Consider the following 127,908-nt stretch of genomic DNA (forward strand, 5'->3'; position numbering starts at 1 on the left):
GTGCACGTTTCTTGTGATTCACATCATTAAAGAGTTCATTATTAAAAAACAAGCTGGTTGCTATTAAACCTACTATTTTCTACCATCTGAATACAGCTGTTCAATGCAATTCTTTTGATAAGCTGCAAAACCTAAGAACCTTTCTACCTTTGATGCTTCCCATACCTACTAAGTAACAACACTGGCACTTTCAGATTACATTTAAATATTTCCCTCATATTTATTCTGCTGCTGCCTTACTACAAATTTATTATTTTAGTTTTATAGAATTTTCCCCCACATCATAAAACATGCAAATTAAAGGTTACTTTAAAATCTTTGCAATTCAAATCAACCAGCTAAGTGTTCTCCAAATCAGAGTATGAAGTTTATTACAAAATAGTTTACCTTGTTAAAGTGCAATTTTTATGTGATCTTACATGCTTTAAGTTGGGGTGATCATTAATCTCACATTCATACCCTGAAGTAAACATTTCTAAGTGAGAGTAAATCTCTGTTCCTTAGAAGGACATTTTTGTACAGAGTTACTTTCACTAAAGAAGGCCTGAAATACTCACAGTCAGAAAATGGGCATGATTGGCAACTGCAATGAAGGCTAACAGAGTAGTGCTTAGCAAGTGTGCATCCAGTAAAAGAACCAAAGAAATAAATATTATTAAAATAATCAGAGGAAGCCTATTTCGGAAGTCATAGCTCTACATTATCTACTTAAGTACATTTTTGGATCCTTAAAGAATACACTATTTCATTAAAATTGCTAGCAAAGCAGTTTGGAAAGTCAACTTCTCACTGTTAAAACTGAAGTCAGTACTTCAAAAAAAGAGGAAGCATCAAAAAATAAATTTTAAAAAAATATCCATATTTAGGTGTTTGCACAGTAAATTATGTACAAATAATATTAGAAACATATTAGGTAAACACTGCATAAATCACTAAAAGCTGAAAAGAAAACATGTTAGTAATTTAAAAGCAGTAACAAAAAGCTGAAAATGTCAACAGTGTAACTGCCATGAATTTTAAACTTCATGACATCATTAAAAAAAGTACAATTTTGGCTAAACAAAAGGAGATTAATATCAGAGTAGGCAGGTTTTCCATTTAAATAATTCCATATAAATAACATATTTCAGTGAGAATTATTTTTTCTTCTACAACAAAAGGGTTGCTTTGCTAGAGGCACAACAGCACAGTATGGTAGCCTCTTTGGTTCTTTTTCAAATGAGGGAGTTTAAAAAAAAAGTAGTGAGCAAAGTTTCACTTAGTGAAATAAACAACTTTTTAAAAAATTACATAAAGTCAACCAATTGAGCAAGAACACACACACACACACACAGCCTTTTGGCTTTCAGATGGCATACGATACTTCCTTGTAACTCTACAAAGTAAACCAGTTGTCTTCAGAAATACTTACAATATGCGGTAAAGCAATATACACATGGTCCCCAAGGTGAAAAGGGACTACAGGATCTATGAATCAATGGTTAACACACAGTCTTATCATGCAAATATTGTAAACATTATCTTTAATTGGGACCTCAAACATTCTTTGGTGTAACAGACTCCTAGGGAATCTCTGACTACACATTTTATATCCAATTCACACAGTAAAGAAAAGGAAGAAAAATTTTGCATTTGAAGTATACATTCCTTTAAAACACAGTATACATATATGGTCTCTGTTTAGAAATGGAACTGCTCTTTTAATAAAATGCTCCTGTCTATAGATAGCAAATCTTAATTGTTGTGGCCAAAGATCCACTTCTGGAAGGGGTCTGATGGGTTGCAGGAAACCAAACTGGGATGCTCTCCATTTCCTGTAAGGCACATATGTAGTGCTGCACTGTACAGAGTTTGATCCTAAAGTGGGTAAGAAAGAAGAGGGGAAAAAAAAAAAAAAGGTAAACACTGAAAATGCTGTTTTCCTCCATACATCATTTTCTGCAAGTTCATTGTTGTAAAAAAAAAAAAAAAAAAAAAAAAGAGTAGGTGCATGCTGTGCAGAAGGGGGCCAGGAAAAGAGTAGTATGCAAGTGCTAACTTGTTTTGCTAGTAAAAAGAATTATTTTAAAAGATCTAAGCATTTGAATTGACTTCCAATGCATGTCCAGACATACACAATAAAACACATCAACTGTTTTTGTAAGTGACTCTTCCAGTGAAATCATCAAGTTTTGAGCAGGTAACCAAAAAGCTATAATTATCTAAATTTTCTTCCCAAAAAGGAACTTACTCCTTTTTTGGCTTCAAGTTCTGTTTTCTTGGGTTTTCTCTTTTATTAAAAACCATAAATTAACTCATCACTGATAAAACGCCCATCTTAGACTGCATGTCTAAATACCTTTTGATGCTGCCATTGCTCTTCTCCAAAGGCAAAGATTTTCTGGCCTTTGTAGCTACATTCACGAAGCTGCACAGGTCCTTTAGAAGCATGCAGACAAAGCTCCTTCTGAATGTTATGACGAATTTCATGGTGTGCAGAATACTCAAAGTACTATTCAAATAATTTTTTAGAAGTTTAGTAAGTAAATATCAACGAGAGTATTAAATTAACTCTGACATTCCAATACACGAAACAATAGATTTCTTTTGTTATTCAACAGTTTGAAACTACAGAATCATTTCTTTGACTTTTAGCATACACGTCTTAGAAGTGTTTCTTAAAAAATGCCTTTTTTAATTCTGATGCAATGGAATACAGTGAATAGTACTTAAATGTAGAATTAGTTAAATATATATATATACACATATACATATATATATTTAGTGCATGTACACAATCATGCAAGATTTCATTGCATGCACTCCCAGAAATCTTAACTAATACATGATACAAAGGGAAGAGTAGAAATAGTTGTATGGATAAGTTTAATTTTGTCATTTAGTAACTAAAACAAGAAGTTTTATTCAATTTTCATTGTTACATTTTTATATATTCTCAGAGCAACCAAAACCCAATTTTGTCACATGGACAGTACTGATTGCCATTAGTTAACTTTTGCTGCTCGAAGTAAACAATAAATGCTAACAAAAGGATTCTCTGTGAAGTTGTCATTACAAAGAAAAGCGTAATGTAAGGACATAATTTGTGGGTATTTTACTGTTATTTCCTGACAGAAGATTACTTTCAAGTCTCAGGTATCCTTGGCTATAGTTCAGGTCTAAACAGGCATTTAATTCTAACAGTTACAGACACAGCAGTCCTTTTATACCTCATATCCTGAACATCCTGGTCTCTTTCTTTAACCAGCAGGCTTTCTATCACTGTGTCTCACGACAACTGTTTCTTGGCTCCCTGTGTCAGCCTTTGCCATATCTGTCCTTTGACAGCCCACACTCAGTTAGCACCCTGTTGCTTTCAACTGTCTGTCCAATTAGCCAGTTTCCATCCTCCCTCCTTGCCTTGGGAATCGATGCGAGCAACACTGAGGAACAGACACCTCACTCCTAAGTTCCTACGCCCAGCGTCACTACCTGAAACAGGTACTGTTAGGTACCTGCTTAGCCATTTAGCTCCCAAACATAACAGTTTAATCTGTTCATCTAAGTAAAGCTTTTTTAATTTATCTTTGAATCTTAGGGACTCTCTTTGAGCCCTGAAAATAGGACTTGGAAAATTGCTTTAGGAATTAATTTATCTTAGACATTGAAATGGACATATTATCACCTCTAGAATATGTTACAAATGAAAAAAAGTTACACAACTTTTATACAACTCTGAAAACTAGGTTCTCTGTTCCACTCCCCTCTCCTACCTCAAACATAGGTGGAAAGGAGAGGTAACATGAAAAACTGCAGCCTGCACTGCTAAAGTCTGGTAAAGAGCATAAAGCAACGGAATGTGAAGGATTAAGTAAGCAAATACCTACATCTCTTGTGTATTACTAGCACAACCTATATTAAAAGAATAAAAGCTGTTACGGCATGGCAAAAGGAAAAACAAAGAACACACTTAAAAAGACAGTTTTAGTATAATCCAAGGTAAGTTAGAGAGAGGTGACAACAGAAGCATATAGCAGGTCTTTTAATATAACATCTTGATACAGTATTAATACAGTATTAATGACTGTGACCATTTGAAAAGGATAATATAACACCAGAACAAAATAAAAAAAAATTCAGTACTGCAAGGAGCTAACATAACAGGGTAGCGATTAAACTAGACAGTATTCCTTCTCCCACTAATATTGATTAGGAAAGCATCAGCTGAGTAGGGTCAAGTGTCTGAGTTTCCACAGTGCCATAAATGGTTGGCTTTTACAAGTCAAGTTCATTCCCCAAATAACTATAAAACAGCACTGTACATTTCTGGGGGAGGGAGATGCTAATTTTTAAATATTATAGTGCCTGAAGAATTCAGTACTGGACATCAATAAACGTCTGCAAGTCATACTGCAGGAGAAACAGGAGATCATTGCTCCCCCAAGAGCTAAGCAACAAAGAAAGCTCCTCTTGGACAAGTTCAGTCATGTAGTTTACTTGCATGAGCCAGTATAGAGTAGATCACTTTGACCTCACACTACGAGGCTGTAAGCATGACAGGAAAGATGGCTCAGGCCGACCACTTGGTCTCCCACCACTGGCCAGATTCCCATCTTCCTTGACAGTGTGAGTCCTGCTGATAGAGACAGAAGCAATAGGAGGAAGCATAAGGAAAAGAAGAGTTAAGAAGAAAACACAAGAAAGTAGTAAAAGTAGGCTGAGAAGATTCTGCACAGGAACAAGAGACCATGTGAAGTAGTGCTATTACGTAAAAAATCTGAATCTGTATGTTGAACATAGGATGTTAGATGTGGGACACAACAAGAAGAGCGGTGAAAAAAACCTGCCTTGAACAAATATATATACACACACACACATATATACATTTGAATTCTTAAAAAACTATATAAAAAAAAAATGTAAATCTTGCATGCTAAATATGAGTCCATTTCACTACATCAAGTTAAAAGCTTTACTATGGTAAACGGTTGATCATAAAACCCAGATATTTTACCTGATTTCCTCCAAGTCCATGACAAGAATACATAATCAATGGTTTGCCACCATGGTTGTTTTCACCAACATCCAGACACATGTGGTTACCTACATTTTTTAGCTAAAAAAAATTTGTTAACAGCAAAAAAGAAATACAAAAGCTCAGTGAGGATGAGAAAAAAATAAACTGCCTCACTTGTGTAGAAGCCTAATCTTTATCTTATTAATTAAAACTGTTAATTTATTTTTGCTTTCTACTTTGTTCAAATTTTAAAATCTTGTTCCCACAGAAGTATTTTTTTCTTCCTAAAAGTCTATTAACTTCATACAGTTGTCTACAGCCATGCACTGTGAATTACTCAACTACCATTCTCCATGGTGAATCTGATGATTCAGATTACAATTTGAAAACACACACAAAATATTCAAAACTAGAGAAAGGGGAAGTTTTATTTGTAAATACATGCTAAATATTCAGAATTGTTTAATACTTTGTTGGCTTTAGCATTATAGAATCATAGAATCACCAAGGTTGGAAAAGACCTAAAAGATCATCCAGTCCAACCGTTCACCTATTCCCAATAGCTCCCACTAAACCATGTCCCTCAACACAACATCCAGTTATGCAGTCTAAGAGGTTAATTGACAGAGAATATGGAGTGATCTTTAAAATAAATAATGTTCATCATAAACCTAATTCAGAGTAGTATACAATTGCCAGAGTACAGCCTTCCTTCCTAATGTGAATTAAAAATTCTCTCTGACTTTTCACTATATAAAGCTAAATTTATTTTGACAATTCAGGAAAACTCACCACCTGTTTAGAACTTGTGTAGTACTTCTGTGGCAGTCACTATTAAGTCATGGGCAGAACGCTGACTATATTATCAGGCTCCAAGACCCCTTTAAGCAAAGCTACTGTTGCTTAAGAAGAGTATTTGCTTAAGTTTCATATAATAACATCAGTAGAGCCATAAAATACTCAAATAGCAAGATATGCAGGTGAGACTCATCAATCATCAACAGTACTGATAGAAAACTCCACAGCAATTAACAATAGCTAAAATGTAAACACTATGGCTAAAGTAGCACAAAGGATTAGCTAATTTCTTGAATTCTAGAATACCAGAGAAAAGAATTAAAATTAAACTCACATATCCAGAAAACAAAGGATTTAGGTCTGGAACATATACTTCTGGATAAACATTATTCAGATACCAGGTAAAATTTTTACACTGCAAACGTTGCCTTAAGTCGAGTCGTTTTGAGATGTCTCCAAATGTTTTCTGTTGCAGGAAGAGAAATGTATTGATATTATTAATATTTTTGTACATATAAATCTATAATATCCTGTTCTGTAGCATCAAAAAAGTAGATCTTTTTTAAAAAGTAACTGTGCTAGTACACAACTTGTTTTTCATAACACCACTGACATCCTGCCTGTAGCATCTCAGAGCACAAGAAAGAAAAAACCATTGTGACATGAAAAAAAAAAAAAAAAAAAAAAAAAGAAGTACCCGTAGTTCATAGAGTGCTTTAACAGTGCTATAAAGTGGCAATGTAAAAACAACTAAAGACCATACTGACCACAGCCATAAAGCTAACCGCTGAGTATATCTCACTAAAGAGAATGCTTAAGTGGATTAGTTCAATAACTAGCGTAATACTTGCTATCTCCCACACAAATACAGTATCTCCCACACAAAATCCAGTTGTGTTTTTCTGCTAAGCTTGCTTGGGAAATCTACTGCTATCACTGCTACAATGTCCATATAAAGGGTTAAAAAACATCTTCTAAGAGAAAAGTATAAAGTTCCAGCTGGTAAATTACTAAAGTTCCAGATCAGTTATAAAAACAACCTTCCCCAGCAAAGCCTAAATTTAACTTAAGTTTCTAAATTGACAGATATAGGATTGATTTTTTTTTTTTTTTTTTTCCCCGAAAGGGAAGGTTGTAAGATTAATTAAACTGAACTATGTCTGTATTTTCACTAAAATGTCTACACTTCAAACATACTTTGTCAATAAATAACTTTTTGCTCACCAAAATTTTCAATGCAGCAAGTGTGATTTCTAAAACCACCACCATCACCACCTACTTGTTTCACAATTTTTGCTGCCTCTGTGTTTCTTCGGTAAAAAATTTCTTTATATTCATCCATCCAGACTTCTGCGAGGCGGACTTGATTACGTGTGATTACTTGAGTACCTTTTGGGAAAGTATGGGGACTCTTGCTGCGAAAGACATGGCCAACAACAGAGCAAGGCATGATCTCCAACTGTCCACCACATTGCCATACCTAACAATAACATTTTTTGTATAAGTGCAATGAAGTTATGATTAAGGAAATGGAAGAAAAAAAAAAAAAAATTCAGCAACGCTACTGTTCTCTTAAATAGAACAAAACAACACTACCAGCAAGAGAGTATATATCAGGAGCACTGTAGGTGAAATTCCTTATCAGGTAAACCCTGTAAAATGTACATTTCAGCTATCAACATTAATGACATTTAAATAAAAATAAATCACTTTAGTGAGCAAGTTTGTAGCTTATTTCATAGGTTATTAGTAATCAATTTGCCATGTCCTAGATGGCTGATTAAGCAGAGTAGTCAAGATACAATACTAATTTGTTCTCAAAAATCATGTAGACTGTTAGTGTAGAAACCAGTATTAAGTAAGTAGCTAAACTTACTCTGAAAGACATTTCTATATTTTCACCTCCCCATATTTCCATTTCATCATCATAACTTCCAATGTGTTCAAAATACTTCTTTGATATTGAAAAGAGACCTCCAGCAAAAGTAGGTGTTCTGCAAAAAGAGAAGATTACTGTGGAAAAGAAGATTCAAACTACGTTTAACGTAGGTTTTCCAAATATAGATATGAAAACTCAGTACTACTGTTCTGGAATGTTTCTTAGCATTTGTCAGTGCTTCACTCCATTAAAATATTTTCCTGGCACAGGTTATTAAATCTGCCCCCATTGAGTCTCATTCCACAGTTTTATTGTCACTCATTAACAAACAGATTATCAGACAGTATCAGTAAAAATAACATATTTTCCCTGTATGGAGGGAAAGTTACTACTCCTTTAAACCAGTAACATGTCTGAGGGCAAAGAATGCACTGTATTGCATGTTTTAAAATGCATAACCAGGCTCCTACAGAAAACATTACATAAAACATCTAAGATGCTAAGACTTGTGACTATACTCAATATGAGTAACTAATTCATTTACAAACAGCTTTTTATTAAGAAAAAAAAAATCAAAACCAAACAAACAAACAAAAAAAAAAACCACAAGAAAATTGAAGGATATTATTCAAGTTACATTTACCTGATTGGATAGGTTTCATCTTTTCTTCTTTTATTTTCATATTTAGGAAGAGACTCCCATCCAAATGACAAACTCCAGTCAAAATTTCCTCTATTGTGGTTATGCCCATAAGGAGATGGTTTACTAAATTCAAAAGTATTGAGATCTATAGATGCAATATCAGGGCTTACAACAGCAACAGAGTTCTCAGCTATTCTTGCCAATAATGGTTCTAACCAGCCATAGAAGCATTCACCTATAGAAAAAATGGGAACAAGTACTGAATTTTCAATTTGACTATATGGTAGTATAATGGGAATAATTTAACATGACCATAGCAAGCCAGTACAGTTTGTAAACAGCACTTAACTATGACATAAAATAGCAGTAGAAGAGCTAATACTTCATGTTCATAACTCGTAAAAAATCTGTAGCATTAAATCAAAGACAATCACTTACAGTGAGCATCCAGAAAGGTGAGGGTCTCTCCTGTTGCTACTGAAGCTCCCAACAACCGTGCACTGATTAGACCTTTCCTTTCCTTTTGACGGACTACTTTAACAATCTGAAATTGCTTCACGTACTCATCAAGTTTATCATGCAAGTATTCTAGAAAGAGAAATTGTGTTCAGGATATTGAGTACATATGGCATGGCCTAAAATTTCACTTTACTAAACTAAGAGGACGAACAATTCATTCTAATTCCAGCAGTGACCTCAACATTAAAGCAGTGAACAAGTCCTGACTGTTGAATGTAATTTTTAGGGGCTGAGTTCTGTTGAGACTGAGGATGAAGGAAGAAGCAATTGGCAGACAACAGGGCTTGGAGAACTGAAAATTTAATTTTAAAAGACAAAAGACACTTGCTGGAACAACTGTTCAGCTGAATTGACAGCTTGACTATCAACTCAAAATCCATTCTCACAAATACATCAAGCAAATGCATCATGTACCTACTCAACAGTGTATTTTACTCCAGGTTTTCAGAGGCTACTGTATTTACTCTTGACAGAAGCTATATTTAAAAAAAAAACAAACAAAAAAAAAAAACCAAAAAACCACCACCATAAAAAAACCCTCAACTTAAACATGAAAAATTTGGGAAAGAATCTCACATTCTTCATAAAACATCATGCTCTGCCACCCTCTGCCTATCATCATGTCCAACCCCTGGTTCCACAAAGGAGTACCCAAACCCTACACCTGAGAGCTGTGTCCAAATGCTCCCTGAGTACCAGCAGCTCAGGCTGTGTCCACCACCCTCTGGTGTAGAACCTTTCCATCATATCCAGCATGACCCTCCCTATTCAGCTCTGTGCCAGGCCCTCAGGCCCTGTCACTGCCAACACTGATCACAGTTCAGCACTGCTCCTTCACTCCCCTGTGAGAAGCTGCAGGCCACCATGAGGTCTCCCCTCTGCTCTGGGCTGAACAAACCCAGGAATCTCAGTCACCAGTGTAGCCCTCCTTTGCCTGCTAATACTTTTATGTCCTTCTTATGTTGAGGCACCCCAAACTGCATTCATTGCTCCAGGTGAGGCTGCACCAGACAGAGGAGAACAGGACAACCCTTCCCTCGCCCAGTGCTGGCCCTGACGCAGCCCCAGGTGTGGTTGGCCCCTCTGGCTGCCAGGGCACACTGCTGACTCAGATCCAACTGGCTGTTAACCAGATTACCCAGATCCATTCCCAAAGGCCTGCTGTCCAGCCCCTCGTCTCCCAGTCTGTACATAGAGCCAAGGCTTTCCCCACTGGGGAGCAGCATCCAGCACTTCCTTCTTCCTCATAAAAATGATGAGCACTGTGAAATCTGTGAAAGCAGTGTTCAAGAAGCATCTGGATGATGTGCTGCATGATATGGTTTAGTGCTAGTGGTGGCAATGGTGATGAGGAGATGGTTGGACTAGATGATCGTGTAGGTCATTTCCAACCTTGTGATTCTATGATTCTATGATCTGTCAAGACCTTGGTGCGAGGCCTCTCTACTCCTAGAGTGTCAACACTCCTCCCAATTTAACATCATCCACAGATTTACTTCAGATCTTTACTGGAATAATTGATGAAAACATTAAAGAGTACTGATTCAAAAATGTACTCCTGCAGAATCCCACTAGTGACAACTAGGGCAATTCTCAGACCATAGTCTCCCCTTTCCCAATACAGCCATGTTTTGATTGTCATGAGAGATTCTCAGGGTCACACCACCATGGCTTTCTGATGTCACAAGCCTCCTCCCTGCCAACTACTATAAATATGGGGACTCTGCCAACAGAAAACCAGCTACCAACAGCCTTGGGTCTTGGTGAGCTTATTCTGGCACAATGGACAATTTAGATAGAATCCTCCTTCCCACCTCTGCATAGGAGGATAGAGCCTCCTCCACCAAAGAAGCTTAGGCTTCAAGGGAGCAGCAATGAACCTGAGCCAATGAATGTGGATCCACCCAAAGGCCATGTCAAGCCCATGGAGGTAGATCTACCTTCAGAAGTGAAGAACCAATGGAAGTGGATCCACCTCCATCAGGGCAGGACAAGTGCTATAACATCATGCTTGCTTGGAGACATTACCTCATCCACTGCCAGCACACCAGCCCTCAATTTCCATCTTGGTGCTGAAATATCACCATCCACTAGAGAGCCCCAGCATCAGATGCTGCTCCCTATCACCCTTCCTATCCTGCCTCCCATTCTCATCCTTGCCAAGGCCTCTCACTTCTTCTTTCCCAAGCTCTGAGGAAAAGGGAAAGACCAGGACTGGAATCCACTGAGCAGCTGCACTGAGACAACAGGAATCCAGTAGATGGCCCTGAGCTCCCTGCAGCATCCAGGTGAGCCCTGAGGAAGAGGGCAGGACTGGGACTGATATCCAGGCAAGCCCTAAGGATGAGGGTAGGACTGGGACTGATGCCCTCTGAGCTGTTCTGAGACAACAGGGAGAGTCCAGCTGATGGCCTCAAGCTCCTTGCTGCCATCTAGGTGGCATTAGGGGAGCTCCACAGGCAGCTGTTCCTTTGAAAAAGCAGAGAACTTTGGTTTGGGTGGAAAAAAGGGCTGATGGACATCATGAAACCTCATTCCAATTCCTTCATTAGGACCTTTATTCAAGATTGGACAGTAAGCAATCTAAAAGGATGATACAAAAAAAATAATAAATTATTAAAAAAAAGCAAAACCAGTAAGTGCCTCCATTTTTGGTACTTTCGAGGCTGCACTGGGACTCCTGCAACCCCTCCTGCTCTCCCCAGTGCCAAACAAATTTGCCCTATGGGGTGAGAGCCCAGCTTAGGCCTCAGGCACACCCAGCAGCCCAGGACAGGCTGAGGGTTCAGCCTTTGCCCAGTGTTGGGCACAGAAGGCTGTGGTGGCTATAGAGCAGTAGAAGTGCCTCCTTCTCACTGCAGGGCAGCACTGAAGGATGGGAGAAGCCTCAGCAGCCCCCAGCACCTGGTGGTTGGGGCAGGCATGGTGGATGGCACAGGAGGGTGCTGTCTGCTGTACCGAAAGACAGCTTCAGTCACTCACGAGGAACTCTGTCATGGCCTCAGCCCAGCTCAGAGCTGTGGCCTCCACATCCCCAGTGGCCTCTGCAGCCACAGGAACCAACATGGCCACCCAGATGAAGCTCCTAGCCTACGTATGGCTGCAGTTACTGCATCCACCGCTGTCTCCTGCATCTGCCTATCCAGACCTCTGAGCTCTCCCAGGACGGGCCTCGCCGAAGCAGATGTTTACTCAACATTTCCTACACTGCCCCCCCCCAATTTGTTTGCAAAACAGCAGTGTGGGGGAGTACCAAAGAGAGTCATTTTCACACATACTTCGTAAAGGCTTTCTTTTTGATCTCTCCCAATTTTTCCACCTCTCACAGTAAATTGAAAGAAAGCAATCCCAGATTTCCAATCCAGAAAAACTTCACCACAGCTAGGAACAGCTGCTGGATGCCAAATTACGATGAGTTTCATCGCATTAAATCTTCATAAAAACTAAGAGCTATGACCCAAACAAGAGCATCTTCAGACAGAAAAACAGCAGAGGTTCAAACCTCCCAAGCCTGATGCCACATTTACCACTGATACCACAGTTATCACTGAGCTCTTCAAAGGTTTTAAATTCCTTGACGTAATCAGAATAGGTTTTAAAAGCCTCTCAGAAGAAAATTTCATACTTGACAATTCTCGCAAAGAAAAAGCGAGGGAGAAATATTTTGTATTTTAAAGGAGAACAAAAGGAACAAAAGTACTTGGAACATCATAAGGTGTTTAGTATGGCTGTAAGGAGATGATAGCCTCTTTTATCTCATTCTATATATAATCCTAACACACTTTCTATAAAATAAATAATACGTTCAATGAAAAATGGAAAGACTTCTTACCATCAACACTGGCATCATCCACCAAAATAATTTCCTTTAGCAGTATGGCAGGAGAAGTGTACATCACGCTGTGAACAGTTCTGAGCAGAGTGGACCATGCTTCATTATGAAAAACTATTATAACACTTGTGGTTGGCAATGGTGGGCAACGCTTGAACTTTTGTTCAATGCATCTGCAGATTAGAAAGCATCAGATGTCAGAAAATGGACAAAAAGTTTTGATTCAACCTCTTAAGAGAAACCCTACTCTTCCCAGTATGAAGGTGTATAAATATGGACATTAAATCTTTCAGCTTCTCCAATTTCTGTCCAAGTTTTGGAGCACAAACATAGCACAAAAACAACTGGAAAAGCTGTAAGAAGTATTCTGTAAACATCTGGCAAATAAGAACTCCACCTGAACAACTGGCTCAACTCTAGTTCTCTCACACAACATTTGAGTGTATTTCATGGAGCACCCAGGCCTTATTCAGACAAAAACACATTTTTCTATTAAGACCAGCAGATACTGAGCTGAAAAGTCAGACCATTACTATTGAAATACAAAAATATGAGAAAAAGTATTTACTTGAAATTGAAGAAATGCAGTTTGAAATAGAAAAATAGAACAAATCAAATTCAGGACTTGACTTTTTCTTAGAAACACCACATAATGCTTAGAGCAATACAAAACATTCAAGTGAAACAACTTTAAACATACAGGTTTTCAAGACTGGTGTATTCTGGACAGAACTTTAAACCCAACTGTGAGTCAAGCTAATGAGACAATGTTTCTGTATTCATAAATTGCACACTTACTGTTTATTGCCTGCCAACTCTAGAGGCTGGCATACTTCCCAAGGCAATTATCACATCTATTGCCAAAGCCCTCACAAAACATACAGGCCAAGTCTCACCAGACAGTTACACTCCCATAAAGATTATTGTGATCTGCACCACACATAAAGTGCTGGCCACCCTACCAGCACCAGCTCAGTAAGGACTGTCACTTCTGACATCGACAGATAAAGAATACCGAAGGAGATTTCTCAGAACCAAAATCCACTCTAACCATGAAGTGCTACTGTTTTGTTATCAAAATCATAATATGCCAGTGGCTTTATTAACACTTAATATTTTGTTTTAAAAAGAGTAGGGAATGGATTTTAAAACAGAAGGAAGTTTAAACCATATTTTCAGTTTTCTCCTAAGTAAAACATAGCAGCTTCCAGAAAGTCACTGAGAAAACGTAGCAGAAAACCTTATTTAAATATGTTTAACATGAAATGTGAACCTTTCTAAATATTCTTGGCTTCTGCACTCTGGAACATTATGTACTGTAAATGACCATGTATAACCCAGACATTTCCCTTTCTAAGCGATAATCTAACGCTAAACTCAAATCATAGCCTTCACACTTCTGTCAAGGTATTCAGCTAGCAGGACATACACATTTCCACATACTCAGGAGGTCGAGTGTCCGGTCCAAGATCCCGGTGTAACGAAATCCTATCACTTGCAAATACATTGAAACAGTGTTTTTCTTCTCCACGCTCTTTTTCTTTCTGCTCTTCTGGATTTAGGTTGATGGTTTTAAATGCTTTACCAGAAGCTCCAGGAGCGTTAGGATCTTGAAGGGGTCGATCTAGAAAGGGTTTCAGTTCCATCGTAGTGTAGTGTCCTGGCAAACAGTGTCTGTCTCCAGGAACCTTAGTTTGCCTTACAGGTGCTTTTATCTGCATTTTTGGCTTTGCACCATTGACATTGTTCATAGCATTTAGCACAAGACCTAATACATGACTCTTCTTTCTGACAACTGGCTCAATCCCTCCTTCATCTCTAAAATCTTGGACACCAACTTCTCGTTGCAGTAAAAATAAAAATACTATAAAGACAAACACAATAATGCTAAATTTCCAAAGTTTCCAGTGAAAAAATAATTTCTTGAATATTTTAGGCATTATTTTCAAAGCCATTCTAGTTCTAAAAGTTTATCACAAAACAAAAGCTTCTCTGAATGATGTTCTTTAATACTATTTTACAGCATATCTTGAAAAGAAAATACCTGTAAATCAAAACAAAAAGTAATACGTTAGACAAACAGTACTTACAACAATGTAGAGCTACAAGAAATTACTTGGCAGGAATTAATTCAAACTCCCCAGCATCAAATATCACGTGTCCATGAATTAAATATAGGATTCACCTATCTGTAAAATACCCGAATGCACTTCCCCTTTTTTTTTTTTTTTTTTGTCAACACACTTCAAACTGAAGAATCAGAAAGCAGGCTTTCTGTACTTAATACTTAAAGTATAAATAAAAAAGTATAAATAATACTTAATTTCTGTATAAAGGCAGTACTTCCCATTAATTTTCCTCCAAATCTTAAAAATTAAGGAATTCTGAGGGAATTTTAGTTCAGTGGTGGGATAGAAGGAAAATTGATGCAATCAACATGGAAGTTCTAGGTAGAAAAACCAGCACTAAAAGTGAACTATAAAGATGTAAAGGGCTCCTCATAGAGATTTAAAATTCCCAATATTTTAAAACCAATTTCCATTTCCAGGTCAGACTCAAGTGACCAGATTGCCAAGGGAGAAATTGTTAAGATTAATTTAGTTACGTATTGTACACGTTAAATGCAGACTTAATACCAGTAATGGGACATGGGGTAATTTAGGCTATGTATCAAGCAGTAAATCTATATATCTTTTGTACAGTATTCTCTGGCATGTTCTGCTGCAACTCATCAAAAGAATATGTTAAAGAGTTCCCCTCTTTCACCTACTAATTTTTATTTATTTATTTATGTATTTTTACAGACGAGCGATTACTCAGTAGCTTTCAAAGACAAGGGAACTATGAAAAATAGTTAAGGACCAGCATTCGAGTGATCAGAATTAAATTCTCTCTGTAAAAATGGCTGTTTACAAGAAGGGGAGAAATAGCAATATCCTGAATTCAAAGCAAGGCTTCATTTTTGTACATGTTGCATCTAAGTGAACTGAGAAAAGAACTAAGCTGCAGCCAGCTAAAAGCCACACTTAATTTCTGCTTGCTAACTACTGACCAAAGAATTGCAAATATATATATATATATAAATAAATAAAATAAAATAAAATTGGAAAAACAACAACAAAAGGTGCAATAATATATACACACAAAGTTATAGAACTTCTAGAAAATTTTAAAAGTCACTTGATTTCCCTCAAGAGTTTGTGAATATGGTCAGGTATCCAGTTGTTTTATATTATAGTTTATTTCAAAGCTAAAGTAATTTATTTTTAAGAAACTCATACATTGTATTTAACTGCTACTAATCTTGTTGTAGCATCACTACGTAGATAATACAATATATAAAAAATACCCTTCACAATGCTCATAAATTTTCCAAGAAAACTCATTTAAAAAATCCAATCCACTTCATCTTATATTATTTTCCCAATTTTATTTAGACCTGAAGATTTTGCACTGCAGCAGATGCCCATATAAAGCAAAACAAACAAAATAAAATCATTCATTCTTTCCTGGGGAAAAGGAAAGAATCTTCACCTCTTTGTAGCCCTCCTCTGGGCACTCCAGTAGCCTTATGTCCCTATATTGTGGCACCCCATGATGCCAGTGCTCTAGGTGAGTCTGCACCAGGCAGAACAGGGCAGGACAATCCCTTCTCTTGACCAGTCAGCAGTGCTGAGCTGTGGCACACTAACTCAGATCCAACTCGCTGTCAACCAGAACCCCCAGATCCCTCCCCCCACAGGGCTGCTTTCCAGCCCCTCATTCCCCTGTCTGTACATAAATCGAGGATCGCCTCATCCCAGGTGCAGAATCCAGCACTTACTCTTGTTAAGCAACATGCAGTTGGCGACTGCCAGCCCTATAACCTGCCAAGATCTTTCTGTACCAAAGCCTCTGCACCTATGAGTGAGTCAACAGCTCCTCCTAATTTAGTACCATCTGCAAGCTTACTTAGTGTGCACTTGAGTTCTGCATCCAGATCACTTATAAAAACAAAACCAGCCCTAAAATGGTGCTTTACAGAACCCCGCTAGTGAATGGCCACCAACCTGATGTAATCCCATTTAATTCAGCCATTTGAGCCCGACCCAATTGTTCACTCATTGCATTACGTTACCTACTGTTCCTGTCTAGCCATATGCAATTTGTCCAGTAAAATACTGTGAGAAACAGCATCAAAATCTTTGATGAAATCCAAAAAGATGACATCAACTGGCTTCTCTTGGTCAGCTAGGTTACTGGCTATGATCAATAACTGTTGTCTTTTAAGTGTTTTCTCCTAAGGTGGCAGGAGAGTCTCTGCTCTGGTGCCTGAAGCACCTCCTCATTGACCTTGGTGCTTGCAGGACTGTTTTTCCCACATGTTTCTTACTCCTCTCACAGCCGCTGCAGAGCATTTTCTAGCCTTTCTTAAAAAATGAGTGTACCACCTGCTGCACCAATGGGTTCAGCTGTGACAGCATTCAATAGTGAGACTGTGCTGGCGCTGGCTGAGACTGGCACAGGGCAGCTCTGTTCACAGAAAGCACCCATCAGTCCCTCTGCTACCAAAACCTTGCTACACAAACCCAATACAGAAAGTAAAACCCTAAGCATCATCAAAGAGACTGCAACCTGTAAAACCACTTCTGCTAAATCTGCCTGGGGTCAGCTTGAGCCTATAGCCTCTGCACCCTCTTAACCACAATTGCTTTCATAACCCTACACAGAAGTACATTTAATTACACTATTGTTTCTCAATGCACAATGCACAAGCATGGCCAATATGAGTATATCTTAAAGCTTAGAATCAATAAGCAACGTAAATATACTGTCTTCAAACAGGAAAATATAAACATCTTTTTTTACAGTTGAGGTACTTGATATCATAAGAGAAGTTTGGCAGTTTCCTTATTTCACAAGAAGCCATTTGGGCACAGTCAGTCAGGAAACTCTGGGGGAGAGGGCAGTAGGTTGGTTTGCTTTCAAACACCATAGCCCTCAAATACTCTTTGTATAACTAACAAAAACCAACATTCTCCAATCACCTCTCTGGGACTCTTCATGGCGGTAAAGATTAAACTCAGATGAGCATCCTGTTATGAGATACAACATGAAAAGGCAGGCAGAAGGTAATTCTACATAACGACATTGAATTTCACCAAAGTTTAACACTGAAGTAACGCTTCAATTTGAGACCTGAATTTTTATTCAAGTCAAAACACTTAAGATTCTCTTTTGATTTGATGATCTGGCCTAAGACTACTCAGAAAAGGTAGAAAAACAACAAACTATGGTTACACATCCGTTATTTGACTTAATAACACTTAGTTTCCACTAACTTAATAATTATGTTAGAGTTAAAAATGCATTTATCGGATTTCTGTTCTCTGCTTTCAGCATTTAAATCAGTGCAACAACTATTATTTACACTAAGCTTGCTTCATCATTTTTTTGCCAGCTTTACGTATGCTATATGAAATTAGGCTTAGTTTCCCACAAAAAAAAAAAAAAAAAAGTCTAGACAGTACCAGAGACATTTTACGTACATTGTTGCATATAATTCTGGGGAATTAAATCTTTGCTGCTGCCAGCTCTGCTATCAGCACAGTAACATGTTCTTCAAGAAAGATTTGATGTGCATAGATATGCTTTACCGAAAAACTTAGTCTAAATTACTGTTAATTTTCTTTGGGATTATTTCCTGCAGAAACTGAGCATATGCAAATCCTTAGAAAAGTCATGATCCACACAGCAAATCAGTCAAAATATCTGTGAAGAAAATAAACACAATCTAAAATTCATCAAGACTATTTCTTACGTCACCCATGTTTTGCACACATCTGCCTTTAAACAAGTCGTATAAGACTTAAGCAGACTAACGAGCAAACACAAATGGGCTTAGCAATTTATTCTGCCTTTGGTTTTCTTCATAACTATTATTTCTTTTTATCTGCATGCACCATGATTTCTCTTTGATGGCACATTTCTCTGTAGTGGAGCTGTGTGCCCTGCCTGTTCATGCATAACCAGTGCCATAATGCACAGGTAAAACACGTCTGCCCCCAGGAATGAGAAGGCAACTCCTGTAAAGGGGTTGTGCAAGGAGAGCAACACAACCTATCCTTTCAACAGGCACTCATACATTCCAGCAGCATGCACAGCAGCATGCTGTGCAGAGAAACAGTGCATGTGGTGTTTCAGAGGTGCTTTTCAGAAGAAAGAGTCAACTGATAACCTTGGGATAGTATGTGCAGCTGGAGTGAATTGCACCAACACTTCTCCTTTGCCACAAATGCACGAACTCTGATACAGATAAATCCCGAGTGCAGTGTTACTGACGAAATACCTTGAAGGGACAGTGCTTAACAATAAGAAAAGGGCTCTCTGCCACACAGAACAGTATCAGTTCCCGGAACACAAACAACTGTCACCAAAGCTGTATGTTTCCTAAGGTTTTTACCCAGAGTAATTTTGTAGTCAGCAATGCAATCTTCACTTGCCACAAGCATTTCATACATTTTTATGGCACAGCAGCATCTGTAAACACAGACCAGGCCACGGTTCTGTCCTTCAGGACATGCTGAAGAAATACGTGGCACAGTTCAATTCCTTGATGTAACTGGTAAGCAAAGTATAAGTTGCTTTTGTTTTGTTTTTAAAAGAAAAGCAGCAGAAAACTTATAAGCACTACAAGCGCCTTCTAAAAAGTGCCAAAAGGCAGCAGCTGCCCTGCTCCACAGCACAGCACAGCAGGCAAGCCGAATGCACAGCAGCCTCTGTTACGTTCTGCCACCCACCAGCTCCGGTGTCACACTGCCTGCCAGCAGCCGGCCTCACAGAACAGCCTCTCTCCAGTACCCATGTGCACACAGCTCCGACTCTGGCAGCTCGCTCTGAACAACACTATTGGCAATCATTAAAAAAAAACCAACTATATGTCACGGTAACCTAAATCATCAGAAGTTCTTGAGGAACAATCCAGTAAGAAGGCATTTCCTGGGGTTGGTGTTCACAACATACCTTTGCTTTTTAATAAAGTTGTTTAAAATCTACCTTTTTTTTATCTGGATGTTAAACAGTGTTCTGATGATTTCTGAGAATGTTTCTTACAGAACTCGAAAAATGCTTTTAAAAGAATAGTAGCAACATTAAGCCTTAAGAATGATTCCAGCCACATCATTTTTTCTCACTATTTAGCTTTACTCTTTATTTAACTCCCATCACTCCAAAATCACAGTCTGGTTAAAACCTTGTCTATTTTGTCCTTCCCCAACACCTTAATGCTCCCCTAAGGAGGAAGCAGGCCTGCAAGGAGCAAACATTGATTAAATTCTGGAGGAAAACCCAGCTGACACTAACGACCAGCTACTCCCCCAGACCAGCATAAATCTGACAAGGGCACACAGTTACACCTGTTGGGTGTTGCTCTGCTAAGGAACTTTCCAGCGCTTTTTGGTTTCTTCACATGAATCCCACAGCAGATTGCACTAAAACATTAGCTATTGAAATAAGCACTTCCACTACCCTGGAAATCAAAAATTTCCTACCAACTAAAAAAAAAATTCAAAAATAAAAATCACTCAATAAAGTCGTACCTGCTTCCCAGAAGAACATGCACACACACATGATGAAGTCATGGCTAAAAAATGCCACATTTGAAGTGAAACATGCAAGTCTAGCTGAATTTGGGCTCTCCATAAAAATCAAGAGCAAAAGCACTTCAGAACATGGGGAAAAGCAAAAGAGCTGCTGAAGTACTGTACCCTGTACTACTGCTTATGATTTATTAGTATTTGACTTAAATAAAGGAACGATTCACAAAACAAAACACGTATAAGTTAAGGATCAATGCTTCATCTGAAAAGGAGAAGCAGAATCTGGTCAGCACCTGCCTGTGCACTCACAGCATCAAGTACTTGCTCCCTGGCTCCACCAAGAATTTCCACTGGGTGTCCCCTAGACAGGGCTGTACCCAACAAGCTGGTGACCAACAAACCCCTGATGTTGCTCCTCTGGATGCATTCTTTGAGGCTCAGCCAGGGGAAATCTTGTTCTGCTCCTGAGTATGTTGTAAGAATACTGAGTGTCTTCATTTCCCAAGTGTCAGTTTTAGAAAGTCTAAGGACATAGATTATTCTAGCACTGACTGAAGTAATTCACCCCAGTGATTACTGCAGAAAAATCAGAAGCAGTAACCTGATGATAACACAATGGATGAAAGAAATTCAAGCAGCAGCAGCAGTCCAGAACACCCAACTGTATTCCAACCTTGTAAGCAGTCTTTGGGAATTTCTTTAAGATTAAAAAAATAACACTACAACTCCTTCCTTCTGTGTATTCTTCTAAGAACTCTTTCAGTATCAGCACTACCACTGCTTTTCTACAGCTGAGCACTGTATGGGATGGGCAGAGATAGAGGCGAATTCTGATAGTTCTCCATGACAATAAATGATGAATTAAAAGTACACGGTGACTATATATTAAAACAATATTTATAGCTTGTTTTTACAGTTTTAGAACTACAACAATGCTCTGAATTTGAGTTAAATTTAAATTTTAGTCAACGTTGTAGCTTCCCTTTTCTTCTTGCCAGTTTGGTTTGGGCTGTTGTTAAAAGCATTCTAAACTGCTCCTAAAAATGCCACGATGACAACTGAGCACCACAGCAGCTGTAAAGTGCTGTTATAACTTCATAGTATTGGTGTCTGATTTTTATTTAAGCACCAGAAAACAATCTCTGGATCATATCCAAGGGATTTTTTCCCCCCCAATTGCAGTAATGTTTCTAAGATAAGAACAGCATCTAAGTATTAAGTGCAGGCCCTGAAGTCACAGTTTTACACTCTAATTTGCCTTAAAATTTGTTTAAACCAGAAGAATGAGGGGAAAAAAGAAAAAAAAAAAAAAAAAAGAAAAAAAGAAGAAGAAGAAAAAAAGCTTCCTCATGTTTTTGCTTTGTTTATTCTGAAATGCACTGAGCTTTATTGGGTCAGTCACTTCCAAACTGCAGGAAACTCTGAGGTGCCATCTCTTTGCTCTTGCCCTCACCTGACCAGTTCTGCATGTCACTGCTGAACAAACTTCCCTAACAAACAGAAGTAGTGGTTTGACTACAGGATGTTATTCCTAAGTAGCTGTAAGTAGTACTGTGACACTGTTTCGCTGTTTATAAGCAGAACTATAACCTACAGCACAAAGTAGTAGCAAAGCTAAGGAAATGCAGACAACTCTGGGGCAAGACTACACTTCACAAAATGTAACACTTCGCAGCCCAGAAACTTGAAGCACTTTCCAATCTTACAGAAGATAAACACAGAAAAACTTAAGTGCTGGCAAGCAACTGAGCATCAGTTCATGCTACGACCGTGACTCCCTGCACTGCCAGAAATGGGGAGCCCTGCACATCGTATAGCTCATTGAGCAGACAAGCAGCACACGTTTGTCCAAAGCACAGAGGAATTTCCTGGAGCAATGCAGTCGGTAACCAAGGGCCGCACCACAAAGGACGCTGCTATTTTGACAGCAGTCACAGTATCCAGCTGCCCCACCTAAAAACAGGGCAAGGTTAAACGGCCACACAGCCACAGGGCAGGGAGGGCTGCTCTGCCGCTCCCCACGGCATGACAGAAATAGTAGCAACCAACCTACCCTCCGCAACTAACTTAATTTCTACTTTACTGTTATAGATGCCTCAGGAAGGCGGCAGCAGATGACAAAGCGACCGGGCCTGCGGACAAACCCTGCTAGAAGCAGCGCAGTAAGCCACAGAGCGGCCAGGCTCAGCCCAGCAGCACAGCGCTGCCCGTAGGCGAGATCCAACGGGCAGAACTAGGGCACAAGATGTAACGATTTTTGAAACAGAAGGCTAACGCGTGAAACGCTCTGAGGTGAACGTGTAACACTCAAATTGCCAGTAAGGTACTTCTTGTTTGATCAGCAAAAACGTTTAATAAAGACTTCTCAGCATAAACATGCTCACACAAAGATAGCCTCAGCTTCGCTCGTTTCTATCTGTCTCACAAGTTTTATTGCCAGCTCTCGGATACTGAGAAAACGAGCGAAAGCCACGCGTAACACGGAGCGCTGGGAAGCCCGGCCAGCACGCGCCCTCGCTCGGGGCAGGACGGAACGCAGCACGCGGAGCTGCACGACGCCCCGCCGGGACATCTCGCGGTCACCGCACCGCTGTGGGGCCCGGGCCGTGGCCGCCACCGCCGCCTCCAGCGGTCACCGCCCGGCCCCGGCCCGCGCAGCCCCGAACGCCGGCAGCCCACCCGGCCCCGTCCCTCACGCCCGGCCCGCTCAGGGCCCCTCCCCGCCCGACCCCCGGCGACACGAGGGGACCACGTACGCTTCAGGGGGCTCTCGGGGAAGGGATCTCCCGCCGGGCCCCGGCCGCGCGCCCGCCCCCAAACCGCCCACCCGAGGACAGCGGAGCCGCGCGAGCCCCCGTCACTCACCCGGTTCGGAGGGAGAAGGGCCGTCCAGGCGAGCGGCTACCGGCGGAGGGAAGCGCGGTGTCCGTCCCGGCCGGAGGCCGCCCACGGCGCACGGAGGCTGCGGCGGCGCCTTCCGCTCGGCGGCAGCCAGGTGCGCGCCGCCCCGCGCCTGCGCGCCGCCCCGCCCTCAGCCTCACCTGGCGGCCAGGTGCGCGAGGCGGCGGCGGGAAGCGCACGGATCTTCTCTTCAGCAGCTTCCGCGCGCCGCGCCCGGAGGAGCGTTACGTCCGCGCATAGCGGGGCAGCCGCTGCGCGCGGTAACGGGCAGATCGCGGTGGAAGCGCGGCAGAGCGGCGCTGCGAGCTTTCGCCAATCCCGGCCGTGCTGCACCGCGCGCGGCCGAGTGCTGCCCGCGCACGTTGCTGGGAGACGGCACAAAACGCTGGAGCTGAGATCAGAACTCGAGAGAAGGGACGGCCCGCTGCGCGCACGGACGGACGGAGCGGCGCTTCTCGCTGAAAGCACGCGGGTTGTGAGGAAAAGGAAGGGCTGTACAAGTTAAAGTCTGTTTCCAAGTTGCCCAGGTGCAGCAACTTGGGCCCGCAGCGTTTCGGCTCAGCTCGCGGCGGGCACAGCTGTGGCACCGGCTCCAGCGACCACCCGCCGAGAGCAGCTGGGCACGAGGGAACGGTTCTGGCCGGGAACGCCTTCTCCCTCCTCCCATTTTGGCCCGAGCTCCCCCCAGGTTACGTGTTAGAAATGGTGGAGCACGTTAAGTCCTTCCTTCTACCTCTGAAAACTGAGGCTGCAGCTGCAGCAGGTACCCCATCTCTGGCACACAGCAGCCACCCCCGCTTGGTGCAGCCGCAAGGCTCAGCCATTCCAAAGTTCGAGTGATAGTAAAGGTTTTTAAATCTGTTACTTTCCCAAGTAAAGGCTGCAAGAAGAGGCATGCTTACTATTTTCAAGAACAGTACTTCAAATCCACATCCAGATCAGTCACTCTGCTCCTCTTCTGGCAGGAGTTTTAGCAGAGGAAGGAAAAAAAAAAAAAAAAAAAAAAAAAAAAAAAAAAAACCACTTATTGAAATAACAGTCCAAAAAAGTCAATTTCTTTGCAAATTAATGAAGAGGTAAAACCACAGCAAAATCAGCCACAGCTGTAAAGAGCCACAGCTGACACAGCGGTGATCTGACTGTAAGAAGTGGCACAGCCAGAAGCAGACAAGTACTTCTTGATGGATTTTATTTTCCAATTTTTCCTGCTTATTGCATAGGGAACACACCAACTGGTGAGTTGTTCATCACACACTTGCTAAGAACCAGCAGCCTACCCAAAGTGTTCCAAGACAATGCTTACAGAACAATTTCAACTTTCAACAAGTTCTTTGATAAATACAAGCGCTGTTTAAACTGCAATGTTTGCAAAGCTGCTCACTCCTCCTCTAATGACTATTAAGATAAAGGCTGAGGTTGTTAAACTGGAGTTTCCTGATTTATGAGCCTTTCTAAAAATTGCTGCAGATGCATTTAAGAATTGATGCAAGATAGTCAAACCTAGCTCAGAAAGGGAACTGTAAATTATTTCTATTTTTCTGATAAGAATCTAATTTGTTTCATCTATTATTTTACTCAATTATATTTACTAGACCATCTTTCTAATATTGGTAAACATCTGGAAAAAAAAAAAAAAAGTAGGAAAGAGTATCATCCCACTCCCAAAGAAGTTTACCTATCCCTCTAGAAGATACTCCACGCATTCTGTACCTGCGGGGTCAGGACAGTAGAGGAAGCGACACCTATGGCTCACGTTGCTATAGCTACAGGATGCCCAGATTCCCAGCTTCAGTGAATGAATCAATAGAAACCACAGCTTTGCTCTCCTCTTTTATTCAACAAAGGCAAACTGGAAGATGGGTTGCCAAGCAACATCATGCTAAAGACTGCAGCTCTTTGAAACGAGCATTACTGATTGCCTTCCATCCTCCCTCTCATCCTCCAGGAGTCTCTTCCATTCAAAGCCATTTATTAAGGGACTGAGAAAAAACTACCAGGACATGAATTTTAAAATAACTGTAGAAGCAGAAGGAAAGCTGGAATTAATGCTTAAAGTAAAAGAGAAATGAAACAATATAATTCCTTCTGCACTGAAAAAAGAAAAAATAGTAAGGACAGAAAAACTTACCAAAAGGGTTTGTAAGACCATTTCCTTCTAAGAATATTTTATTAAAGCAAAAATTTCCTCTGAAGAATTGCTTATAGCCACTGTTTCTTTAATTCAAATCTAATGATGTTCTTCAACTGCACACTTATTTTAAAGACTTAACTCATAAAAAAAGCACATTAGTGGCTAGATGTCTTCAGGAAGCCTCAGGATTCCAGAAATCTTTTCTTTCATGCTAAAATCAACAAAAATCTCCACTATAAATTAGCAAGGAAAAGCTTCAAGTCTAAGACCAATTTCTATCAACTAATTTCTGTACCATATCATCTTATGAACCATCTTATGAGATGGTGATATGCATCTTATGCTCATAATAAAATAAAAGAAAGTAGGTGTAGATATGGATTAGTTTTACCTATTTTGAAAATGACTTGCATGTACCAGCATAAAAGCATTTATTCTTATTCTAAACTTGAGCTAAGGTATTCCAGTGCTAGGGAGCAAGCAGAAAGACATCAATCTCATACAGAAAAGGCTGTGGATAAAGAAATGCTCTCTTATTAGAAACTGCCATGAAAAGCCATATGTACTTGATCTTTACCAGTGGGGAAAAAAAAAAAAAATCCAGCAGCTTAAGGATTCATAATCTGATCCTCAAAGACCAGCTTCCTTGTAACTCCTCCCTGCCTCTGCATTCTTCAAATCCTTCCAAGTCCCTCATCCTACTCCCATACTATCAGTTTCCCCCAGCCACTTAAGTCTTTTTATTCCTCTATTTTGCTTAACACAAAAAGGATAAGTCTACACTGTAAGTTTCAAGGTTATGTGTGGAAGAAGCAGCCACTTTCTCCAGTCTTTTGTCAACTCTCTTTCATACCAAAATTGTAGAAGTATTATACACCTGTTACCTGTTAGTTTCCATTAATTTTATTTTGGCTGACCAAAAGCTCAGAACTTCCTTGAATGCAGGATCTAGAAACCCCCAGTAGGTAGCATCGCTGCATTCAGGATACATATCGATCTGTTTAGGAAACAAGGCTGTAAGTTACCCAAGACATTGCACCCAGTTACAGAAAGGAAGATTACACACAATTTCAAACAGCATTTCATGTACCTTTAATGCTAAATTGTCAATGTTAAGTTGTTCTTTCATTCACAGCATGCTACCAATCCCTTACAGATCCACAACCATGATACATGCAAGATGCAAGACTAAACACTCCAAATTAAACATGACAAATATTCATCTCCACGAAAGCCTGTAATACACCATGAGTAGAAAAAATATCATGTAAAAATCTGTACAACTGTTAAATATTTAACGGATATTTATATAAGAATCTTAACTTTACACATTAGTGTTTCATTAAAAATGAAAGTTTCATCAAGAATAATGCATATGACTTCTTTAATCTTTGAAAAATAGTGTATTTGCAGCATATGTAAAAATAAAAACAAATGAAATCATGAATAGGCAGATTTCTTAAATCAAGATCTAGCATCTTAACAATAAACAAAGACAATGTCTGTGCTCGTTTGGACAGGGTGTTGAGCACTATTTCAAATGAACAAAAAAAAATACTGCATTATATTCCCTAAAACATACTGACAGTGCTGGGACACAGAATAGAAGAGTGCACTACCTCCTACATAGCATTTATCTGGAAAGAGACTGCTGTATGCATTTGTTATTTAGAATTATTTTATTACTTTTCTTAAAAATACACAGTTGTACAGAATACTTGCTATGTACATTGTGAACTACACGTGTAACTTTGAAAAATAGATTGAAAATGTACCTCCAGTAAGTCAGTCACTAGAATCCAAGTTGTGTGTTTATCTGAAATGCACTTGGGCAGTATTCCATAGAGATGCTCGTGGTCTCTATCTTTGTTATTTTTTTATTTCTGGATATTTTTTGTACCATACATGCAAGCAGTATTTTCTGCAGAATAGCTACAATTCCTTCCAGGGCTGCAGACTTTTCCTGAAAATAATCCAGACCTCTAATTCAATGCAAATCAATCATATTCACCATACATTCGTGCTGACATTGTCACTGCAATAGTTTCTGAAGGCACCTTATACTAATAAGTCAGTCAGTTTAAAAAAAAAAAAAAGTTATGTTCTTAATGATGCACGGGCCTTGTCAAGTATTTCCTTCCTGATCTTTGGATAGTTTGGATGTGCTTCAAGGACCTGTCAAAAGACAAAAAAAACAACCCTCCACTGTAGAAAGTTCTGCATCTAAAAGGAAAGAATACTTGGGTGGTTATTGCCTCATTGATGAGCTTACACATTCTAGAATTTTGAATACTGTGATAAGTTCCTTGTAAGAATGCAGAAATATCTGTAATGAAAGACTACAGAGTCGGTCAAGATCAATTTTAGATGTTGCTTTCCCTTCCCACCACCTCGTAACTGGCAAAAGTGCAAGGGTCAAAGGGCATGCAATTCCCTCCTCTTCCATTCAAGTTAACCTTTCCAGTACTCTTAAATTTCCCCCCAAAATCAGCAAATTTAATTATTTATTATATCATTATGTCCACTCTGGCTCTAGAATTGTAGCTCTATAATTCGACATCTAGATATATTTGCACCACACAGGCAGAAGTATTTTCTAACAGTTCTTCCAATACAAGCATTTTAGTATTGTCTTCACCTACAGCTCTATATGGATTTACCAAGCAGCAACCACAGAAAGAGAAGGCACTGCCACTTGAACATGCTTTCACATATGCCAGCCAGCTACTTCATCTCTTATTTACCAGATGGACAGAAAGCTCAGGATAAAGCAAATTAAGTATCCTGTACACAGTCAAACTTATTAATATCAGAAAAATAACTGATATAACAAAAGAAGGATCATTACGTAAAACAAAAGTTATTACAGCAGAGAGAGCATTAAGTACAAATTGTACCTTATGACAAATAGTAATTGCATCAACATATCTCTTTCCTTTCAGGTAATTGAAAGCCAACTTGTACCCTGTAAGTAAAAAGAGGGGGAAAAAGAATGTGATAGCTTCAATATCTGTATTAAATAAGTAAAATATCACATTTAAGTTCAATTTGGTCACCATGTGTTTCTATGGCTAATATATTTGTTTTCTGGTTCTCCCTTATCTAAGCCTGTAAAAATTACTATTTAAGTAATTACACTTTAAGTAGTATGTGAATGTCTTTACACACTGATAGACAGCTGCATTGGAATCAAAAGGAGACATTCTAGAGAGCAAGTTTTCCTCCAGGGAACACAAAATGGCTGTCCTCTTTCAATGAATGTAGCACCCTACAGAGCTTCCCATCATCGGAGTTTCTGATCTACAATACATCTTTCTTTTACAAAGAAAATAAATGATTACATTATTAAAGGACAAAAAAAAAAGTCACAGATGTAGAAACGAACCCAGGAATTAAAATGCTTTTCTGTCTCACAGTGACCAGACCACTAATAACAATCTGTCATGAGGAATAGTTAGGCCCTGCAGAACACATCAAGACTGAGGTTTTGAAAGGTAAGAAGTATAGCTCAAATATATCAGCCTGGACAGAGAAGTCCCAGTCCAGGGTATACTGAGGTGTCCTTGCCCATGGCAGGGGGACTGAAACTGGGAAGGACCTTAAAGACCATCCAACCCAAACCACTCTGTGATTCTATAATCAATAAAACACTGATCCACAGGTCACATGGAATAAAATCACGAACCAAATCACTGCAGCCTTTAGTGTTACAGTTAGAGAAACAAAACATGGGAGTTCATAACCGTAACAGCTACAGAATTGTCTAATAAATAAATAAATAAATAAAACAACCACCAAACCCACACAAAACAACATTGGTTTTCCAGATGACACCACAGGCCTTCTCTCCCTAAAGCCAGGGAAAAAAGAGACTACAGATTACAAGCAGCATGCATTTCTGAGGGGCCACTAGATAGTCCAAAACTGGGAATAGAATTTATGTAAATCACCAGCCTCAGGACCTAGAGACAAGACTAAGTGTTGAGTAAGAAAGGACATTTTAACCTAAATTTTATAAAGGGTTTCCTACTTTAAATAGTCCACAAATGTAACAGCCCACCTTGGGCTTCAATTAACCATCCGAACTGCAAATTGAATACTATCAAGTTTTCAGTTAGCCATTAATTTTAAAGCAAATATTTACAGCCCTTTAAACAATTAAAAAGAAAATCTTCAAATTTGTCTGATTATCAAAACAGAGTAATGAAATGTTAAGTGAACTGCCAACACTAGATACAGAAGAGGTATAAACAATTCTCTACTACAGCCAGTAGAAGCTGTATTACTATAGAAATATTATTGAACACCATATTTCAAGACAGCATATTAGAGCAAACCAAAAGAGCTGTAGATCTAACCTTGCACTAAAAAGAGTAAGCCGAAATTTCTTAGTTAACACAGAACAGCTATGTTCTGTCATGGGAGCTTTCCAAATGACTTAAGTAGATCCTTAGACAGCTGTCGCTCTAACATAAAGAAAAACCAGCAATATTCTCACTATGGAAAGAGAAATATAGTCTTTCCAGTAAAGGGTAGAGTTATTCATTCCTACTGTAGTGCATCGTATATATATACATTATACAAACATGCCTATGGTTGGATTTGATTGGTTTCCATATCTCCACGCCATCTCATAATTTATTGCTGCATCCTTGTATGCTTGTTCCTTTTCCATTATGTATCCCATGTACTCATAAGCCTTGCAACAGGACTGCAAAATATAATTCATACAAGACTTTATTTAGGTATCAACATTTAATTGCTTAAATACTTCAAATCTCTACAACTAGAAAGCTTAAGTGATACTTGTACTAGTTTTGATGACAAGACAGTCTTAATTTAAAATCACTTACAAAGAGTCTTGCAATGACTTCATAAGTCATCCCGAGTCAAATACAGAGTTCATCACAGAGGACACTACAATTACTCCAAAAATGTTCGGTGCCTCCAGAAGCCCTGCAGATACTTCTGAAATAATAATCCTATGGAAAGCATTTCAAGTCCAGCCAGGAACTGCTGTATCTTCCACAGATAGTCTCACTTTTTCTTCACTAAATATTTCCATAGCCTTAATTTTGAAAACTTTTATACATTACAGCTTTCCATTTAAAACAAAAGGCATTCAAAAATATCCTGAAGAGAACACCAAGCATTAAATATTTCATTTTCTGTAATTTCAAGTGGGAACTTAAAAGGAACCAAGAAACAAGTCCCAGAAGTACTAGATGAAAATAACAGTTGTAATTATTATCACACAAACATACGCATCAATCTAACTGCAGTAAAAATTAGTAGAAAAGATTTAATAATTTATACAAGAATTTAGTAAATGAAGCAGAAAAAATTGTGAAAATAAACACAAGTCCAAACTACCACATGGCTTTACTGCAAACAGCTCATTTTATCATGTTGACAACAGTTAAAATACTTCAGTAGAAAAATTTTAACTTTTATGAATATATGCACCCTGTTTACAAAGGCAGAGCAAGAATTAAGAGGTTTTAAATCACAGCACATGGGACAAACAGCAGAGGAATGCTCCTGGGACCAGAATAAAAATATATTTTTCTCTCATTTGTGATAAAAAAAAAAAAAAAAAAAAAAACCAAGAGAAGAAATTGGTAAGAAACTCCGATTTAACAAAAAGTGCTGAGAATCTCATTATTACTAGATTATTAACCAAACCTAACACTTTCAGATTGAAAGAAAACCTTATTACAAGATACTAGACTTCTGAAGTGTTCACTCAATGTGTTTACTTACATTGTACATACACATCCACAACAGTAAGTACTGATTGCTAAAAACAACCTTAAGAATAATAAATCAATAAGTAAGTAATAAATAATAAATCTCAATAATGAGTTTTCTCAATCTAATGAAATATAACAACTTGCAAGATACATGGAAAAAATGTAAAACAGCACCTATTTGTATGGTACATCCCCTGCTTGCCTTCTTCACATACAGATTAGAGAAAAGTCAGATTTACTCTGCTGTTTTGGTAAGGAGCTTCAGATTTCTAAATTGCTAACTTTTCTCCAAAAGGCATTTCAAGCCTTTTAAAAGAAAAGAAGCAATTTGGCAGGCTAGCATAGTCTAAGTTCGTTGAGCTGCTGGGGAATTTCTACAACAATGTGTAACTTGTGGCACAGCCATGCTCAGACCACCTATTTAAAGGTGTGTCATATTTAGAGAAATGAGTCATATTTACTCTGACATGGTATGAATTATGCCACTTCCACTGGCTGTCCAGACAAGTGAGTAAATGTCCTTCATGGTAGAATTTTTTCTTAACTAAATTATAGCTCATTTTCTACAGAAATAAAATAGGATGTATTCAGTTTCAAGAGCCGTATCTGCAGATGTACACGATACAAGTACACTAAGACCTGCTGTAGCTACCTATTCCTTAATTTCAAACAAAGAAATAAGAAGAGTATAAGTTTGAAAAAGGGAAGCTCTCAGGCAGGTTTCAGAAATGAGACTGAATTATATACCGTACCTCCTTGTATTCATGAATCAAGGAAAAGAAACACAATCAAGCCTCTTCCTAAACCAAATCTGCAGAGTATAAGCAGTATCCTAATCTTGTATAACATACGCTGTATTACAAGATGTGTTCCAGATGAAAGAGAGTGAAATGTAGAGACAGAACAATTTCATTAGCAAAAAAGGGCAGAACAAGAAAAAAAAAAAACAACCATCAGAGCTAAGATCTGTGCCCGTGCCACGCCTGTTCCATGCTTCAGATGAGAAATAAACACTTACATGAATTAAAATAAAAAGGTTATTTATAATATGCAATCACTTACCTTGTTATGCCGAAGGCATCGTTTTAATAATTCACCTGCTGTATCATACTTTGAAGACTGAATATATATGTCTGCAAGCAGAAGCCAACTCTTTTCAAACTCCTCTGCATCAATGGGATTCCAGTTCATTTTTGAAATCCGTTTTAAATGATTTCTAGCTCGTGGAGTCTGTTTCAAGATCATGTAGGCTGTAGCCATTCCCAGAAGTGCTGGTATGTGATCTTTCTGCAGAAAAAAGCATAGTAACTACTTGGTGATTTTCAATTTTTCACTTTAAAGAAACAATTTTTATTTTTTTTTTAAGTAATAAGATAAGGCATCAGGAAGTTCAATTAAAAGCTAAATTGCAGGAACTAAAGACACAACGTACAATCTTATAAATGTGCTTTTCATCTAGTACAACAATTATTCTTACAATAGCAACCATAAGGTTAAATATTTAAGAGACTGAATACAGGTCTGAGCTCAAGACAACTGCACCCATGCTCAGGAAGTATCCACAGATATTTCTGCTCTACCTAGTGAACTAACTTTATCTGTGAGTTCCTGCACTTTTATCACACTGAATCTCTCCCTCAACCTGCCACAGTGGGTCAGTAAGTGGCTGTGTGGTGCTTAGCTGCCTCCCAGGGTTAAAAAACAACTGAAACTTAAACAAACCCAAGAACTCAAACCAAAAGCCAATACACACTTCAATAGCAGACAACATGAGCATACAGTTGAGGTCTAAGTTTTCAATTCAATGCAAGATTTCTTAAATATGTTATTTCAGTGCAAGCTTCTTTGCACATTTCACATAAAATACTCTAATTAGTTTACATAATACCTAATATGACCTACGAGACTAATTACATAGTCCTAGTAAATGTAAGGGAGAAGACTGTGGAAATGAGACAAGTTACTAACCTCAGCCACTACTATTTCAGTGAAAGTGTTCAGTGCTCGTTCGACATTTGATTTTTGTTTGGTTGCCATGAGACAATAATTTTCCATGATTCGCAGCTGAATGTGACCCTGAATGGTCTGAGGCTTGAGTTCCTTCAGAAGATTTTCTGCTGTTCTTACAGCCAACTGCACAGACTCCTGCTTCTCTGTCGAATTACTGTTACCATAAGCCATTTGTAAAAAAAAAAAAAAAGTTTGAACATTTGCCTTTATATACAAAACTACATTTTTATACATCAAATAAATTACAAGTGTGTACAGGGTCCATAATAATGTGATAAAGGCAGGCATTCTACATTCTCTCCTGTAACAATGGCAGATCTAATCTGTCTATAACCTATCTTTTAACCAAAACTTCAAGTGCTAGGATTCCAGATAAAATCCCCTACACTTTCTGCTTAACAATGATTTATTTTTCGATTCAGAATTGTTTCTCATCTTGTAGGCAGAATACTCAAAGCATTAGGTGAGCCCAAAATTCTAGCAATTTACATGATCAAAAAACATCATTAAGGGGTAAAGGAGTGTGATAATAGAATAACCCAAGCAATATTTACTTCATTTGCTTACCCTATGTCAGCATCCAGATTTTCAAAGACTTCACCACCTATGGTTTCATTATCTGGGTTCAAACAAATCTCAATCATGTTGTAGACTGCATTCTGTCCCCAGTCATTGTCCTTTCGAGCTTTATTAAAATGGCGGAGTGCGTCATTTGGTTCACCTGTATACCTACACAGATAATTACACTAGTCAGATTTGGGCAAGTATAATTGGCTGCCCCAAGTTGCACCTAAAACCCAAGCATTTAAAAAACAGCTCACATATTTACACACACCAATAACACAAGATTTGAGAAGCAAATGTGCTACTGCAAGGAACGGGCTTTTGCAGATTAAAAAAAAAAAAAAATCTGGGAAATTCTAAAATTTCAAAGCTTTACATCATTGAACCAGAAAGAATATCCTTCGTTACTAAACAAAATATGAAAGCCGCATGTGAGATAAAACAGCTTTGCTCTGAAGAGTTCATTGCAAAGTATTACAGAAGAGACAAAGAAACCCTTCCTTAAATCCCATTAACTAAATAAAGCGAAGTACTGCTAGAATACTTAACACACCATAAGTAGCACCTACAAATGATAACAGGTAAGAAAATTAATTTAACCGTGCACTGCATCATATAAACTTTATTTTAACTGCAAGTACCAGAGATACAGTCCCTTGCAGTAGTGAAAGCCCGGTTCAAGCTTTGCTCTGGAAGAATGTTTTTCAGCCATTAAAAGAAAACTTGGGACTTCTTCTAGTTTCCCAGCTCTTCTTAACAGATCAATTAATCGCGAGAGAGTGGCATAGTTATCTGAATAAATAAATAAACAGGACATCATCATTTTAGTCACTTGCACTGTGAACAGATTTAGAGATGAAGACCCTGCATTGTTTTTCACACACAAAAATGATACAGTGTAATATGAGTCATGTTATAAAACAATGTCAGATAAAAGACAAAGTGATACCTCTGCAATACTCCTAAACAGACTGTACAAAGGTAAGTACAATTGTGCCTCACTTTTAAGAGCTCTCAAAAACATTTGTTGTACTCTCACAGCTCATTTCACACAAAGACTCATAGAAAGCTTGAATTCATTAAAGTATTATTTAAATACATTTCTGTCTGGTCATAGCCTTTAATCATCTATAATTTTATTTGCCCAGAAATAAATTTCCAGGCTTGTGTTTGTGCATTTATATAAATACAAGAAAAAGTGCTTTACGCTTACAAATAAATAACACTGTATTTGGCTGAAGTTAAACAATGCACATTGCATTGCAGCAGTGTAAATTATTACATCTGAGAGAAGTTATTTGCACATCTTTCCTAACAATAGCTTTATGTTTTTATAGATAGTGGTGGTCTTTGTTTTATTCGCATTATAACTAGCACATAACAAAGCATTTTTTAGCTATTTGTACCTCTCTCTCATTAGACATCAGTACCAAAGAGTTAAAAATACCACTACTGAACATTCACCTGGCTTGCGTTCGAGGAGCTGCTGGAAATGAAAGACTGCTTGTTCATAGTCTTGCTTCCTGAACATAAGGTCAGCCATCATCTACAGCATTGACCAATTCAGAGAAAACAAAACAAAACCTTAAAAACTGTGTTTTAAAATTAACTCAAGTTCTTTAAAATTAAGGGCAGAAAACATAGGTTTAAAGTGCTGCATGAATTTGTGACAAAAAGTAAACAGAGTTTTTTCCCCACTAATCTCTGGAGAATAAACACCTTATACAGACACACAGAATAACAACAAGCAGATTCACTTCTCAGTTTTTCACTTAAGATAGACAGCAAGAGAGAATAAAACATTACAACGTACCAATCAAAGATGTTTTGTTTTCACTTGAATACTTCTATTTCCCAGAAATGCATATTAAGCACATAGAAAAGCAAACTACCTCAAAGTTAAGGAAAAAGAAACACATAGCCCACATCAGCAGAGAAAGTAAATCCAGCTCTTATTTCAGTTTCTTTCCCCCAAGAGGCATTACTAAAGAGTAGATTTAACAAAATGTAATTGGAATGTTATTACCCCTGGTCTTGCACTATACTAGGATAAATTCCAGATGTTACCTGATGTAACTTATTCCAATCTTAAAATCATCTTGCTCCTTAAGTGTTAAAACAAAAATTGCTCAGTCTTTTGAGCTGTCTCGTAAGCCAATAGGCATACAAGCCACACAGAGAGAATCTGTTGCACTGACTTAAAAAGGTTAAGAAGGAATACAGTTAACAGTGATTCTATAAGGACGTAAAAACACCTTAAGTACCCAGTTCTTTCCTTCTGGAAGGTGGTTTTGTTTGGTTGGTTTGTTTTGGGGGAGGAGGGCTTTTTTTTTCCCCTGCTTTCTACAATGCTTGCTGAAGTATTAACGTGATGGAAAAATAAATTAACTTCTTTTCTGCTCATCTGATAACTGTTAATAGAACGTGCAATTAAGTCACATCAGCCAATCGTACAACTACCACTTTTTCTCCACATGTGGTATATTAAGCACACATTTTGTATTGAGATAAAATGAAGGTAAGGTTGCCAGAAATTTAACACTGAATCAGCATCCACCACAGACAGAAACAATATTTTGATTGCAATAGATTTGCTCACATTCCTGAAACGGTTCTAAGTGTCGTATTTTATGAATTCATCACATTGCAGACACACAAACTTCAAAAAACTTCTAATACAGAATTAGTATACCAGTACATTACCATCGTTGCTGCTTCGTTATCTTGCTCATTCCTCAGTAACAAGGAACACTGATGCTGACAGGCGTCACTATCGTCTTGTGCAAGATACAAACGTGCCAGTTCCAACATTGCCTGTGTAGTAAAATATTTAATCTTTGAATTGCATATGGTTAAGGAAGGATAGTTCAGCTCTGTATGTATTTACCTGAAATTCCATCTTCTGCTGTACAATTCTACTCTACAGACAGACCTTGCTATTGTTTTCTTTAGACTCTCAATCAAATAATTTAATTGATTTCAATTCCCCCAGCTACAAAAAAGGTAAAACTTTTCTTCTTTAATGGGTTATTGCAGAATTGAAGACAGATGCTCAGACACTATTGCTCCAAAGAATAAATAATTTTGGCAAGAATAATTCTCTTGAAAAAAAAAAAAGTACATGCAAATAGTTACAAAGTCCCAACAAGCAAATATCTCATTAACATTCACTGATTAGCTACACAGTATAAACAAATTCTAACAGAAACTTGTCTTCTTGCATTTCCCTGCCTAACACATTAAGACTGTATGAATTCATTTACGAGAAACAACCACAGAACAAATATTAACAAACCAACATTTACATAAGCATGCATCCTTGGGGCTCAATCACTCTAACACTGAAACAGAAAGGCAACTGAGCAAGCAATGGAACAGATACAGAGTTAGCACATATGTGAGAATTTTAATTATGAGAACTGTGATTTGAAGAAAGTTTTTGTATGTACAACAGTGGAAGACTGTGAAGCAGTATGCTAGTTAGGAAACTGCCTGCTTGTGGCATGTCAGAGAAGAACATCAATGAAACCGGACATCTACCGCAGTACTGTAAGCAGGAAACAAGTTTTTAAAAGCCAGAAATTTGGTCTTAGATTGGCTAAGACATCAACGTATTCCATGTAGCAAGGAACGAACATTAACGCAAAAATCCGAAAGAGGCAGCGAAGGGAAAAAAGAAGCAGTACAATAATCACTGCTCAGCAATAGCAACATTTTTTTTGAATAAAACCAGAATCTTACCAAGCAGGGACAGAACTATAAGAGCACAGACAGCAGAGACAGAAATTGTCTGAACTGACTGAAGTTGCTGGGATTTCTTTCCAGATGACGGGCAACAAGAAAAGCTGGAGCAGCCTCCATTATTACTGTACCATTAAAGAATGTAAATGTAAGAATGTAACAGTTGAGGTACACATCCTCAACTGTTGCATGATGACAGTCCTACTTTATCTTATTCACAAAAAAATTATGATTAGAAACCAGGATAAAAGCGATCCTATCATATAGGCAACTAACAGACTACTCAGTGAACACAGATCCCCACTCAAATGAGGCTTTTACGTAAACAGACTGAAATTGGGAGGACATATACAGCTGTTTTTATTTTGAGTGACAAAAAGGAGAAAGTTCAAGGCAGAAAAAAACAAATATGTACACAGAGCCTTTGTGGTTTTCATCATTGAAAACAGAAAAACAGAAAAAATTTCAAATACAGTTCTACGCTGTGGATAACTGGAAAAACGCATTGCTAAGTATCAAAAGGGAAGAGGAAAACAAATGCAAAGTTGTCAGAGGGAGAACCGACCTTTTTATCAGTTTCACAGTGAACAAGTGCTTCTTTGTAAAATTTAATTGCTTTTTCATAGTTTCGCTGAACTGTACAATGCTTTGCAATCTCAGCACAAATTTCAGCTGCTAACTGTTTCTGTGCAGGAACTGCATCTGGCTGTTCTGTCTGAGCCCGTTTAAGTACTCTGGATTGTAATTCTCGAGCCTAGCATGGAGAAAAGGATAAGAAAGGATCAGTCAACTTTTTTTTCTAAGGAATCAATATTATACAGTTCATTTTACAACAACATGGCTACAATTTTTACAAGTTTGTACGTGGACAGTAAAATCTTCAACTAATAAAAAGAAGAGTGTAGAAAAGCCAGACAAAACCATTAACATCTTTCCGAGTTCCTGAGTTACCTTCCGCGTTCAAAACTCATATTAAAAACACGCTGGAAAGCAGCCTAGCATTTAACACTTCAAGAAGATGGGATCCCAACGTGCTTCTCTACTGTATGTCAATCTAATACTGTAAGGTCTATACTTCGTAGACTTTACATAGGCTAAAATTAAGCATACAAACAAAACTTCAAAAGCTAGAAGTCAAAGCCTAAGTACTTAACTTTTTTATTAAGTATAGAAAACTCAGCCAAAATGCAAACAACTACCAGATTTTACTTTAAGCTTCTTCATTTAGAGAGTGATAAAGAGAAGATAGAACCATGGAGCCAGAGACCTCTGTTGAAGGCAGATGCCCCAAAAGATCAAAAGGACAGCCAAAGAAGTAGCTGTGCCCAATTCTTATTACACTTGATCAATTCTCTTTGATTTAAACTTGAATTTTATTTAATCCCTATATAAAGGACTCCCTCCCTTCTGTTCAAGCTGAAATTGAGTCTTAAAAGATCTGCTTCACTCATTTGGAAAGGAGTAAGTTGAAGAGCTGTGCTGAATTGTCAACTGAAGTTGGCAAGTTGTAGCTGTACTGAAACACTTCGTCCTACCATTTTGCCCAGCAGGGAAGGAGAACTAACAAACAGTAAAACCCCCAGGGAGTTCCTAACGTCACTCTGAAAAAGCAAGGGAAGAAAACTTTCTGTCAAAAGGTAATACCATGAGCAAGCAGCTAGTCCTACTGAGACTGGAGCTGTAATGGAAGGGAAGGATCCAACCTCTTACTCAAGATCTGCGATGAGAAAGCATCTTCTAAATGGATTATGTTGTCTGTATCTTCCAAATTTGCTCTTTCAAGACTCAGTGAATGGTAACATTAAACCCCAGAATTAACAGTTTACTGTTGCTATTTAAAAATAACATGGTCAAGGTTACAAAAAAATGACATGTAGTCATTGAAAGCTATCCTTCTTTGTTCTACAAATAGCGCTCAGTGCTAAGCAAGGATACGTAATAGACACTGTTTTCAACTACTCTACTAAAACTATGCGCCACACACCAATGAACACATAGTATGAGAGCAGCCTTACAGTGGTACCCAGAATCCTGATTTAGAATTCAGATGACAGCGCTCAAAAAAGCTTAGACTTACCTTAACATTTCACACCAGTCAGTGGTGGTTTATCACTACCCTATATGTTTTTTTCTTATTCACAAAAATATTATGATTAGAAACCAGGATAAAAGCAAAACGAGGAATAAAAACAAAAATGTTGCAAGCTTTCACAGGGTTTCTTTTAGTCTTCCCTTTACCTGCAGTAATGAAGTGATAGCTTCGTCAATCTTCTCCATTTTGCTGTAAATTTTTGCTAACAGAACCTGGTAACGTGCATCTTCCATCAGAGAAGACAGTTCATTAACTATAAGAAATACATAAACAAACATGATTATTTTAAGAATCGATCCTGGGAAGTCAGAATTTTCTACGTATTCCAGGCAACAGCTTAGGTGAGAAGTTCACAGCTTGATTCTATTTATTTGGGAATGAAATTTGACTCTGTGTGCAGTTAGCAGGCAATGGAAGGAGTAATCATCATAATATACAGAGTGAGATTGAAGGCAAAGATGTGAAAAGAATACAAACTACCTGCCTGTTCATTTGCATTTTCAGAAATATGAGTAACTTAAGTAAGACACCTAAAACAGTCATTCTTTGTATTTGTTACAGAAATCCTTGAAGGCAATGAAAAATACCCAAATTGATTCAGTGTCAGCATACCAAAAAAAGCACAGGATTACTTTGTGAAATTTCCACTCAGACCTCAAAGTAGCTTTCTTTTGCTAGACTGAGTAAGACAGACATGAATACAAGTTGTTATTTTAACTAAATGCTTTAGTATCTGCTGGAAAAGCAGCAAGCTAATTCTGAGTAATGGTTAAAAATACTTATGCATAAGACAGTATTTACATATTACAAGCTCTCCTGTTTGTATTAATTTTAATCTCTTGTGAAAGTGGTGTCTTGGGCACAGTTACATACCATAAAACTTTTTTTTTTTTTAATATAAATGTATTGAACTATATAAGTAAATTGTCTTCAAAGTGCTGTCATTGTGATAGACTAGATAAGTCAGTTCGATAGACTGATAAGTCAGTTTGCAACTTGTTCTAGTCCTCACATAAGATTGTTCCCTCCATAACACTCCCTACATTTCATTTCTCTTTGACATCTTCAGATTTTTTATTTTAGCATTTCTAAACATAGATACTGAACTATTCAATATTTTGCCCAATGGAAAAATAATTAATTAGCTGATTAAATACTTTTTTTTTTTCTTGTGGAGCATTTATATCAAAGGTATTAAAAAAACCTACAGTTGTTGGTTCACTGTAAGATCGAAGAAAAGATTTTAACATGTATGGAGCAAACTCTATTTAATGCTAATTTAATCTTTCTACACTAAAAGATTAAGCTCTCTTGAGCAAGATTATCAAGTTAGCTGGATCTTTAAATGTCAAGAACAAAATGAGAAACCAATGTTTGTTTGTTTTTTTAATTATTATTAATAAGAGAATAAAGTTAAATAGAAGATCAGCATTTCTCTGCACATACTGAAAAAAAAAAGTTAACTTTTTATGTGAGTACACATTCCTAACGCATAGCAGGAAATCTGCAACTCAACTTTCGTTTCTTTGCAATGAAGGATACCTGGCAGCATCTTGCACTTAAAGAACTATTCGCTTAAGAGCAGCAATGACTCATCTATATGTGATCAATTCAGATCAGAACTTCTGCTAGCAAAGAAGAGCAAAAAAACTTGCCTATATAGAGACCTGAACTTGCATTTACATGATGTGATGTTTAAAAGTCCTGGCAAGCATTTTAGTAAAAATGAAGTTTATTTTTGAGTATTTTTCATCTATCGCTTTGTAGTTCCCTGTGTCATATAGTTAAAAAAAATAAATGCTGATCTGGACTTTGATTATTGTCTACAGCCACACACAAGTAATAGTAGTAATTACATATTATGCTGTAAATTAATGACAGTCATACCATACTCGTGATCTAAAGCTTGCTGAAGTACTACTTCTGCCTTTGCGTACTGCTTTAGTTTCATTAAAAGTTCAGCCAAGTCATAGCAAAGAAAATTCTGCTGACCACTTTTCAGGGCAGCCTCATAGTAACTGATTGCCTAAAAGAAACACAAAAATCTGGTTATTAAAGAAAACTCAGAAGACAATTTTACTACTTCTATTTTTAATGGCATCCTGCTTAGAGCTTTCTCTCCTTCCTTATGTAACCAAGTAATTTTCTAGTAATCACTGTATTAATAGGATGTCATTTAATTGCAGTTTTGGACTTCCCAAGATTTAGAACCAAATTAAAGAAACAGAATAATTAGTGCCACATTTTGGTGATTATGCATATTAACACCTATTATCTACAGCTGATTCACTGTCAATTAAACCGCATTTTCATTAACTGCTAAAGCTGTGTAATTCAGCTTTAAAATCAGTTTTAAATCTTTAAAAAACAGTTGGATCAGAATTATAAATTTCTGTATTACTATACAAAAGGAGAAACAATTTCCCTAAAGTCTATCTGAAAAACACGGTAAGACATCCTGAGAAGTTTAAAAATATGTAAGACTTCACAAGTTTTCCCCAAATATTTTCTTATTTTTCTCCGATATTAAGAAGCTAAAGCCTTCACTAGCATTGTCCTATACAGTGCTAAGGATATGAGAGGTATCACAACTATGTTAATGGATAAGTACTTAACTATTTTTTTCAGTATAGGTCCAAATACATACCAATTCTAAGTCACCAGAACTACAATTCATCAGGTTTATATCCACCAATATGCAGCTATCACTTTGGCCAGTTGCATATTACATAGTAAATTTACTTTCAGGTCTTTTTACTGCTATAAAATTAAACACTTCTTACTCAACGTACAAAACCAAACAAGAACTTATGGAATACCTTTGAATAGTTATGTGTTTTGATTAAGGCTTTTCCAATTTTACTTGCTAAAGCTGGATCTTTTGGATTTTTCTTCAAAGCCTGCTCGTAGACTTCTATGGCTTCATCAGGCTTCAACAGTGAAGATAAAAACACAGAAGTCAAGGACTAAGACAACAAACGTGTGTGAAAACTAAAAATCTGGTAGTACTTTGAAGAGCAAGTGCCAGTACTACTGGTTCACAAAATACGGGACTTCTGAGAGAAAAAATGACCGTTCTGAAAGTGTGCAGCCCATTTAAATACATATTTTCATGTTAAAACAAAATACAGAAAGAACTTGGCGAACAAAGGAGTTTGATTTCTCTTCAGATTACTTTCCCTCTGAAATTTCTCTACCACTGCACATTTCACTAGTTAATATAAACTACATGTGAAATCAGTGTCATGGAAAATAATCAGTTTCTTTCCTCCAGTTCTGTAAGAGCAGACAAGGAAATTTTATTTTGCTTTGTACTTCTTCATTAAGGAGAAGACAACTGTTTATCACCTACAGTTCCCCAAAATATTTATCTGATTAGTTGCATACTCTAATCCAATCAACTCTCCCAAAAATACGAATTTAAGTGTGTATATTTCAAATTTCTACATTCACCCAATACAGTGCATCTTCTACAAACACTGGGCAAGATTTCCAGCCCATCAAGTAACAAAAACTTTCTGGAGTATACATTGAAATCCAATAGTTTCTGATTTTTAAACAAAACTTTCAGTAGAGGAACACAATTGTAATTATTCTAAGTTTAAAAACGACTCCAAAACATCTCTAACTTCTTTCGTTTCAAGTTTTTTGTCTTAATGTCCTTCAAGAAAAAATGCTCTCCTTCAATTTCTCTCCCAGAATTATGAGCAGGCACTTTCAAATAGCTTTTAATCTGAATTTAGAACAGCTACATTCATAGTTGGTTATTTCATTTTTAACAGCCATAAGAGCTTATTTCCAAACTACCTATTATTAAGAGTCATCATGCTACCTTCTCTCAACTTGCCAAAGCAAAGGATGACTTAGTCACTTACTCATTTCTAGCGAGCACTTACCTCTTGAATATTCATATATGCATCACCAAGAAGAAGAAACGTATGAGCACTTGGCAGTTTTTCTACTAGGTCTCTGGAAGCAGAGGACAGAACTGCGTTCAGTATTTAACATGTCAATATTGGTATCTAAACAAGTAGGGTGTGATAACATTATCCTCTAGCGATGTTCATTATTATTTCTTAAAATAAAAAATCTGAAATCTTTCCAAAATAAGAATTCCTGGTACAGTTTTAAATGTTAGAATGCTTGAGTTCGTTACATCACTAAATTTTCTGATTTGTTTTAGCAAAAAGAAAAATGAAGCTCAAGATGCTACCATTTAACATCTTGGGAAATAGTACACATACACATCACAAATTTATACCTGTAGCAGGCAGCATACAACTTCTTATCTCTCCTGCACTGAAGATAGATGTCTGCCATCTTCAGCTTAGCTTGTACAAAGTAAGGCTGTTCAGGTGTAATATTTCGGAGCACAGTCAAGGCTTGTTCAACATCTCCTTGAGCAATTGCTAGATCTGCATTTGCAATCATGACCCTTAATTCCTCAGGAGTTCCAGAAAATTCATCAATGGCATCTTGCAGTACTACAGCAGCCTCATGCTGCAGATAAAACCAACAGAATTAACAGATTTGCTGTTGAGCAGACAAAAATGAAGTCATCATAAGCAAATCTGAGACCATTATACAAAAATAAAGTAAAACAAAAAAAAGCAGCAAAACCAAACCACAGTATTTCTTTTGCTGAAGCATTTAAAATGTTATTTTCCTCTTCACTTACATTGCACGTATACAAGAAATTGATCAAAAATCAACTGCACAACACCATGCTCTAACTAGTTCTATTTAGAAAAGGATGACCTCTGACCATCCAACTACTGTGTTGTGTGTACATTATATCCTTGGACGCTGCATATGCCTTAAGACACATTAAGATTCAGTTGAAAGTAAGCATACTAACACACAAAAGTATGGACACAATCCAAAAATATTTTTAGTAGCATTCTTACAACAAAATATTAATTTATATGCCTGAGACAGTATGTGCTCCACAAAAATTGAAGTTTTGCATGAAAATTCTGAGTCAGTTGAGCACATGCAAATACATATCTTTTCTTGTAAAGATTCACATATCAGATGTCAAGTCAGACATCACATCTTCAAAACATCACATATCTTGTTGGCAGAAAAACTGATGGCTTTATATTCTAAGCTAATGAGGATTAGACAATTCTGTTAACAGATAGAAGAAATTGTTTCGGGGTATGTTTGTGATCTTACCGGTTCTCCATTCAAACAATGAGCCTCTACAAGTTCTAGAAAGACAGCCACACGGTCACTCGTATCAACTTCAATTCTTTTTCCTTTCGTCTTTGAGGAAGCTGCATGTTTTCTCATTCCAGGCAAATTCCTCGCCATCTGTAAGGTCTTGATAGCTTCTGATAATTCACCCATCTTCTTCTGGGTTTGAGCCTTAATTAAGTGATAAACTGGATGCTCTCTCACCTAAAGGAAAAAAAAATATTTATATACGTATATACATACATATACATGTAAAATATATTACATGTATGTACAAAGAAAGTAGAAATTTCCAGATTGCATAGTATTCCATCTCCCTGAAAGATTTTTTTTTCCCCAGCACTGAGCTCAGTTCCTGTTTACCTCTAAATACGGTTGATTCAAGTTGCAATAATGTAAATATTAGTTTTCAGGGAGTCTGCAAAATAGCAATTAGCTTTTGTTTTATAATCAGTAACTTATTTTATTATACCAAACTTTGAGACAGATTTTGAACTAGACTGAATTTTAATGGATTTTTTGCATCTTTCAATTTAAGTAGATTTGTTTCATTAGGCTACCAATTAAAAATGGTACTGAATTATTTTGTAGCTTAAGTCCTGTCTGCCATTTCCTCAAACATCTCAGAACAGACCTAACGGGAAAAGATCTAAATAAGGGAAACACGGTTATGCATAAAGTTGCAAGCACCTTGGTATCTCCTGAATAGTTTGTTAACCTTATGCTTTTTTGCATCATTTGGAATAAGGAACTAAAATGAGAGAACACTTGCAAGGAAGTTAAATTGTCCCACTATTCAGCCATGCACTGCCAAGAGACTTAGCCCAACTCAGACCTAAGGAATGCTGTACCATGCACCCTCACCAGTATTAATCAGAAAATTCCTCTGCTGTAAACAAATAAATCAAGTCAGCATAGCATATCCTCAAACTCATAACATTTATGATGCTAAAACATGAATTTCCTTTTCTGAACTCCTCATTCATCTTTGTTACCTTCATTAGTAATTTTGTGCATCTGTGTAAGAAGTACAAAGACGCTGGATCCTTTTCAAGTTCTTCTATATTGGCCTTTAAAGTCAACTGCAAACTTTGTCTGCAACCAGCAACTCCATTCATACAACTTTGTTTTAGTTGGTTTTAGTAGTGACGTAAGAACTGGAGGAAAAGCCATCCCTTCTCTTGTATTTTAACACAATTTCAGTATTTGCAATAATGGATTAGTTCTGTCCCTTGAACCTTACTAGTTAAAAGAAACTAGTTATTTATTTGATAAATATTCAGATACCACATTCACATTAGTATTTAGATATAGAGCTTGTAATGAAAGAGTCAAAAATCTCATTTTAAAGACCACTATATTAAAAAACATACAAGAAACCTTGGATGATTAACTGAATAAAGTAATTTGCTTCTTTTGTCCAACTCACCTCAAAATTGTAGCTCAGGCAGAGTTCCAGGGATTGAGAACAGAGTTTAGTGTTGTTCTGAGCCAAATAGACCTGGGCCATCAGTAAGTGTGCATCTGCATAAGAAGGATCCCTTTCCAGACAGTAACGAAGATTAGTCTGGGCTGCCTCAATATCCCCTAGGAAGTCAAAAAAGAGGAAGTGAAAAAGTAGCTGATAAGAAACACAGGTTAAACAGAACATTAATTCATTATTTACTAATTTGATTATTTTATTTAGTTTTTAATAACTATTAGCATTACACGAACAAAGTCATGCATGAAGGACTACTATTTTTTCATTTATTTATTGCAGCTCTGAACAAAAAAATCAAAACTAGGTTAAAGTTAAGATTTTTTCCCATTGTCCCATCTTCAAATCATTTAATAACTGGCCTCTTTCGGAAAGCAATAGATGAAATATCACATTAATGTGGTCATAGAACTAAAATATGTTCACGCAAGTCACAGAAGTAGCGCAGGTATTCTTCACTTAGCTATGAAGTGGAGTAACACAGTGGACAAGAAATACTTCACAGCTGAAGAGCAAAATCAGAGAAACTAGAGAGGTAGATAGCTAACCATTCATACAAGTATTACCTGATAAATATTTCACCTTTGCAATTAAAAAAACAGCTTGTTGAAGACCTGGCACAGTTTTTACCACAGTTTCAAGAACAGAAGCACAGTGCTTGAGAAGCGGTGAAGGAGACTGCCCAGGACTTGCAGGCTAGGAATAAACCAAAACAAAATTAACAAATCCAAAAAACAACAGAACTAAACCTAACAAAACAAACAAACAAAACCCAGAAGTAACATGTCTGTTAGTAGGCTTTGGGCTTGAATCCCATTTCAAGTCTGAGTTTCACTTTAAACTCTAATGACAATAGTAAAGCTGAAGAGACAAAAGTTGTTGCAGGAAAGAAATATAAGAGTACATTTTACATTTCAAGTACTACTTGTTGATATCAGCAAGAACACAAAACTGCATCATGAATTCCAGGAAAAACAGACCCAGACCTGACGTAACTAAAGAGTTGTCCATAAACATTTGGCAGCAAGTTCAGAATTACCGTGCCAACTGATCAAACAAAATGGTAATATGAACCGAATTTCAGGAGCGTCAAAGCTGGAACGATCCATCAGAGAGATGGGAAGAAAAGTTCCTTGTCCTGTCTCCCCTATGCTCTTTCCATGCTACAGAGCTTACCCTCTCCTATTACCAAATTGAAAGCAGCAGCCTGAAAATAACCACTTCCATTTAATCTTTCACATCAACTGCTATTCTGCATCATGTTAGTTGTTCTTTGTTATAAACAGTTTGTAGCCAATGAAACAGTTACATTGTATAACGAGCAAAAGACAACATAAAGATGCCTCTGCTCATCCTAACACCTTAACATCCCCTCAGGACACGTGCCCTTGAAGCTACAATCTCTTCTTTGTAATAAAGGTATAACGAAACTTCAGGAAAGGTGCCATTTTTCCCATTCTTCTACAGACAGTTGTTAAGACAACAGTTCAGTTTCCATTCCAAATTACAGAACCATCATTGTCATTAAGTATCCAAAGGAAACCTTCAGACACTATTTCATAGAATGACACTTTTTATCTCCATCTGTGCACAAAGTCACATGCAGTAGTTATATTTTTCCAGACTATCAAGCCATATCATCTCAAAGACAGTGGGATAAATTATAACAATGGAACACTCACTGTTTTTGCTGGTTGGATTTTATAGCTTTACATGAATATTTATGGAAAGGTTCTACAATTTGACTAGGAATCTGCTAGAAACAAAGATCACTCCTCGCTATTTCAGAGGGATAATCTCTTTAAAAAAAGACACTCTTTAGAGGTACTTTAAAAGTGTTTCTTCAACTCTAGAGATGTCAGGTCCCCACTGAACGTATTAAGTCCTACATGTCTTTGCTCCAAAACCAGAACAAGTTCAGTCACAACAAGTTAGCCATCTAAAATTAAAAATTAGTAATATATCAATCAAGTAGTAGTCCACTGATTTTTACCAACACAAGCTTAAAAGGAAAAGATATCCTGAAGTGACAAAAATATTTCAGCACCAGAATAATTACAGTGTGAATAACTTTGTCATTAAGACCGTATTCTTAGTTACTTGATCACAAGAAATTCTAAAAAAAAAAAAAAATAAATTCTGTACAAATACAGATGCAAGCCATGAAACTAATATCATAAGTAATATCTGTAATATCAGATATTACAGTACCTGCTGACTTCGCAAAAAAAGTATTTACACAGTTATTTTGATTATAATATAATATCTTAAAAAGCAATTTAACCTCATAGAAATTTACATTTCAAGGGGAAAAGTTTTCTAAGCTTTGCTTCATGATAGCCCAATCTCAAGAAAAAATTCCACAATGTTTTGTTTTCAAAGAGGTGCAATATACAGCTGCTCACCTGTGCCGGGCAAAAATTAAGATATTCCCTAATAATTTCTAGCAAGAAATCAGGATTTAGTTTTTCAAAATACTCCACACCAAGAGGAAAACCATGCAAAGATGAGAAGTGGGTATCTAGAACATCATTCAGCAAGGCAATCACTTCTTCTTGTCTCTTCTGCTTTTTCATAGCAAGGACCGCATGCAAGAAAGATAATTCCTACAGGAAAGAAAAACAGAACATTCTAAATATTCCAGATACATCCACCTATTATTTATACAAAATTACATAATCACTAGTGTTAGCCATTTCTTTTTTTGTGTAGAGATACTGTAACACCTTAAGTATGTTACTGCAAGTGACACCAGTGATCATCCCATTCCTTCATTAGTGCATTCACTTAATTTGTACAAGCAGCTCTAAGTTTTTCTGACCAAAAAATCCTGCAAAAATTAATACCCTTCCATTTCTAACATTTCAAACTTATTTTCAGAGACAGTGCTTAGTAACCACACAGTACTGTGTTGTTAAGTTATTAACTTACATCAATAGGGAATGAAAACTGAAATTTAGAATGTTCCACTTGAGTGACTGAAATGTGGAAGCAGCTAGCAGACCACTACTTAGATAGCAACCAAAGTATTTCAGCATACAAAGATGCCTCCTACCCCAGATTTTCCAATGGACTGTTGGATTTCATTAAGAAACTCCAATTGCTGTTCTGCATCTTCTAGCTGCCCTTGTATTAGCTGACAACGAATAATTCCTGTAACAAAAGATTTTATTTCAGATTTGTCTTCTTAGTCAAACATATGCATTGTTTCCTAGAATTCTTCTCTTCAGCATCTTCATAAAATGGAGATACGAGAAGAAGAATACACCAAGATCTACAGTAATGCTGATCTCACATACTTAGAAATACCTGAAGACACATAACTAATATAAGCCATGTCAAAAAGTCACTTTGTGAAAATATTCAAATCCTAATACTACAAGCTGAGCACAGTACATCTTCAGCTGGTTCTAGACTAACACCAATCAAGCACCATAAATCTTCACTTCCAAATCCAACAATCAAGGTAACAAAAGAACACCCCAGACCACACCCAAACCAGATTTTTTTTATACTGTTTGAATTTTCAGAGTAGAAAGCAGTGCTACAGATGAAAATGCAAAGACTGAAGTACACACGCCATATTTATTCTTCATTTCCTTGAGATCTTCACTTTACCAAAAATAGGTATTTCTTTTCCTCCCAAAGATCTTCCAATCCTTAAGCTGCAGTAATTATCAGAAGCCTTGCCTGATTATGTTTCATACATGTCTAAATTAGGCTGAAAAGCATGCACTTCAGTCTTCACTGTGGACAGCTTGTTCTACCGCCTATCCTTTATTATTTCCGCAGTGCATAAGAGCTTTCCAGCTTTGGCAAACGTTTGTTAACTTTTCGAATTTATTGAAATGATAATGTCTGCTCCCAAGGGCATAAAATAAAAAAAACAGACATTCAGATGACAGAAAAGTGCAATTAAAATATAACTTCAGTGGTGATGCATGTTAAAAAAAAAAAAAAAGTGTGTTTTGGATGCAGCCCCGGCACGGAGAGGTCTGAGGAAACCTAATGCTTCATCTGCATACATGAGTCACAGAAAGAACGGCAGGGTAGTCCGTGGTAGACAAAAAATGTCTTTCTTTACCTCATAATCTCCTCCAGATAACTTTGCTTCAGCCAGGTCTGTGCACACCCAGAAGAATGCATCAAACTAAAAAAATCAGGCTCTAGTTTAAACAAAGGCACTGATGTGTGACGGTAAATCTGAGTTACCACAGACAAGTACAGTAATTGATGGTTTTCAAGGATAAGAAAGTAACTGTGTGAGTATTTACAGCAGCTGAAACTCAGACCAACACATCTGATAAAGCAACAGCCTTTTTCCATGGTCAAATAAACAGTAATCAATGATTTGCTCCCTCCCTTCATTTGTGCTTGTTTCACTAACAGACACGCACAGCCACACAGAACCATTCCAACAAGAGGCTAGCAGTGGACAGCTAATGCTTTGGTGGGCTTTTTTCCTCCTGAATCAGGAGTACGTGGGGAAAAGAAGGGAAACAAATATTTTCATTCTTCTCCTGTATGAAGAACTACTGCCCAGTGTTGCTAATCCCTGTCTTATGGTAAGATCTAATACTCTTTAAGGAGCGACAACACTGCAGCACCACGTATTTTGCAGTTATGTGCTTCTGTAAATCTGCTGTACAGATCTGCATCGTGATTAAAATAAAAGGAATGAGTACACCATATGCATTACACTAGTCAAAGTAACAAGAAAAAATAAGTTACCTCATGTCTGCATTTTAAATGGACTATCCTGCTGAAAGCCAAGAACATAATACTGCACAAAATAGTAATGTCACAAAACAACAGAGCCAAAAATTGGAAGGAAAGGAAAAACAGCCCTAGTAAAGTTAGTCTTCAGTGACACTAATGAAATTTTAAAAGCTTCTTCCCCTCTCTCAAGTAACTCCAGATAGAGAAACCTAAGGCAATGCCTCATGTACTAAAAAAAAAAAAAAAAAAAGTGTTAAATGAAGATATCATATAATTTTAGGCATGCACTGGAGAAGAAAACAAATCGAAACCATCAGAATACGTGAAGATATAACTTCCTAAGAATAAACACTGTACAAATGCTGCAGATCTAACAAATACCTAGCAAAATAATTTCACAAAACAAGAACAATATGCTATTCAGTGATAGTTCCTGTTATTCATATTAGCAGAAGTAGGAAAATTTCATAAACAAAGCATCACCCATCTGAAGTGCCATAAAATAAAATAAAAAACAAGTTTAAGACCTTACCAGTTAGGGCAGAAACACTTGTTTCATCAAGTGTCATAGCAGTCTTATACCATTTTAAAGCTTCTTTCACTTTTCCTTGTAAAATCATTTGGTAGCCAAGCTCCGTAGCAAATTCTGCATTGTCAGAATCCAAATTAAATGCTCTTTCTACTAATGTTTGTGTATGCTGAAGGATGAGCTGGTTCCGGCCACACTAAAAGGTAAGAACAATCTTAAAGTTTGAATTCTTTTTTTTTTTTCCCCTCCAAATTCAGTTAGGAAAAGATAAAGGTATTTCAGATTTTAGAGTTTGCACATTTAATATTACTGCAACAGTGGAAAAAAACCCATAACCTCACGTAAGATGCAGTAGTTCTGTAAGAATTCAAACAGTAAAGTGTGCTAGGGCTCAAACAAATACAGAATACCATATAAAAGAAAATTCCACACAGTTGATAGTTGCTTTGAATGCCTTCTTAAAAGGGTCCTGATAAGGATTAAAGAAGCTTTCCACTTCAAAGCTGTATGATGAAGCTTACCAGATCTTTGTCCTACTAAACATTCTATGAGATATTTGAGTATATTTTCATTGAAAACCTGTTTCTCATTTAAAAAGTAAGTAACAAAAACATTTCAGGAATGATACTGCTCAAGTATTTGAAATCACAATGTAAATGAATGCAAAACTTGAACAAATTGAGTTACCAAAGGCCATACAAGTTAACTTATTTAAATCTTTTGGAAAGCACTTATTAGAACACATTCTCTGGTACAACTGTTAAGTAAAACAAACGATGTGTGGTTATTTGTCTGTTGCTTAAGAAAAAGAAAGTATACTCACTGTTCTACTGAAAGCTAACGCCATTTTGTAGCGGAGCTGTGAGTTACTCGGCTCCAACCTGTCCAACGCTTTAAGGAGGTCGCTCAGTCTTGCCGAAGCCTTAGAGAAAAATCAATGACATCACTGAAAGAATTAACAGATTAGGACCACTAAATTTTCACCAAAAACATTTTACTGCATAGCAGTATTTTGAAATTTATATTCAGAGGTGTTCAGAGATAGAAATCAGATAGATTTTTTTCTAAAAAACGGCAATTTCTAGAAAAATACATTGATTAGCAAAGGGAGAATATAATAGGTCATTGTATATCCCCTAAACATTCTACAAAAAGTGAATAACTTGAGCTGAATCTGAGCTGGTGGGAGTGTCCCATGAAGCAAGATCCGTACATCTTGCTAGGGCTTCAACACAATACAGACACAGTATATGAGGGGGAAGATAGAAAGCTTATTGTGAATGTGGGATCTAACCCCTAACAAAGGTTGCGTTGTGCTCAGCTGTCTGCAACCAGCAAGACTCACCTCACGTACATTTCCTTCCCTGCACAGAAAATGCAAGGCCTCCATTCTTGTGGCCTCTAAATTGAGAGCATCTTTCTGCAATAGCCTAAAACCAAACAAAACATACATTTAAAGAAGCCTAACCAGATTTTTTGATTCACAACCATTTTCAGTGAAAATAATTAATATTCTCTTCATTTTCAAAGCTTTGGTAAATCTATCACAGTGGTAAATACAAAATATTTTTAATATATTGGTTATTGTTACCCTGTTTTATTCAGTTCATATGATAGAACTTGAATATGGCTTTAAGGCTCCTCCTCAATTGATTGAATCTCCCCAGTATTCAATAAAGTAATTAAACCTTCAGGTTCCTAAATTGAGCTTATGTAAGGTAATGTTACCATACGTGAAGCTACAAGAAAGCTTCAAATGCAAATGTTTTCAAATAACTTCTCCCACTTCAGTAACATCACCTTCGAATTTTTCTTTCCAGCTAAAATACCTTTAACAGTAATACCAAAAAGAATTAAAAAAAAAAAAAATCAAGGTGCAAGGGGGACAACCTTACAGAGTGTTGACATGAACAACTGTCGTAACTTGTATCACACCATCACTTTAAATCACACTTCTCATATGAAATCACAGCTTCTGTCACTTCAGGTCTGCCTCAACAGAGACCCTCCCTCTTTCCTGCAGAATGGGTTCCAGGTGATTGTGTGATGTCACTTGATTTAATATTTTTGAGAGCCATGGTGCAAACATATTGATGTAATTGCGTACAATTCCAAGGCTAGGCTCTTACTGAAGTTCATTTTGTTTAATGAACTTAAAACTGCTCTAACTTCTTCCAAAGTATTCTTACAGTCTAAACATATAAAAAGCACCATCAGCAATGTGTTAGTTCATACTCAACCTATGTGCTGTTTCAACTGCCTGTTCCCAGTCCTGCAAGGCTAGCTGTAGCTTCATTTTCTTTATGAAAGCAGGAAGGAAGTTTGGAAAGTTTGCAATTATCTGGTTCACCGTTTCCAGAGCTCCTGAATAATTCTGTCGGATCTCAAAATATTGTGCCTAAAGGAAGGAAGACAAATTGCATCAAATCCTGTGCAGAAGTGGAAAGATACAGAATTTCCTTCCATACAGAAACCATTTTTCAATATGCATTTTACTTCAGCATCAACTAGAATTATCATACAAAAGAAATACGAAAATACTGTGTGGGGTAAGCACCTCTATTTCAAGTTTAACACAGCATCAACAAGAAAAAGCCCAGGAGATGTAACTGAAGAGTGACATTGTTTTAGTAGCTGTTGACAACTTTTGTTGAAGCAGTTTAGACATTTCAGGATATTGAACATAACCAACAGATCGCAGAACTTATTCAAAACTTGAGTCCCCATAGGTCACTGTTGTTGCCACACTTAACAATATTCAAGTACTTTGTACAGCACTCCAAGTACAAGACTACATCAGAAGTAGTATCACAGTTTGACATGAGTGCCACTGAGTAGAAATCAATTTAGGGCTCATGTCCTCAACTTTACTTCAAAGCTTAAAATTCACTTACTGTATTCCAGGTGATTGTGTGCATGTCACTTGATTTAAATTTTTTGAGAGCCATGGTGCAAACATAAAAGTTACCACAGTTTCTTAAATAACAGCAAGACAATTATCTGCCTAAAATGTAATTGCAATAACACTTTTAAATGTACTGGTAATTGAATACATACAGTCATGCACACATGTGCACCCAAATACTTTGTGCATTGCTCTGAGCTACAGTCTTCTATATCACACATTCAAAACAAGCACTTGCAATTGAATAATGACAACTTAGAATAAGACAAAAACATTCACAGACAACCCCACTGCAGCCTTTTAACTACTATATATATTTTTTGTTTTACTATGGCACATAGTAATTCTGTAATGTGGACAAGCATCCTCTGTGAAACTTCCTCTGACTTGGACATTTTCAGATGGTGCCAAACTTCATTTCTTGCATATGAATAGATGAACTCAAAGTTTTTTTTTTTTTCTTATGCACATACTAAAAATCATACCTTTAGTTTACATTCAGACTGACTGCATTTCATTTGTAGCCATTGTTTTTTTACACTGGTGCCTATTGGGCCTTAAGGTGTCATTTGGAAGTTAATTATACTTTAAAAAAAAAAAAAACAACTCATCACTTGAACAGTTATTGCTTATTTACCACTATGCTGCCTGTCCTTTTGTCTTCATCAGGACAGAAAGTAAGAAATATTACGAACCCTGGCTACTCAGTACAATTAGCTACTATTTAAAGCAGGCTGTTTACCACAAGAAATGCAAATGTCAGCTATTTTTACAGTTCTAGAACTCAAATTGTTTGGTAACTTTTATATTCCTCAAACAATTGTGTAAGTGACCCACACTTAATTTCTGCTAAAATCTACTAAAGGCTTTTAAAAAAAATAATCTAGTCAACTGAACAAAAAGAATACGAGTGAGCTGTATCTCTACTTGCACATGCTCTAATCATTAGCAAGCTCTAATTATTAACAAAAAGCTGCAGTAATACATTTAGAAAGCGTTAAAATCAAAGTAAACGTACTTTACCAAGGAGAGCAAAAACATCATTCCCTTCCTGCAGCGCTTCATCAAAGTACTTCACTGCTTTTTTAATATGAGTTTCTTTCCCACAAGTGAGATCAAGCCATGCTTTCAGAATCAGTCCCTGCAGAAAAACTTGCAATCATTGGTGTTCTTATTAGCCTTTATTACAAAGGCTATATGCTTTATTACAAAGAAGTATGTTATGCAGAACAATAAATGGAAAGAACCATACTATAAAATAAGACTGAAAGAGAATTAAAAGCTTCTGACTTTGATTTATCTAAAATATATGACTGAAATTATAAGCAGTACACAACTCTAAATATTAGTAATTCATTCATAAATTAATTCAAACTCAAATCAAATAATTAAAGGATTAAATAACTTAAAGGATTAAAAGCAACAATGGAGCTAACCTCAACTAACAAACTAAGCAGGATTAAAGATTCTTAAAACAGTAACTGTCAGTGTCTCCATAAATGCAGAAGATGTTGCTACATACAACAGTTACACAGGTTTTACATTACATTCAGGTAAAGGAAAAACCTGCCCTTAACAACTGCTGAAACTGTTCCAACCCTTTGGGTTTTTTAATCTCTAAATTCAGAGGAGATGACGCTTCCTCTACTGACATCATCAATTTTTTGTTGTTGCTTTGATACTGATCATGATAACAATCCTAGCAAGAGCAAAACTGACATAACTATATTACCTCCATTGGACAGTGCAGAACTTTGATTTACTGACTAACAATATGTTCAAAGAAAGTCACTAGGAATTTTATTCATCCCTGTCAAATGCAATTACGATGTTGAAGTATTAAAACACAAAGTTCATCAAAGGAACATCAAAATACCATCGGTGTAGTAAACCTAGCTTCATAGTATATGCACAGTCCTCTTACTACTTTACGTAGAAAGAAAAAGGCTACCTCTTTATCACCACTAGAAACTTTGATCACCCGATCAACGTATTCCCGGGCTTTGTCTTCACGACCAAGATGCCACAAAAATAAGCCAGCGAAGTAGAGAGCTTGCTGTCCTGCTGTTTTTCGTTGCTCCTTCAGTTTTGTATCCAACTCTAGAATAGCATCCCGATCTGAAAATACAAACGTCAAATATATTCTTTCGCTCACATTAATTTCTGGTCCTTTATGTAGAACTGTTAAAATCAAATGTCTGACTCTCATCGCTAAGACTTTTTCAGAAAGTACTGAATATATGATAAGTTCAGTATCTTAAAGCTTTAATCCATGGAGACAGAAATAAATGCAGAGTCATTAATCAGAGCTATTTCACTCATTCATTCAACATTTACCAGGGTAACTTGAAGTATACTAATGGCCTGGCTTTCATGACTTATTAATAAACTTGCAGTTTTACTCAGAAGGACTGATATCAGTCAGACAAAAGGAAATAAGAATTGAAAGCAACCTGATTTTAAATTTCTTTCTCCATAAAATATTTTTCACCTTGGCAGGTAAATTAGTTTTTCAGTGTTTAAAGATTTAGATTTAACTCTTCACAGCTATATATTTTGGTATTTTTATTTACAGCCTTGATAAATTTCTAAGTACTAGAAATTATGTCAAAAGCAAAGTTGGGGTAAATCCTTTAAAGTTACGCAGAATTCATCTACAACTCCCAAGTCTTCACATATGGCTGTTAAAAACATAAACCATTATTGTTTTAATGAGTATACCTGGATTAGGGCTCTTCTTGTGGGCATAGATCAGTGCCATCATTGCACAAAGTGACACTTCCTGTTTGTTCTTAATGGATTCCAGTAGCCGAATACCTTCTTGGACATCACCTAGTGATAACAAGAGTGAAATAAGCTGCAAAGTCTTTGAGAGGACAGAGAAGATCAGTGTAAAAAACTCCTGACTCCATTTTTATTTCTGCGCTTTTCCCAACTCTTTTTACATATTTTTCCTTATCAATGATGTCAATTTTCAGCTGTTTGTGCAAACTCTCCAAACAAACACAAGGAACAAAAAAGAACATTTCAGTACAGAGAACTTGAAAGAAGTTATGTGTTAGGCCAGCCTGAAATATGGCTTCTGCTAACCAACCTTGTAAAAGCACCCAACTGGTACCAGCCCACAGCTCCCCAGGTGCAGATGGGTACAATGTTAGGCACAGATGCACTGAAACCAACCAGTTCTTGTGACACAAAGCACCGGCCACACCGTTAGATTCCAGATTCCCTCCAAAGAAGCTATTTGCCTGACTGATACCCACAAAGTTACTGAGAAACACGGAACCACATCACTCCTCTCTCCCGCACCGCGTGCCTCATAGCTGCCTCACCGGAACATGCGGGTGGGAGGACTCATTAAGTACCGCACGTACGCGGCTCACTGAGCGCGAGCGGTCTCACAAACACCGCGGAGCACCCAAGGCCCAAGCGTCGCCACAGCCTCCAGCGGCACTCCTCGTTACCTGTGCGCAGCGCACCGTACGCCCGGTAGAAGTGGAACACCGGGTCGCTGCCCAGCCGGCCCAGCGCCTCCTCCGCCGCGGCCCGGACATGGTGAAAGTAGCACTCCTGGCAGTAGTAGTTGAGCAGGGCCTGCGAGAGAAGCGAACCCGATTCGCTCCCGCAAACGCACCCGCGACCGCCCCGTTTGGCGCTACCCGACGCGCGTCCCCACTGCCCTCAGCGCCTTCCCCCCCCCAGCACCGTGGCACGCACCTGCTGCACCGCCGCGTCCATCGCCTCCGCCGTTGCTAGCCAACGCCACCAGGGAGAGGCCGCCGGAAGGGGCGGGGAAGAGCCCAGCGGCACGCTGCCATTGGCTGTCTGGCAAGAGCGCGCCCTACCATTGACTCCAAGAGAAAGGAGGCGGGAGAGACACAGGAAGGAAAACTGCAAGCGCCGGAACGAGTCGGACGCTCAGGGGAGGGGGGCGGGAACAACTTCACGGGAGACCGGGTTTGAACAAGCCCTCGTGGGGGGTCTGTAACGGCCGCGCCGCGCCCGGCTCTTGCTGAAGCGCGTCAGGGTCCGCGGGGTGTTGGTGCACGTAGTGCCGTCCTGGCGGCTGCATCAGCCGCTCGGCCGTGCCCTGCGGGCGCAGCCTCCTCCAGCCTGCCTCCCGGAGGCTCCCGTGCCGGTGAACTCGGAATTCTGAATGGCTGGCTGTGACATTTGTTCCGACGTAAGACTGCCTCATGCTCCCGTTACGTTGTTATATACCACAATATTGAGCACTTTAGGCTCTGTAAAGCTCTCCAGCAATGAAATAGCAATGTAATAAAATCAAAGACAGAAAGTTCTCTCTCTTTTTTTCCCCATTTCTTCCGTTCAAGTGAATTAGAGTTAGAAGAGTTTAGTAAAAATCAGGTTTTCCATTTGGACTGAAGGCGCTGTCCTTTGTGTCCAGGCATCAGAAACAATTCTTGCTGAATGGCTTTGCTTTAGGAGGGACGTGCTGTCTCTCCAACACGTAAGCAAAGCATTCTCTAGAAGATTCAACAGTAAAGACATTTAATAAAAGGAGCAAACCAGTCGTAGAATCAGAGAATGCAATCAAAGAATCACTAAGGTTGGAAAAGACCACTAAGTTCATTTTGTCCATCGCCAACCCATCTCACCGTGCCCACTAACCACGTCCCTCAGTGCCACATCCCTGTGGTTCTTTAACACCTCCAGGGACAGTGAGCCCTCTACTTCTCTGGGCAACCCATTTCAACACCTCATCACTCTTTTTGAGAAGAAATTTTTCCTAATATCCAACCTGAGCCTCCTCCTGGTGCAAATTAAGGATTTTATTACCTCTTATCCAGTCACTGTTACTTGGGAGGAGAGGCTGACCCCCACCTTGCTACAACCTCCTTTGAGGCAGTTCAGAGAGAGATAAGGTGAGTCTCCTCCTCCCCTAACTGAACAATTTTGACCAATATCATCAGATTCTTTTCCTCCGCACAGCTCTCCAGCCACTTTGCCCCAAGCCTGTAGCAACGCATGAAGTAGGTATGACTAATTCAGTGTTGGACTGAATTAGTAGGTGAAGCTAATTTTCTGAGCTGAGACTGCTTTGCATAAGCTTTTCTAATGAATCCAGCACATATGGCTCTACCCCATCACTCACTCCTTATAAAGTCCTAAGTTGCTAAGGAGGTATTATGTAAGAATAATTTTTTTCCTCGTCCAGGATGATCCTTCAAAAAAATCTAAAAAATTTCAAGGTACTCTACCTGTACTGAAGCAACATTTCAGCTTCTTTGACATTGAAAACCTGAAATAGGTAGGAGAAACAATTATTTTTGTTTTCCTATTACCTGTAAACTGAAATGATAGTGACATAATTCTCATCTGTCTCTTTGAGAAAAGCAAAGTTTTAAAACCTGTAGGTAGAATATTAAATAATATTCAGTTTACTACCTGTGAGCCTCCTATAGGACACATTCAGGACAGCTGTAATACTTGTCTGTTGAGGACTCCCATGCAGGAAGTGGCTCATGGAGTTACTCTGTGCAGTACTGTAGAAACACAGAATCATCATGCTCAGTATTTAACATGCATTAATTATAAATGTTAAAAAGCATACTGTTTTTAAACTAATGTCAGATAATAACGACAAAAGGAGCATACAATAAAAAATGTAATCTTTATTATTTCGGCACATTAATAATGTTATTTAGCTTCACTTAGGGTAATAGTAGCATTTTCCTGCATGCAGTTCACTAATATAGTATTTGCCAGTAACTTTAATAAAAGTAATCTATATTTAATTTTCCTGTGTAAGAAACATAAAATGTCCTGATGTGTTTGATTATATGGTTTTGCTACTTTCTCTTTGTGAAAAAAATATTGTGGACCCATTATAACATTTAGAACTGCACTATGAATAATTTTTTAAAAAGTGTGTGAGATATGAGAAAAAAACTAAGGATTCTGCGAAAGGAAGAATGTATTTGAATTTGAAAATTTGTTATGCAGGCACTGCTTAAACATTCAATTAACACTTTACATCTTTTTCCAACTTAAAAAAAAAAAAAAACAACCAAATAACTAGAGTTTTAGAAGCAAATTATGAACTTATTTTGCATAAAGAATTGACATGTTTGCAAATGCAGTAAAAAATAAGACCTACAGCTATCTGTTCTCTTAGTCATATCATGTTCTCTGGAGTACTTCTGCGAAAAAGTGCTGCAGACAGAAAGTAAAAAGAAATGGTGTGGAGTCAACCTGAAGATAAAATTCAGTTCTTGTTGTATGTACATAATGCTGAAAAAGAAAATAAAATGATTTTTACAGTATTTATATTTGCTTATAAAATTCTAACATTATTTTCAACAGGTCTAGTAGTTTTCAACGTCTGTACAGTTTGGATATACACTATATGCTTTTCACTGAAAATTCAAAAATGTAAATCAAATGAGTTCCTAAATAGCTGCAAAATATTGCTTAATGGTATGGAAGAATGAGGTCTTGTTGAATAGTTTACTTCATTTAGCTCTGATGTATGGCTTCCCTTTTTTAAGAATCCTGGACAATCAAAGGAACAGAGGCATAGGCAATATAAACATGCATTGCTAGCATCCAAACTATCTATACTGGTAGATAATACATAATTTTACCTGTTGAAAGCTTGCACATTACACTTATTGTGGTACATATTTGATGCAATAAATGTGCTCAGGTCGTTATCTGTTTGCTCAAACATGCACCACAGGTTAAAAATTACTATTTACATAGCAGAGGGCTTTTCATTAACATACAACATCAACCTTACCAAGAGCTGAAGGTGGCTAAACAATACTGCAGGATAAAGCAGAACAGCATTATTAAGGGCTCTTTCTGATCAATTTGGCAGTTTGGGCAGGTTCATTTAGTGTTTTTATGCAGAAAGACGTTTGATAAAGACAGAATCTGTGACTCCAGACCCAGAAAGAAATCTGTACTTTCTGAAATTTAATTGTCTGTGCAAAATAAATAAGTAAATAAATAAATAAATAAACAAATATCTGCTTTTACTGTTCTTGTGAGTTACAGGGGACTTTACAGGCATACCAAGACTGGTTCGGACGCGATACAACATGAATACATTAATTAAGCACCTCAGAATTTATTATTCCTTTCCAGAAACACTGAGCTAAAATCAGTTATTCTTTGTGACTTAATGTTATTTTCATGCATGATCTATAAGTGCAGCATGCCTTCATGCAAATCATTTCTGTGTGTATATTAGTCGCATAGTAGAACACCTGGCTCTTATACCTGTAAAGTAGTGCTGGACCCCCTCTCCCAACAGAAGACCCATTTACAAAAATAGTTACATGTAACAAACAACATATGAATTAAAAAAAGATGAATCCACCAACACAGATCTGTAAAAATATGATGTATATGGCAGTTGAAATGCAAACAGTGGGTACAGTTATTGTATTGTTTTACGCTAAACACACAACTAGAACTTGGTTTGCACCCCTTAGCTGGTCCCTACAGCCTGAGTAGCCATTTTTTCTCTCCTCTTCAGCAGTGTCAGCTGGTAGTGAGAACAGTTAAATCTTGTCAAGGTTGTTTCCCCATGTCACAATCACAGTTACTGACGAGGGGTTGCTGTCTTTTAATAGGCACTGACCTTTAATGTATAGTATGTTTGTAAAAATTGTCAGTTTGGCATAGACCTCCAGCAGGAGTCCTGTTGACACAAACACATGACCTTTGCAGGCTATGAACTACTTTGCACATAGATGATTTTGCTTGCTATTTATTTTTATTTCTGTACACCTTTATCTTCCTTTTCGTGCTTTTCTTTGACTGCCCTTGTTACACGATCATAAGAAGGTGGACAAACTGCTGTTGATGCAGTTATATCAGTCTTCTCTGTAAATGAGTTTTCATTTAACTTGTCCAAAAGGATTTCATCTTTAATGCCCAGACCAGCCCCCCCTTCAGTTTTGTTTTTGTTATAGATAAAGGAGGCTTGTTTTACTGTTCGTTTTAATAGGTGGCGTCTAAAAGCACGTTGAATAATGACAGCAGATACTTCTTCTTGTTTTCTTTTTAACGTTGTTGTGATTGGTTCATAAGAAGCTTTAGAAGGGTTTGATGCCATAAATCGGTCTTCCATCTGTATCCTGAGGGCATCCATCTCCCCACTTTCCCCTAACACACGCTTTGTGAAAGCAAACAGGATGTCAAGGCAGTGAATTCTGTCACCGCTTACCATGGGCAGATCCATTGCAATCAGCTGGACCTTGTTTGGTTTGGGAAGGTGAAGAGGAGGCTCAAGAGCTGCTGCAAAATCAGACAATTTCTCAAATTCCATGAATTGCGTTGCATCTGGATCAAACTTCTCCCAGACTTCATAGAACATCTCAAAGTCATCCTCACTCAAGGGCTCGGCACTTTCTTCAGTTGCAACACCAAAATTCTCCAGAATGACAGCAATGTACATGTTCACCACCACCAGAAAGGATATGATGATGTAGCTGACAAAGAAGAAAATCCCAACCGAAGGGTTGCCACAGTCGCCTTTAACAGAGCTCCCTGGGTGAGCTTTGTTAGGATCACAGTCCGGCTCCCCACTGTTAAGAATCGGGGCTAACAAGCCATCCCAGCCAGCAGATGTGGTAATTTGAAATAGGCAGATCATGCTGTTGCCAAATGTTTCAAAGTTGAACATGTCATCAATTCCAGCTTCCCTCTTAACGTAGGCAAAGTTGGACATGCCAAATATGGCATAGATAAACATGACCAAGAAGAGCAGCAGGCCAATGTTGAACAAAGCAGGAAGAGACATCATCAGAGCAAAAAGCAGAGTGCGGATTCCCTTTGCGCCTTTAATGAGACGCAGGATGCGACCTATTCTGGCAAGTCGGATGACTCGGAACAAAGTAGGGGACACAAAATATTTCTCAATCATCTCAGCTAAAAACATACCTATAATAGGAGGAAAAATAAACAAAGATATATTACCACACTCTCCATATTATAGTGACAATTTAGAAAAAAATAGTTTTAAAATTGATGTTCTATATAGCAACTAAAAATATTCTGTAGATTGCACCTGCATAATTGCTTTCTACCAGGTATAGTTAATATTTACAAGTGCAATGTATTTTGAATGATTACAACAAAAACGATGATTAGGTAAATTTTTAAATAAAATGAGAACATGCAAGACTTAGTTAGAAGCCTTGGAATAGCAAGAGCCAGCCATATAGTACTACTGAGTAAAAGTTCAACTTATATTCATTTTACCCTCTTTATAGGTCAATAAATGAGACTTACCTACTATTGAGAGAATGACAACGACAAAATCAAAAATATTCCAGCCTATAGTGAAATAATAATGGCGGAGTGAAATTAATTTCAGGACACATTCTCCAGTGAAAAGGACAATGAACACCAAGTTTATCCAGTATAAAATATTTTCCATTTCTTTACTCTGGTCATCAGTTTCTACCATCATGGTGACCATGTTAAGACAGATAAGAATCATGATACTAATGTCGAATACTTGCTGTGTCACAAAATCAAAGACCATGCCTTGAAACTTGTTCTGAGAAGGAAAAAAAGAAGCAAAACATCCATTACAGATTGTAATAATTTTTTTCTTTTCCTATTAGAAGAAAGCAGAAAAATATATGTAGTAAAACCAGTAAGGTTTCCATAAAAACATATCTAGGAAATGTAAATAGATTAATCAAAGTGAATACAGCAGATTAGTTCAGTCTGTTTGTTAGTTTTTCTGTGTGTTTTGTATGCTACCTGGCATAATCATAACATGCTGGATTTTGAATTCATCATTATCTCTTTTTCCATGCAAGCTTTTGCCTCATACACTTTCTGTTCTGTGAAATGAATAAAATTGAGAGCTTATAGAAAAACAGAGTAAGATTGTGTGATTAAAGGCAGTCCTTTAAGCATAGCCATGAAAATGCTTTTGTGGAAATCATGTAATCAGTTTCTCTTCTGTATTACAACTTTGGAGTGTTTGACTTCACTATATTTGCATTCCTTTTAAAATGATCTCAAGTAATTGAATGGGAAATCATGAAGCTTTGACCAAACAACTAATCGTTGCTTTTTATTCTGAAAATTTTTTGAAATTTTCAGGAAACATAACACAGCAAATCCAGGAAATGGAAAAAAAATCACCAAATAGTTTCTAAGTATAAGGATTTTATAATGTATTATGACTGATAAATGATAAACCAAGAGAATGGCAGGTAACTTCAAACACAGTTATTGAAAGGAGATATGTTGCTTATAGTTTGCTGAGCAGCATACGCATTTTCCATTTTTGCTGACTCATAAATCAGTTAATGATAATTAACTGATAATAAATTAGTCTCTCTTCATACTGATAAAAAAATGAGCTCTACTTAAAAAGCTATTAGCCTGATGTATAGAAATAATTTTACCCCTGGTCTTGGTATAGGCTTTTGTGGTTTTTTGGATCCCAACTTCTTCATTGCATTGTAGTATTTCTTCTGCTCTTCTGTCATAAATATGTCTTGACCTCCAAAGTAAAAACATGAAATCAAAGCTGGTTACAATCAGATTTATATGCAGTGTTGAAAAAGCTTTTAAAGTGAAATGTGATTAACATATTTATTTATAATATATGTGTCACTGTGATTGTCTTGTTAAAATGCACCAAATACTCCAGGAGAAATGACAGTAGATTCAGTGAGAAAACTGATGTTTGTTACCTTACACTATTCTCTGCTTTGTTCCATGTGAAATTATAACATCGTCAGAGAATTCAGAGGTTGTTAGGCAGCATGGATATCTTCTAGAATCAGCACAGATTACTGGCATTTTTATGTTAGTCAACAGAAAGTTAAAAGAGAATGGAATGGCCAGCTTCAATAGCTTGAGAAAACTAACTTCCATACCAAGCAACACTTGGTGAAGCAGCAATCAGACAAAAGTTTCTGAGAATTATTATTATTATTATTATTATTATTGTTATTATTATTATTATTGATGAAAAATGGTAAGGAGAATTTGTGCTAGTAAACATTGTGCATGCAAGATTGTTTCTTTTCCCAGAAAATTCATTGAAATGGCACAAATATTTTCAAAGACAGATGATGTTCATTAGTGTTCTAGGACTGCCCATCTTGTTAAATCAGTGTAAAGATAAAGTTCACGTTATTTCACTTATTGTAGTTACGTATATGGTAGAGCTGATATGCAAATGATCCAAAAGATCATTCTTTCTTCTGCAGAAAAAAAAGATAGCCTTTGAATTCATGTGATAAATAGTAAGTGTATAGTCAACTTGAATCCTAACTGATTCTATAGATCTTGTATTGGCTGAGTTTCTCCTCATCATGTGGAAATACTGCAGATTAGTAATATGAAAGGTACGAGCGATAAGTACCTATAATTTATGGAACTCACAGAAAATGTTGTCTAGGTCCTGTTGTTTGACATAAAACTAACCTTAATATGTTCACAGAGTTAACACCTTAAGAGAGGTAAATATAAAAAATATTATGAACACTAGCTACATATTAATTTTAAATGAAACCTGGAAGAAACCTGGAAGACAGAATATTTTGATATGGACAGGAATTTCCTGAAAATCATAAAGACTGAATAGAGGAAGATCTCTTAGTTATCAAATCTCAGTGTCTGCAATATAAGCATTTATTTGATAAATTGGTTTTAAAGATAAGCAGCTGATACTCAGACCATTCATGTCAGTGAGATTCATAGCTGCACGATGAAAGTAAAAGCAGTCATCTTTGTAACCTACAATGGCTACAAATCACTATTCGATTCAGTGCTACAGAATAGAATTTGGGAGAGTCATCGAATACTATGATCATTAAAACAGCGTTTGTAGGAGACCAACGGTGTAATGCTTTATTTATCATAATCAAGTAACTTTTTGTGCTGATAAAATCACTACAAATAACAAAAAAGAAAATGAAGAGTGCTTTAATGTACAGGTGTATGTAAGGGAATTGATTCTGCAACAATATTTTATTAGTTTATGCATGAAAAAGCAGATGATTTGAGGAAGATTAAACTGAACATTGAAAACAGAAAGGAGAAAGGTGTGTACTGTACAGTACAGTGTAAAATCTTATGAAGTTAACGAATGCAACATCTGGGTAAGATTTTATATTACGGTATTCTTCAGCTTTTCAGTTTTGATACATTCCATATATCATGGACTTATAGGAAGGCACTATTTTGCAGTATCTTTAGAAGAGGAATGAAAAGATACTTATCTTCTTTTTCTGCTGATTGAAGTTATCAATGATGACACCAATGAACAGATTCAGGGTGAAAAAAGACCCAAAAATGATAAAGATGACAAAATATAAATACATGTACAAGTTGTCTTCATACTTGGGTTGCTGTAACACCTGAGGAAAAAATATGAAATGTCGTTCTTAAGATTTCATATGAAAATTTCAACTGAATAAGCAGCAGTCTTGGACAAAATATCTTGTATTCCCTTGTCACTCACATCAATACATTTTTGTCCATTCCATCTATTACTGTCAGCATCATATTTGTGTTCATATTTGATACAACAATTTGCCACAGCAGAATGTCATATTAGCTCATTTGATTCTGTTTCATCCTCCTGTATGCATATTATTCACTTTTGGAAGATATATAAATATGCATTTGTTGATAGACATGCATCAAGGATAAAATGTACTTATACTAATGTATAATACTACTATACTAATGTACTAATATTTTCAGTACTTACGTCTCTTGAGTCAATAGCTGCATACATAATATCCATCCAGCCTTTAAATGTAGCCTGTAAACAGTACACACCTATTTAAGAATATAACTTTAAGACAATTCATATAACCATTTCCAGCAACTGAATACGACACCAGGCATTATTACTATAACATACATAAGATTTATCCACAATTTTGGCTTTCTTTAGAGTTGCTTGTAAGATGCACTGTTGAGTACCCCGTTTGTCTCCGTATAAGCATATTAAGCAGAATATGTAATGAACTTATTTCTAATTATTTATCACAAGAATGCAGTGTCATTTTAGTAGGTTAAATGCTTATCAAAGCCATATCAGTGACTTTGTAACTCAGTTGCCACCAGTGACTACTATGTCATCACAAGGGATGACATCAAGGGAACCGAAGATTTGATTAGGTCAGAAAAGATAAACACTGTAGTATCAAGGAGAATTTTGATTTGTATCTAAAATATATTATATTGTATATAAAAGATTTTACCTGATTTAGTGATTCTATATTCATTCTAAATGCATCATGTTTTACAGAGGCTATAACCCTGAACTATGTTTTAGGATGATCTTGTAAAAACAGAATTTACTTTATGTGCTTCAGATATTAAATTAGTGAACTTTTACAGCTATTGACTCTAATCCGTATGTGTAAAATTCTGTTTGACAACGAGGTGCAGATTGCCTCATCTGCACGTTAGAAAGACAAACTCATTTTCTCTATTGTAGCAATTAGTTACTCTTTTGAAACAGTCATGGACTAGGCAGCATTTCCAAATAGCAATCATTCAGTCACAGACAGAATAAAACCAACAACTGAGAGTGTTCTTGGTCATTTAATCCTCATTACAATTTTACTGAACAAGGCTGTAGATCTTAGGTTCATTCATATTCCTTGTCATAGAGATTAGTCACAGAAACAAGTCAGGATGGGAACATTCTTTATCTATGGTTATTGCTATACTCCACAGCCTTATCAAAAATATTTATATGAGCACTTGTATTTATTGTTTCCAACATTTAAATCCTACTGTTGCCATTTAAAGCTATCGCTTGTCATAGCTGTTATAGATGTGGAGAACACAGTACCAATCATTCTTTTGTAATATTTCTTCGCAAACTGGTTTCTGCTGCCTTTTCTTTAGGCTAAATAATCTTCACATCTTCACTCTTCCTTCAATCATTCCACGCAGACCTCGTCCAAAACTCAAATCATTCTCATTATTTTATGCTCTCTTTCATCAGTTTATCTCTTGAAATGGTAGCCAAAACTGGACTCATTATTTCAGCTGAGATCTTGGCAGGTCTAAATAGGGCAGGATGCTTACTTCATATATGCCTTAAGGAGTTTACTTTTGTTTCTCTCTGGTTATATTATTTGTATTTTTTTGAAAGTCATGACTGTGGTTGTAGTCAGACGTCAAACACTAAATGCAAGTAATAAGTAATAAGATGTAATATTTTATATCTGAAGGATGATATAAATGAAAGAGCGGCTCTTTGGTGAGGTGCACGCCATTGTCTCTGGTTCATACATATGATGGTCATTGCGTATCATCTTTCAGACAAACCAAAAGTTTTTTTTTGTAAATTTGTAAGTATATCCTAGACTAAACTAGAGTGAAAGGGAAAAAAAAGCCTAATATTAAACTGTTATGTTTCATCGTCATCAGTAAGAGAGCATATTTCAAGTAGAGCTAGTAAGAAGATAGTAAGAACTATCACAACTTTTATATTATTATCATTACTAGTCAACACGAAAAGAGTGTGAAGATGGAAACATATAAAGATAACATTGCTTTCATGTATTTCAAAATGTCTGAAGTAAAATCTGTATTTGTCACAATCCAGTTTCACAAAACAATAAGATTTTATCAGTCTTGAAGAAGTGAAGGAACAGAAATCCCCAAACTTAATGAAATTTCAATAATAAAATGCACTGCCTCATCATAGTATTTGTTTTTCTTCTAGATCCATCCTGCAAATCATTAGGAAACAATCACTGTCATCATCATTATACAAAAACAGTTGTGAATTTAACTATTTAACTGTGGGGAAAAAAAAAAGATTGTGTAATTCCCAAAGCAGAAGCCTCATTTCAGGGAGAATTTCTATTTTCTAAATACGTAGCCTGAGCAATAGCAAATAATTGAACCAGAGATTCAGTATCAAAGCAGCAAATTTACTGAGTGTTATTCCTAATGCATTCAGTAGAAGCTTAGGCCCGGTTTTGCTAGGCTCAAATTTTCCACAACAGATCTTGCTTAAGGTATTATTTGTGCATTTGTGCATGCTGAACTAGAAAACACACAAATATGACAAAGAGATCAAAATCTGAGTTTCCTTTTAATATTTATACAAATATATTGTATACCCTCAGTGACACTTAATCAGAATTCACTGAGTTCAAAGATTACACTTGTTTTTCCTCAAGGAAATTTGAAAAACAAATTCAAATGTAGATTCAAAAGTAGCTAGAAAACAACAAAACAAAATTCTCCCAAGCTATTGTAGTTAGAAGTACATAAAATGATTCTCATGATGGATAATTTCCAATGAATTTGGAAGTAAAGCCAGAGTGGCAGCACTACATGTCTTTACCAGAAATAACAGAATAATGTGATACTGTGTTTTGAGACTAATTTGCCACATTTTATCCTGGATAAAAGCAGGTCTTCAGAAGATCTACTTACCAAATAATCCAAACACTGTTTGGATTAACTTAACTGGTTTAAGTTAAAAAGAAATAATACCATAAAATTTCCAAGACGGATAGATGCCACATCTCTTTGTGTACATCAGCCTGTTCCTCTTCACTTACTGATGTGTGAAAGTTGTGAAAGGAATTTCTTCAGCTTTTGCTCTGATGATTTTCTTAAGGGTCAGAAAAATACTCAAACAAATTTATATCAAAAAAGAAAAAAAATCTGAAGTTTTTCGGCACTGGGGCTTGGAGTTTGGGTTTGTTCTTGTTTGGATATATATATATATATATGTATAATTTGCATTAAAACAATATTTCCAATAGCATTCACTCAAGACAGAATACCTTACTGATGAAGAGAATAAAGCCTTCTATTATATTACCTGTAACACAGAAAAGCTGAGCTAATTTACATTGTTCTTCTTTGACTGGCTTACAAGGTCTGAGTCAGAGAACAGGATGAATAATGGAAAAAAGGCTGGATTGTAAGAGCTTTCTGTTGCTTCTAACCTTCTGTTGCAATAGAATCTTTCATCTGTAATTCATCTATTGATGCTTATCACTGATCTTATCATTAGAACAATGATATTCACCTCAATGAGGTAGTTTTCTTTGGTCCACCACAACCTAAACAAGTCTGTACTTGAGACTGCTAGAGGGGAGATATAAATGACTTCAGTAGACTTTTGAATTAATCTTGTTAAATAAAAAAAAAGCCATTAATGTTCACACTGGGTGCACAGAAAGCTTTTCCAGTAGCAACTATGATTTTATCAGATTTTTTTCAGTCTTTTTAACATTATTTTTGGCCAATTATCCAAGTTTCAATTGCTTTATCTTTGTTTCTGACATATTCACAGATACTTTTAAGTAATTCTTAGGGTTTACTCATTTTTACTATTAATACAAGCTGATTAAGGACGGTATGTAAATCAAGACATACCCATCTACTTCTCATGTTTCTTCTAAACACAACAGCCTTAGAATCCTTTACCAGTTCCTCATCCAAAGTACTTTAAATATTGAAGTGAAAACTTGTGAACATCTTCTTGAGAAACATTTATGAGTTATGGCCTTCATTCTGCTCTTAAGAGTAGAAAAAAACCCAGATTTTTCACATTTAAAGCATTAGCTGAAAATCAAGCTGATATTTGCTTTCTTTGCTCTAGTCTAGGGCGTGTATCATTCCATACATACAGAATCACTACGAGTGGCTTACTTATCAAACCCTAAAAGATGCAGTTTCAAGTATTTGTTTAATGGAATGACAAAAGTGTCTTTTTTTATCACTTTTTTTTTTTTTTTTTTTTTTTTTTCCGAACGTTGAACAAAAATCCTTCCACACATCTATATGCATCTTAGTAGTACAAAAAAAGTGAAAATATATGGTGATATATCTGGAATTCTACTCACACAAAAACAGCATCAACGCGGCAAGTATTTCATATCTATGCAGAATTTCTGTGTTGCAGATATTTTAAAACAACTGTCTTGCCCTCTCACGAAAGCCAGGACCCTCTTAATGATTATTTTTTCCTTTGGAAGCATGGGTACATTTGGAAATTTCACCCAACCTGCCTCCCAGAGCAATGCAATAATCCAAGAATATAAATTTTCATGTAAGAAATAAATTTTTCTGAGGAATAAAATATTCTCTGCTATTCAGTGGAAATGAAATAAGCTATACATAGCTGAGACTGGAATATATATGACATTGCGAAGTAGAGGGAAGGTGCAGACTAGGGCCATAAAACCAGGAAAAAAAGTACCTTATCTTATACCTGTCCCAGAATAAGCTAAGCTACTACTGAAAGAAGAGCTGCAAACGACTTGAAAGGAATTTTGCTGACATCCTTTCCAGCTGAATAATTTTAATTTAAAAAAATGTTTAATAAAGCATACTGATCCTCCCTCCACAGTGGAGATTCTAGCAATGGATTTCAAAAATCAGACACAGAAAACAATATTCACAGTCTTTCCACTGTAATCCAATTTTGTTATCAAAGTCAAACTGTATTCCTTTGTATATTTCTCAAATTCTGTTAGTCCCTCTCTGCTATTCCTGATATGACAGTAAATAATCTTAATGAATTTCAAATCATCAGTGTTATCAGAGTCATGGAACGAGATGCTCTGTTCAGTCAGAGAGGCAGTTACCAGTGCTCAGATTTCTTGTCTTAGAACCTGGGCAGGCCCATGTCAATGCCACTGCATCACGTAAATTAACAATCTGCATTAATAAGATTTCTTATGACAATACAAAAGTTAGAAACTTATTTTAAAACACTAAAAATGAAAATTAATTCTCAGAATTAGACCTCAAAGAGAGAGATTGCTCACTGTGCACAATTCAGGTGAAAGTCCTGCAATTTCTTGGCTGGGTCAGGTTGTAAGGTATTCCAGTGCACACAGGGATAGCTCATGTTTTGAGAACATAATTTTTGATAGTGAAGACATAAGCCTTTCTGCATACATTGTCCTGTGTGGACAGGAATAGCAGGGAAAATATTTCATAGACTATAACACCTACTGTTACTTTTCTTCTATTTCTCTTCTAGATAGAAATTGTTTCTTAGATCTTGTAACTGCAGTGGTTACATCACTGAGATGGCGTTTTCTACCTGGAATTCTTTTCTGTGACTTAATTACACTAATGCAGATTTCTTTTCAGCACTGAAAATAATCAGATAACTATATACCAGCCCTAGTACTTCTAGAAACATTCAGAGATAGAAAGGGAACTTGTTCTCTCTGATGTCCTAAAAGTTCTTCATTCTTCTAAGTAGACTTTGCTGATCAGTATGAAAGACTAATAAATTATCAGAGCAGTGGTATTAATAAATTACTAAGTTGTAGATAAAAGCGTGTATTCTGCTTTTGTTGCTAGAATTGCGTTTCACTATTACATAAAAACAATAAGAGTGATATAACAAAGAGTGATCACTTACTACTTGAAGCAAAGAAAGATACCCAAATCCTACATTATCAAAGTTTACTTTCACGTTTTTCCATCGGGCACTTTGATTGTTTTTTATGAGTTCCTCGCACTGACTAAAATTGTTGATTTGGTCGACTTCAAACCTTTCATCAGTTGTGGTGTTAACACAGTAGTAGAACTTCCCAGCAAACAGATTTACTCCCATGATGCTGAAAATTAGCCAGAATATAAGACAAACGAGAAGAACGTTCATGATGGATGGAATTGCTCCTAAAAGGGCATTCACAACCACCTAGTACACAAATACAGGGGGAAAAAGAAAAGAGTGTAAGAACATTTACAGCAATAAAGTTTTGTATACTGTTTTACCAATGCTTAATAAATGCTTGTTCAAAAACAAATACCATAAGTGTTAATGTAGTACATTAATAATTGTAACATTGCACTGGACTTTTAAATACTTAACATTAGTACATGTAATGAAAGGAAAATAAATGAGAAAATTAAAATAGTTATAAGAAAAAACAAAATAGAAGACTTGGTTGTAATAAGGTGAAGTCCAACACTGATATGTTCTATATAAAAGTAAATGTTAAATGTAAATAAGAAAATTTTTTAAAAGAGCATCAAAATGTAGCTTAAAAAAATGTCTAAACAAAAAAGGAAACCCTAAACATTATCAACATAACTTTGAAATTTAAGCTGAAAAAATAAATGCCATGAATCTAGAAACTAAGCTCTACTTTAAAAGGATTATGCAGGAATTATATACATATCTTTATTGCCTTATTATTCCATGCAAGAATATAACAAAGATTAATTTCTTTGTATAAAAAAGCAAGACAGTTTTGCAATATGTGTCTAATTGAATCAACAGAATTTATTTCAAGCTCCAGTCTTATTGTTTCATGTATTGAGTTTGTCGGTAACACCCTTCATTTATCTAAATATACACCAAGGACATATTTAAGGTTTTGATTTGGTATTTTAAATTGCTTTAGGCCAGTTGCCTGCTTAGGCTCTTGTAGGCAAGATATCAAATTATTTATATAGAAAAAAACATCTTTTTCTGATACATACAGTAAACAATCACATGTGTCTGTCAGAGCTAGAAAAACTCCTGCAATGTTTGTTTGGCTGAACAGCTAAGCAAACTATTCACCTTAAGTATCCAATACCAGATCTCATTTACTAAATGTATGTTATCTTAAATTTTATTTTTTACTCTGTAAAATTTTTTGGACCTTGTGAAAAGGTAAGGTAAAATGTACGGTTGGGATCTGATTCTCAGTAATCCAGTCCCTGGCACAAGAGAGAAAAGGATTGATGTGAATACTTGGGATTTGTTAAGGTGTCTTGGTCTATCTTTGTGCCCTGCTCTCCGCAACATGGAGGAGGCTTTCCTGCTACCAAGATCATTTTGAGCAAGCTCAGAGTTGCTCCATTTTACTACCTGTATTGCAAAGCCTCTTGAAGGCGTTTGGAAGTGAAGTATTGTGGCTGAGTTACTTATCACTCAATACCTTCCTCTTCCCAAAATTTATGGCCATTTTTACAGGCTTCCTCCATTAATAGATAGTGGAAATTGGAAATTTGTAAAGAATTATTGCTATCATATTTTCAAAATTTAGCTTTCATTGGCAGCTTCTGTGTTAGTGATAGCTTTGAAGGAAGTATTCTCATTTCATGAGATTTCTACTGCAGAAAATATAAAGTACCTATGTGATATAAACTATCCATTTTTAAGAAGACTAACAGGGTCTCAGTAACAGCCAGATTACAAGAACCCATTTTTAAAGGAGTGAGGGAACTATTGTTTTACTGGCCTGCAGGGAGAACAAATCTGTTGCGACTTGACAGAATTAAAAAAAAACGTAAAAATTAGTAATGCAATGATTTTGGAATTTATTCCAAGTCTGGCCTTTCCTATAACACTGTATTATAACACTGTATTAAAGTTCTGCTTGTATCTTTTTTATTTTCCTTCTTATAAAAATATGCTGGATGTGTTATGCTGATTGAATTTCACTGCTTAATCTTAGTAAAAAGCCTGAAAATAGAGATGTCAAGAAAGAACGATGGGAATTTATTCTGGCAAGTCAATTAAATGAAGGTTACCTGTGTTCAAAGCGAAGAATGGTGTTGCATGAATTGAGTGCCTGTAGCAGTTACCTTTTTAACAACCCTGAGATCCATTGGACCACAGCACAGATCCAGAACAGGCAGCAGAATATTAACAGCTACAATGATTGTTACAACAATTATGAATTGATCATAGTTGTAGAAAGATTTCTACAAAAGGACAGTGAAGTGTCTCACATCTTTAGATGAACAGATAATGCAGTCTTGCTGCTGTGACTGCCAAAAGATCAGCCTCTTGTTCTCAAATAAGAACTGAACAGCTTCCAGCAACTGTTCTCACAATGGTTCCAACAACGTATTTCATATAGGTCACTGAAAACCCATCAAATGGTAACAATTTCTGGTCACTACTGACCTGGCCTGGATGCGAACTGGTGACCTAGAGATGAAAGGCTCTGTATCCTATTAACAACCCCTTGAGCTATCCAGTCCCCCTGGAAGGTTTTTTAAGAAAAGAAGAAAACAAAATTAAAACTTTTACAAGTTGTTGTTGTTGTTTGTGTTTTGTTTTTTGTTGTTGCTCGATGGATTTTTGATTTTTTTTTTCCCCACCAGAGTTGAGTCTTTGTCCTTTAATATATATAATGTAGAACTGGATTTTTACATGCTGGTCAGATGCTGGGCTGACTGTGAATTTCACCTTGGAAAGAAGCCTTCAATTTCTTTGGTGTATGCAGTTGGAGGCAATTTCGCTTTTTCATTGTGGATTTTTTTTGTTTGTTTTTTTGTTGGTTTGTTTTGTTTTTGGTTTATTTCCTGTATTTTCTTTGGGACTAACTGAAGTATATTGGGATATGGTCTTTATTATCCTACATAATATATATCCAACATAGCAACCATAAATACACACACAACACCTGCACATGTAATTTTCAGCAAATGGACAGAAAAAAAGAGAACCAATAAAAAGTGAACTAAATGCAGAAGAGAGATCATTACATTTCTTAATTAGTTAAAAATCTAGCAAGTCAAAAATTGTGAGTCTCTTTGTTGGAAACAGTCCTTAGTAGGTTACCAGAATGTTGGTTACCAAAGCTCTTATTTTTACTCTTCAAATCTGGAACAGATCAATGTGATTCTAAGTGTCATTTTTTTTTAATGTTGAAAAATGCTTTTCTTTTGAGTCTATTTTCTATTAGTCCTTTATTTTATATATATATATATATATATATACACTATATATATATATATTTATATAATGGGAACTGTGCAGAGTAACAGCTTATCCCTGCTCTGGGAGTAAATTATAAGAGTATCTTTATATAAGTATTATTATACTTATAGTATTATTATATTATACTTATTATAAGTATTTTTATTAGATACAGCCTTGCTGTGGCACAATATCTCAAACACATGAGTCTCACAGACATAAATATTCTCACAGCAAAACGGCTTCAACAGATCCTGGCATGAGCAACCACAGGATTTCTAGGAACTTCTACATTCAACCTGGGTTTCCTGCAATCTGTAAACAAACCAGGAAAAGTTTTCAGTAGTACTTAACAATTTTATGCATAAAAATTGTAGGTTTTGTGAAGAAGTTCTAAACTCTTTGACCATGGTGCAAAGGAGGAGGAATTTACACTCTTTAGGATGAAGAAGAAAATTATAAGATTATGTCTGGAAAATTCTTCCTACTAAAAATGATGAAGTACTTTATTTACCTCCATTTTGGGAGCTACCAACATGTATTTTTAGATGTAGTTCCTCAAAGATTTGATGTGCTTGATCTCCTCTGAAGAAGCCCATCAAGGGCTACAGTGATTATTTAATTGTTACGTGTATACAGTCTTACATAAGATTTACATAAACAAGCACAGAAAGTTAAATAGATTTTACTTCACCAATACCTTCATGGATAAAATCAAATCTTTTGTGCATGCTTGACATATGGTCATAAGAAGTGTAAGACATATTCCATCCATACTCAGTCCCTTGATAGTTGGGAAAGCCTGAGGAAACTTCCAGGAACTCCAAGGAAGAAGAACAAGGAATAGGCTTACATGCATGTATCTAAAGGTTAAATAATTTCTTTCTTTTTAAGTGACTGTCTGTATAGTCACACAGCTACAGTCTTGAGGCAGAAAAGCCATTCATCTGTCAGCAGTACAAAGGCTGAAGAGAGGTATTGTCAACAGTGTATGTAGTATAAGCAACATCCAAGGAAAAAAGAGATTCATTCCTGACTCAAATTAAACACTGAACCAGATTTGAGCAGGATTTCAGAGTAAGATATGAACATTACTTTGTGCCAAACAAGCATGATATAAGAAGAAAATGAATCTCCTCCTCTCCTGGCCAAAGTACAGATGTACACAGATCTGGTGGAGAGAGAACTTGCAATGAAAGATGAAGAAGTGAGCAAGCAGACATTGGTTTAGATGCTTGGTCCACCATAGAGGTAAGATGACTGGAATGAATGGGCAGATATGCTGTGGGTAGGCAGGAATGGAAGCTCAGGTGATTTATATGATCTGAGTGTAAAATGTTCTTATAGTAAAGGACTTTGAGAACATCCAACAAGGAAGGTTAGAAGATGCTGAAACCACAGTGATTTGACCAGGAGGAGGCTATCAGTTGCTTTCTCTCTTGAATCATAAGGGAGTTTGAGCAAGGGAGGAAAATACCTAAGGAACACAGTAACTTTCCCAGTCAGGAGATCAAATAGGGATCTGAGAGAGACCATGAAGAAAGTCCATACCTGAATCAAAAAGATTAGCACTTCTTGATAGTCTGATAGTTATTGGAACAAGGCTTTGTCTTATTTTTAACTCCTTGCTCCTAGCATTCATGAACCAACAATTTAAAGTCGCCCTGTGCATCAGCTTTTTTATCTGAGTTACGGGAGCATAATGGTCTGCAATAGACTATCCAGCAGCTTGAAATCAATGCTGACTCTCCTTCACGTACTTCTAACTGATTGCTTTTTCACTGTCTTTGAATCTTCTATCATATGCATGTTCTGCATTTTCTACTTTACCTATCAAAGAACATATGCAGATGTTCCTATCAGACAAATCAGAAATATGAAACAGAAACTTTTCCATATGTAAATAATGGTGTTTTCCATAGGCTAGTGCTTACAAAAATAGATTGGTGCTCCGAATATGGCATCTGATCAGAAAATTCATGATGAGAACCAAACTGAAAAGAGATTTGCATCCATTCTGCTCTTTTATGTCCATGTGATAGGAAGACCTTCAGATCAAAGAGGAAAACATAAATACAAAAGAAACCAAACCCAAACAACCTGAGTTGGTTTTTTTTTCCTAAACCACATCCAAAATAAAGGTTGCACTTCTAATCCCTTTTGAAAGGTAATTAGAAATAGAAAGGTAGGTAGCATAGATCAGAAAGTTGCCAGGAATTCTTTAAAGTACCTACAACAATATATACTTGAATGGCTCCTTAGTTTCCAGGCATGACATTGATTCTATACTTTCATCTATGAAGAACTAGGAATTTCTTACAGAGTATTTCTTAGCTATATCTTTACAGTTTGGGGTTCACAGGTTGCTTGAGGTTTATGTGATGGCAGTTACTGATTTTTCACTGCTTAAATTGTATACATAATCTAGAACTTTTCAGATATGCAGTGTGATGTACAAAACAGCACTTGATATCTAGATGAGAAGTACCTTCAGATGCTTTAGAGACATGCAATTTCATCAAATTTCTTTTTTGCTTAATCGGGTAAAAAGAGGAAACACATGAGCCTGCAGGGTAATCAGTGATGATAAAATCTTAATCAACAAACAAAAAATCCACAGAAACAAAACAAAAACCCTCAGCAAATACAATTTTAATAAATTATCAGATCATCCAGCAGTGCAGTGATGAAATTTGGTAAAATCCAAATTAGTTGAAATGTTAACAAAGGTGAAGGAGAGCTTAAACATTTAAATAATTCAGATAAAAATTGTGAACTACTTAAGTAATTCTGCTGAGAAAGGTTCCATTTGGTACTAGATCTTTGACTTCATCTTTTATCACAATAGCATCTTCTGTTATCTCTCATTAAAGCACACAAAATCTCTAACAAAATAGGCCTAATTCCTTCTTATAGGCAGAGATTTTTAACTGACGAGGAGGTGGGTCTGAACTTAAAAAACAGTGAATGGTAAGTGTCAAAATCAAATCAATATTTCTGCTGATGCTTTACTCCAAATAAATAGATTTATACGTAGGTATACACATGCAGACACAAGAAAACATTTTTTTCCTCTTGAACCTATCATCTAAACATTAAACCTTCTATCAATTTATTTTTAATCCTAAACAGCAAAGAATAAGGTACAAAGTTGAAAGGACTGGCAATCGATTTGTAAAATCGAGCCAGGGATTTCACCTGAGTTTCTACTGAATCAAAATTCCCCACAGCTTGAAAATTCAAAGGACTATTTTCTTCGTTATAAAACAGGACACCTGGCAACCTGTTTTCATAAAATATAAAAATAATAAAGCACTGAGTATTATTTTATCAATAGCCACTGTTTTCTTTTCAAGATACAGTATACATGTAAGGTAAACATCTTGTACAAGTTGTGTAGTATACACTCCCTTATAGTATTTACAGTCCCTGTTTGAAGGAAGGAACTGCATAGTATCTGCAATGTCATGATCAATACCTGCACTTCTGCTCTCCTTTCCCACACGCACTCTGCAAAGTTTGTAGGCAAAAGCTTAGTTCCTCCTCAGAAGCACAGTACACATTTTGGACAAGCTGCAGAATACAGAACTAAATAAAAAAATTATTGGGAATGCAAAGGTGAGCAGCTTAGAACGGATACACTGTGTAAGTAAACAACAAATACATAGTGTAAGTAAACAATAAAAAATTGGGAAGATGCTGCATATGCATGATGAACACTATGAACTGGTTTTGGAGACGATAAAGGATGAAAATTAAATATTTCTGTGGGAAAAACTGTAATCTGCTTGACATGCTCCAAATAATGATTGAAGAGAGGATCTATGCTGAATGTGAAAATGCAGATTCACCCAAATTATTCAAGCCAGCATAGAATGAAGACTGTGTTAAGGATACAGGGTGAAGATTGTTAGAAGATTGTAAGAAATCTGCCATTTAGAGCATCAACTGTAAGGAAAACTTTAGATTTAAATGAGAGTAAAAGAGAAGACACGCAGGTGGAAGGGATCAGAGAGAGACAAGGAAAGACAATTCTTAGTCTTATTGAGAAAAGATAGCAAGATACAAAAGATCTAAGGTGAGAATAAACTCACTCCCTTATCAAGCTAATACAACAGTTACTTCTTGTCCTTCATTAATGCTATATGCATGTAGTTGACCCCAAAGAAAGGCTCTTATATGGATTTTTATCTTCAAAGAAAGGAAAATGCTTCTGCAAATATTTAATGCACAAACTATTTGTGTAACACTTTGTGCTGGAGAAATTTCATGCTTGTGGATGGTGGATTTGTGCCCTGCAGTTTCAAAACCAGTGGTAGGGTGGTTTGAGCACATTATCTCAGGAGGTCTCTCCTAATCTTGTCCTGGACAGCTTTCCTAACAAAATTTAAATTGGTTAAAGTAAGAACAGAAGCATTTTTTATTCACTTAACTGTCTATTAAAGGCAAACTACATTGTTCGATTTAATAAAATACATTTGTTCCCATAGCAGCTTTGCATCTGTTTCTCACAACAGATCAAGTATATAGCAAAATACTTCTGAAGACATAACACAGAAAAAATCATACACTTTAACATAGTGTGTGATGAAACACAGTAGTTATCTGCCAAGCAACAAATCACATGGCTGCATTTCTCTGTCTGAGAAGAGCTGGTAAATACTGTAAATACATACAAACATGAAAACAGGATAATTAGCTGATGTGAGAGCAGTACTGGTGAAGTTCACTAGATCTGGTGAAAATTGTTTTTTGCTTTTGTAATGGCATAAATTTAATACCATTGTCCTTTATATTTCATTAACTGTGATCCTAACAGTAAGGATTTTCTTCGAGATACAATAAACAGTCAAAAATCATCTTGGTTTCAATAATATAAGCAACTCCTTTAAAAATTCTCTTCTAAATGCAGAATTGTAGTCTAAGGAAAATCCCCAGATTCTACAATATTTCCCATATGATTTATGAGTATCTACACATAAAGTTTTCTTACATTCAATTATCTACAATTTTCAGCTGTGTTTTGGGAGATGTTGCACTTGTAATCGACTTTCCTTAAAACTCAAAGGTAGTGAATAAGATCACAATCTTCAAAAACAGCAGCACTGAAGAAATCTCTCACACTGCATAATCTTCAGATTAATACCCCTCTATACTCATGTAAAATATGTAGGAGGTAGCCAGTAAACTTTCTCAAGATTAAATATATAATAATTATCTGTAAGATAAGATGTTAATTTACAGGAAATGCTGTTTGTGTTGATTTATTCTTTCCACTGAAGCTGTAGAAAACCCTGCAGACATGACAGCTTGCAAGGTGCAAGGCACAGTTGGTGCTTGCAAGGGTTGTAACCAAAGATCAAGGGTTTGCTAAGGATATGACAGTAAATGCAGTAACTTTTTTGTTTTACTGACATGTGTCCTGAAGAATATTTCTAAACTCCGAGGAAGACAGTACAATTATTAACACAATTACTGACATTCTATGAAAATTTTAAAAGTTTCCTCCAATTTGTCCTGCATTGGAGACTGAATTCAGATTTCAATGATTTTATACAGATTCTATACAAAATAGAAATATATAGCTCATTTTTAGTTGTGAATCTATAATGACAGACACTTGATGCTATGTTTTATAACTCAATCGTATAAGAAACTTTCATTCCTACTAATAAAGTTTGGAGAATTCTTGGAAATGCCTCATTATCGCTTTCATGGTAGGGGAGTCTGAAGTATAGCTATTGAATTTTAGAAGATATTTAAGACACCAAATACTCTAGTTTTACACATTATGAAATTGGACTGGAAATTTGAAATATAGTAAATGCTTAAAGCAGTCAGCCAGAAATATGCATAAGGCATGCAAAACTGAAAGTGCAAGTGGTTTTCAGATTCTTTGCTGCCTTCTACTATTTCTCTAATAAATAAATCAAGCACGACATGACATGCTTTATTTTGTGAAATTGGACACAAATGCATGCTTTATTGTCACTTAATTCTCTAACTCAGCAAAGCAATGTGTACTCAGTATTTTACATTGACAAATAGCATACCAAGTCAGAACTAGCGCAGAAGCATTATATTGCAAATACTAAAAAGCTAAACAAAAAGCAATGGGTATATTCAAATCTCAGGTTGCAGATAATTCTACTTAGTATGTCATTAATTGAGATAAGAATATTAACCCTATGACAAAAATTTAAATTAAATTAAAGCAATTCTTTACTTTGCCTTCCAGCATCTGGGTGGAGTTGGTTTTGAGACTGGCTATAGAAATATTAAAATTTCTTAGACTGCAGATTACTAGTAGATATTTTAAATGCCTTTAATATGGCTAAATTCATTTATGTGCTCAAAGCCAGCACAGGCTATGAACCATTTGTAACTGTCTCATCACCAATGATTCATAGATTTTATTTCCACTTTGTCAATGAAAATTATCTATCTCAAATTTGAAATTATGCTGTTTCATAAGTGAGTTGTAACTGCAAAATAAAACATGACTTAAAGAGTGAAGTATGTTTCGATATTTCTGGATTAAAAAAATAGCTATTACTGTTTAGTGTCTCTAAAATGCTGCATTTTTTATATTCACCAGAATGACAATCAGATATCAATTTAAAGTAGCTTAGCTTGTTTAACAATTTGTTTTCCAAAATTATACATAGCAGCCTATGCACAGGGGCTTCCATTGAATACATTTGATCTCTTCTTTTCAAGGCAAATTTTACATCATTTTGAATTTGGGGGAAAATAATAAATACATGCTGAATAAAAAACCTCAGCTTGTTGGTCAGTGTAGGTCTGTGTAATATAAAAAAGCAAGAAGGGCTAAATCATTTTTACTTCCTGTTGGCAAATACAAAATCTCTTTTAATGGGTTTTTATGAAATGAACTCAGTTTCTGAGAAGGCTGTAAGTTGATATGGGTATATTCTTATAATGAGCTGGTCAATTATTATTGGAATCTTTTTACTGTTCGTGAGTCATTCATAAAGTAATGCTAATATCTGTCAGTAGACAAGTGCTGTGCACGCATGCCAATCGTTTTGAAAAAAACATCTTCAGAAGTGTATATAACTAATAGTGAAGAGAAGACTATGCATTTGGCTGGTCATATTTGCTAAGTGACTACTAACAGGTACTTCATAAATTGATTATCATAAATATTGGAAGATGGAGCTGTAACCATTACTGCTTTTTCAGTCTTGTCTGTGATTCCTACACAGTAAAGTTGCTCTTGAATTATTCATCTTGTGTATCTGAAATCCTACCATATGATTGGGTCTCTGGCATAGATTCATAGTTTTACAGTATGAAACAAAGGAATAGATTTCAAATAATAATTTTTCTTTGAAAATGAATATCCTAAATGTTCTAAGTAGGAAATATACTAAGTAATGTAAGTATACAGAAAAAAAAAATTGAATAAAAGATTTTGCAATAATTTTCAACATTGTATTTCCAATAATGATTGTTTTGTTTCCAATGTCATCTGAAGAGTTGTTTCTTTTTCCTATATAACTTCTGAGCTAGTCTCCCAGTCCTCCTGCAGCTGACCAGAATGTTATTAAAAAAAAAATAAAGCTGAGAGCAATTTCCCAACATTTCTTGTCTGCAAAAAAACATGTCAGAATGTTCATGAACAGTAAGTACAACAAAAGACAGAGAAAATTGCTAAATCAAATAGTCATTTTAAACTTAATTGTCAACTCATACATTCTGTAGAATTTGACCAGCTCTTACTCTGATGAATTACCAATTCACACACTGCTTAAAGCAAAACTGAAAAATGAAACTGAAATTTACTCATCTAGCAGTCAGTGGTTAGCAATATTTCTTCTGATGATTACTGAAGTAGAAATATGTAGGCTGATGGATACAGTTTAAGGAAAAGAATTCTGAGATTCTCAGTTTGACTTCATTAATCTTAGGTTTGTATCTAAATACTGTTCAAACAGTGCATTTTAGGCTATTTCACTATTTTATAGTTGAACTGAAATTCGTTAGCACGCTATTTCCTCCCATGTTTCCATGAAGTAGCAAAACACATTCTCTTAAAATATATTTCAATGACATGCATATAGAGTTAGTTTGTATTCAGTGGCTTTTAGGAACAGAAGGCATAAACAGATGAAAAAAAAAAAAAGTTTTAATGCTTTCTTGAGGGAGATGTATAGTAAGCAGGGCCTCTAAGTAACTCAGAATAAGTATGACAAAACCTTATACACATTGTATTGAATAGAAATTTGTTGAAGCAAGAAAAACATTTAATTTACAAAAAGAATAATTTCATAGTGAAATAAACTCATTTTAGAAGCTTTTATCTTTAAAGTCAGCCAAACTCAGAAATAAATTTAAACCACTATCTGATATGAATACATCTCTGGTATGATCTAATAAGATCCAGTGTTGGTAGGCCAAAGTTCGTTTATCAAATACAATAAACGAAGAAAAATTAATGATTTCAGCTGGTAACAGAAAATACCTTACAAACTATTGCTAAATTAAATCCTCATATAAGCAGAGTAACGCTTATTTAATTCATTGTTAAAAGTCTGTTGAGAGAGTTCATAATCGGTAATTTTAAAGCCGTAAATGCAGAACTCCTGAGATTGGCTAGAAAGTAAAGTAATCTTAATGAATGTAACTGCTATGTGATACTGCATATGGATTTAGGTGAATTGATGAAGCTTTTTGCTTATCTGTTAGTAAAAGATATGCAATAGATAAAAAGATAGTGCAGCTTTTCTGCATGGACTTGTCATTCCTTATTCTGCATGCATGGATTCTTTGTATGCATGCATAGTTTCAGATTCTTTCATTTTTTCTTACCCTCATGCCTTCAAATCGTGACAATGCTCTTAGAGGTCTCAAAGCTCTTAGTGTCCTAAGGGACTTAATGGCACCAAGTTCAGAGTAACCCAATGCATTTGCTGTTAAGCTAACCAAAGAGACCTATATGAAAACAGGAAAGTAAAAATTATTATATTATACATACTACTTTACATACCATAGATGTGAGACACAAACTTCTTTAGAAGAATTTTAGAAGAATTTGGACCACTTTCTTCAGGAATACGAAGTCTTTTAAATAAAAAAAAGAGAATTAATGAGAAAGAAGAGAAAGATAAGTAAATAGTTAAAAATGCCATAAGGTAACAGTTAGTATCTGAAAACATTAATAATTAGGAATTTCATATTTTAATAGTGATTTGAGGGCAATTTTTTTTCCCCCTCTGTTATACAATGCTGCTAGAATTAGTAATTATAGTTGATAATACTCCTTTGATTGCCCACAGCTAGGAGGGAATAATTGAAGCCTGTTTTGAGTTAACAGATGGGTCACAGAGTAACTTTCTCTGGAAACTGGTAGACTGATTATTCTATATTCAGTTATACTAACTAATGTTTTAGCCTGATGACCAAATTTACATACTTTACAGGCTGACATTAACCTGGAATATGCTGTTTTTTAAAAGACATCACAGAAACAGTTCCAATAGGCAGCAGAACAACTAAAGTCACGTTTTCATCTGCCTGTATGTATCCTACATCCCTGCATTTCCTCAATGAGATATACATATCCTCTACATTCACAATGGCTCTTGACAAAATAATTTCAGTTTTCACTCCATTTCCCCTGAATGGTCTTTCATTATCCTGTTCCAATTCCTAAACTAGTTATTGGAAAAAAATATTTTAATAGTCAAATATACTATTTAATTATTAAAAACAAATGAACAAACAAAAAACACCCACCCACAAATCAACATGGAAAGAAAAGCCTGCAGTGGAGCTCTTCATTAATCATGTTTAGAAGCAAGTATTAGATGTGAAATCTTGAACTTTTCTCTTCTTGCTAATCCTCATCTTTACTAACCTGCAAAACTACGACCTTTTGGAATCTGGTTTTTTTTTTTACAGTACCTTCATAATGCTATCAAAAACTTAATTTTTCAAGCAGTAATAATCTAATGCCAAGTTAAAGAAAATATCTATATCATTCTTAATTCACTGAAAGCAGGACAAAATGCATTTTAATTTTAAATGTCAACTTGCTTAATATTTCTTTTTCCTGTAAGTTTTACCAACTACTGGTACAGTATGCATTTTTGCACACTGGAGGTTTTCTTAAGGAGGCAAACTGAGGACATTTGTTTTAAACTGTCATCCTAATTTTAAATTGCATCAATTCATAGAGAAATTGTCTCCCACGATTCATGCTACAGCACAGTAGATTTAAAACTATTAGATAACTCCATAAGGAAAGATAATTGAATTTGATTTCAAACACAGCTGTGAAGATTATAAGTTCAATAATATTTTGTGGACTTTTATACTAAGTAAGTCACACAATCAATGCTACACATGCATTTTGCATTCTTTGTAAAAATTTTATTCAGTCATATGCACTACAGAGTTTGTAGTTGGATATTTTGGATAATTGTTTTTCAGTAAGAAGGGTCTAGTAGAAGAGACATTAATCTGAATGCTAGATGTGATTTAGACCACAGGAAGGAAAGTGGGGCCATGGGGCCTTAAGGTGGGTGTGAGCAGTGCTGAGAATAACTGCAAATACCTGGAGAGTTAGTATGTTGCATTCCTTTGTTAGCTGGACTGTATTATTATTAATTCTGTGATATAGAGAAGTAGTAATGTAAGGATAAAATGAAAGACAAAGAACTATGGATTTTTTTTTCCACCTACCTTACTTTTTAAACTGGAAAGTAATTTAGGTGGTATACACTTAAATATTATGGTTGTAGAGAAAGTAATGAAAAAAAAAAGAGTAAAAATACCACCTAGGAAATACAGTACATACATCAACAATCAGAAAGTCCAGCCAGCACCAGGCATTAGTAAAGTATGTTTGATAGCCATAGGCCACCCACTTCAGCAGCATTTCCAGAATGAAGATGTAAGTGAAGACTTTGTCAGCATATTCCAGCATGGTCTTGATAGTTTTGCGCTGTTCAATATATATATCTTCAAAAGCCTGTAAGAAAAATATTCAAACATATTTGTTTTACATTTAACAACAGCATATAGTTTAGGTTTTAACAACAAGGAATAAAAAGAAAGGGAGCAAATTTTCTTCAAGAACAGGGGTGGGACTATCACTTTTATTTCAAGGTTTCTTTTCTAGTAACTCAGTATGTTTTTCCTCTACAGAAAAATATTTTACAACTTACAGGAAGGAAAAGCAACAACTACTCTGGTCAGAGATTTTTATTTATTTATTGCTGCTGTTCAGTTATTCTACTCAGATTGTTTTCAATTCTCAGAAACAGCTCTGATTCTACAAAGAGATGGGAGTGAGCAGAATTCTACTGAGAGAATCTGGTTTATATATAGGGAGATCCATTTACAAAATCCAGGGCCATAGCTGTAAAATTTTCAGGACAATGACAAAGCAGTTGATATTATGCTGCTAAGTCCTTCTAGTTTTTGAAAATTTTAAGTGATAAATCATAAAACAAGTTATTCTTTTTTAAAACAAACAAACAACAGTAACAAAAAGCCCAAATACCTGCTTTATAGTATTTTTCTCTATTTATTAGGTGCATAAAATTTCTTATAATCCTTGCAATGTTATGTTTTCTGTTTTTTCAATTTTAGAAATTTGAGAGCAGATGTTGCTCAAACGTATAACATCTGTTTTTCAGTACGCTTCAGTACACTTACATGTTCAGTAACTGTTTCTGTCATCTTATACATTTTGCTGTTAATTACTTTTAAATCTTAACTATATTACTATTATAAAGGTTATTGGTTTTATTGGAATGAAAGAACTGGAATGATCTGACAGCTTGCAGATATTTGGGTATTCATTGATACTAAAACTCATTTTTACCCAGACTGATTTTGAAACCCTTTTGTCAGTTCAAATGATTAGTGTTTGTCTATCAGTTGGTATTCTCTCAGGAGAATGAGATGCTAACAATTCGGGATCTCATTTCGAAACACAATGATGGACCTTTATAGCTTTTCTGTCTAATTTTCTTTCATTTAAATCTGCGTTGCTTTTGTTTTCTTCAATCAGTATCATCAACCAAAATTCAATAGTGTAGATACGAATCTTTTATCATTTCAGTGGTTTTTAGAATACAGGAAAGCTATCAGATTGCATTGTATAAAAGTTGCATAGTTGATTGTTACTTTGATATTAAACCAGAGAAAACCAAAGTGTTTACAGATTTAACCAAAACTAAGGTCAGGTATAATCATAAACTGTGAACTACTAGCTCTACTTTAAAGTTTTCTAAGGAATAGCCTAAGGAGCTTCTAATATACTACTGCAAAGTAATTTTGTTTAACAATTCAGGAACTTAAGTAATTTACTGAATGGTAATTGTATCTCCCTGAGTGGATGCTAGACATACTTACAGGTTATTTCAGGGTTTAATTTGTCAGTTAATCTCAAATTTATGTATTCATTGTCATCGTTTTTATTTGTAAAATAATACAATAAGTGTTGTTTCTTTTATTATTATAGATTTATATTATGGTCGTAATCTCATTATTCTGTTCTCACAGGCTTGTTATACTTACCGCACAATGATCAACAACATTTTTTACATATATCCTTTTAGTCTACACAAGTCTGAACTAGAAGCGTGAATGATAAATTTTTATTCTTAGAGGAGACAGTTATTTTCCCTGAGACACATCAATAAACACCAGGAAAACTAGAGACCAAACTCAAATAATAAAGCTAAATGTGTTTTCTTCTCATGTTGTCCCCCTCCCAGATTCAGGCATATTAGTTTCAGTTGTGGAGTTAAATTCTCTAATCAATTATATCTGTTCTTTTTGGACATATTATTGAGAAGAGACTTTTTCTACCTGTTTTTTAAAGTCCTGATCCTTTGAAAACATGAAATTACATGCTTTTTAACTAAGTTAAAACAATGTTTTCCGAGAGCAGTTACAATACTCTCTTCATGTTTTACTCACCAGGGCTCCACTGCTGAGGAGAATCATAAAGACAATGAAAGTCTCAAACCAGTTGTGTTCAACAATTCTGAAGCATGTTTTTCTGAGATTCCACCACTGCTTTCCTCTCCCTTCTTCTACACTTACTTGACAGCACTTAAACCTCCGTACACAGCCTTACAACAGCATATGTATTGAGAAAAAGAAAGATTTTGTTGAATTACGTAACTGTTGGCTGTGTGTACTTAGTAACACAACACAGCATTTCCAGAAGCTATGCTATTTAGTAAAAGTCAGAGGATTTTCATCTAGATGGTCTTTTTCTCCTTCAAAGCAATAAAATACAACAATGAGACAATTGAAATTTACAATTCAAAGAATTGATGAGAAAAAGTATTTCTTATTTATAAAGATTAACTGCTCAATACAGTATATGCAAAAAGATAAAAATTCATGCAACATAAAGCTAAATTATAAAGTAAGAAATAAAAAATATATTAATTCATTCAAAATTAAAGTCTATATGGTAATTCTTGGGCAAATGTTTTATTGTACTTTCTTTTGTGTGAGATACTAAATTCAATATCCATATGGTGAATTATGGCCTAAAAGCATTACTGCTTCCAATCATAGTTTAAAAACTGACAAAAAAGTAAATAATTAAACACAAATATTAAGAACTAGTTTTGACAATTAATTGTTCCATATTTCATAAATAAGTTTGGATTTTTTTTTGTCTCAGACACCTTCAGTGAAGCAGGCCTCTGGCTCCATGGATTCCTCAGGTTCAGCTTCTGGTTGCTCTTCTGCAGGAAGTCCAATGTCAACTGTGCTGCCTTCAGATGAACTGGACATATTTAGCTTCTGTAAAAAAAAGAAAAAGAATCACAAATTTCCATTAAATACTTTTAGGAAAATATTAGTATTTTCCAGAATAATTTAATAGTTCTTTTGTTCTGGTATTCAGTGCAAGTTAATTGCTGACAAACTGAAGGGAAATTTGTACAGTTTTTAAATTTTCCTTTGTACAGTATCGATCTTAATAAGGATTAAAGAAAAATAGATTTTAAATTACAAAATATAAATAATGGTTCTAAGCCTGCAAAGATTTATGACCACAACTAACTAGTAGTGGTAAAGATCTCTTGTCCTGGACAGAGTACAACTTAAATATATATCCAGCAACCTGTTAAGTCTACTGAAAAGCAGGTAACAGCCCAAATATAACTATAGAAATGAGGTGGCAGCTGAAAGAAAAGAGGAGAAAAAAAACCACTGATAAGCATAGAAGGCTGTATTCTACAGGTGGAGGACAATATCGTTAGCAAGAAAATGGGTAAAGATATCCAGTTTTAGCTTCAGTCATTAATTTTCACGAGAAACAGTTTATAGAGGTTTTATTTTTAAATTCTGTTTTCACCTAAATATTGCCTTTTTAATATTTTAATAAAAATAGTATTTTCTTCTAGCAATCCAACACTCATAACTCATCCTTTGCAGTATATTTTGCCATTCAAATTCATTTTGAAAATACTTTTCAAAACTTTAAAAACCTTTTCATTTTGGAAAAAATATTTACTTTTCCTTTCAATTCACCATTCTCTTTCATGCATTTTGGACACCAAAATTAAATTCTTTAAAATCAGCAGTGCTAATTAACAGTTTTTCTAAAATACAGTTCTCAACAAAACATAGGTCATAAGCAGTTCTTGATTATCTTGGTTCCTCATTCCTTTGCATCCTACCTCCTGTTGGAACTGTAGTAATTTTTAACCCTTTCTCACATTTCTGCTCATCAAGAATTAAACCCTCTTTTATACACTTACTCTATAAAGAAGTGTCAAAATAACAAATGGTGAATTACTGAATACACTGGCTTGGGTTGAGTAAAGAAAAACATGCAGAAGGGAACAAGAGAAATGCACAAAGTATCTAAATACCTCTTTGCTCTCCTCCAGGTCTGATTCACTACTAAACTCCTCTGTATTTAAATTTTCAAAGTCAGATTCACCCACAGCAATGGGCACTGTCACAGTCAGGCTTGGGTTGTTTATGAATGACATATAATCACTTTCATCAATTATATATTTCTCCACACTGCTGCCTGTGCCTATGCCACTAGTTGTTCCATTCACATCTTTAATATAATCATGGTCCTTGCTCAATTCTGCAGTGTGGTTGGAAATACAACTGTTTTTGTTGTTCAAATCTTCAAGTGGTTTGATTTCATCTAAAGCTTTTTGTTTTTTAACGAAAGCTTTTTGGATGAATTCACGTGCTTTTCTTTTCACATAGTCTATGCCCTTCTGCATTCTTGCTACTGCAATTTGGAGATTGTTCATTTCATTATCATCATCTGTCACAGCAAGGTTGTCAGCACTAAATGAGCTCAGCAGCAAGGCCAAAAATAGGTTCAGCACCTGCAGAAAGATGAAAAAAGAACATTCTAAAATTCATGTCAACAAAGAACTTGCACTTTGTTTAAAAAGTCCTACTAGCAGCATTGAAGGCTGAAATCTCAACAGTTCACAAAAACAAAATAAAAGCACCCTCAGAACTCTTGCCCCATGAAAAACGGAGGGTATTTGTTTGTTTCGATTGTGTCTTGTTTATTATTAAAAAAATATTTCAACTGATGAATATCTGTAAACACATTCTTAAATCCAGATGGCATATAAATATTTTGTTAGAAAAATCTTATCACCTGAGATAACAAACTTGCTATTCAGCATCATAAAATTGTTTAATTTATTCCTTCACACAGTAGAAACAAGATTTAGATGACTAATCCTATGTTATAAATAATAATAAAATTACAGCAAATGATTTATTAAGAGCCCATAAACTAAAATTGTTTGGAGAACAAATATTTAGAAATAGCCAAAAGACAAATTAAGAATGTGACTAAGAGATCACTCTAACATCATCTTAGCTTTTTAATATCACGAGGTACAGAATACTTTGTTCTGTATCCAAAAAATCTCTTACACTTGAAACTACCAGCCTAAGTGCTTTATTGAAGTAGAGCCAGATCACTTAGTTCTCTTCAGAATTGAACCCACTCTGTTATTGAAGAGTATTTTGTAAATGTTTTGATTACATACCACTAAGTTTCCAATCACCATGACCATCATGAAGACAGTAAGGCACATTGCTTGGCCAGCAACCTCCATGCAGTCCCACATTGTTTCTATCCATTCTCCACACAGCACTCGGAATACGATCAAAAAAGAGTGAAAAAAATCTTGCATGTGCCATCGTGGAAGTACACAATCACTTGCAATTTTGCAGACACATTCCTTATAGTTTTTCCCAAACAGCTGCATCCCAACAACAGCAAAAATGAACACAATGATGGCCAGAACGAGAGTCAAATTTCCCAGAGCTCCCACTGAGTTGCCAATAATCTTAATCAGCATATTTAGAGTTGGCCAGGATTTTGCTAATTTGAAGACTCGTAACTGGAAGAAAAGAAAAACAGCGTTAGGACAAGCAGAAACAAAAAATACAAAGATATTTTTATGGAAAGACACTACTACAAAAAAATGCCTCCTGTTGAAAGTTTATGTTCTTTTCTACATGCATGATGTTCAAAAGGTCAGTCACAAAATTTTGCAAAGTTAGAGCTTGATAACGTCAAAGCATAGTTTTCCCCCAAACCCAAGAAACAATCTGTTAAATAGAGTTTAAAATTTAGGGTCCATCTTTTAAAATAAATGGGGCTACTTTTCTGCAGTTATTTACACAATGGATCTTCTCCTGTGATATTAATCAGAGCACAATACATCTATCTAAAGAGTCTGCATAGCAGGATGTTTAAAGTGTGTACATATAATGAATAGATCGGAAATAGGCCAAGACACCCATCGCTATTTATTTTTCTGGATCTCTACTGATTCATGCTGAAGACAGTAAGGTATCAAATATGGATTTGTATGGATTTGTACTGCTGAAAGAGACTTCAGGATCAGTATCGTAGCAAATAATGAAAATTTTTAAGGGGAAAAAAAAACAAACTAATGAAGTATCATTGAATAATCGGTGCAATTGATGTATATTTACCAATCTGAATGATCGAAGAACTGAGAGCCCTTCTACATCTGCAAGACCAAGCTCAACCAAGCTAAGGGTTACAATAAATCCATCAAAAATATTCCAGCCTTCTTGAAAATAATAGTAAGGATCCATTGCAATTATCTTGAGAAACATCTCTGCTGTGAAGATTCCAGTGAAGACCTGAATTCAGAGTGCAGATGGTTATTTTTTGCAAATTATAATATTGCAGGTTTAGCTGTTGTCTAGGCTACCTATCGGAAATTAGCCTCATCCAAAACTGAGACTTAAAAACAGTTCACTGTGGTGATATATTATGACCACCTTACCTTAACAGAGGTCATATAAACCAACCAATTTTTTTCAAATAATTAAATTCTAAGCTGAAAAAGACATTATGTAAACTTCTGGTTTATAACATTTGTAATCCAATTTCAATTATATCAGGATACGGACTTCCTCATGTATTGTACAAACAATATCCTTAATTTGATTTTCATGGCATAAACCAGAATGCTTTCCAAGAAATTATATGGCATAACATAATTTTTGGTACAGTTATTACATTATACAGCATTATGAATGAGGCCAAGTCTAAGACTCCTGATGAGTAGCTTCTTTGCTTACACACCCTACAATAATTCCATTCAGTTCAACAGAAATAAGATTATTTATAACAGCTGGAGATCAACAGAGATACGACAATTTGCAGAAGCTGAAGAAACTTCTATGTGGGTGTTGTCAGTAAGCTCAGTAAAGCCAATTGGCTCAACTGTTTTTAAGTCAGGACTGAAATAACATTTAGAAGTGCATTTTAAACATGATATTTCCTAATATTCCTAATAATTTCCTATCGTGGAGTTCAATATTCTTAATGAAGCAGGAATCATATTTAGGGAGCCACCAAGGTACTGAGCCTGAGTAGGTTTAAGAGAAAGCAGTTGTGATTCTGAGTATTAGAATTTCTTATAGGATAAGAAAGTATGAAAGCCACCATTAAAGGCTAACTGAGCTCTGCACTGTGCTGGTTATTTGTCTTTACTTTTGGTTTTTGATAACTCAGTTTTCAAGCTGAACAAAAACTGCAACAGCTAAAGAGAATAACTGGGATAATCGGGATCTGGACAAGATTCTGACTTGTTCAGTGTAGGAACATAAATTCTCAAGATAGATTTTATTACTTCTAAATACATCACAGATGCAAGCACTGGAGAGGAAAAGTTACTTATAGTTATTACAGAGAATTAAAACCACCATGGAAGAAGTGGGAATGAATAAATACCATGTGAAAATAGGAATAAAGTTCCTAACCATTGTGACAGTGAAGTTCTCAAGGGCATTTAAAGATAAACTATGGGAGCAGGAGAACCCTGATAGCTTCTGCTTTGAGAAAGAAACTTAAGATTGAAAGAGGATGGTGCTTACAGCCAACCTCTCTCACACTCTCTTTCCAGTCTAATATTCACCAATATTTATATATTTTCCTGATTGGCAAGTAAGACTGTAATATATATATATATACAAGCTATAATACAAAACAAACTGCTACAATACAACATATTCAGAGTTTCCTTTATTATAAGTGTATGAAATTTGGTTAGGAATTTGTCTATTAATTTTCCTTTCCGAATTCTGTAGTTATTTGATCTGAGATATTTTTTCCTTCATTACAAAACAAGGATTTTAAAAAATCACGTTATAAGAAATCAATTCTTAAAATAAGAGATGAAGTAGGACTGCAGCCACAGATACTTCTGTGTGATCAAACCTGTCAGTTCAAAAGCATCATAGCTACAGAAAATTAACTACTGAATTCTTTAATAATTTATCTTCTTGAAGTTGAAGGGAGAAAATATAGTTGACAACATGATAAAAAAGTTACCTTACTAATTATCTGATTCTAAAAAATATAAAAGACTGTAAGAAGAATAATTACTGTGGGACATTTCTCATATTTAGAATAAGCATACATAGAGAACAATCCACGTATCCACATAAAAGTTTATTTAAAGAAGAAAATTCTAGAAATGCCTTTAAATGGCTCTTCTAGTGACTGTAAACCTATACTCAGGAAACAGAGCAAAGAGACGAAAGCAATTAAAAACACATTCATAATTTACACATTTGTATTGTATTGATTGAAGAAGAAACACATTTATTCCATGGTGTCTTTTTCATGGAAGTAATGCATTTCCTGGTTTAGTAGCCAGATAAATCAACTTCTATTTAATATAGACTTAATGTAGCAGTGGTGCCTTTTTTTTTAAATATTTAATTTGGTTTTCCAGAACACAGGAAAATATTGATTTTACAGAATTCTAAGTTATGTAATCCAAAAACGTTACGATATAATCTATTAGGAGGGTAACAAATGGTCGGTAAATCTGCTTTCTAAAGAGGTACAAACAAACAGACATACTTCCTTTAAAAACATAAACACAAAAAAAGCAACAGACTTACCAGATTTCCAACTGAAAGTACGTTATTGAATTCATCAGTCATCGGATAATGCTCCATGGCCATAAAGAGTGTATTTAAAACAATGCAAATTGTAATAGCCAGGTCAACAAATGGATCCATTACAACTAAGTTGACAATATGCTTTACTTTTAACCAATGAGGACTGCAGTCCCAGATTAAGAAAATATTTGCAAATTTATACCAACACGGTGGGCATTTCTGTCTTGATTCTTCGAGTTCTGTGGGAAAGCAAAATTCATAAGTACATGATTGTTCTAGCATTCTCAAGGCTAGATGAGTTATACCAGTCAAGTTATCAGTCTATAGTGGCATATCTTTTATAATTTTTATTCATTCCTAGTACAAAAAAAACATCTTTATCACATACAGCTGAGCTTTTAAAGAGTAACTGAATAATATAACTACTAAAAATATGTATATACAGTTATATATTTGAAAAATATTCTATTATCTTTCTGTGTACAGTGAAGTGTTTTTTTAATAATACGTATAAGCGTCCCCTCAGTTGTTGTCATCAAACAGAACTTTGTAGTCCCAGCAAGCACAGGGTAGATGGTAGCAAAACAATGAACTAGAAATGCTTACTTATGTAATGACTTTATTGAATATAGGCCTCTGAGTGTACTGATAAATATTCATTGGTTTGTTGGACAGTATCTATTAAGGTATTTTAAATCAGTTTTTAAGCTTCAAATCAGATTTTCAGGAAAAATATGGCATTAAGCTATGTATAACACACACCTTCCACAGTGTTTGTAAGGATGCTAGCAATGCTCATTGCTCTCTCTCTTAAAGCTGGATCTTCCAGATAGTCCATAGAAACATGCAAAGAGCCTGATATTCTCTTCCTCATTTCTGTCTCTGTAGTGGTGCCCTACACAGGGAACAGTAATAGGTGAGACCACATTTGAATAATAAAATAGACAAATACTACATAGATCCCTGTTATTAATATGCATATATACGTGCTTCGTGCACTTCAAGTTTTATCTTGTCAGACTTTTCTTACTTTTTAATATCTTTAAGATAATTTTTAAATGATAATAGGCAATAGTTACCTAACTGTTCAAGATTTAGTGAGAGTTTATTCACTTAACTATTGCATTTCTTTCCTTCAAGCTTAGAAGAATTATTTAAAGATATGAAAAGGACTGAATTAGGACTGAATTAAAAAAATTGTACTTTTTTTGCAAACTATTTTTTCCGTGCTCTCGCTGACAGAATATTCAATTTCCTATGACATAATAGTTTTTTTACACTAGACAAATTGTAGCAAGTAAGAAAAGTACGACTTCCTCATGCTTCCTCATGCTAGTATATTTCTAATTAATGTGAGTAGACAATTTTGAACTAAGAAATTTATTTCAGTGATCTCCTCTCCTATCTGCATACACATACACAGTGACAGCAATATGTGCTGCAAATATGTTCACACAGACATTTATAATTTGTATTTTTGGTAGTGTGTGCAGAAATGCAATATTCCAATTAACTATGCATTTATACTACAGAACTCCACCAGCATAGGATGGAAATATACAGAAAGAAGAAATAAATGGTAATAAAGAACTGCCTACTTCCTTACATTTTTAGTGGGTCTGATATAGAATCGTATATTATCAAAATTAACCGATAATGCTAATTTTGATATACTGGTAATAACAGTTTCTTACTGATTGCAGACGTATGATAACATTTTTGTATACTGTTCTCAATCGTATAGAAACTTTGATTTTGTGGACCATAACCAGCCAGACATTTATAGCAGCAAAATGAATGCATAGCCTGGTAATACAGTATAGTGCTTTTGTGGATGTATAGATAATGTTTTACTATATGGAAACTGCAAATTGCATTTGTTAGTTATGAGAATATTAGTAAGTAAATGCAAACTATCATATCTGTTTAATTTATTAAAGATTTTACAAGATGCAGGAGCATTCACAGCTTGACCAACCAGGAAGCATTGCCAAGGATTCCATTCTGTAGGTAACACTGGCTGGTGCAGTAAGAAAAGGCCATGATGCCTAAGCTGTTTAAAACTTTCTTACATTGTCATCAGTAGCTGGTTTATCTATTATCACCTCTGGCAGAAGCTGTCCAACAGGCGATGTAGGAACAGATGGTCCACCAACCAGGGAAACCACCCCATTGCAATCCACAGTGCTGTGCATCTTCCCATTCACTGGAAACACTGCCAGCATCCTGGATGACCTACTGGCCTGACTAATGTTACTGTTGCGCCGTTCACCGTGTCTGCGCGGCACAAAGAGAGAATCTCTTCTGCTATCATTGTCTTCAAAAGTGCTGTGCTCATCATCAGCAAAGTCATTTTCAGATCCTATATCCTTTGCTCTACCTCTGAAGCTGAAAAGACTTGTTCTGCTGTTGCGCCTTGGGGAAAACAGGGAGCCACGAATGCTCAGCAAAGACTGTAGGCAAACAAAATTTGTGATTATTAACTGAAAACTTCAAACTTAGTATTGCCATTAGTACCACATATCTTTTTCATTTTTTTTCTTACATAATGTTAACCACTTTTAGCAGAAGTTAACGCTACTGTGAATATTTTGTACGTTCACCATATTTTGCAAGAAGAAATACCTCTGCTCATGGAGTTTTAAAACAAAACCAGTTTTGAGCACTAATGAAATTTGTTCCTAATGTCTGCTAAAGTAGCTGGGTGGTTGAACAATATCCATCAAGCAAAAATGCATTATAAACATGCATGTTTTTTCATATATGCAGCATCCTTCACATATTGAACCAACCTCCAAAATCATCGAAGCAGGAGGAAAATGTAAGGCTACCATAATGGAAAGACACCATAACATCTTAATAAGAATAGAAAATGTATAATCACTCTAAGAAACTAACGGAATCAGCTGAAGAATATTTTTAATTTATTTTTTGAGCAATGTTTTTACAAGAGCCGGTGTATGAAGTTAAATTTCACTCTGATGTTTTGTCTTTTTTTACAAGACAGCCTAGCACCTACAGCACTTTCTCTCAGGTGCAAACAAGAATGAGAAAATTTAATGAAAATCCTGGTTTCTTTTCTTTAAGCAGTAGGTTCACATTACTGTACCAGGAAACTTGTTTTATAACAGCCTACGATGCTTTAAATATATGCTTCTATCAAAAATAACACATGCAATATGCAATACCTGATGTGGAGAAGAGTATTTCTTTTCATATGTCAGCCTATTGCCTTCAATAGATAACCGGAAACCTTTTCTTCTGATGCTGTCTTCTGATTCAGACTTGTGAAATTCATCTTCATCTTTTTCCTCTCCTCCAGACTGTTCTTTCTGTTTTCTTTTTTTCCTTCTATTTCTCCTTTCTTTGGCACTCTTTGAGCTCAATTTGGAAGCCTCTGAGGAACTTTCTGAAAGCCCACCTGCTCCTCCCGCGACACTGGGTTCCCTGGACTCTGCAGATGCTGTTACTGCCGCCGCTGCCACTGCTGCTGCCTGTCACATCACAGAATGAATTCATGTCACTCAGCAAACCATGACATCAAAACTGTTAAATTTTACTTGTACAGAATTTTTAGACCCCCTCACCCCCAAAGTCTTATCACTCACAAACTGTACTGATGACTAAAGAAAAACATAACAAACAATATATTCCTGGTTCTGAATATTCTTGACTATGCCTCAGTTGTTCTCAGTACAATGCAGAAGAGAAAATCTCTGAGCTAACTCCAATACTGAAAGTCCAGCACAGTGGTTTTAATCTCCAAATTCAAAAAACAGGGATTTAAGTATCTCTACAAGAATTCCTGTTATGCGCTTTATTAAGCCATTAAATTATACCTGAGCTGCTTCTTGCTGCTTCTTTAGCTGTTCCAGCATTTGTTGAAATTCTGCCTCTTTCTGCTCTGCTTCTTCCAGGGTTGCTTGGTTCTGCTCTTCATAAGCCATGGCAACCACAGCCAGGATCAAGTTGATCAGATAGAAGGAGCCCAGAAAAATCACCAAAACAAAAAATATCATGTATGTTTTCCCAGCAGCACGTAGTGTCTGGAAACAAAAATGCATTCATAAGCAAGAATAGGTAGACAAAGTTCTGTTTCTTATACTTTGAAAAGTAAGATAACATAACTGATTTTAGACTTCTTGCATTACAGGTAAAAACATGTTTAGTCTATCACCCATAACAAAATTCTCACCAGCTGATAAAGATTCTCCCAGAAGTCTTGGGTCATCAAACGAAACAGTGACAAGAAAGCCCAGCTGAAAGTGTCAAAACTTGTGTAGCCATAATTGGGATTTCTACCAGCTTTCACACACGTGTAACCTTCTGGACACTGCCTGCAAAGACAAACTGGCTGTCATCTTATATAGTTATTTTAGTATTATCAATTGGAACATACAGAAGATTGTGATTAAAAGTGTATTTTTCTTTGGTTAATCAGACTACAAACACCAGAAATTGTGATTTATAATCGAGAATTTTTAAAGAACACTAAAAAATTATACAGGAAAGGCACAAATAAAAACCTACTATGAAAAGCTGAATCTAAACTTCTAAAATGTAATTCAAATAATTCCTTTAATTATTAACGCTGTAACTAATGTCACTGTGAAAACTACTGCCTGCTACTGAATGTGATAGTACTCCTGCATGCAGCAGGAACTGGAACATAGCTGGTGTTTTCTAGCTGTGCCATCTGTTGCTTCTCATGCCCAGCAGTAGCTACATTAATTGCAAATTACTGATTCAGCCATGCAAATACTAAGCTCATTAAGCAGTTCACTGAGCTCAATGGTCTACAACGTTGCCAATGGATCAGGAACTCTGATCCAAATCGTAATGCAAAATCCTAATATCACTTCTTATGTGAAAGAATATATTCACTCAAAATATACGATGTATACCTTAAGATGGATCTAATTTATACACTGTAAAAAAGATCTCTCAAAAATTTGTCTTACCCAGCATCAGAACTGTTTCCACAAAGGAGAGCATCATTTTGCCCTTCCAGAAAATAAAAATGACCTGTTTAGGAAAGAATTTCCAAAAAATTAATAAAATTCTGAATATTGATCTGTGGGTTTGTTCTTTTGTTTTTAACAACTGAAGCTCTCTGAAACAAATAGTCCAGATCTATAAATAATACGATTTCAGATACATCTTTAAATGAATATTAGCATTGTTTCAGCAGGAGTGTAACTTGGAGTAAATGCCACCACAAATTGCACTAAAAGTCATCTCTCAGCTTATTGTTAAAATACCAAAATGCACTAAAAATCCCAAAGAACGCTGCTGGATGTAAATGAATTCTACCATTCTCCTTTCAGACTGACCAATGAACTAACTTAAAACTTACGGCATTATACTGTACACTTACAATTAAATTGTAGCTGAAAAAAGAAAGGTACTGATAATTTGTTTTAAGGAGGGAAACTTTCTGATCAGCATTGACAAAAGTTCCAGTTGGCCACTTACCAACACATGTTGCAGTTATCTCGTATCTCCCTCACTACAAGGACAATATTGAGGCCCTGAAACGTGACCAGAGAAGGGCAATGAAGCTGTGAAGGATCTGGAGCACAAGTATTATGGGGAGTGTCTGAGGAAACTGGCATTGTTCAGTCTGGAGAAGAGAAGGCTCAGGGGAAATCTTGTCACTCTATACAACTAGCTGAGAGGAGGTTCTGATGAAGAAGATTCTTCTCCCAGGTGACAGCAATAGGATGAGAGGGAATGTCCTAAAGTAGAACCAGGGGAGGTTCATGTTGGATATTACAAAAAAATTATTTTCTGAAAGAACGGCGAGGTATTGGAACAGGCTGACCAGGGAGTTACCACCCCTGGAGATTTTCAAGAAAAGAGTAGATGTGGCACTGAGGGACAAGGTTTAGAACAGGAATGGGCTGATGGTTAGAACAGATGATCTTAAAGGCCTTTTGAGCCTTAATGATTCTATGATAAGTGAACTCTGCAAAAATCATCTGGCTCCCAAGGGCTCTTACTATTATGGGCACTCACAGTCTGCAATGTGACTTATGATTGGTATACAGTTCGGTATATATCTAAATCAAATAACTGCAATATTCATTTGTGTAGGTAGGTGATATGTATATATGATGAAATTATTTATAACCTTGGGAAAGAAATAATGGGAAGGTTCCACCAAATCACTCTGTAACTAAGCATCTCAAAAGTTGTTTAGTAATCCTGAACTTAAGGGGCTTTTTAGATGGTTTAGACAGCAACAACATTGACCTATCTGTCCTTAGAAGAATAAAGAGATGATGAGCAAAAAGTTGTGCCTATTAAGATGCACATTCACTATCTACTTGAATTTTCTCCTCAAAGCAGACTTTTACAATAGCACTTCTGCAGCTGCTGCACTTTTGAACTGTTCCTTTTTTGCTGCCTGAGGAGAATTAAAACTCCCACTGGTTTTCTGCTCCACAGAGCTGACCTGCTGGTCTCCTTAAAATGGCCTCAACTGAAGTACTACCAGCACAACTGAGCTCAAACTTGGCTGTAGCTGCATATACTGCGCTGGTGAAGTCAGGCTGCTACAGAAGCAAACTTGAAGAAGGTTACCACTGAGTACTGGGTTTGAGGAGATGCCACCAGTGATAGGCATAACATGTTGCTGGCCGCAGGAGGTAGGCCATAGATTAGCAGCTGTATGTAGATTGTGTTTGACACTGTGAAGGAGTCAGTTTCAGTATCTACTCGGCCATACAGGGTACAGTCTCCTGTGTGCTGCTGCTGTCGTGTTGGGTTGGCATGCATTGCAGAATTGCAATGTGTTGACCTGCAAGTAGGAAAGTTAGCTGGCTTGATGCTGACCACAGCTGACCCATTTGAAAGAAACCTTATTCTGCATGATGTCAGCTAATCGTGCTTAAAACATGTTGGAACTTAACAGCTGGTTAGGAAGAACACAAACCTGTCCTGATAAAGTATACATAGGGCAGTCATTCGTTAACAGCACTGCAGTAGTTGAACCAAACCACTAGAAGAAGGCTGGTGTGAAAACTTTAGACAAGATGTGCTGTGAAGCCTGCTGACCTGCCAGTTCCACAGGCAATAGCCAATAGGCTTTCTCTGCATACTCTGATACAACCACATTATGCAGGATGGCAGATACAAATGCTCAAAATATTGTCATGACAGGAAAATTGTTCTAACAACACGAGCTGAACAAAACTGTGTAAGTACATGCCCCTAACTAAACGCAAAATTCACAATGGTATTTTGCCAGTGTGACGTGAAAAGGCTCTCGCTACATTCAAGGCACATGGCTGGTTTCCCTTTATTTGGAGAGAAAATGTGGAAAAAATCCCTGGCAGGCAAGTACTTCAGTTCAAGGGAACTTACAGTTGTCTGGGTAAATTTAGGGTAATGACTGAGCATAATTGTTATTTCATGAAACAAATACTGAGATGTTTCACACAGATTGAAGAAAAGTCTGTGCTTCATAAGTAAATAGTCTGAGGAAAATCATCAGTTAATGAGGAGGAACACTCTCTCAGTGAGAGGACAAGGATGAAACCCCTGTGAAACCCAGCACAAAGGAAAGCAGGAAACTTGCAGCTCTTGCAAGATCATCTGGCATCAGATAAGCAGAAAGCGTACTTAAGAAGCATTTGCAACACTACTGAAGAGACAAACCCACATGTGGTGGGGTCAGCATTATCAAACTCGTCCAACAACGATTTTGTACTAGGACATCTAGAAAAGCATCTGGGCTGGCCCTGAGACTCCATTCCTCTGGATTTCAGGCAAATATCATGCATCTCTATGCACTGCTGACTGCAGCTTCTTAATCCTTTCAAGCGACTGAGGAGATGACTTGTCTTTTCTATCAGACTTGGTCTTCAAGAGTTCCGCACCTACCTGATCAGCCCATTTATTTCTTTTAGGCTGTTTCCATCTACTTCATAGAAGACTCACTGGCAATATGTTTAAGATGAAATAAACATCTTTATTTAAAAACTAAAAGTACGGACAGAGCACTAAAAGAAAGAGGCAAAGAGAGAATAGATATTTCAACTCAATTACAAGGAAAGAAAGAACAGAGCTGGCACAGAGACATCCCTTAAGACTTTGCTAAGCCAAGACAATTTGATCTCATGTTCTTGAGCTGAGCAGTTCAGCAGAAGAGTACATAATGTAAGCATCACATGAATAATTCTATAAGAAGCAGCGACAGATTTTAGAATTGCTCTATCAGTCTACCTAGTATGTACTACAACATGCCTTGAAACACATAATGCATATTAGGAAACAATAATTAATAACTAAAATGTGTCTTTGGTCAGTCAGTGCAATATTTATTTCCCAGAAAACTTTGTTTATGAAAGACTTAATGAGATAAATGGATCTACCATTAATTTTATCAGATTCCATATCTCTGAACATGGGAAAAGAGAGTGTTTGGCTCATTCATGACAGCAATGCCTACATTAAGTCTCTCTAACTGATATTCCCAAAATTGAGCTCAGAGGAAAACACGTGGCTTATATGCCTTTTTTTGTGCAATATACACAACTATTAGCCATTTAAAACAATTATAATTTCTACTAGACAGAGCCATTGTACTGCATTGAGTTCCAGTTAAGACCTTTCTTACTCTCCTGCAAAACAACTAGTTTAAGAACCACTTCCATATCCCAATAGCCAATGTGAAAAAAGAACAGGAAGATGCAAGATCATTTCTTTTCTGTGAAACTGTTTGTAAGAAAGGAAAAGCTTATTAGCTTCATAATAAGATTCATAATTTCATAACAAATATGAATTCCTATGTAAATAACACCACAGGTTGAAGGAGCCATTCATTAAAGTATTTTCTATAATTAATGCAGCAAGATTTTTCAAGGGACTTTGGGTCTCCTTGAAGCCAAATGAAATCAGAGCTTTAGTTTATAGATTCTTTGTTAAAAGAGACAGAAAATGAAGTCTGACCTTGAAACATGCAGTCTCCCTTGCTTAATCTTTGCACTTTTAATCACTACAGCATGGGACCTCTCTGAATTCACAAGTTTAAGTATTGTTTCACAAGAAGATTACATCCTAATTTAAGAAATTTAGATGGAAGTCAATCGAGGTAACTGATCAGTTGCATGATGATAGTTGGAATTACTTCTATTTGAAAACTGCCTTTGACATACAGCTATTGTACCTGTTATATCTTTGCCTGTGAGATCAAAGATATGTCTGTGATGAAATAACTGTTCCCCATGAGGTTTTTCTTAACTGTGATCAGATCACCCCTTAAACTTTCTCTTTGATATGCTAAGTAGGTTGAGCTTCTGGCCTATCTTGGTATAAAGCATGTTTTCTAGCCTGTTAATCACTGTACTCTTTTCTGCACATCCCCCATTTTTTTTCAACATTCCATCTAAATTGAACTTTTTATAGTATTCCAGTAGCAACTGCAGCAGTGCTAAATACAGGGGTAATACTGCCTTCCTAGTCAATAATTTATTTATGTGAACAGGATACCATTTAGCAGAGTTTCAGTCTCAATTTGTTAGAGTCCTGTCTGCTCCAAAGTGCCTTAGGTGCCTTGCTAAGGACCTTCTAATCACATTTCTGCATCTTGCCTCTCAGTTGCAGCTCTGCAACCTTTCACACAAGCTGCTGTGACAGTGCTTTGCAATGCCTCTGTGGCACTACTTTTCCTTTGTTCTCCTGTTTTTCATTTGCTTATTCTCATGGTGGTTTTTTGTTTTTGTTTTTGTTTTTAAATATGTTTGCAAATACAGCGTTGCTACAGCAGGTGTTCATGGAAAGCAATTGTCCCCAGTGTGAAAATCATCCCCTTCCCCCTCCAGCTTTTTCCTACTTATTTGCTGTAGCTTTTGGTTTGTATTAGGTGACCATATAACATGCATGTATGAGCTTAAAATTCAACTGGTCATTCAGAACCCACCCTGATCAAAGCATGTTCCAATTAGTGCTAATAGCTTTGTAAGTATGAAAAACCCACAGGGAGTATGAGCAGACTCTAATGGAAAATATATGGTTACTATGGGAAAAGTAGTATGGGGTAATCACCTGCTGCACTGGAAAGAACACTTAGGGGATGAAACTCACCTGGGGACCCCAGCACTTTCTCACAGCTAACTACTGTTATCAATTTTCCCTTTCCTCTCACTTTTCCTTCTTCATTTTTTCATTCTTAGAGATGATGTATGCTACCAAGTACACTCTTTATGCATGTGAACCTGTCTTGCTACAAATTGTCCAGTACTGATATTTAAAGCAAGGATCTTAGGTTTGCAATCTCACATTTAACTGTATTGAAATACATTTGTTTGTTTACTTTCAGTCTGCCAAACTATCCGTATTAGCTTGGAAAATCATATGATGGGAAATGATCAAAATGGAAAGATGCATCAAAACGAGTTCTGAGGAGACTTGTCTGAGATCAGTGCTACTCAAGATTTTAACTAATATGATCTTGTCAAATTTGTGAATGAATGTGATCTCATAAGGGTGACAGGTAGGTCTCAGGAAATCATTACAATTTAAAAGATCCAGGAGAGTCACAAAGACGGTCAGAGAAAATGGCGCTTTTCAGGCTGGAACAGTGAACTGAGCAAATATAAAGTGAAAACCTAATGCGTTTAATGTCTGTAAAAGATTTAGGAGGCAGGAAGATCACAAGCTGAACTTGATTTAATGATGCTAGAGTTGTAAACAAAGGCAAGCACTAGCGGAAGATATATAAAGCACAAGTTACTATGCTGCAGCACAGTCCTTCTAGACTGCCTCTTGCCAGCTTAACCCAACCAGCAGGCGACACAGGGAGGTGAAATGCTTGGATGTGGCTTCTGTGCCATAAGAAGGATGTTTATGAGCAAGAAAGAATACTGAAGAGAGATTTAGATCTAAAAAATAAATCTTCAGAGAAAAAACATGATGGAAAAAAGAATGAAAGTGAAGAGAACAGAGCATGGTAACTTGAGTGCAGTCTCTAAATATCTCGGAGACACCGATTAAAGTTGGGGAATAATTTATTTTTCAGGCCTGTGGTGAAGCTGATAAGAACAATAAACTTAAATTTCAACATAAAGTTATGTCAGACCATAAATAAACTTTTCTAAGTATGGGAGTGGTGAAGTACAAGAATGGATGTGTGGTGATAATTCTAAGCACTTCACTGGATTCTCTCACTGGAAGTCAAAAGTCTCTGATATCTGTCAGAAATGACACAATAGTCTTTGATAAACTTGCTTTGAAATATATCTTATTCTTAAGAACTGAGCCATTTATAGAACATTTTAATAACAATTATGCTGACAATACTTACTTTCATCCTCAATGTACCCCTTCCAGTCAAATGGAGTCACTGTTGAATTAACCAGTGTACCATTTTCACCAATGGTGCTGTTGAGCTGGGAAGTTATATTTGTTTCCAGAGTGAAATTTTCTGGAGGCCACTGCAGACATTTATTCCTCAAGTTGCCCATGAACAGCTGCAGCCCTATTAGTGCAAATACACTCAGACAAAACACAGTCAGGATCATAACATCCGAGAGCTTCTTCACAGACTGAATTAGGGCTCCCACAATAGTCTTCAAGCCTGAAAATGTAAAGGAATTTTTATTCTGGTGTTCAAAAGATTTTTAAAGCATAAAAAATGACAGTATCTCCCAGTAAAGTTATAGATTTCATGCAGAAGCCCAAATAAATGATCATAATGTCTGTGAAATAACACTTTTGTGAAGAGCTTTTTCACTTGTGAAAATGAATAAAAAGCCAAAGTGTATGTTCATTTGAAACAGTAAATGGAATGAGTTGCATATATTTCAAAATACTTGTTTTAATACTAAAACAAGTGACTTTGTTATTCATGCTATACATGAATCTTGCAGAAAAGTCTTCTTTCTTTTTGTTTGTCAATACCTCTTGCCCCAAACCTTTGCTATTAACAGTTTTATAACATACTAGAATTAGAAGACAGTAGTAAAGAGCCTGTTTATAAAAAAATTCAGTTAAATTTAATGCTATAAAACTGGAGATGGTTTGGAAAATCATAGAAGTTTAAGATAATAAATCCCCCATGCAATGCCCATGCTATTCTTTATTATCTTATTCCATTAACTTTGTTAATTAATCAACATTTAAAACAGTTCTATTTTTAAGACACAAAATCCACAACAAATACCACACAACATCATGTAGGTAAAATACATATGGGTAAGAAAACTTCAGGGTAACTGATATTCATTGAATGTGGAGAAGAAAGCTTGACATCAGAAGGTGAAAACCACACACGCTTTGTATTGCAATGTCTCATGCAAGAATCTGTTAAACTCAAAGGCTGATTTCAAAAGGAAAGAGCTCATGTTAAAAAGCAATGAATCAGAGATTTCAGTAAATTCTGATATCTTCCAATTCCTGCTTTTTTTTTTTTTTTTTTTTCTTTTTTGTGTGGAAAGAAATAAGGCTTATGCTTCAAAAACATGAGTATAGCCTTTGTGGAACAACAGTCAGCCTCAGTGTTTAACCTAGCTCTCACCTGGAATGACTGATATTGTTTTCAAAGCTCGGAGAACTCTGAATGTTCTCAGCGCTGAGACATTGCCCAGGTCCACAAACTCTGTCACATATCTGTAATAGGGGAGTTCACACACAAACACAATGACAGGATAAAAAGGAACAGTTGGGAGGTACAAGGGGCCTAACACCTTACACCAGTTACTTCTTACCTGGGATTACAGAAATAGTTTTCAAAGCTCTCAATACTCTGAAAGTTCGAAGAGCTGAAACATTGCCTAGGTTTACAAATTCTGTTACATACCTGTAGGATTAAATCACAGTTATTCAGAATTTAGGCAAAGTTTATGCTACTTACTTGGGTCTTTCATCAAGACCACTTTGGCGTTTTTAGCAAAAAATTAAATATCAACAGTCAGAGGTTTACCTTTCATTGCAGTTTGCCTTGCATTAATATGCTTTCAGGGCCTTCAGTTAATTTTAACTTCTCTGAAGTGAATCACAGTGATTTAACTTTGAAAGCCTAAAATTTATCTAGACTAGATTGGTAAGTTTGTGGAATGAAGTCAAAGGGATGCTCCTTTTCTGCTCAGAGAAAAAAACGCAGGACATGAAATTAGCCTAATACTAACTGAACTAATGGCTTCCGCAGTATTTGTTTTACATCAATATATTCACATTAGAATGTGAAAATTGTTTTAGACAAAGTAAATTCATAGAAGTATTTCTATTTGATGAAATTGATACGTATTGATACTAATTTCATGCCCTTTTTGCCCTTCACTTTCGAAGAAAAAGAAAAAAACAAAAACTTACGCAAAGGTAATGACAGTGAAATCGAGCCAGTTCCATGGATCTCGAAGAAAAGTAAAATCTTCTAAGCAAAAGCCTCTTGCAATAATTTTTATAAGCGACTCAAACGTATATATTCCAGTGAAGGTGTACCTGGAAAATATCAGAAAAATTAATTGAAATAAGTAATAATATTCTACACTTGCACTGAAAAGAAATGTGGTAAAAAGCAGTGTCTTCTGACATGCTTTATACTTACTGTATATATTTCTGAATTCATGCACATTAAATACAGAATTACTGATCTTATGCATAAATCAAAGAAATAAAACCATAAAATATATAACATTTTTTTTTAAATTATCAGTGACACTCAGTTTAAAATTATACTACATCCATTCTGTGATCCAAGAACATTGTGAGCATAAGATACTGGATACTGTCAGAACCACTAAAATCAAATCCAACTAGTATTAACTTTAGAAAAGGGAGAATACAAGCATGCACATAAAGTTTCACTTTAAGAATACATTTCACTTTAAGAATACATGTGGATATATGCTGTCTTTACCTGGCATCTACAAATAGCCACAGTTCTACTCTTAATGTAGTGGCATTAACACATGGTGTAGATGCTAAACCATGAAGATAATAAAGAACTAGTGGAATCCAAGTACAACAATATCCATAAATAACTTCTATTTTTGTCAACCCAAATATTCTCCCAGAAATAGATTTGAATTATTATCCAACATTTCTACATAGTATAGAGAGGAAATACTATCTCATGATAGTTCCAGCCAGCACACAACTGCAGTTGCAAGCATATTGACTTACTGAGAAACTGTCAGAGGCATGGATATCTTTAAGTAAAATGTGCAACTTACTCTACATTCTTGGTCCAGTCCGGAGGGTTACTCATGGTCATAAACACACAGTTGGTCAAAATAGTGCACATAATAAGCATGCTGAATAATGTAAATCATAGTTAAGGGAATTACAATAGCAATTCAAGCAATGTCACATCAACCAGAGATTTTAAGTGCAGTAAAATATTACCATTTGTAATTGTGTAGACTAAAACCTGATCCAAAGTAGCCACACGATGGCAGCAGAAAATAGGCAATACTACATACACCTTTATGCCAAACCTTTGACTTCAATTTTTCCTCTAGTCATCTTTTTATATGTTATATTCCTTAAAAATACTTGCATGAAAAGTATTTACAAATGAAGTTGCATGTAAGAGCCCAAGAATTTTAATTTCATTAAAAAAAAAATAATAGGTACATAGCATTTTTTAGTTTGAGGGTTTTTTGTTTTGTTTTGTATTGTTTTTTTTAGCATAAAAATATAACTAAGCAAAAAAAAGAGCAACCTTCACTGTAAATGAAAAAGGAGGAGGAAAAGTTACATTTCAACCTAAATTTTGCAGAAAATTTGTGCTAGCATTCAGATAATTACTTAACGCATTCAGACTCAAGCATATACTTTCAAGTTAACATTCAAATCACAGGGAAGGATTTACCTGCCCAATTTCTATAGGTGTCATTTATCTAAGTTGTTGAATAAGCAGTAAATATAGTGATACCTTTCATTAAAGTGACAACTCATTTGGGGGATTACATTGTCATACAAGCTTTGAATAGCAAAAATCATTGTTATTTGCGTAGAATAATTAATTATTATCCTATATGGTGCTTGTGCGCACAGTCCACAGGCAGGATTCAAGATTCTGAATTTATTTAATTGAGAAATTTCCTTGTCCAAAGAGAATTAATTTTGGTAGTTGAAAAACATGGAGATATCTCCTGGAAGTTTCATTTATCTCATAAAACAAAGTACATAAAATGTAATTAGAAATACAGCACTCTGGAAAACAAACAAGATTCTTATTTTAGGAATATTCTTAAAAATGGCAGAAATGTGATCTATGCCAGTAGGATAAACACTATCCATTCAGATAATATTCTTGGTGCTAAATACATATGTTTGATGCTGAAGCATAAAGAAGGCTGTCATGACTTTTATAGGGCTAAGCAAAGAGCTCTATCACCATGTATATCACATACAAAACTACTTTGAAAGAATGTTAAATCAAAATGGCCTTTTTGGGAGAGTTGAGTTTTTAATTCTGTGTGGTACATTGTGGGTTTACAGCTCTGTATCATTAATAACAAAGGCCACAGGTAGGTTCTTGCACACTGCTCAGTCTGTACGCAACTCACCATGGGTTTGATTTGCATGGCCAAAGTGCTGTTCACTCTTAAAGGGAGCAGATGAACAGATGCTCAGCTGGGATAATGTACTTTGAAGTCTTAAACCTGGCCATGCTTTCCCATATGAGAACCTCAAACATAATTGGTACATTCAGTGCCTGTGCCTCTTTTTCCACTTCTCTCACATTTTGAGCGTATTACAATCTCAAACTTCCCTTAATTTAGTATTTTATATTATGTAAGAATACAACTATACACATATGTGAACAATTCTGATATATAGTGATTTCTTTTTCACACTCTTCCTGCACAGGAACGGTTTTCATTTAGAGCTACTGCTCAACCTCAAGCCAGCCACTTCCTGGAACAGATGAAGTGGCCTACTGCCTGATACACTTTGTGGAAGATGGAAATCTGGAAAAAAAAAAAAAAAAAAAAAACACTGCTAGTTGGTTTTCCAGATAGCTCCTGGTAGTGAGAAAATACTGAATATCACTAATTTCAGTTTCCAAAGGCTAGCTAGCACAGAGATACTTTCCAAGGTACCACTTTTTTTCTTATGCTTCTCCTTGATCCTTTCTAATACTCCTTGCACCCTGCAACTCCAGCCACTGTTGCCTGCATTTTTTTGTCTTCTCACCCCCCATCTCTTCTAACTTTTCCATTTGTTCCCATTCATTGCATAAGTCTGGCCATCCTCCATCACTCTTGTGTTGCCTTCAAAACTGAATAATTTACCTTGAGTCAAACAGGCAGAATACCAGGGGGTGAGTCAGCAGAGAAATTCATGCTGTTACCAATTCTTGGGGACTGCTATTACAATAGGTACCAACAGTGAAGTAAGAACAATATCAGAAGTCTCAGAGCTCTAGAAGAGACACACACTGACTCCTTGCTGAGTGAACAACATCTGATTGTGTGTCTGGGCACATGTGGTTGGAGCCCCATATACAGAGGTTCAAGGAATTCAGAGGACATTATGTGGAGATTCTCCAAGATGCACCAGTTCCACTGTGCTCAAAATACATCTTTTGCACTGAAAGCAAAAGGCACTGTTCTTTTACAGAGACTACAATGCCAAACTCCTGCCTCAAAGCAGGGCAGTAGAGTTTACTGATAAAAGTCATAGGATTAGTAAAAATAGTAAACAACATTACTGCCTTTTTTTTTTTTTATCTTATAAGCTAACCTTGACAAAATATAAGTATCCAAAACCTAAAATGCATTATGGAACATTGTAGGTGACCAAACACATTAATACTTGCAGTGTTTGCTTTGTATTAAATTAAAAACAAATAAACAAACAAAAAACCCCACAAACCTGTCCTTCCATTTAAGATAAAACAAACAAACAAAAATAAACAAAACAAAACAAACAAAAAAAACACTTCTGTATTTAAGATAAAAATAACTTCAATCTGACAGTACTGGCTCCTTTTTCTCACCATCATCACCATGATGCCTGCAGGTCTGTCAGGTCCCTTACTGTCCCCAGCTGCTCCCTTCTTTCCAGACACTTTCCATCCCTCTTATTGCTTTAACTTCGAGAGAGCTTAGAGGAAAAGGGCTACTGAATCAGCAGCAGCCCTCCATTTTATTCTTCTTAGCCAAATACTTAGAAAATATTTAGAAAATTGCCCCAGCAATCTCTAGTAAGTCTTAGACTTCTGCCTTTGAGTAACTGCTCTACTTTTACTGTTATGCTAACGTTTCCATGTGGTGATTGCTTTCCCACTCCTGGCGTTGTACAAGAAGTTGCACAAAAACCTCATTCTCTAGAAATGTCCATCAGCTGTTATGAACATCAGGCACCAATCTAGATACCAGACTAAAACCTTGTATCATGCACAGTCCCATCAGTTATGATCCCCCAATCATTAATCATTTGCACATACAAAGACATTGCAAACTGCCTGCAATGCTGCTGCTGCTGCTTTCTGGCAGTGGCTTATGATATTTCCAATTAACTAGATTGCAAAATTTTAAAATAGAGAGCTTTTCTGGAATTTGTGAGTACAAAATGCTTTCATTACTAAATATAATTTCTACTATTGATAGGCTTCATAGCAAAAAAAAAAAAGAATCAGAAGCATGTAACAATTTAATATTAACATAAATCTGGAGAAATTTTTCTGAAATATTCCTGCATATTTCAATTGTCTTTAAATTAACAAGACTTTTAAAAAATGAAAAAGATTTACAAATCCAGAGATTAGTGATTTTTCTAATCCATCTGTAAATTTCCATAATTAAAGTACCAAAATTTGACAGGATAGCTATGATGTATTTGAATAATATAATCAAATGTATTTAAATAATATATTCAAATTGCCTTGTATTGATAGAAACTTACCATAATTCTAATGCTGAAAAAAAATAATAACATACGAAAAACTTCTATTTGCAATGAAATAGAAATATGAGTTTTTTTTCATGAACCAAAATTGCAAAAGGATATGAATGTACCAAAATTTTAATAGCTATTTTTCTAAGAGGATTGAACGGAGTTAAAATGTACAGGGCAGAGGTGGCACTGAATCGGAATATTGCCTTCCCTTTATTCAATACTATAAAAGTCTGAAAAAGAAAAACAAAAATTTTTGTAAGTGTGTATTCACTGTAGATGCTTATTTTAAACCTTTTTAAATGACAGTCAGCAAATTCATGAATTTTTGAATAGTTAATATACAAAACGCATGACACACTTTTGAAATAAAACTTACTGCCAGTACTTACCTGATGTCCAAAATTATAATTTTAAATATAGAACATTCATTTCATTAATGCTTTTGTAATACTGCTTTGTTAAGCAATATCAGTTATATTATTCACTTCTTGTAGCAAAAGATGCAGAAATGATTAACAAAAATTTTAATTGTGTTTATAGTTTCCAAAGCTTGTGCTAAGGATAAAGATAAATAGGAATAACACATGTAGTCATGAATCTCTGAGGACTGTGGGCATCCAAGTATACCTTACCTGAGGAGAATAAGAAACACATCCCAGATGAGCACCCTGCAAAACTGTATTTTAAAGGTGTAAATCCTTCCCAGAACACATACATCGTGTTAGATTTTATTTTAACCACTAACAAGTGCATAAAATTCAGGGAAACTTTGAAAAAAATTGCTTACAGTGCAGCCCATTGTGGCTGCAAGAACTGACAATACAACGTTGGAAATGCAGACTGCCAAGTTGCTTTGTGGCAATGAGGTGATCTTCAAATGTAGAAACAAACAAAAAGAGAACAAAAAGCACTGCAGAAGGAAGAATTGGTAATTTGGAAGAGATCTGCATGCACAAGGATTACTGCCTAAATTCAAGCAGAATTGAAGGTATTGAAGAAACCAGCAATGAGAAATCTCTTAAATTGCTTTTTCTGTTTTGTTAGGGTTGTTTATTCTTGGACAAACTATGATAAAGCTTCCTTGCTTATCATTATATTGCTGAAGAAGTGAGCCGTAAGCTAGGATGCCACTGGAAATGTGAGAAAGGAGATACTGATCTCTTCTGGTTATCTGTGAAGGTGGAGCAAGACATGAAGTTTACTGACTGATGGCAAGCAGTGTACAGAACTATTTCTGGGAAGGCTATAAGTCTGAGAAAAACACATCAAGAATTTTCAAGGAAGACAGCTCTTCAGTCTGCTTATATTCACGATGCTTAGTGTGTGCAGACCAGGAAGTAATGATACCAATTGCTAGCAGCATCCAGGAGGCAGAGGGAGTTGCAGAAATAATGGTTTCCACAAGCCTGTGGTGGATACCAAGAACAGACGGCAGAGTAGAAGGGAATGAGTACTGAGTAAAAGCTCTCCCAGCCCTAAATCACTTTCTGTCTTCTTCCCTGAGCTGCCTCTGTTCTGGCTCTATGCAGCACGCCTGGTAACACAGATCAAAGCCCTTAATACTTGAACACCAACTCAATATATGTAGTAAAGCTATGAGAGATGTATTTGTTTTTCCTGCTTCTGCACAGAGATGGAGAATCTGCACGATGAAACCAAACAACAGGATAAGAACTGAGCTAATGCTCCTAAATTATATTTGCAGTTAGATTACAGATAACAAATGACCTTTCAAGGCTAACTGCAGTTCACTTGCCCTTGAATTAAGGTTTCATTTTAAATATGTGAGTAGCCAAACAGATGAATTATGGGTTTTGGTACCATTTATCAAGGGCCATGGTGAATTTTCCCTCTCATATCTGGCCCCAGCCCCCAGACCTCACAGCTCACAATAACAGCTTCTGCAGCTATGAGGTAGTTGAGAAAATATAATAAAAATCACACTTCCTACCAGCTTTGCATCTAAAACTACACCACCTACATTTAGCCAACCTACATCTTTTTAAAAATCTTTGAACACAAGCATATTAAACATACATTTCTTTTCTAACGTGCCTTATGGAAAATAACAGCATGCTGGCACCACTCCAGTTTCAGTTGAAAGCTGCTGCTATTTTAGTTGTTCCACTTTCTGCTGCCCTGCATAAGCAGAACCAGCAAAACTTACAATTTCTATTTCAGTTTTAATTTTTCATCCAAAACATTTCTGTGATGGGAACCTTGAAAATGACTGCATTGGTCCACTGACTTCTAGCCTTTAAAATGAATTAAAATTGTATCTTGTCAAGAATTTTCCTAAAAATGCAGAAACAGGGATTACAGCTAATGTCCAACTCCTGCGTAAGCTTCCTGCATTTGCACCTAGTCTCATTCCAGATGCAAGGCAGTGTGCAGGGAGTGTGGATGAATATGAAACATTCTACCCAAATCTGACAGAACAAAGTAGATATACTCTGAGAAATAAATTCTAAATAAATTATAAGATTAATATTCATATGTGGAAGATTATGTATACTTTCCAGGGTTTTTGTTTCAGAAAGGGCTTTATCATTTTATAAAGGCTCAGACTCAAAGTATTCCAGTGTAAATTTAAATTCAATGAAATATCTAAAGAGAAGGGTCTAATTTGCAGCTTTGTGCCTGTAAACTGGCTTCCAGCTCTATAATTTTTGCCATATTTGACCCAAACTGAGAAAATGCAGTCTTACCAGGGCTACCAGGAGGAAGAAACTGCTTCAAAGCCAAAACTCTCATTTGGCTTTGAAACAGCTTCTTGAAGGCTGAGCACTACTGCATTGCATTACCACTTCCCATGGTTAGATAAACACTATCTCAAAACCCACAGCACCTTCTGTAGTGCCAGCTTCTTAGTCTTAGCACCCAAATAGTTTCTCAGGGAAAGCCCTAGAGAGGGCCAGCACAAGAGACTTGTGGCATTTCTGAAATTGGCATTTTCTTGTTTTGTGGTTGTCTGTTGAAAGTATTTTTTTTTTTCTAGCTAGATCTTAGTTTTTCTGTGTTACTGGAACTTTTATCTTCAAAATTCTTTCATTTGAAACTATAAAAGATATTTAAGATCACCAGTGCATTCACTTTTTCTTATGTTAAGTAAAATGATTTTACAGGTTTTTTTGTTTCCTTCTGCAAGACAAATCAAGTCTGGGAATCCAGGAAGTATGGTTTGATAGGATTAGGCAACTGGTGTAACCAAGGACAAAAGGACAGAGCTCTTCTGACAGGCATCAATCAGCAAGAGGCAGGGTGGGCAGAGGCAATCAGCAGCAATGCTAAATCTACACTACAGCAGGAGAAAAATGAAGTAGGGCCCATTTAATTCCAGCTATTCTTTCGCTCCTTTTAAATGAAGCAGCCTAGCTTCAAGATAAAATAGCCAGACTTTAAGGTAAGAAACCAAGTGGATGAGATTTTGAAGCATGCCTGCACATGAGGATCTGAAAGGGTTCCAGCTGATCCTTTCTCAATAGATAGTGATATGAACCTCCCTGATCCTTTGTGATGGCAGCTTCACCATGAACAGGCAGTCGCCATTGTATTTGGAACACACAGATTTGCACTTAAACAGGAGTAGAAGACAAAAAGTGAACAAAGTTTTAGAATGCTAAACTTGACAGTTCCAAAGACCAGCATTACTGAACACCATGTACAATGGCACTTCATTATAATAAAACCATAAGAATTTAAGGAGGGGTATTAAATTGTAATAGATGAATTTTGTTCCCATGGTCCAGTTGCTGGCATTAAGGCTATCTGAAGTACAGTGGAAATCTATACTGCTATTAGGTGCTATTTTTGCCTATTCCGTTCATCTTTAAGTTAATATTTATTTAATGTATTTATTGATACATCCTCTTTGGTGATAAGTTTTGCATAGAAACAAAGATACCAAAACATAATTTCAATTTGATCTCATATGCAGTACAGTGAAAAGTATCATTCTGAAAATAAAACTGCCTGAGTATGGCAAAATAGGTGGCAGATTTCTGTTAATTACTTAGTAGTTAGACCTTTAGGGAAGAGCTCAGCCCTGCTGATTCATATTACCCAGCAAAGAAGACTCCCTGTTCCCCTTCCAAAGAAAGAAAAAAACAACAAACAAAAAAACCCACCACCAGACCAATTAGTGTGATGCAATACACAGATATCAAGTAACTGATGCATGATTTTCCTTATGACTCAAATTTGGAATAAAGAGGGTATTTCTACAGCCTATTAGATTTTCTGAAGAAATACAGTGAATACGATTATTAGAATCATTTGACAAACACTGTAGATAACCATTGTTGTAGCCTATTTGAATGTTTGGAAGTCAAACTTTTAGATGTTCTATGGCTGAATCAGATATCGTTTATGCACATCTTAACAGAGATGATCCACAATAGCGGCATTTACTAATCCATATACTTGTCCTAACTCTTTCTAACAAATAGTAATTTTCCTTCATTCTGTATCGCTTCTTTAGACCCATGTAATTTCAGATAAATGCTTCCCCAGGCAGCAATATATAGTCACTAACTATCATGCAGCAATTGTCAGGTTGTTACTTTGGGACAGTGTATGCTGCTTGACTCCTTGACTTTATAGGACAGAATTCAGAGAGGAGTAAAGAAAAATCTGCAACATGAAATGGTACAGAGGTGAACATACTAAGCATTAAGAGTGCTTTGGCTCTTCCTGGAGTTGTTCTCTTCTGCTTCAGGCTTTTCTCTTTCAAGATTTATCTAGCAAGATAAAAATGTTTTCAGAATTCACATAAAAGTAGATAAGAAAATCTAGGATTTAGATATTTTAATGCTGGAATTTATGTCAGGAAAACCTATTTTCCTCCCACTGAAGGAAGGAAGAATGGAGAGAATTGTAATGGGTGAGAAAACTTTGTCTTGTATTTGAAAAAGCTGTTTCTATTGCTATTTCGCAGAAGATTGAATCACTTGCATAGAGCAGATCCGTGGACTTGAGCACAGAGAAGAAAATGCCAGCAGGCAGTACTGCAAATGTGACTTGCCTGTAGAAGTTATTTAGCGTGCAAATAAAAAGATTCTTCCTTTCACATAGGCCAGATCTAGAAACTTGATTTAATACCTTCAGCTAGCAGACTTGCCTGATGCAGTAGGTTTTCAGCTCCACCAATGAATGGGCTAAATGGCTTGTCAATTTCTAAGGGCTCAAGAAAAGTACCTGTAGGTCATTCCTAGCACATCTTCACAGTTCTCACTGTTCAGACACAGAAGACTGATTGATTTGTCTATAAACATCCAGGATGAGTTCTGGGCAGGTAGAGATACAATTTTGTATGATTTTGTATCATAATCAGTCAGATGCAATCAGTATGGAACTCCACAAAACCTGATTTTGTAGAAACAGATCTTTCATCTTTGTAAAAGTAGAACTGAGATTTAAAGAGTTTTTATATACTATGAATGGCAGATAAAGGCTCTTTCAGAGTCATCAAATAATAAAGATAAAAATATTGTGCTCTCACATAGTATTTTCTCTCTTGTCAAAATCAGACTGATAAATCACATAAAATTTAGCAAGCTAAAAGACACTCAGAGCACAGCATATTGTGCAAATCAAAATAATTCCTGTCTTGATATTTATAGAGTTTCATAATCCCAGTATCTAATAATTAAAGCATCACCCAAGCTAGCCATCTTGCTGGACTGTAAGCCTTTTCTGCTGCATATAGACAGTGCAACAGAATTAGCTTGGAAGGATTCCAGAGCCTTTGAAGGCCACTTCCACCAGAAACCTTAATATCACTTTTAGATTCTTCTTGTGATACTTCCTGCTTATCCTTATGTTTCTCTGATTCCAAAATTTCCCTAGAATTTGAAATCACCTGATTCCTGGGACCAAAATGTTGGTTCATGCTGTTAATTTTAAATGTAAAGAACCTTAGACACAGAATGACACATGGGCGTATTCAGTTTCAGTAAATCTGACATGGTTCTATGTTTTTTTCTTTGGTGAAATTAGCCATTTTTGAAGGGATACTTTTCCTTCACGGCTATTAACACTCGTTCCCAGAGGGAGGCAGCCTCATCCGAACATCGACTAATTCCTCTATCAATGACAAAACCTTCACTCTTTCAAGTTTGCAAAGTATTCAATCTATAAAATATATATGTTTGTGTAGGTTCTTTATCACTACATCTAGAATCCTTACATTTGTTTACAATCAAAGATTATGTACTGTGTTTCAGCTTTGATATAATTTTGATATAATTGTTCATTTGATACATGTTCAATTATATCAGAAGATACAAATATGTGTAAATGTCGATGCATATTAAAAGAAAATGATGAAAAGTTAATATCCACTAAGGATGATGGCTTCTATTCTGTACCACTGGAGACGATGAGCACTTCGCTACTGTTTAAGAGAGCTGTGTATAGGAGTCTAGATTTTCACTCTATTTATTTATACCCTGCTACGTCCACTACATAACCAAATTATACAGTCAGTCATCATGTCACATTTGCTGCCAATTTGATTGATTTAATATTAAAAATTATACAGTTGTAAAATTTCTCATTACAGAAAGCAGGAAGACTGATCTGCCAACAGCACATGAGGGTGAATGTGTTTTGAAAACATAGAATCATAGAATATCCCAAGTTGGAGGGGACCCACAAGGATGAATGAGCCCAACTCCTGGCTCCACAGAAAACCACCTATTCAAACCATATTTCTGAGAGCACTGACCTAATACTTCTTCAGCTTCAGCAAGCTTGGTGCTATGACCACTTATTATGCATTAGCTAAATTTAATTTTTATAACTAGATGTCAAATATGTATTTACTTTCTGGGAGGTAGAATGAATATCTATCAATGGCATCAAACATTTTCTGTTCTTGTGTGCTAAATATTTTAACAATGATTAGCTGTTTCCACATTATTAGAATGGTGTTTTCCCACACTGGTGTCAGTTAACAGATGAAGAAACTATTTTACTCACAGTAAGAGAATGAAACAAGTATGACAAAGCTCTCCAAACATTTTGATATGAACAGGACTGATATTAGACTCACTTTTTTGTTGATATAATATGGGTCCATATCTTCCAAGGGCTCAGACACCATTCCTGGAGGAATGTCACCATATATGAATGGAAGTGTTTTTCCTGCCTCCAAATCACTGTTTGGCTTTGGCCCATTTTCATCATCGTCTTTACGATCTTGTTTAGAATTCTTAGCTTTTTCTGCAGCAATACGTTGTTCAATAGCTGCAAGAGACTCTCTAGTGAAGTATTGGAAGCTGTCTGGTCCTGGTGGTACAAGCACTGGCTGCTCCATCTTTTCATCCTGCACATTTTAATTACCATTTATTCTTCTGCATAGGAAAATACTAAAGGGAAGCAGAAAAAAAATAAACAAACATGTTACAATCATTGAATAAGAAAGTTACAACATTTATTTTGAAATGCTTTTGTTTATTTTATGTTGGAATGTTAAAATATTACTTTTGGAGCAACCTACGAATACCTTCTACTTATTTCCATGGAAACTGCAACAGATACAAAGAGCACAATAACACTATTGATAGAGCAAATTCTCAGCTACAAAACATTATTTTTAAACACAGTCACCACCATTAGCCACACATTTTTCCAGTAACGAGCAAACCTGCATGCTCATAAAAATCTGCTCCAGTGGAGGTGACAGCTGTGCACTGCCATCTGGAAATGCCTTGCCTTCCATCTCACTCCATCTCATTGTCACCATTGTTGAAACACACCATCCATCCCTCTCTGCTCTCACATCCACTGTTGGTCTCCATAAACATTCAGCAAACATTGATGAATGTCAATGGGTGCAACTTTTTCCACAGAAGAGGAATTCAGTGACACATCCTTGCTTCACAGGCACTTTCATGTCAGATGCCATTTTGTCCTGTGCAAACTACACTGGGGAACTTGCTTTTGCAGGTATATTCAACCCGCAGAGCTAAGCCTGTCCTATGGCTGCCCTCCATCATATGGCACCGGCTCTGCCCAGCTGCGTTGCCCAGGCCTGGGCCCTCACTGATTGTTCACAACAACCAAACAGAAGCAGTATGCAGTCGTCACTGTCTGGGCTGAAACTGGGAACAGGGAGGGCCCAGTGCACTGCTAACTCAAGTTATGGCAAATAACTGTATGCATTTTGATACACTGGCTAAACACAGTCCTGTGAACAGCAAAAAATATACAGCCTCACTCCGTGTTTTGATAATGAATTGGAGAATAGATTTCAAGATTGCCAAAAAAATCATGGTTTTTTTTTTTGTACGTTTGACCCATTTTCAGTCAACATCAATACGTTACCTGCAGATTTTCATATAGAATGTATAGAGTTGCAATCAGACATTCAACTCAAAAATGAAATCCTGCCCTTTTACCGGAATTTTATAAGCCTTATTTTACTAGAGAAAAATATCACTCACCACCCAATCATGAAATAATCATATCATTGTTAATTGGCAGTATGTACATTTGTGAAGCACAGGAAGAATAATATTTCATTAAAAATCTCTGAAGAACAATTGAGAACTCACTAACAATTGCAACCACTGCCACTGAAAAAGCCTGATGCATTAGTTTTACAAAAAAAGGTCAAATATCCTACTACTTTTATGTTCTGTTGCTCTTCTTTCTATGAAAAGAAAAAATATAACAAAATGTTTTGATACTATAATATGTAGACTATATTTTTTGTATGTGGCCCAAGACAATTCCTTTTCACCCAATTCATCTCAAGCAGGCTAAAAGGTGATACACTTATGGACCAGATGATATCCAGAGATATCCGTTTCAACCCTTATGACTCTGTGATTCTGTGTAATTGCACTCGTCACTCATTGCTGTGGTTTTTGCAAAATGATTACTTAGACTTTCAGGAAACTGAATGCTCAGTACAAAGCAGTACACTTCAAAATAAATAAGAGTTATGGAATGACAGAGAAGTAAAAATACAAGTCATAGCTGTGAGGGGAACATATCAACAGATTAAAAGGAAGTAAAACAGAAGCTTTTTTTTATGCGTATTAATGATAATCATGTACATCGTTAATGCCAAGGTAAGCACAAACATTTTAATCACACATGTATTGAGTAGCAGAATAGAGTAGATAAATCAGAGCAGAGGGATCAAAGTGCTTTTGTATATGATCTATAACCCGGTTTTCTGAGAAAAAAAAATATATACTTCTTCCGGGTATATAGAACCATTACCCATAATCAGAGGAACAGATTCTAAATAACTGAGATGAAGATTTCTCACTATAAAATTTAAAAGATGCTGATTTCCTTTAAAAGAAAAAAAAGCAAAACAAAAAGCACCAAACAACCTATGAAGTATTGGCCCCTACAATTAGTACTAAGAGGCAAAATTTTGGAAAATAAGTTACTCAGAAATTTTCAGAATAGTGTCATTGTGTTTGTTCTGAAATGTCGCAAACAAAATATATTCGTATTTACTTAGTACTGTACGCACTGTTTCAAGTCAAATAATTCCTACACACACTCAACATACTCTGTGTGTACAGACCATTTGTAAACCACATGCAGGAGAAGTCCGAAGTTATTCAGCTGTATGTGTATTATTAAACACATAGTTGATCTGCCCATGCATATTAAGTCTGAGGCATCCAGAACTACTGTGGAGCAGCTATTCACACATTGACCATCTGGGCAACATGCCTGCAATTGTGTTAACACTTCCCTGATGGATCTGATCTACTGTATTCCTTGTGTAGTCATACATCTATGCACGCTAACAGAATAACTCAAGCTCAAATATTCATAGAGCTTTTACAAATTCCCAGAGTCTTCAAGTTTCACCTACACACATTTTCTAAGCAATATGAAGGGACATGAAGCAAACAGACAGGGAGGTGCTGCCTCATCTAAAAGTTGTTCCAAAACAGCTGCACACTGATGTTTGAGAAAATCAATTAGGTAGTATTTAACTTTCTGAAAAAGAGGATGTTTTAACAAGATTATTTCCTAACTTGATAAACATCTATCTTAGCTTTCATGTTCTCCATGTCTTCATAACTAAAAGAGGAGTATTAATACTTGGAAGTGCAATGAGGTAATACTGTAATCTTCATTTTCATTTAAAAAATAATTCCTGGGTATTAGTGAGAGTATCAGTGATAAACACAGGGAATGTCACCTGGCTGATTCAAGGCACAGCCTGAAGAGTGCAGCTACTACAAATAAAGATAAATCAATCTACATGTAAACCCACACAGCCCAGATTTCTATGGAATTTTCTTCTTTGTTTGTTTGTTTTTGTTTACTGACATGGTTCAGCAATTAATCATTATGATTCATGCCATCAGAATGCAGAATAAGATTGAGAAAACTTCAACAAAGTGTGGAGGGGAGGTACTGCCAACTGATACAACTTTGTATGCGAGGCCTTAGCTGAGGAGAAACACCTTTTCCTTTCTTAACAAAAGCCAAGTCTGCATCTGGCCTGTTTAAATCCATCATACTTGCACAGGTAGCTCTGAAGCAAAGTAGTCTATCTGAAGCAATGCAAAGGGACAGAAATAAGATTACAATATTAAGACTAAACAACTTTTCTTGACTTCCCATAGCTCACATACAAAATTAAATTTATTTCTAATGATCAGATTTATGAGGGAAGCATGCACATTACCAGACTGATAATAGATTTTTCTATACCATTTAATATTGCAATCTTGATATTTCCTCTCTGCATGGCTAAAGCATATCTGGGTACACAGATTTGCTTGTATTAGACTACTTGAACTTGGCCAACTATACTTACTTCATGCATATTATTTTTAAAGAAAGGGTAAATATGTGAATTATTGGAAATACTGAAAATATAGTATATTCTAGATCAAGCAAAAGCCTATGCATTACAGTTAGCCACTTCCATCACCTAAGGTAATGCCCAAGAAGGATACTGGCACACAAGGTGACAGGATCACTATGTAATTTGCCACAGAGTCACAAATACCCATAGTTAACTACGTGATTTAGCAAGACAGTTTAGTGTCCCAGTCTAGTCTGCCCAACAGCTAAAAAACAGGACCCGGAGAGAGGAAATACAGTAAATGTCTGTGATATCCACACTTATGTATAATTGCTTAGTTTACATCTCATTACACAAGTATCTGTGCTAAACTCCCCCATCAGCTTTCATAATTCAATGACACATTTTCCATCAATCAGCAAAACTCATAGTACCACAGGCAACAGACCATCAGATTTCTCTTTACATTGCTCTGCCGTCACTATGCAGGAATTAAACCAAGAGTTACTGGAACAGAAAGAATGCCCATAAGAAAACATAAACTAGGCAGCCTAATGGGAAGCCTTAATTAGGAAAGGCAGTTACAGCTTCTAATTCCCTGTTCCTAGAGCTATTTCTCTGTTGTATAAGACAAATTCACTTGAGAAGCTGAATACTGCTAGAGGTGTATTAATAACTGCAAAAAAAAAAAAAAAAAAAAAAAAAAAAAAAAAAAAATTAGGAAAGAAAGGTTTAGTTCTAGTTTGAACTCCCAGCTAATTTCTCCAACTCGGGAGGAAAATTCAGTATCACTTCAAACTATCTGTATATGAACTGTTGTCCACTGCAATCAAGCAGACATACCTGCAGACTTTTTGTGTAAAAAACCAAAGCTTCACTCACCATAACTATGCTGTTTGTCCTATCCTTTTTTTCCCTCAGTTAAACAAATACAGATGGCTGCATGATACGAACACAGCATTTGTCCATCAGCATTAATTTTACATTTACGTATTATTTAGACTGCCATTGGATTTCTCATTAGATTTTTGAATTTAACTAATGTATCTCTAAACCAAAATTTAGCCACTGTGCGCTACTTCAGATTAAAAATAAAGAGCTTTCTTCTGTTTTCTGCTTTGCTAGCTTAATTCCATTAACTGCAATTGAGTTATTTCTTGGTTAAAAAGCTGAAAAACATTAGTTATGCATTCCATAGAAAGACAAAGAATATTTTAATGGAACAAATCAAAAGGCATGTAGATTACTATGCCATCTGAATAAATACATTTAATAGGCTAGAACTCTGGACTACCACCAAGATGAATGAATTGCATGCGCACTGTATTCCTGCAGTGTACCTTGTGTAACAAATAACTGCAGTACAGAGTAACAATTTTCCTGTGCTTTTTCATTTGATTAATGCGTGGATTCTACATACTGGGAATCAACGTTACCAATTTAATCTGAATTTTATCAAGCTGTGCCTGAAACATCTTTCTCCGTTTGCCTTAAAAAATATAATAGTTTTCTATTTCTTTGTTAAAAATGTTTGTTAAAAAATAAGTAAGGCAATATTGGCTATGCAATGTAAGTTATATATATTTCTTTTACATTTACGTAAAATTGAATTTAAGGCAAGATTTACATTCTAAAATTTTGGCTTATTATCATACTTTGGAAACAAGAAATAAAAAGTGGTGGTACTCTGATAGCTCTGTCCTCTAGAATGGCATCAAATTTGCATCTGCATACTTAAAAACAGACTAAATTATGACTTCTGTGTATTTCCTGATCCCACAGACAGCATTCTTGTACTTGCTTTTCATTTGGTCAGTGGAAGGCAAGTCTGACCAACAGCCTTAAAGACATAATGACAAAGGTATTTTCATTTTCAAAACTTTCTCACAATTTTCGCCACATGTACAACACATCTATGGTTCCATCCTCGTGTCATTCCAAAGTTTTATGATTCTGAACTCATAAATGAGTTCAGTAATGCACAGTTTGTTGAATATTAGATACGTTAATTTGCACTAACATCTATGAATTATTGCTGCTAGTACACAAGCATGCAAGCATGTTTAGAGCTGGTTTCTGTACCTACACTTTCTTTTGTGATGTATTCCACACAGGTAACACATTGCCTGGATAAATTTCTCTGGTACATCTCCCAGAGAATGGCTGTCTGCTTAATTTCCAACAAATGGCACCTATGGTTCAGCAGCCATCCTAAAATCCCAGCACCAGTGCTTATTCCCATACTCAATTTTGTCTCAACAGATTCATCCCAAAGCATAGCACCTCTCACCCTGGTGTGCAGCTCACCACTGAGAAAAGCAGCAGCAGAGGCACATGATTCAGAAACACAGCATTCAAAGCAAGCAAGCTAGAGACTTTGCAGAAGGCATTACTACCATTATGTTTCACTTTGAAAGTAGTAAAAGAGAGAAAAACAATAGTAGAAAAATGAAGAAAATCCTTCACTACTATCTCTCTGAATTTCTTAGTAAATATTAGATGAATATTTGGGATTCGGTCTCAGCCATGTAAGCTCCCTTTCTTGCACAAAGCTTTTCTAGGAATGGTCAAGGAGAACCCTTGATTTCATTACTCCTGGCTTCAGCATCAAGAGACTACCTGGTCATCCCAATCAGCTCACTAAAATCCATCCATTAATTCCATCATCTACTGGTTAGTTATCATTCTACATACCAGAATGAGTGTTCTTGGCCAGCTTCCCTTCACAAATGTGCCAATCATAATCCTGTGATTGCATCTCAATTCTTCTACTGATGTGATTGTAAATCCAAGTCTAGAGGTTGGATGTGCCTGCCCTGTTTCCCTCTGAAACAACCAGGAAGCCAGCTGTGGGGAAAGCCATGTGGTGTGCCCTCAGAAAGAACTACTAAAAATGGGTTAAATCTAGATGACGTGAAAAGATATGTTGACTTCCTGCATGGATATTTGTTCCTGCCCTATCTGCCCTTGTGATACCCCACACAGATTATGTTGAGCAGAAAGAAGGGCCTACATTAATTCCCAGATGTCTAGATGTTTGCAAGAAGCCTCAATTCAGATCTATAACCTTGGTTAGCACTAGTGTCCACCTTGAGACTGTCACCTCTCATAGAAACTGGCTCTTCATCCAAGTGAGGGCATTTTGCATTGTCATGAGGCTCCAGGAAGCATAAATTAAAACATAACACTGGCAATTATAAGAGGCATACAACAGCAAACTATCTAGGAATTACAGGCTGTGGCCATTTCACCAAATCACAGGATTGAAGGAGTTGGAAGGGACCTACAGAGATCAAGTCCAAGCCCTCTGCTAAAGCAGGCTCTCTAGAGAGTTACAGAGCAAAGGTGGGTTTAATAAAGCCTATCTGAACGGGCATTTGTATATAAATATTTTCCAATAATTTCTAAGGATTTATTTCACTATTTTTTTTCTCACATATTTCCTCCAGTGTTCAGCTTTTTTGAGACCTAAAAAAGTCCTGACCTACAGTCATGACACTTTCAGTTTCATAAAAGAAAGAAAATCTCAAAAGTTGCTAGAAGCATTGCAATTATTTTTGCAATTAAATGGTTAACTGCAAGCAGCTGACACAGCTGCCTCTGCCACACCCTTTGAACAATGCCTTGTTTATTAAAAGCTTCTGTCTTACAAAGAAAGGCAAAACCTGGGAATTAATATTTCCGCAGAAGCATTGGTTTGAAAGCACTGAAGAAAGACTGTTAACTATACATTTTTTCATTTAAAAGCAAAGATTTAACCTTTTTTTTTTCTTTTAAGGTACTGGTGAATTTCCAGTGATCTGACCTATTCTATTCTATTCTATTCTATTCTATTCTATTCTATTCTATTCTATTCTATTCTATTCT

The 127,908-nt window shown here is 36.1% G+C and overlaps 3 protein-coding genes across 3 annotated transcripts; all 3 read right to left on the reverse strand.

The window, feature by feature from the left end:
* Window positions 1-1,151: 1,151 nt before the first annotated feature.
* Window positions 1,152-23,189, reverse strand: GALNT3 (polypeptide N-acetylgalactosaminyltransferase 3). The gene is made up of 11 exons (XM_042874813.1): window positions 23,110-23,189; window positions 14,111-14,711; window positions 12,668-12,840; window positions 8,755-8,904; window positions 8,317-8,551; window positions 7,671-7,788; window positions 7,074-7,274; window positions 6,129-6,260; window positions 4,994-5,095; window positions 2,339-2,491; window positions 1,152-1,857 (listed from the first exon to the last, which is right to left on the reverse strand). The coding sequence occupies exons 2-11, from the start codon at window positions 14,620-14,622 to the stop codon at window positions 1,735-1,737; spliced, it is 1,899 nt and encodes a 632-aa protein (XP_042730747.1). The 5' UTR covers window positions 14,623-14,711; window positions 23,110-23,189; the 3' UTR covers window positions 1,152-1,734.
* Window positions 23,190-26,344: 3,155 nt separating this feature from the next.
* On the reverse strand, window positions 26,345-58,049 carry TTC21B (tetratricopeptide repeat domain 21B). The gene is made up of 29 exons (XM_042874782.1): window positions 57,986-58,049; window positions 57,733-57,862; window positions 56,990-57,100; window positions 56,220-56,386; window positions 55,287-55,409; window positions 53,604-53,761; window positions 52,709-52,793; window positions 52,187-52,285; window positions 51,367-51,559; window positions 49,171-49,268; window positions 48,521-48,721; window positions 46,682-46,811; window positions 46,065-46,222; window positions 44,615-44,839; window positions 43,698-43,936; window positions 43,333-43,405; window positions 42,256-42,366; window positions 41,324-41,462; window positions 39,583-39,689; window positions 37,910-38,098; window positions 36,307-36,417; window positions 35,068-35,149; window positions 34,245-34,395; window positions 33,607-33,768; window positions 32,998-33,193; window positions 32,092-32,316; window positions 29,867-29,987; window positions 28,174-28,241; window positions 26,345-27,451 (listed from the first exon to the last, which is right to left on the reverse strand). Exons 1-29 carry the CDS (start codon window positions 58,004-58,006, stop codon window positions 27,374-27,376), a joined length of 3,951 nt encoding a protein of 1,316 aa, XP_042730716.1. The 5' UTR covers window positions 58,007-58,049; the 3' UTR covers window positions 26,345-27,373.
* Window positions 58,050-62,015: 3,966 nt separating this feature from the next.
* Window positions 62,016-120,564, reverse strand: LOC122181710 (sodium channel protein type 1 subunit alpha). The gene is made up of 26 exons (XM_042874372.1): window positions 120,301-120,564; window positions 113,358-113,476; window positions 109,568-109,657; window positions 108,705-108,833; window positions 107,911-108,002; window positions 106,699-106,971; window positions 100,352-100,415; window positions 99,586-99,727; window positions 99,230-99,436; window positions 98,579-98,884; window positions 97,463-97,843; window positions 96,153-96,285; window positions 95,391-95,629; window positions 92,940-93,113; window positions 91,982-92,338; window positions 90,818-91,297; window positions 89,624-89,741; window positions 88,899-89,053; window positions 86,764-86,937; window positions 84,774-84,896; window positions 72,654-72,935; window positions 66,993-67,046; window positions 66,499-66,636; window positions 64,672-64,776; window positions 63,536-63,806; window positions 62,016-63,184 (listed from the first exon to the last, which is right to left on the reverse strand). The coding sequence occupies exons 1-26, from the start codon at window positions 120,562-120,564 to the stop codon at window positions 62,016-62,018; spliced, it is 6,039 nt and encodes a 2,012-aa protein (XP_042730306.1).
* Window positions 120,565-127,908: the final 7,344 nt, after the last annotated feature.

This window comes from Lagopus leucura, unplaced genomic scaffold, assembly GCF_019238085.1.
Source record: "Lagopus leucura isolate 7727_CA_CO unplaced genomic scaffold, USGS_WTPT01 Super-Scaffold_100012, whole genome shotgun sequence".
In the NCBI taxonomy this organism is placed as follows: Eukaryota; Metazoa; Chordata; class Aves; order Galliformes; family Phasianidae; genus Lagopus; species Lagopus leucura.

Bases quoted from the DNA above. Each gene is read 5' to 3' on its own strand.
- GALNT3 (XM_042874813.1), bottom strand. From the start codon at position 14,622: ATGGCTTTGAAAATAATGCCTAAAATATTCAAGAAATTATTTTTTCAC. The intron at 6,261-7,073 runs GTAGGTGGTGAT...TTCCTGCAACAG, and splicing joins CAGCAAAAATTGTGAAACAA to AAAACATTTGGAGACATCTC. The intron at 1,858-2,338 runs GTATTTAGACAT...TACCCACTTTAG, and splicing joins AGCAATGGCAGCATCAAAAG to GATCAAACTCTGTACAGTGC.
- TTC21B (XM_042874782.1), bottom strand. From the start codon at position 58,006: ATGGACGCGGCGGTGCAGCAG. The intron at 48,722-49,170 runs GTAGGAGGCATC...TCTTTCCTGTAG, and splicing joins AGTCCATTGGAAAATCTGGG to GAATTATCTTTCTTGCATGC. The intron at 33,769-34,244 runs GTACTTGCAGTT...TTATCTGTGTAG, and splicing joins TGCAAGGGACTGTATCTCTG to GTATACAGGTGAACCAAATG.
- LOC122181710 (XM_042874372.1), bottom strand. From the start codon at position 120,564: ATGGAGCAGCCAGTGCTTGTACCACCAGGACCAGACAGCTTCCAATAC. The intron at 100,416-106,698 runs GTAAGTATTGTC...TTTCCTAAACAG, and splicing joins GGGGTACATTGAGGATGAAA to GTCATTTTTATTTTCTGGAA. The intron at 93,114-95,390 runs GTAAGTCTGTTG...CTCTGAATTCAG, and splicing joins TACTTTCAGTTGGAAATCTG to GTCTTCACTGGAATCTTCAC.